The sequence below is a fragment of the Archocentrus centrarchus genome, chromosome 3 (genome assembly GCF_007364275.1).
Source record: "Archocentrus centrarchus isolate MPI-CPG fArcCen1 chromosome 3, fArcCen1, whole genome shotgun sequence".
NCBI lineage: Eukaryota > Metazoa > Chordata > Actinopteri > Cichliformes > Cichlidae > Archocentrus > Archocentrus centrarchus.
Window position 1 is genome coordinate 30,247,216 of NC_044348.1, and position 143,585 is coordinate 30,390,800.

The 143,585-nt window shown below is 39.9% G+C and overlaps 9 protein-coding genes across 9 annotated transcripts; 2 read left to right on the forward strand and 7 right to left on the reverse strand.

Annotated features, from left to right (window-relative positions):
• Positions 1-17,678: 17,678 nt before the first annotated feature.
• Positions 17,679-22,171, reverse strand: LOC115775689 (thrombospondin type-1 domain-containing protein 4-like). Its single transcript, XM_030723168.1, has 3 exons — positions 22,050-22,171; positions 20,781-20,883; positions 17,679-17,934 (listed from the first exon to the last, which is right to left on the reverse strand). Exons 1-3 carry the CDS (start codon positions 22,146-22,148, stop codon positions 17,765-17,767), a joined length of 372 nt encoding a protein of 123 aa, XP_030579028.1. The 5' UTR covers positions 22,149-22,171; the 3' UTR covers positions 17,679-17,764.
• Positions 22,172-22,185: 14 nt separating this feature from the next.
• On the reverse strand, positions 22,186-27,409 carry LOC115778242 (thrombospondin type-1 domain-containing protein 4-like). The gene is made up of 6 exons (XM_030726301.1): positions 27,105-27,409; positions 25,694-25,748; positions 25,460-25,529; positions 23,927-24,249; positions 22,312-22,482; positions 22,186-22,192 (listed from the first exon to the last, which is right to left on the reverse strand). Exons 2-6 carry the CDS (start codon positions 25,720-25,722, stop codon positions 22,186-22,188), a joined length of 600 nt encoding a protein of 199 aa, XP_030582161.1. The 5' UTR covers positions 25,723-25,748; positions 27,105-27,409.
• Positions 27,410-31,557: 4,148 nt separating this feature from the next.
• On the reverse strand, positions 31,558-64,890 carry lrrc49 (leucine rich repeat containing 49). The gene is made up of 18 exons (XM_030721909.1): positions 64,653-64,890; positions 64,454-64,519; positions 64,307-64,358; positions 63,710-63,892; positions 63,468-63,561; positions 62,713-62,916; positions 61,942-62,008; positions 58,937-59,080; positions 54,290-54,351; positions 51,381-51,528; positions 49,117-49,200; positions 47,838-48,013; positions 46,927-47,022; positions 40,399-40,633; positions 39,502-39,687; positions 38,578-38,687; positions 35,668-35,821; positions 31,558-32,014 (listed from the first exon to the last, which is right to left on the reverse strand). Exons 1-18 carry the CDS (start codon positions 64,734-64,736, stop codon positions 31,799-31,801), a joined length of 2,361 nt encoding a protein of 786 aa, XP_030577769.1. The 5' UTR covers positions 64,737-64,890; the 3' UTR covers positions 31,558-31,798.
• Positions 64,891-71,939: 7,049 nt separating this feature from the next.
• On the forward strand, positions 71,940-78,351 carry larp6a (La ribonucleoprotein 6, translational regulator a). Its single transcript, XM_030721917.1, has 3 exons — positions 71,940-72,805; positions 74,465-74,663; positions 76,339-78,351. Exons 1-3 carry the CDS (start codon positions 72,024-72,026, stop codon positions 77,431-77,433), a joined length of 2,076 nt encoding a protein of 691 aa, XP_030577777.1. The 5' UTR covers positions 71,940-72,023; the 3' UTR covers positions 77,434-78,351.
• A 2,811-nt stretch (positions 78,352-81,162) lies between these two features.
• On the reverse strand, positions 81,163-85,751 carry tm2d3 (TM2 domain containing 3). Its single transcript, XM_030722010.1, has 6 exons — positions 85,594-85,751; positions 84,908-84,994; positions 83,391-83,545; positions 83,060-83,234; positions 82,584-82,659; positions 81,163-82,451 (listed from the first exon to the last, which is right to left on the reverse strand). Exons 1-6 carry the CDS (start codon positions 85,697-85,699, stop codon positions 82,286-82,288), a joined length of 765 nt encoding a protein of 254 aa, XP_030577870.1. The 5' UTR covers positions 85,700-85,751; the 3' UTR covers positions 81,163-82,285.
• A 1,321-nt stretch (positions 85,752-87,072) lies between these two features.
• Positions 87,073-99,763, reverse strand: tars3 (threonyl-tRNA synthetase 3). The gene is made up of 19 exons (XM_030726158.1): positions 99,439-99,763; positions 99,129-99,215; positions 98,752-98,939; positions 98,415-98,538; positions 98,028-98,152; positions 97,653-97,770; positions 97,336-97,400; positions 96,977-97,055; positions 96,357-96,503; positions 95,078-95,176; positions 92,334-92,500; positions 92,060-92,222; positions 91,720-91,857; positions 91,203-91,280; positions 91,000-91,100; positions 90,019-90,123; positions 89,262-89,334; positions 89,029-89,143; positions 87,073-87,564 (listed from the first exon to the last, which is right to left on the reverse strand). The coding sequence occupies exons 1-19, from the start codon at positions 99,760-99,762 to the stop codon at positions 87,416-87,418; spliced, it is 2,445 nt and encodes an 814-aa protein (XP_030582018.1). The 5' UTR covers position 99,763; the 3' UTR covers positions 87,073-87,415.
• A 1,652-nt stretch (positions 99,764-101,415) lies between these two features.
• Positions 101,416-116,813, forward strand: ulk3 (unc-51 like kinase 3). The gene is made up of 17 exons (XM_030723010.1): positions 101,416-101,537; positions 102,088-102,228; positions 102,928-103,068; positions 103,294-103,414; positions 103,666-103,761; positions 104,071-104,214; positions 104,882-104,964; positions 106,419-106,574; positions 106,720-106,825; positions 106,954-106,994; positions 107,192-107,294; positions 107,914-107,978; positions 108,369-108,447; positions 109,916-109,956; positions 113,085-113,132; positions 113,252-113,315; positions 115,745-116,813. Exons 2-17 carry the CDS (start codon positions 102,124-102,126, stop codon positions 115,759-115,761), a joined length of 1,410 nt encoding a protein of 469 aa, XP_030578870.1. The 5' UTR covers positions 101,416-101,537; positions 102,088-102,123; the 3' UTR covers positions 115,762-116,813.
• Positions 116,814-120,448: 3,635 nt separating this feature from the next.
• On the reverse strand, positions 120,449-123,840 carry LOC115778386 (growth arrest-specific protein 1). Its single transcript, XM_030726491.1, has one exon. It carries the CDS (start codon positions 123,204-123,206, stop codon positions 122,457-122,459), a length of 750 nt encoding a protein of 249 aa, XP_030582351.1. The 5' UTR covers positions 123,207-123,840; the 3' UTR covers positions 120,449-122,456.
• A 3,355-nt stretch (positions 123,841-127,195) lies between these two features.
• cplx3b (complexin 3b) lies at positions 127,196-133,568 on the reverse strand. Its single transcript, XM_030719134.1, has 3 exons — positions 133,001-133,568; positions 130,250-130,337; positions 127,196-129,868 (listed from the first exon to the last, which is right to left on the reverse strand). The coding sequence occupies exons 1-3, from the start codon at positions 133,156-133,158 to the stop codon at positions 129,644-129,646; spliced, it is 471 nt and encodes a 156-aa protein (XP_030574994.1). The 5' UTR covers positions 133,159-133,568; the 3' UTR covers positions 127,196-129,643.
• Between the last annotated feature and the right edge of the window lie 10,017 nt (positions 133,569-143,585).

Below are 143,585 nucleotides of genomic sequence, written 5' to 3' on the forward strand. Positions count from 1 at the left end.
AAATATTCAATTTTAATAAGAAATATTTTCTTATGTAGCACCAAATCACAGTGAGTGTCATTTCAGGACACTTTATATTGAAGTAAATCCAAAATATTGTAATTTATGTTATACTGTGAGGAGACTGTAGGGTATAAATAGGCTGTAATTTCTGACATGTCCAGTGTCACAAATTACTTCTTTGTTTTCAAAGGCAGGTTAAATATTTTGACAATACTGTCTATTTGTGTTTCTTCTCACAATTAATATATGACAACTTTGAAGACATAATATGTCTGTATGAAGCAAAACCAGGCATTTATTGAAACAATCATATGCAGTGTAAATTTTTTCTTTCTAATTAGAAAAAATAGAATTTCTCTTCACAGTAAACTATCACACACATATTACACATTCATAAGTATATTATGACTACTCCACATGGCTTGTAGTTTGACCACTCATCAAATGTTTAAATGCAGAGTAATTAAAACTGCCGACACTGCAATTTATGCCACTTGTGATACTTTTGCTAAAGCTGAGGAGTGAGTCTGTCCTCACAGTCATTTTATATATAATTATACTTATTATAAGTTGCTTTTTTTTCTTAGTTATGTAAACAGTAAAATCCTGTCACATGAACATTTTCAGCCATTAGGTGCGCTCTTTCCGTCCTCTCAGCCAGTGTCTTGTCCGTATTTTGTGGTGTGTTCTTTTTCTTTTGGGCTGTTTTTCAGAACAAACCACTCCAACAGGGAGCTGTGGCCAAAAGCTCCTTCTGTTTCTGCTCCACTGTACAACAGTTTTTCTTCTTGTAAATTTCCACCAGGGGCAGGATGAGAAAGAACATCACAATGTGTTTAGTTGTACTCTAAACCGATCACACTGGCTTTAGATGTGAGTTGCACCTTTTGCGACTTTTATCTTTCACGCTATTTTTCAAAGCCTTTCAGTGTTTGATAGGAATGAACTGCATACTGGCTGTAAAAGGCAACGACTGGCAGATAGTAAAATATGTAATATGTATATATCTTGTGTATTTACCCATATATATATATATGTAACTTGTAAAAGATTAGTGCAATCTCAGGGAATAGGAAGATGTCAAAAAATACGTATGGATGCATAGGAGAATTGAAAACAGATGCATAAAAAGACTAGATCTATAATCCATTGATAAACTGAATAACTGGACACCAAGACTGCCTTTGTCTTGGTCTAACTGCAAATTTGCAATGCTTTAAACAGAAGCTCAGACCTCAGCTTCTCCCAGTAAAATTATTAGCTACTACGAAGCTTGGAACTTAAAATTTATGTGTGTAGTCACATGTTTTAAGTGAGCTGAACAGGTTGCCAAATATTTGCTTGGTAATGATATGTATTTTGGCACTATTCTTAATAAATCACACCCTTCCACCTTCTTCTAATATGCTGTTAAACTGTTTCACAGAGCAAGCAGAGGCACTGAGTGCAAGAAGGAGTCGCAAGAAACAAATATCTACACACCTGCATCTGGCTTGGCTTGTGCTGGAAGTGTGTCAGCGGAAACACACACAGGCATGCACACACACACACATACACACACACACACATTATTCAACTGAACTACTCTACACTTACGCATAACTACTACTTGCATAACCTTAAAACTTATCTTCACCTTAAAATTGAATGATTTCCAGACTGCTTTTTTTCACCATAAGGAAGACCACACACACACACACACACACACACACACACACACACCATGAAGCAGCGTGTACATTTTGCACAGTAAGCAGCTAAGTGACAACAATCCCTCCAGTCAACACAGCTGCAGACATGCAGGATGAGAACGTCCCTTTTCAGCAGCTCATCCGTCATGATGACCATACAGACATCATCTTCTGCTCCCCTGATGTTTCTCTAATCTGGACGGCTCTCATTATGGAAGTATAGCCCAGAGGTCGGACAGAGCCAGACTGACTCTCTGATATTTCCCAGGATCTTTCCCTCTACAAGTGGGTCAGCCCTGAAGCAACCTTGGCTTAAGGCGCCTGATTCCTCCAGTTTCTAGCCCACACGCCAAAGTCGTGCTCCAGCAGACACATGCTCATATAACCCTGAATTCAGATTCTGTTCTTATTCTCCGTCATGTTTCCTCCTTTCTTGCTGTTTGCTGCTCGGGTGTGTTTAAAATCCCAAGTTAAGGCGCCAAACCTTGACAGCAAACATTTTTAGCAAGTGTGGCCTAAGGGACCAAAAAAAAAAGACTTTACCTGACAGCTGTACTATCTCTGTTACTACTCTATTACCCTTACATCATGCTTTACTTATGCTACTTGAAAGCAGGAAAAAAAGAGAGAATACTCACAGCCATATAAAACAAGTTTCTAACAAGTTTCAAATCCAGCTTCTCAATGGTTTTTATAGACCTCTTCTAAAACGTTTACACCAATTTTAATTTGGTCAGTAAATGTTAGGAAAAGGCAGAAACTAGGAAGACACATGAGAAAAAAAACACATGAATTTGGTGCATCTGGGATGTATATTAGTCAGCAAGGCCAGACATGTAGGTCCCATGATTGCTCCCTTCAAGCAATGCATTTGACTGAAGAAGGCAGGTTTGGAGTGGAGGAGGGCAAGTTAATGAATAAAGCAGGTTGAGAGGGGATTTGGGATGGGAGGGGCAAGGTGTGGTTGAAGGAAGCCTGTCTTTGGCCTGTGATCGACAGACTCTGCAGCTGAAGATACAATCCTGCCACGAGCTGTGCAGAGCCAAATCTAAGAGTCATGAACGTGGGGTTTCATTTTCACTGAACACTACAGCAGCCATTGTCAAACATCAGTCCCTCACCTCTGCCTGTGCAGTTTGGAACCAGCATAATGGCCATCAATGGTATGTGATACCTCTCCATCACTGTAGTTTGATATCTAAATGCTGGCATTAATACCTGCATTCATGGTATAGGTTCATATAGATAAAGGTAAAACAGAAGCTGTAGAGGGATGATACATATTTGTAGTGCTTCATTAGAGTCTGCCTGTTTGCACCATTCCAACTCAACAACCCAAAGACTCTAACGTGGAATTTCAGTTACAAACTTCAACCTGATGTCATAATTCTTTTTTAAATCAGACCTTAAAATACTTACTACAGAGCCTGAGGAGATATTATGCAAATCTCTTCACAAGGTGTTCACATAAACTACACGTCTAAGAACTCCCACACTGTGCAATTTCATCAATCTTATGAGTTAACTGCAATCCACACTGTGCAATACCTAGATCTAATACCTGATTTAATGCATGCTGAGTAATAATACTTAATGAATCACATGTTACGACTCAAGGTGGCAGTTCCTCTGCTATTTGTCTTCATGCTTTGTCCTCATCAGCAGTCACGATAACAGCTGCTGTCATACAAACAAGGCTCTGCTGCCACAGCTCAACTAGACTTCCTCCTTTGTTGTAATTCCATACATATTATTTTGCACATTTTCCTTCCATCTATTTAAATTTGTTGTTGGGTTTTTTTTTTTTCCACAATTACATTCATCGATACGTTGTTTCATACAGTTGGTTGATTAGTCAATATCTTTCGACACTGTCTGAATTTTGTCCAGACAATCTTTGGTCTCAGTGTAATTACAACAACTTTGAACCTCTCGCACTAACTTTTTTGTGATTGTGATGTAGGACCACAGTTGTGTACCCACAACCAAAAATTACTCCAACTCTTTCAGTGTCTTATCTTTGGTCTGAGACAGCTCAAAACTGCACAGCGCGTACCCAGCTTAAGCGAGGAGAGAAGAAAGCATATAATTAATGTCAAAGTCTCCCTCATATTTAAGCCTTAACAGCATCATAACTATAAAGTGTGTTTTCAACCTAAAAGGCCTCAGTAGTGATAATTTATTTTTTGTTGATCAAAGTAACTGTAGCCTGTTAGCCGGGTCTTGCAAAACCCTGAAATACTGAAATAAACCTTATAAATTCTGTTTTAATCCATCTGTTTTTGTGTTTACCGGGTTTATACACCTGCTAGTGTTGTTTTAAAGCTGTTAGAATTAGACATCAGATAAGAGTCTAATTGACCCTGTGCAGCAATGAACTGGGAGCAGAGACACACTTCTTCTGATACTCACATTCCCAAACACACATACAAGCACATGCAGAAATAGCAGCACATATTTATAACAGGCATGTATAATTAATTAAGATATAGTCTCAGAAAATATTCCAAAACACCTAAAATTACAAACACCCATACACGCCCATTCACACCTGCGCTTCTTATCTTATTTTAGGCCCAGATGTCCTCCTGACCACACACCAGGAGCTGGAGATCGCTGACATTCCAAACAAACTGATGAGGCATTAAATGTCCTCAACTGTCTCTTCAATGGACAGCCACCCAGACAGCAGCTAATCACTGTCAACAGCCGTCTGTCTGAAGAAGACCTTTGTGACTGCTGAGTGCTAAAAATACAATTTTGTATCCATATCGTATGCCCTCATAAACCTGTATGGGAGACCAGGAGATATTACGAGCCATTGCTCTCTGCCCTTAAAACACACTCCGTTTGCAGCTCAAACTGTTGCATATCAGCCACCTAATGCACTATACATCAGCTAAAGCCCACTCAATGTCATTAATCCAGTGTATCAGGAAATTATCCGCCTACCTACTAATCCAACAGCCTCCTTGTCAATTCCTATACAGCAAATTCAAAACTATTCAAAGCTATTTAAAAAATGATGGTTTCTCTCTGGTGTCCTGCTTGACCAAACATGTTGAGTCCACAGTTTGGCTGCAGTTACAAGAATATGATGATCACAGCAAAGAGAGGAATAAAATAGAAGATAAAATATAAAATGCCAAACTGACAAAACACAAACGTCACAGACAGCAGAGACAGAGATGAGACCAAGATGCAAAATCTACAGATCAGCAGATATAATAGAAACAATGTAATTTGATAACACCAATTACGTAGCATATAAAGGATAATTTCCTCATGACAGTCAACTTTTTCCTTAGTTTTTGGCTGCTTTTGATGTAAACATCCGTCAGCTGCCTATACCATAGGGAAGGTATTTTAAGAGGAAAAGTGCTTGTACAAATACTTTATTTCTGCTGACACCCATATTTAAGGTGCCAGCCCAGATGTTGTTTAGCTGAGCTGTCAGAATATGATCAGGAAATGGAAGTTCAGACACTTTTGCTCTTCCTGTGGTCATATAGCCCCGTGTGGAGTCCAATAACTGAGACAATGCAGCAACAAAAGTGTACAGCAACTCAATCTAAGTAACAGTTGTCTGAACACAGTGGCGAAATAAAAATGAATCATGAACCAAAGTTATTATTCACTCTAGGTATCTGTCATGTAATTAATGCAACTCAATAGCAGCAATAAAAGATGAAAAATGCCAACCTCACAGGGGTACAAGGGAGCTGAAATCAGTAGGATTCTCTCTGAAAACGTCATGGCAACTCCTTGCTTAAAATACATCAAATGGAGATCGCATCAAATGCAGACATTTTTCTTTCTTACAGTTTGATTGAGGTACCCCCATCTCCTGAGGAAAGCTTTTATGAGGCGTGGTGGAGCAGAGCAGGTGTCTGACCCCCCCAAACCTGAAGCGCTGATGCTGCACAGGTCACACAGAGGCAGTAAGTTGGCCAATGTGGGCCAATTAGAGCAGGTGGGGGGCAGCAGGGGCCCCATCAAGATCCAGGAAGTTGAGGCCAGACTAAGACATTAATCTGTCATCTCCTTCACATCTTTACGTTCATTTGTCTTAACTGTCATTTGACTGGAATTTCTATATCCAAGCCCCCTGACAGCAACAAGTGGCCTAACAGGAATTGGTAGCACATTTCAAGAGCTACCTTCAGTAAGTTCACTAAGTTCTCTTGTATACATTTAGCACACAAATTGTAAAACATTTGGTTAAACAATTTAACAGCACAAAGCTGTGGTTTTATCTCTGTGAGGATACACTTAGTCTTAACAGTGCTCCAGGCTAGCAGGGTTAAAATACTGATTTTTAGCACTTATGTGCTGTGATCCTCTGATATTTTCTACAGACACTGTAACTATGATATATAGAAAAAGTTAATTACACCGAGTCCACTTCTGAACTCTCGAGTTATGCATTTTAGTCCTTACCATCTTGGTTTCTTGACAAGCCAGTGGTGGATTTGACTGGGAAACTGCACCTCATGCTGTAGCAACATGTCAATTACAAGGCAGCCACATCCTATAGCAATAACCTGTATAACCATTTTGATTCTAATGGAAGCCATAATGTATAAAATGAACATCATGTTGTATTCAATAAGAGTTGAAATTAGTGACAGAGACCATAAATTCATCAGGAAAGTGTCTACTGAGGTTATAAATCAAGAGTAAATACAAGGTTGTTTTCTCACAGACCTATGCACAATCTGATTTCAGAGGGAGTTGCCCCCTCCTGGTCATTAGAACAAATCCAGGTACATGGCACATCTTGGTCGGGTTTAATTTGATGTCAGCCCACCCTTTGAAGCTATAACAGTTTCATCTCATCTGGGAAGGCTTTCCACAAGGTTTAGGAGTGTTTCTGGTGAGTTTTTGACCGTTTTTGCAGAAGCGCATTTGTGAGGTCAGACACTGATGTTGGACAAGAAGGCCTGGCTCACAGTCTTTGCTCTAATTCAGCCCAAAGGTGTTCTCTTGGGTTTAGGTCAGAACTCTGTGCAGGCCAGTCAAGTTCTTCCACACCAAAGTGGCTCATCCATGTCTTTATGGTCCTGCTTTGTGCACTGGTGTGCAGTCATGTTGGAACAAGAAAAGGCCATCCCCAAACTGTTCCCACAGAGTTGTGAGCATGAAACTGTCCAAAATGTCTTGGTATGCTGAAGCATTAAGAGTTCCTTTCACTGGAAGAAAGGGGCCAAGCACAACTCCTAAAAAACAACCCCACACCATAATCCCCCCCTCCACCAAACTTTACACTTGGCATGATGGAGTCAGACAAGTACTGTTCTCCTGACAACCACCAAACCCAGACTCATCTATCACTTTGCCAAATGGAGAAGTGTGATTCGGCACTCCAGAGAAGGCATCTCCACTTCTCTCAAGTCCAGTGTCAGCATGCTTCACACCACTGCATCCAACGCTTTGCATTGCTTTTGGTGATGTAAGGCCTGGATGCTTGGCCATGGAAACTCATTCCAAGAAGCTCCCTACACACTGTTCTTGATCTAATCTGAACTCCACATTTGGAGGTCTGCAGTGATTGATTACACAGAAAGCTGGCGACCTCTGTGCACTACGCACTTCAGCATCTGCTGACCCCACTCTGCCATTGTTGCCACTCCCAATCATGTCCACTTTGTTATAATACCACTAACAGCTGACTGTGGAATATTTAGCAGTGAGGAAATTGCAAGACTGGACTATGGCACAGGTGGGATCCTATCATGGTACCACGCTGGAATTCACTGAGCTTTTGAGGGTGACACATTCTTTCAAAATTGCTTGAAGAAGCAGTCTGCATCCATGTTTATACACCTGCAGCCATGGAAGTGATTGGAACACCTGAATTCAATGATTTGGATGGGTGAGTGAATACGTTTTGGTAATATAGTGTATATAGCTGATTTATTAAATAAAAAAAAAAACCTTACTGTGTTTTTTTTTTTTCATATTGGATTGAAAAAAAAAGTAAAAAAAAAAAAAAAAGCAAAGAAACAAAACAAAACACATTTGTGCAAGAAAATTATATTCTTCTATAACACAATGATTTGAACACATTTCATTTGATCACTTAACCCCCATACACAGGCCATGCACCATTACATATTACAGTATAAGAAGACCTGAAAGTACCCTGAGAGTTTCTTCAGCATAAAAACAGTATCTTTAATGTACATACATTAGCTGAAGACAGGCCCTGTAACCATCTGCACTGAGTAATGCTGGGGAACACCCTGTGAGTGTGCAGCTGAGGCTTGTCCTGACAGAGATGGGATTGAGGTATCTCCGCCAGTCTGTGCCAGGTTGGCTGTATATCAGAGCTCTCATCCCCTTTTTAACAAGTCTGTCTGTCCACTACAGTTGGGAATGCATAAAACAGATGCAGCTGTCAGAGTAAAGAAGTGAGGAGTGGCCTTGGCTGTTGTTTGATGAGTTTTGGCCTGAACTATGCTCTGGGTGCTGGGAAACACGCCAGTCAGAGAGGAAGGCCTTTCCTGAGATCTCAACATTGCAATGGGCTGGACGTCCCACAATTCTATCTGTCATCTTCATTAGGGGAGAACAATACATCAAAACCCAATGCTGGAATCTGCCAGGTCAATGTTGCAATGCTTATCAGCAAACATTAATCCTAACAGAGACTGAATTTAAATATTTTACAGACTAATGCAAGACATGCCCCATTTATTGTCCACATAGATCAAAAAGATTTAAACTTCAGCTTTCAGAACCGGTTTTCCTGATATTTCATCAATGCCTCCTCCCTAACTGTGCTGAACAGTAGGGAGTAGTGCAAACTTGCTACTGGGGCTGTAATAGTACAGGAAAGATAGATTTTCTTCCCTCAGGTGGGCCTACCACCATCGGTAGAGAAGTGTGTGTGGTCAGTGATCGCCCTTTAAAAATACACACACCCTTCTCAAATGCACTTCCTCAGTATAAAAAGGAAAGAACTCACAGCTGCACTGAATTCCTAACATAAAGGGATCTTTCTTCCACTGTTCATCTGAAATGAGTAACCACATTCATGGGACCTGGCCTTTCCATATGCACATTGCACATGTGGATCATAGGAAATGTTAAATGTTTCTTCCTTTAAAAATATTAGAGTGATATTAAAGAAAATGATCAATTAGCATATCAAATGTGTTTGATTATAACTCTCAATATGATCATAAATGCACAGTCTAATAACTGTACTAAAATTGTGAACTGTTTTCCTTAACACTAATGATTTTATACTGAATTAAATCAAATAGTTTACATTGATAGAAGGCATTTCTCTTTATTTTTCCATAGTGCATAATAACCTCCCAGAGTACTGTCTGAGCTGGTAGATGAGCACTCCAGACAGTTTGCAGTCGTTTATTGAAAGAATGGTTTAACAGAGACAAAACGGTCAGTGCAGATGTATTGGTACTGAGGGAGAAGAGCTTGATTTAAGCTCTTGAGTAACTCAACCAAACATTATAATGCACAGGGCTGCTCAAAGAAAGACAGAGAAAAACAGAGTGAAAAAAATTACTTTTTATAAGCAACAATAGATATTAGAGAACCTTCCAAATATTTCAAAGATGGCTTTGAAGACACTGTAATGGTTCAGGGTTTCCTATAGAACCCTGGGAACCTTTTGATTATACATCCACAGCCATTTATTTTAAAGAGAGCTGAATGTCCTGAACATTACATGTTCTCCTTGTGCTTACATAGGTCTCTCTGGATACTTCAGCTTCCTCCCACAGTCCAAAGACATGTACGTCAGGTTACCTGGTGATTCTAAATTGGCTGTAGGAGTCAAAATGGGCATAAATGATGGCCAATCTTTCTCTTTTGTTTTCTCTTTCCTTTGTCCTTGTCCCTTTATGCACTCCTTTTTTTCTTAACCCTCACTCCCCAAGTGATCACAGTAGATGGCTTCCCAAGCTTGGTTCTTCCTGTTAAAAGGGGGTTCTTTATCCCCACTGTCACCAAGTGTTTTCTGATTGTTGGGGTTTCTCTCTCTAATATTGTAGGGTCTTTACTTCGCAACATAAAGTGCCTTGAGGAGTTGTTGTGAATTGATGCTATATAAATAAAACTGAATTGAACTGCATTAGTCCTGTGATGGAGTGTCAACCTGTCCAAATGAGAGATGGGATAGGCTAAGAGGAAGGAAGGAAGGAAGGAAGGAAGGAAGGAAGGAAGGATGGATAGAAAACAAATGGAAAGCAAAGACAAAAACAAAAGAGTAATCTTAAAATCTGCCAAGCATTTGGCAGATTAAATCAAGGGTGTTAAACAAATGATCCATGCCATTTGATTCAGTTTTCCTGCCAACCAAGGGGTCCAATCTCTGGGGTACTTTACACACATAATAGAGTCGGACCACTAAGCCCACTAGCACAATCTGTGTTCAACCTATAAGCAGCCACATCTCCAAACTGTTGTACCATTTGAAGTGCATGTGCAGCAGTGAGATGAAAATGAAATCCCACAAATTTGTCCAATCAGACAGAACCTGAAACAGTGAAGGAAAAAAATGACAGCGCATTGACCTCAAATATCTTCTGTATTAGGTCAATTAGAAGGCGTCACCCCACCATGTTAAAAAAATCAGAGAAAGGCCAAAGGTCATATGGACAGAAGAAGGCTGTTATTCACTTAATATTAAAGATGTCAGGAACCACGCTAACTGTGAACTGTGTGGTAAAAAAGCTGTGTTTTCTCTGTAATCGGTAACAGATCATCACCACAGCAAGCACACAACTTTAATGGTTTGAATATGGAGAGATAAAATAACAAAATCATTGAGACTAATTTCCTCCTAACACAAAAATATACTCCAAATGTTATGAATTAATTTGTCATTATTATGATTAAGTATCAAAAATCCACTTGTGGTCATGGTAGAAAACCACAATGCAACCAATATGAATGCCACAGCTAAAATTACCTCCAGACACTACCGCAAAGTTCAGAGGTGGCAAAAGTACTGACATTCTGTACTTAAGTAGAAGTACAAGTACTTATGTTAAAAAATACTTTAGTAAAAGTCAAAGTACTGGTTCAACTTCTCTACTTAAGTAAAAGTAAAAAAGTACAGGCTCTGAAATGTACTCAAAGTAAGAAAGTAAAAGTAGTTCTTTGGAGGATGTTTCTACCTGCTATTTTTGTGTAAAACTAACCGAACCTCATTATATATTATTGTAATAATATAAAATAATATTACATGAGAATACAAACGTTATTCCAATCTAAATTTTAATTCTAATGAATGCACTCAGCTTGAAACTGTTATGTAGGACACAAACTGTGAAAGGGAATTTAAACACAGCTCTATTCTCTGTGTCCTCCATAGTAGAGGGTGACTGTGCCTCCACCTAAACACCAACATGAGGATACTCAGGGGTTACAGTGGGATTCAGAAGGTGGAGGAACCCTAAGATCAGCTGTAGTGGCTCTGCATGGGGAGAAGAATCACAACTTTCTATTGTGAGCTGCAGTAAATGATGTTGGTGTGCAGGCTGTGATCAGCTGACCTGCTGCTGCTGCTCTGAGGTTTACTGCTCTGTGTGGATGAAGTGAACTCACAAAGATGTAACCCAGTATTTCACAGCCATCCCCTACACTGACAGCATACAGGCTGTAGAAATGTTGGACTCAGTGAATGAATCTCAGCATCAGCAGCTTTGATTCAAACTCATCTCTGCTGCACTGATGTAACCTGTAACTCTGACCATGAACACAAACACTGTGCTCCAGTCCAACACAGAGCTTTACTGTAAATACAGTACAACAAGCTAACCTAAACTGCAGTATTTTCATAGAATCTTTGAATTACACAACGTCAGCATACTTCAGTTTATTTTCCAGTCCTTACCTTTAAATCTAACCTCTCTTCTTCCTTTCTGTCCTCTTTCTCCATCTCTGAGTGAACTTCTCTCTCTTTGCTCTCCCTGAAATACAGCAGCTCTTCTTTTAGCTAGCTGTGTAACAAACTGCACACACTTTGTGTGTTTGCTGATATTTGTTGAGCATTTAGAAACGCTGCATTTACCTGCCACACGTTACTGCCTTCATGCTCGCTCCTCTTCAGTAGCGCTAGCTAAGCTGTTTATGTGCCGCAGCGCAACTTACGGACTCGGTCCGGCCCGCTGGAACCCCTGATTATAGCGCTATAAATGAGACATTAATTATATGGGTTTGCGTATTTAATCCCTTTGTACGAGATAAGCCCCGGTGATGGAGGATAGGCAGTACGATTGTCTCTTGTGTGTTATTATTCCTCCGTTTAGGCTCAGATCGTTTGATGTTTGACGGCGCACTGACCGGAAATGCAAACTTCTCTCTGACGTGTTAAAAAGTAACGAGTCTGTTTGAAAATGTAAGAAGTAGAAAGTACAGATACTTGTGTAAAAATGTAGGGAGTAAAAGTAAAAAGTAGTCAGAAAAATAAATACTCAAGTAAAGTACAGATACCTGAAAAATCTACTTAAGTACAGTAACGAAGTATTTGTACTTCGTTACTTCCCACTTCTGGCAAAGTTAAAAAAAACAAAAAAAAATCAAAGTGATGTGCACCAGGATCTATAACATAGGAGTATAACGATGATTTAAGCTCAGCACTTAGTTCCCTTGCTCTTCCTGACCATTCATCTCTGTTGTAACATGGCAGGGGTGGCCAACTTTTTGCTCCAGATGGCCATAAGAACTTAGATAAAGTAAGCAAAGGGCCACATACTGGATAACTGAATCAAAATGTAAATACAGGTTACAATAATTTCAGATGCTATTTCAACATTTAAAGAGCCCTACACCTTGCCAACTGTCTGATGTGCTACTGAATGTCACAAATGAAACACACTGCATTGGTATCAAACTAACAGCAGCACAGACCCACTGCAGTCACCTCATTGAAATTCCTTAGCATAATGTTGCCTTAATGCTGGGGGTTATTTTGATCTGTTTTCACTATGTGTGCGATGGTCGAGTTCCAGCGCTAGGATGCACACACACACACATATACACACACAGATGAAAAACAGAGCACTGGAGGTAAACTTTCAACAGAGGGAAAGTTCAGTGTGTCAGAAAATAGGCCTGGTTTTAAAAAAAAATTACCTGAGGCAACAATCTCAGCTCTCTAAAATGATGAGCTTGATATATAAACCATGTACCAATTTCAGTGACACATAACATTAATTAATCTTGTCAGATGTAAGAGAAGTTAATCAATAAAATTGCCTAAGTTATCAACTAACTCTCTAAGTACCACAAAATTTGTATGTGTGAAATATAAGTACTTTCAACCAACATAATACATAATTAATTAAATCTGGAGGATATGTATTCTTATTATCAAGCAAATTATTCTATTACAATTTAAAGAAAAATTGTGTATTTAGTAGTGCATTACAATTACCTAACACTTCATATTTTTAAACATAGTGAGGTCATAAAATAGACCTGGTTATAAATTAAACAACAAGTTATAAATTAAACAACGAGCTACACAAAATACAAGGTTCTAGGGTGCCTGGGTGGCTCAGTGGTGGAGCAGGCAACCACATGCATATGCTGCTTTGAGGTGCAGGTGGCGCAGGTTCGAATGTTAATTAGTGCTAATTAGTTTGATAATGCTAATTAGCATTAGCGTTGGGGGGTTCTGAGAAGTCGCTAAGTTGGCAACACTGAGCTCCTGGCAATTCATGTTGAATAGGAAGCTCAAAACTGTCATCTGTGCTCCCCTTTTCCACTCCTTCCCCCTCGCTTTCAGTTACCTTTCAGTTAACCGCTGCCTAGAACCCTGAAATTGTTATAGATTTGTGGCTTTTCCTATTAATAAAGCAAATTTATTATAATAACAATGGCAACAATTGATACATTATCCAACAGATCAATGAAAATAATCCTTTAGTCTTATATAAATTATTTGCTTCAACTCAACCACCTACAATAGAAATATTCTGCTTTATCATATGATTAACAGTAATCTACTGATATGTATGCACTAAGGACACTAGTGATGTTTACTCATACCTACATAATTTCAAATTTTTAATGCAGTAATTGTGAGTATTTCTAGTTTCTGGTATTAGCACTTCTGCTTCAGGAAAGACTCTGAACACTTCTGTCATCTGTGGTTTATTTGTTAAAATGATGAGTGCTTCAAATATTTATTTTGGAAACATGATATACAAATAAACACTCGCCAAACAGCAAACTTTACACATATTGATTTTTCCCTTCTAGAGGACAGCACACAGTTGGACAAACACTTCTTTCTTTGGTAATGTGCTCTGTACAGATGGGTTCTGACCTGCTGGGTTGACTCAGTTTGAATAACTGGTTAAAAATGATTGTGTGATTTGGCTCTAATCCAAATACAGATGCATCAGTCTCTGGTAGAACTCCAGGAGTATAGCCGTAGCACTTCTCAGTGCCTCGGGGACCGTTTAAGAGTTTGCACAGTAGCTTTGTGAGAGATAACTACTGACTAATTTGATGTCAGATTGTTTTACTTCACAGAAACTTAATGAGCATCAAGTTTATTGTTTATTAGTTTTACAGCCTGTTAGTGCTTACTTATGACGTCTGGAAAACAGCCAACACAAACAGTTTGAGGAAAGAGAAAATATGGAGATTTTGATGAGACAAAGCGACCACTGAAAACTGCGACTTAAAGAAAACAGATCTGTACGTGGTGCTATAACAACCACCCAAACACAGCCCAAACTTGATTTTTCCAAAGCAACATTTCCCATATGAGCTAAAATACAATATCCATCTTGGCCTGCAATTGTTGTTGTCTTTGTTGCTGTCCCATATGGAACAGAAATAAAAATGACTTATGACTTTTATGTCTAATAACATTTACATGTCTCTTACTATGATTTACAACCACCTTCAAAAATTTCTCATGCAATTATCAGAATTAAGTAATTTAGTATGTGAAAAAGCAAAAGTGTCTGCTTTCATCTATAAATCATAATATTGGTACACAAACATTTACTATTGGAGGCGAGGGGGAAAGTTTGTTTGTGTTGGATTACCATGAAGAAACAGCCGAACACAGCAATGAGCTAAAGCTGCCATGTTGTCATTTTCAGTCATGTACCTTGAATCTCCAAAAGACTTCAGCAAAGCTGCAATAATATTATATTATATATTTCAGAGGGAAATATCACTATCATGCCAGCATGCTCAAAATGTTCCCTCCAGTAAAATGCTAGAAATAGTAATACATTATGCTACATTATGACAGGAAAATATATATGGATATCCAAAACAATCATTAAAAAAAAACATATAGATAGTCATTACTTAATTGCAATTAAAATGTCATCATTATTATTATTATTATTATTATTATTATAATCACAGATTCTAGTTTGAGGCTACAATGTACGGCTTACTGCACTTCTGCAGGTAGTTTGTCCAAAGAGCCATTGCCATAATCCAGAAAATCCTATTGTTCAACTGCTGTGGGCGAGCATAATAAATGTCAAACACCATCCTGTCTATTTCATTCTATTACTTATAAATTTATTAAAAGAGTAGGCACTATAGAAACAAGTTCCATTTGCTAACTTTGCATAAGCTCTGCTCATGTAACCATTAGCTGCTGATGAGACAGTTATTATTCTTCCTCAGCCTGTCAGTCGTTGTTTTTTGCTGGAGCTGTATTTCTGTAAATAAATAATTTGAATCAAATCGTTGTCAGTATAAATGAAAATGAAAAATTAGACTGAATTAGAGATTCCCACATGACAGAAATATAACCTCCATAGCTTTTTTTTTAAAACTTATTTAGAGAGCAAGGTTTTTAATTTTTTTTTTAATCAGATTTGACTGGTGATTCTAGACATAATTTTTTTTTTTTTAATGTCCTGATGATCATTAAAATTAATTTTAATTTAGAAAATGCATCTAAATTGCTGCACAAATAAGTACCCAGAAGCATTTTAAGAAGCTTGCAGAGTGACAAGAGTTGCTCTTAGGAACAACTTCAGGGTGAAATTAGGCTGCTTTACAAGTGCTAATCAATCACTAATGTTAGCTACTACATCAAAGTTATCTGGACAGTTAATTAGCCGTATTCACCCAACAAAGTTGCTTACAGGTGTATACTTGGCCTGGTAATCGACTCTTTAGTCATAGTGCTTTCTGCTCATCCACAGAGTAGTTGGTTGGCTCCTGGGGCCAATAATGCCTTTAAAAGCAGAGCAGCAGCAAAGCAAAGTAAAGCACTCGGAAATTTGGTATTTTGATCTGCTGCTGGCACTACAATATGGAGGAGGAACGTTTTAAAATTTAATGTCGAGTGGGACTGAATATCTTGAGCGGGCCACTGAATATCAATAATTGTGAAGATACTTGACTCCAGAAGACAAAGATCGACCCCATAGTGGCACCAGAGGAAAAGTTAGAGGATCATGTTTAGGTCAGCAGGATTTATCCTCTGGGGATCAAAAGTATCTCCATCAGATCAAATGATGGGTTTAATGTCAGGGTTATTCATGGTGCTGTGGTCTTAGCATTGATTAAAAAATATATATATATGACACAACTAATACATATTTCTTCAGAAACACTGTGCTGCTTATTTGATTTTTTATTTATTAGCAGTATTTTGACAAGCTACAGGGTATCACATTGGGTCAAGCAGAGTGCACCAACCCAGCTGACCATCAGCTGATCTAAAGAGTCACCAGTGATGGCTGACACTTCAAACAATCTGTTGGAGCTGCCAACTCCTCGTTCCTCCCCGTGGTTTCTTCCTGCTCCATGCTGCTGCTGCTGCTGCTGCTGTTGCAGCTGATGAATGGCTATGCTGCTTACATGCTCTACCAGCCCAGCCTCTTTCTAATGTGGTCATTTTTTTTTTTAATCAATATATCTGCAATGATATTTCTTGTTTAGAGGTTTATGTATATTCCATATGTCATGGTACGTATCTTCAAGGTCCTCTAACCTCCAGGAGGGGAGGGAAAACCTTCAGCACCAACTGCAAACATTTATAAGTTCCCACAATAATATGAAATTCCAAACATGAGAATGATTCTGATTAAATTAAATTATCCAGATGTTTTTACATTATACCTTGGCTTGTAGCTGGGGGTGGATGTCCTGTTCAAATGGCTGGGCCAGCTGAGAAAATCTCAGTGGGGAAAGAGATGAGAAAAAAAATAAATTCTCCCTTTCCTTAAAAACTTCTTATGAGCTTCAGTTTTGAAATACTAAGCTAGAAAAACAGACACCAGAACATACATGATTAACATTTGCAGATTAATAATTTTTGACTCAGACACATAAAATCACCCTTTAGTTTCCGTCATCGCTAATTAACAGGACCTGTGTGAAGGATCATAATGCTAATGCTGTGTCTGTGTGAGATCAGAGAGCTTTTCTATCTTGATTAAATCTTAATGTTGCAAAGATTGTTCCTGGATTAAAGTGCATGAGAAACACACTGGGTTAAACGGTCAGCAAAACCAACTGGAAGTGAGCTGGTTTTTAAACATATTTCTTGGAGTTAAACTCTGATCAAACAAGAGTTAAACTGAATCCAGCACACTGAATACATATCCAACTATACAGCCACACAGCAACAGCATCCTGTTTTGGTCCAGTAAAGTAAATCCTCCCCCCCTGATCTTGACTTCTCCACATCATAGAGGCAGTCCTCTTATGCTATGCTGCCCTCTGGTGCTCATAGCCATCACTACATCAGTGCTACTGCAGAAGTGCTTTATACTCCATCTGTACATTTAAATCACCTGTGCTTTACACAAAAGGAGGTCATGAAGAAAATTCAAGTGAAAGCTGTGATCCACTCTGAGGTCATAAAGGATGCGAAAAGAAAAAAAAGAAGATGCAGCACCAAGAAAGAGAGCTTGATAAAGAGAGACCCTATGAATCATACAAATGAGAACAGATGCGGTGGTAAAGAAGCTGCCCATTTCAGCAAAGCACTGCAGTAGTCAAACAGCACAAGATTATAATCACACTAATGAAGCTCTGCTTGTGAACACATCCAATCACATGAACATAAATACAAAATCCTTTTCTTTCCTAAATTAAATCTGAAAAAAGGTCCATGTGTGGCCTACCGTACACTTTCCTGCCACACAGAGAGAAGTTTCATTCTGTCCACACGGCGTCCCGTCGATCACCCTTTCTGACTGCCGCACGTAGAACCTGAACCCTACGGCCCGGCAGTTGAGTTCACAGTGCTGCTCAACAGGAACTGAAAAAACAAAACTTGACACCATTATTGTGCGGTTAAAGCTTGAAGGGGAGATCAGCCATATTTAAATCAAGTGACATTTTGGCTTTTTATAGGTATCGTCACCAAGCTTTCAAATCATGAGAGCCGTTATGGCCATAATGAAATATTTAAACTTACAGAGGTCGTGAAGAAAATTCAAGTGAAAAAAAAATGCAGCACCAAGAAAACTAGAGCTTGATGCCTGGACCTCAAATCATTAGAGGTCTGTGAAAAAATGCATATTATGCAATTCTTAAGGTTTAAGGTTTCTATATTGCCATTGTATATACAACAAAATATAGAGATAACATATGATAACAGTAATTAGCTATTTTACTAATACAATTAATATTCTGTCTGTTGTTTAACCCTGTGGCTATTTTCTGATAAAGAACTAAAGCAGCACTGGATTGACCCTTGACTAAAACTGAATTGAAACAGTAATACACGAGTGTGGTATCACTGCAGCGTGCATTTTCTCTCTCTTTAAAAGAGAGAAAAAAAGCTCTTTAATACTGACAAAAGATTTTGTTTTGATGTAATAAAAGCTGCAAAGCCTGACCGCTGCTTTCCTTTTTTCACGTGCTTTATCAATTAGATATGATGCAAGCCCAAAAGCCGGGCATTTCTTAAACAGATGTACACGAGGATGTTTAAGCACTGCTCAAGATGGGTGTCAAATGACCCAGACTTAACCTCATACGTGTACCTGGGGTTATTTAATCTTTACATCTGCGTAATCCATCAGTTAAGGCCGCAGCAGACAGACAAGATCTCACAATACACATCTGTTTGACAGGATATTAACTCTGGAGGCTGGTATTTCCATTAGCTCAAACAAATGACAGACAGTCAGGTGTTTTGACGGTTGCCTGGATACTTCAGGTGAGTATGCTTAATGAGTTTGTATTTATGAACATTCATCTCTAAGCCTATGGACAGGTGGCATACTGATGTCCTTACATCAAACCACGCCTCCGTTTAAACAGGTCATGGGGTCGGGCAGCTGAAGATGTAACACAGTGTGAACATGCAGTCAGCTGTGAAATGTGTGACCTCAGGGTCAGGCGAGGCTGCAGACTTTGAGCATTTATTACTTCTTCAAATACATGTTGCAGGTATTCTGTTGTCGCTGTGTTTTAAACTAAGGTTTGAGTTCTGTTTTTTCTGCCATGCTAGTGACAGAACAAGGTAGCTCTGAAGCGCAAGACGAAACAAGGAAAAGGAAAACACAACATTTAGAAAATGTCATTAAAATTCAATTAAATTCAGACATGGACTTTACTGAGAGTAGCACTGAGACAGGAAATGATATTGACCTGTGGCAGGGACTTGGATTCTGTCCCTGACTTTGCTTAGAAGTGAAATTGGGGCTTTCTGTTTTTCAGCCTGATATTTTATACAGTTGGGTCCATAATTTGTTGGACAAAGCCACTGTTTTTTTGTAGTTTTGTCTCTGTACACCACCACATTAGATTTTAAAACAAATAATCAATATATGATTGAAGTGCAGACTTTCACCTTTAATTCAAGAGGTAATTCAAGGTACAAAAACCTTGCATGAACTGTTTAGGAATTTCAGCAATTTTTTATACTCAAAAATGAATTGGACAATTTACTAACAAGCAGGTCTGTGGCCAGGTGAGCCTGTTCCCTTGTTATTTGATGACAAATGAAGCAAAAATAATATCTGGAGATGATTCAAAGTTTTGAATTTGTAATTTATAGCTTTTATTGTAATTTTAAATATGAAGCCCAAACATATATCAATGCAAGTAAACCTATCAGAGACAAAAACATGCTTAAAAAGTATGAATGCACCAGCCAGCTGGGCAACATCAAAAAAGGACCTGAAAGACCACCGTTATTTCCATGGTTATGAAAAACAATTTCACAACATCAAGTCAAGCCAAGAACATTTTCAAGAAGGTAGATGTATCATTGTCAAAGTCTACAATCAAAGAGATGCCTTCATGCACGGAAATACATGCTGCAAACCACTGGTTACACTCAAGAACACAAAGACCAGATTAGACTTTGCCAGAAAATTTCTAAAAGTCTGCACAGTTCTGGAAAAAAATCATTTTAACAGATGAAACCAAGATTAACTTGTAGCAGAATGATGGGAAAAGAAAAGTATGGAGAAATAGAGAAACAGCTCACAATCTTAAGCATACCATATTATCTGTCTAATATGGTGGGGGCAGCATTATGGCATGGCCATGTATGGCTGCCAGTATAAGTAGGTCACTAGTGTTTACTGATGATGTGACTGTATCAGGATACATTCTGAAGTGGACAGGGCTGTGCTCAGACAGAGCTTCACAGTGCAAATGGATAATGAGCCAAAGTATACTGTAAAAGCAACCCAAGAGTTTCTCAACGTAAAGAAATGGGATATTCTTCAAAGGCCAAGTCAGTCACCTGATCTCAACCCAGCAGAGCCAACCTAATGCTTTTCAGGTATTAAATACAAAGCTGAAGGCACAGAGACCCACAAACAAGCAGCAACTGAAGGTGCCTCCAGTAAAGGCCTAGCAGAACATCTCAAGGGAGGAAAACACAGCATCTGATGATGACCATGGGTTCTAGACTTCAGGCAGTCACTTACACTTATTTACTGATTGCTACAGGATTTTTTCCAAGTATTAAAAAAATCCTTATATAAAATCCATATATGTTTGGATTGTTATTGTGTATTGCATAAAAAAAGCTTTTTGTAAAGCCTCTTGAATTAAAACTGAAAGTCTGCACTTCAATCATATTTTGATCGTTTGATTTGACACACACTTCATATTCTCATGCTGCACATATACGTAACCTACCCTCATTAAAAGGTTCCCATTCATACAGTCTGCCCATGAAAGGCTGGTTGTTGTAAGAGGAACACTGGACGGCTCTGATGTGTCTGCTGGATAGTGCACAAGCCTGAGGAAGGACCAGTGAAACACAAACATGCATTTATTTTCCATGAAAACTCAGAGTCGGACAGGTAAATCCCTTTGTAACTACAGCTGCGTCTCACTGTCACGCTCTGTAGCCACTGATTTACTGATTGCTACAGTGAGCCTTCTCTGTTTTAACTGTTTCCACTCCTCAGCTTGTAGTTCTCTCTTTCTTAACAAAAGCAATTAGATTCCAGTATATATATATGAAGGCAGCGCAGTGAAACCCAACCTCCCTTAAGTCTCCATACATTATATCCTTTGTTTAAACAAGACTCTGGTCTGCTTTACTTTGCTTGAATATCTGTCATCACATACCAGAGAGACAATATACAGAACCAGACACTGCTTCAGTTCATCTTAATGCACAGAATCAGTTCTGTAACCTAGGATGAGATGAACAAACCTTATCCGCACACTCGTACAATTAAGCTGGTGTAATTTTTGGATTGATTATGGATTATTTTTACCATTTTGACCACTCTGACATGAGCCACATGGTCAAGGTCTGCTGTAGAGATGGAGATTGTTGGAGGTTTTGTCATCCATTAACAGGAGTTTTTAAAGTGTGCAATTAACAGCATTTAATAAAATGGAATGTTGTGACAAAAAATACTGAGTTAAAAACAAACATATTGAGGCATCCTTAGCTTGTAATAGAAAAACGTGCCCAAACATTAAATACAGTAGTCCAGTTTAGACTGGAAAGGTATAAACCAGTCATGCCTAAAGTTAGACTGCAATAAATAACACAGGGTGTCCAATTTCTAATTAATATTAGGTGTTACTTATCAATTCTTCAACTCAGTCAGAGGCAATATGACTAATAAACTACATGTGAAATATGTCTGAATGTTATGGTTGTGGAGTATGCAACAACTATGTCTACATAATGGAACCACAGAAAGTGGTTTGTCTTTTCTCATGAGGGGACACATGCAGTCTTTGCCTTCTGTCAGACATAAATATTGGAATTCATGTAAATGTGTACTTTCCCTCACCAGAGCTTAAAAACTAAAACTAATACTTTAGAATTTGCATGCTGGTATTTCCTTTTCACACACAAACAAAAGCAGCATTAGAAAATAATTAAATTCCCATTACCAACAAACCATTCTGAGAATAAGAACAAAATGCAGAGTTGCCTACATTACTGTTGCAGATCCTGTATTGAGAATGCTCCCCTGTGCAGAAGGAAGATGGCAGAGGATTGTAGGGTCTCACTTGACGCTGCTTAGGGTTGGACATGTGGCTGCCTGTATTGTGCTCCTGCTGGACCGCAGCCTTATTGGCTGAACCAGGCTGGTAAAGGGGAGCCCAGATTTGGTTATTTCTAGGATGCTGTGTCCTGGCATGCATGTAGGGTCTGCTGTAGAGATGGAGATTGTTGGAGGCATTAGGGCTGTTTGACCTGTGGCCACCACTGCCTCTAGCTGTGGGGTGGTGAGAATTAGCTGCAGCAGAGCGACTGCGTCTCTGTGGGCGCGGGGTTTTGGAGTCCTGGGCTGTATCCGTCTGCAGTGAAGCAACATAGGGCACCCTCCCATAGCCATACCTCCCTGGGATATTGTGTGTTACCCCCCTGAAAACATAAACATAAGAAGATTAACACTGGCTCTGAAAATGTAGTTATCACTTCATCTCTAGGCTACACATGTCCCTGTTGACTGGTATAGAGCTGAATCCAGTCTCCTACCAACTCTCTACCTCCAGAAAACGTCATCTAAGTGCCCTCCTAAACCAACCACAGACTGTTCAACAGACATCATGTTTTAGAGTTTGATCAATATCTTCTTTTATTGGAAATGTTTCAGTTTAGCTAAATGCCATCTTTTATTGAAGAAAATGTCAAGACCCTTCATCTGAACTACAACTTTTGTGAAGCACCAGGATCCCAGTGGCAGAATTTTAGGAGCTTTTGTTGTTATTTGGCTCCTTCGATTCCAACTCAAACAACCCCCCCATTACTCGGCTGTCAGTGCTATTTGTTTAAAGGCAACCATAACAGGAAGGAGGTCACAAAGCTGCCAAGCACAAGCCGAGCTTTTGACTGCAACCATAAAAGACTAGTTTTCCACCGGAGGGCAGTCAGATGCGCCCACAGTGATGGCTCCAAAGAGTCACTTTTAGACTGGGCTGCTCAGTATGTAGCACAGCCTTACATGACTCACTCACTGAAAAAGCACAAGAGCTGATATACAAAAAAAATAATAATAATGGTCAGTGCTCTTCATTGCAAATCAATATAGTCACATAAAATGCATTCGATATAGAAATATATATTGCAATATTTCTCTATTGGTTAAAATAACCTAACCTGGAACCATTCGGGTGTGTGCGTGTTGCGTGTGTGTGTGGAGAGGGGGTATACAGAGGACAGAGGGGAAAAGATGATGTTACATCGACCAAAAACAATGCCAAACAGTTATAAAATCACTGAAATTGAATAAAACAAGGATCCTTATTCACCATATTTACAGTTGTGCAAGAGGAGCACAGTGTCACAGAACATGTCACAGTCGAACAAGATGAAATATGGAAAATCTTTTTTGACATTGTACTCTTTGTCAGCATAACTCAAGCCGTGCCAAATGCCACATTAGCCATCTTCCACTATGACACACTGGATGGAATAAAACCAGCAACTGCTGGGCTCAGCTCACTTTCATTTGCAATGCCCTCCGTCTGTTGGGTCAGGTTGTTATTGCGCTGACATCCTGTAGTCTGTAGTCAGTCCTGGCGTTTATTTATTTATTTATTTATATTATTACTAGTTTTATAGCCAGTGGACCATGATTCCTCCAAAACATATTATTATTTATTATTATTATTTTTCATTGTGGCCTAAATGAATTTTCTTGTATTCATTAATTCTCATTACTTTTTTTCTCTGTCACTCATCTGTATCCAAACCCTCTGCTATTTCAAAACAGGTTTACAGTTACAAATAGAGTGATTAGATTGTTTTGAGTCCTACAATTAATCCCATCACTCTATGCAGAATGATATCTGCTAAAATTGTGTACCTGCGGCCACCAGACCTGGTCTCCTTCTCTCTCCTCAGCTCTCCACGACCGCTGCTGTTGGAGGACCTGGCGGTGTTGCGGTGCAGAGGAACTGTAGGCCGCAGGGCTGAAATTACACGGCCTGGTTGGTGAGGTGGGAAACCAGCCCCTCTGGAGGGATGCTGAGATGGAGTGTACACAGGCAGGCAAGGCCTGTTCTGTTCTTGTACCCCTTTTCCACAGGTCTGGGAACAGGTTGACCAGGGACCCCAGGCGCCCCAAGAGCCCCGAATTTCTCCATGCTCTGACTTGACCTCCTCTTGGTGCTCTACCCTCTGAGGAACCTGCATGGAAATTAAACCTCAATTAAGGACATCACAAAGTGCAAAGAAGTGGAATAGTGCTGCAAGATCTGAATGCCAAGGATTAGTGGAAAGCTTCAGCAAGACTTTAATCTTTTCAATGATCAAGGCCCCGAATAAAAGCTTACATCAGGGACTTTATCTCACCACCACAACCATCCTGCTCCTCTGCCCCCCCCCCCCCCCCCCCACCACTGCTCATGAAATAGACCTCTGTTCATTGTAATAAAGGCCTGATTTGGCTGATTAGTGGGTGTCTGTTAGCGGACTATCCCCTATTGGCTACCTGTGTTTCTCACTGTTGATTCTATCCCTTTGTGTCATTGTGCCAGGGACATATTAGCAGCGATCACTGCACTCTCTGTTTGAAGAACTTGCCAGCAGGAGTCCTTTTCCAAGCCGGTTTTATCCATGAAGTTGCGTTGAAATCCTGTCTTTAAGGAGCACTTTGTCTCCATTCACAACAACCTCTCTGGGCAAACACATGGCTGTAGTAAAAGCTCAGCTGTCTTTGACTTTTAGTGGATGGAAAGAGAATACAAAAGCAGTAGGGAGACTTGGCAGGGAGCAGCTTCTGCTGTCAGTCAGCCTGTGCAGCTATTCAGAGAGATCCTGGACCACCCCTCCACCTCTTCTACTTCGGCTTTTGTAACTCAAAGCCACTGTCATCTCCGGGTCACCAAAAGGTCCCACAGCTGGACTCCCAGTGGAAACACATGGAGCCAATTCACACACACCCTACTTTCTGATAATTCCATTGATCAGTTCTGTTGGTCTGCCATCTTCAATGACTTGTGTTGCTGCAGGGTTCAAGAGGTGGTTTGCTGACAGCTGACATCAGCCCTCTTTGTTTTGCCGCAACCGACAGATGTTTTCACTTTCTGTCTCTACGAGCTTACAGATTATCACCCTGGTCAGGTTACCCCTGGGAATACTCTCATTTGCTGTTTTGGGTGGCATTTGGCCGTGCTGACGAGACACAATCATGCATGCCATCTTTGGATATGAACATTCCAGTCTCCTTGTCCAACCAAGCAATTAGACTAACAGATAAAATGGCAAAAAGAAAAATTCCAGGAAACATTTGATGGAGGTCTACCATCATGGAAGTTTTGACATCAAGCAAATCACACAAGTTAGAACACTGGCATATTTTTCTAGTAGCTCCTTCTGCTGTGCAGCTGCTGCTCACCTTTCTGTGGTCTGTTGTGTGCTGGCTGCCCAGGGGGTCTGACCAAAGCAATAGTAGCAGCATAGACACTCTATAGACAACAGAGAGAAGAAATTACTGCCCATATTTACAGTTTTATTCAAACAGATTTATTGGCTTACAGTGTAAATTAGGATTTACTGATATTATTGAAATATTGCTGTTCATTTGCTAGACCTAAGGATAATCAGGGAATGTGTCACACATTTAAATTACCTGACAATCCAGAAACAGGCTCCTTGCATATTTCCTGGTTTCTTAAAGCTGGACACTTAAATGTAAAAAGAGAAGTTGACATTAGCATGCAGCAGAGTGCTGGTGACATTTTCAGCACTGCTGTTAGTGGCTACAGTCCAGGAGCTTCAGAGAGTTAGATTCTTTCTAATCACTATCCATCTACTGACAGACTCAGCTCACATTTTTAGTTTGGCACTTATTCCAAGGTTAAACCCTGATTTTGTCATGGTCCCGGGTTGTTGACTCAGTGCTTTCTAGTTTTATTTAAATATAGTCTGTTGATTCTTAGTTTGCTGTGTTATTTGCTTCATGGTTTCCTTTAAGCGTAGTTACCCTCGAGTCCTTAGTTCCAGGTTCGGTTTTGTTTATATTTCATTTATTGTTTCCATTTACCCTGCCTCCCCTGTATTAGTCTCAGTCTCTGTGTTTGGTGTTTCCTGTCTTTTTGCTTCCTGTTTTATTTTCATAGTTATTCATCCCTTGTGCCTTGCTTTAAGTTTTGCTTCCCCTTGTCTCTTCACCTGATTCAGTTCCCCTTACTCCTTGTCAAAGTATCTGTTTCCTTGCCCACATGTTTTCTAGCTGCTTGTGCATTTGGATATAGTTTTAGTCTTTATGTTTCACTTTTCCCCTTTGGATTTCATAAAACATCAAATGGACATTCTGAACAGTCTAAACAAACAGCTCGCATTTTGTAAAATCCTGCCTGTTTACAGTGTCTTACAGTGCATCTTAGGTCCACTTCACATTCCACTCAGTATAATCTGCAGATTCATGACAGATCCTTTGTTTTGTTTTTTCTACTTGCCACCACATCACTCTACAATCCACTTGGACAAAAGAAATAGACTTTTCCTCACCTGACCCTGCAGTGACTTCATTACTTCTAGAACCTAAAAACTGCATCCCCTCAGACAGAGGTTTGAGTTTCAGTCAGAAAATGTTTCACCCCTTACCCTTTACCCTATTGCCCTGGCCTTCTTTGCACTTTTTCTAAATTAAGTTTATTGATAAACTTAAAAAAAAAAAAAAATATATATATATATATATATATATATATATATATATATATATATATATATATATATGTCCTGCAAACTACTACACAGCAGGCACGGGGCAAACACTGGGAGAGTTGTGTTAAAAATCACAGTTTAACTTCAGAGCACACGAGGATAATATAAGGCATTATAAAGGTCGCCGAGCAGACAGTAAAGCACTATTAATTAGTGTTATCCTTCCCTCAGAGCAGGACGCTACATCCCATAATAGATGTTCACTCTGTTCGCTATAAAGATTAATTTACAGTGAAAAATCACTATTATTACAGCAAAATAATCAGCAGTTATAATAGTACAACCGAAATGCCTATAACACCATCTCCACTCACCTGTAGGTTTGGTTACTGATGCGTGTATAGTGAAGTTATTTACTTCACTGTACGTTTTAACCAGTGTGTCCTCTCAACGCGCAATCCTCGTGGTCGGAACATTAATCCAGGTAGAAATGCAGGGTTTTCCTCTACAAACTTGGTGCTGAGCCATGTAAATCAGTTAAGCCGTACTCAGAGTTGTGAAACAAACACGAGCAGACTGTGAACTCAAGACCCTAATCATCACGGTGACTCCGGCGGTTCTACTTTTACGCACAAACCCGCTGAATGACGGAACGCTGGATACTGACGCGCAGCACGGAAAACTGCTGCGCCCCCTGCCGCGGTTACTGCTTTTAAATTTACTGTATGCGTTTATTGTGTAAACACTGAGGTGCGCGCGTCCTTTCCAACTCCGGTAGTGGCGAGCTTGGATATGTCTGTGTGTAAAGTGAGAGTGTGCAGTTTTTTTTTTTTCTTTTTTTTAATGTTCCTCCCCATCGTCTCTCCGACACTCCTCTCACCCTAAGCTGCTCATGTTGGAGCCACAGACAGGTAAACGATCTCCTTTTCAACTCAGTTATTCCCGGTATCTCTGACAGAGGGCACAAAACGGATCTATGCGCTGAAAAACAGAAATACTGAGATATTAATTGCATTTAACTTCTCCTCTAGCGTTGCATAGTAAGGATGCCAATATCATATTTCTGAAGGTTGCATACAGCTTTCAAGATATTGTTTGATTCTTTGTAAAGTGTCCCACTGTTTTGAACGGCAGCAATCACAGAAACAAACTCAATGTGTAAAATAAGAATATAGCAGCGTTAAAGGGTCATTTAATCCAAACAGTAATGTTTCCCCCTTCTTGCCACACAGAACACTGTCTTCAGAACAGTTCACACTTTTGTAACTAGATCACTTTTGCCTATGTTCAACAAAAGAGCAGAGTGCACTGAAGAAACTACTCTTGAAGCACTCTGGGAAAGGGAAATCCAACTTTTTTTTTTTTTTTAGCTCAGAAAGATTTACATAAACTAATCCAGTACTGGGAACACAAAGAAATTCAGAGAATCGTTTATTTAAACTACAATTCATTTGTCATTTTTTTAGATAATCCCAAGGGGACAAACTTCATTAAGTGGAATTATGTCACTTGGATGCAGTCAAAGCAACTTTAAAAAACATACAAACTGGATAATCTAAGACTTTTAAGTTATATGAAAACTGGAGGCAGTGAGGAAGGTCACACGTGGAGTGACATTTGACTTCAGGCTCAAATCGCAGACATTTGCTATTTTATTTTTGCAAAGTTAAAAAGCTCAGTTCTCATTGTTCTCTTCAGTCTGTTTGTTTAGTTTGACAGAAAAAACCAGAGCTATGCATAGCCAAGCGGTTTATACCACAGCAGCTTATTATGGCCATCATTTATAAACATGCAGCCTTTATTATAGAGTATAGCCAGCATAATATACAAATATTGTAAAACCAGTATGTCAATATATCTAAGCAGTCTAAGGCTGTGCATAGAAATCCATCAGCAGTGGTGCATAGGGATGCAGTACGGGGAGTAAGTGGAGCTTGCCCCCATGGAGCTTTCTCACTAGCACATAGATGCTCAGGAATTTAACCTTGAAGTTGTTTCATAGACAGAAAAGACTGTTTCAGATGACCCACTGACAGTCTGTCTGGACAAGATTTGAAGAGAGCAGACACTGCTGTCTGACACATGTCTCTGGACAACACTCGAAAAAATATCTGTCTAAAAGTAGCATTAGAATGGCAAGATATAGGAAAGTACTGTGTCACTTTATTTATTTGTAAAAACATATTAACAGGTCAATATAACTTAAACTTCAGGAAAAAAATGATTTAAAAATCTACATGTAATTCACTATAATTCCCAAATTTGATTGACTAACACATCAACACATTGTTTCAGATCGTTATTTTTTGCAGCACATGGCTCACAATAAACAATACACTTAGTTCGTTCCAGCAGAAACTAATAGTGGGTCCTGTGAGGTGGAACGAATTGGCAGCCGGGTCTCCAGACTACAGACTACCATCAGAGTTGAGCACATCAATGCTTTGGGGTTTTTTTGCTTGTCATTCACCCAAACACAGATTATGCAGATAATAATGCATGCATTAAGTCAGCAGTTTCATAATAAGCACAATAATTTACTCACTCATTTCACACACTCTCTTTGGTTTCACTTCAACTTTACACCATTGAACTTTACAGCTTTAAACAGACTAGTTTAAAGCTGTAAAGCACCACTAAATCAATAAAGCACGTAGCCTGGAGGTTTAAAGTTGTCTGAGAAAGAAGAGGAACACGGAGACTTAAAGAAGCTTATTGCATTATGTGCATTCTGAAAATGGTGTTTTCTTCACAGCCTTGCAGAAGTCCTTACACTAGTTTGCTTCTCATTATCCAAGCTCTTCTTGGCTCATCGCCACTGTGCGTTGGCAGCCGAGACGTACAGTGGTGCTGTTGTGACAGAAAAAAAAGTGTTTTGATTTACTGCAATCCAACTGCTCAGTTTTCAGACGCAGATAAAAGCTTTTTTTGATGATATGCTGTAGCCAGCGCTAACTGAAAGCGCTCACTCTTCACTCATCCGGGTTACAGTTATTGATTATCATGTAACCGGGTTAATCTTTGCCACAAACACACTAACCTTAACTGGAACAATCAAAAAATAAGAAATATGTTAGTTAGATATGGCAGAATAAAATTGCTTGTCTGTTTTTGTTTTTTAGGATAGCCTTGACACTTAATGCTAAAGATAAAAGAAATGGAGGAACTACACAGCTGATGGCAAACAGTGGGGCTACTTTTTGCATAATAGTTTTAAAAATAAAAGCTATAAAAACTACAGTTTGAACGTGTATATTTTTGTATGCTTAGCACACATTTTGTAACTTTTAAACTTTTTGTTTTTTAAAAACTGAAAATCTGACAGTTAATACAAATAGCAGTGCAGATGTCAGTGTAGTGTCCCGTGAAAAAAACAATTTGAGCAGCAGATTGATTGTCAGTTATTACTCACCAAGACATATGGAGTGCATATTCATGTGTGGAGCTTTCTGGACTGCGTGGAGCTCAGGAAATACTAAACTGTCTGAACTTCTTTCCAGCGATGAGACACTGCTCTCAGTTTGTGGCTCTGCATCTCCATGTTGTCACTAGTCCCAAAGTTCTGTCAGTCCTTTGGGACTAGACTTTTCTTGCAGTGTTGACAGCTGTACTCTCACAAACTGACAAAATATAACAACAGTACACTGCTGATAGGCAGCCATGTTGCATATCAGACGTGTTCAAAGTAAACTAGTTGTCACTTTCTGATAGCAGACGCACTGAGAGCTTTCCTGTCAAAGCACAACAATAAACCTTCATATGAAATCAGGGCACAGGTTCCCCAAATACAACACATTATCCTGTCTTAGTTGATACACAAACATTTAGATGTTCTGGCTCTCAGATTTAACGCTCCACTGGAAGAGATGCCAAATTGTACTCTGTAGCATGGAAGAAGATTTATTGTGGGAGAAAAGTAAATATGAATTTCAAGATCACTCCTTCTCATTACTTTTACAGAAAATAACCAGCGGACACTGATGTTCTTGTCTTCTTCAAGTCAAATGCCCCTGAGCACTAATCTCCAGTGGGGTGGATGACATAGGACAACAGTGCCTGTCAGATTGTGTGGGGCTGTTTGACACCATCCCCCTGCAGTTACTCCTCTGGCTTCGTGACATTTCCTGCTGACTGTCAGATTAAATAAGGGTTAAACATTTTCTTTAAGATTGAAGAACAGGTGGTGAGAAACAGGTGAAGCCTCTACACCTTCAGGGGCATTCCAGTCTGAGTTCACGCAACCTAGAAGACCCTTCGTAGTTTTTGGACCTCCTACGCGTTAACACAGAGCCTCTGCCTCATGGAATACCAGGTGTTGGTAATTTGGTGTTGGTGCTGCTGAATTTCAAGTTGAGAAAGACATGCTTTAAGAAATAATCTAACTGGATGCCTACAAGGTCTAACCCCTTCACTCCAGTACAGACATTTCTAAGAAAAATAATTAGGCATACTATGCACACAATCTCAGTGTTAATGCAGAATTTTTTAATACTAAGTACAATACAGAAAATCAGTGGTAAACAAAGAAAAGACCATGTCCTTGTTTGTGCCCTTGCATTTATGCCCGGCAGGATGAAGTGAGAGAGCAATGAATGAGACAGGCTTTAAGACAGAAAAATCATTCTAGTCTCAAGAAAAGAGACACTGATCATTTTCAGCTGATGATATTAACGGTGTAGAGGTGTAGAGGGGTCATTCAGAAGGCTTTTAAAGTGCAGACGATGCTCCGTCGGGACCACAGTGCACTACGAGTCACTAAGTCTCTTTACCTTTCTTCAAGTATTATTTAGCTTCAAGCTCTGAAGAATCAAACTGTGGTTTTTTTTTGTTTTTTTTAATGAAAATCTACATTCAGGCAATTTCTTCAGACATCTATAAAATATTCTACATACATCTCAAGCAAAAGCTTGAGCTCCAACAGACTAAGGAAAGCCACCCTTCTGTTTCCAAATACATTAAAACTGATAGAGTGATTATGTGTTATCCATCATGAAATGAAACAAAGAACATGCCCAAGAAAGCTGTGTCCACGTGTGCATGTGTGCTAACAGTGAACCTTTGGTCCTTTTCACTTGGTCTCCGAGAGCTTTGCCAGGCTGGCCTGGCGGAAGGTCGCTCGGTCCCTCATCTCCAAGACACAGTCTCTCACCATCTCTGCAAACATGGAAGGCCAGAGCTTGTGTAAAGCTTCGCCCTTCAGGTTGGTGTCTGATGCACTTTGGACCAACTCCTGTAGGTATTGCTCTAGCATAGCAGCACGCTCTGATGACTCCACACTGCCCTCCTGTGAAAGAAAGCAGGGCGTATTATTGTTGCAGATTCTGTTTTTCTACTGCGAGAAAAACTGTGTGAAACCTTTGGGATTGCCTGTATTTTCTGCATGAACTCCTCACAGTGCTCACAAAAATCTAACAAGTACACAGCCTTCAGCTAATAACACACAGACACTAATAATCCTAAATGTCTTTATTAAAAGACACCCATAGCACATTAACAGTACCTGTGGGGGATAAAAAGTGAAACCTTGGATTTTTAACAGGTTAGAAATGGACAGTGTTCACAAGGAAACATTGGACCAGTCCTCTCTACAAGTGGTTCAACTCTAATACACTCTCAGGATGTCTGGTGTGAACAGCTCTCCTGAACATCTCCACTGGGTCATGGCACCTGGGCTCTCACTGGGCAACTCCAGAAGGTATAATTTCTTTGTTTGAATTAGTTCTGTAGTAGTTTTAGTTGGGGGGTCACTGGCCTGCTGTAACACCCACCATCTATTCAGATTCATTACAACGTCTGTAAGAGACCTTGATAAAATTGGGAAGTCTATAAAACATTTTCTCTGGCACCCCAATAGCTCACCTACAGTGCTGTGAACAAGTATTTGCCCCCTTCCTGATTTCTTAGTTTTTTTCCATATTTGTCACCTTTAGTTTCAGATCAGCAAATAAATTTTAATATTAGACAAAGATAACCGGAGTAAACGCAAAATGCAGTTTTTAAATGAGGATTTAATTTATTAAGGGAAAATTAAATCGTGAATTAACTGTGATTAACCACATTTTTTGGAAAGCTGAGTTCAGTTTTACTAGTCAGACCCAGGGTTGATCACTGCCAGACGCGCTGAATCAAAAAAAACACTCAAATAGAACCTGTGTGATAAAAGTGTAAGTAGGCTTAAAGATCTCAAAAGGCAACACATCATGCCACGATGCAAAGAAACTCAAGAACAGAGGAGAAACAAAGTAACTGACATCTGTCAGTCTGATAACAGTCTGGTTACAAAGCCATTTCTAAGGTTTCCATAAGGATTCTGTGCACTAACCCTGCTCACTGACAGGGATCTCTAACAGTGTCTCTGAGTCTTTCCCTCCTGCTGCACCTGAACCAGCTGACTATTTTCTCATTTATATAGTCCAAGTTAAAGTCCATAGTAGAGCACATTATATTGAACAAGCTTGCAGCTTTGCAAACATGAAATCCCAGTTAGACATTAGTTAGACATTATATTCAAGCAGTCATTGATATCAGATGAGTGAAAATTGTGGATTTATTAAAAGCTCTAAATAAAGTCTGTTGCATCCTGGACCAGGGTTCTGATTAGTTTCTCCACCACTGAGAATGTTTTGATATTGTAGCAGCCATTTGATAGTGGACGTTTTTGAAAGTTGTTTTGTATTGGAGAAAATAAAATTAGACTTGTGAAAGTGTAAAAATAAATGAAAAGTACTTAGAAATATCCACTGTTTAACATCTCTTCTTTTAGTGGCACTGCACTAATTCTGTTAGAAGTACTACTACAAAAACACTGACTTATAGCCAATACTACTTTGAAAAATTAATTTCCCTGTCACAGTGTCTTTTAGCCACAACTTAATAATCACATACACCTAACCTGTATTACCAACTACTAGAAATCCCAACGAGGCATGTGCAGTACTGCTTAAGAGTGTTTCTGTTTCAGCTTCTGAGTGCACGCGAGGCTGTGGCTCAATGAGGAGAACTGCAGATATTTAAAAACATCGTGATGCCTGATGAGCGACCAGGAGACGGCAAACCCGGAGAGTCGGCCAGCCTGACTGGAGGTCCACCAGACTACATCAAATGTTACACATGTGCCAGAGAGACTAGCTCAACAACTCCTGCAGGATGGCAAACGGCAGGGTGGTCAGTGATGTTCCCCCCCCAGTTTTGCCAAAAACCTTAGACCATTTCTAAGGTTTTTGTGCAACAGCCGACAAGGCCGATGCTCATGCCAAGGCTATGACAATACCTTGACTTTTTTCTTCAAAACAGATGAGCTAACAATTCTGCAAAGGAGGCTGAGTCAAAATAAAGGGCAAGGCAGGTTTGGATAGCTAATTTTCCCTTAAAAAAGAAATCCTTTAAAAACTGCATTTTGTATTTACACACTATCTTTGTCTAATATTAAAATTTGTTTGCCAATCTGAAACATGTAAGTGTGACAAATGTGCAAAAAAAAAAAAAAGGAAAGAAAGAAAGAAAGAAATCAGGAAGGAGGCAAATACTTGAGTCTTCTGCTCAAGGCAATTGCTTCTCTCTGCAGTGGCCCAAGTTTGAGTCTACTGAAGACCATTTCCTGAAAGTCACTCGCAGTCCACATTTTCCTGTCTACCCTACACTGTCCAAATAAAGACCTTTTTTCATTGTGCATGTTGTGTTGTGCTGTTGGAGAGATATTAGATAGCCCTTACTCCCAGTTGTCTAGTCCAATTAGCTTTTTCTTGATGCCAGCATTCAAGTGGTTTCCATACTTACTCCAAAATATGCATATAATATGATTAGGATGTTTAATTTACAAATATAATACAGTGCATTTGTTGATTTTTCTAGCTTATAAATATATTTATTTTTCAAACAGCAATGATAGCAGTATGCTAGATTAGTGGGAAAAGAGGTTTTATATAAAGTATAAGCTATTTCAAGCTTCTGTTAAACAGACTACTAGGTTATGAATTCATTGCTGGTGTTGGCTGTATTACGGGATTGGGTAAAAAAAAAAATATAAAATATGCTTTATCTCATTTAAAAATAAGCACCAGAGTGAAACACGTGCACCTTTTCCTTAATAGAAACAACTCATCAAAATGAAAGAGGTGACCTGAACATGGGGCAGAAAGGCAGGAGCACCATCATGCCAAAACAGGTACTGGTGCCTGATCTGCACAAACATGTCAGATGCTCCACTCTGTCCTGAGTGAATGGAGGTGCCAGTTGCTAAGAGGCTACAGTAGCTATAGGATTAGGCTTCTACAGTGTGCTGTTATCCCAAATTCACTGTATTTATTGTTGTTGAATTTAAGAGCGAATAAAGAATTCAGTAATATTTGGCATTTGGAGTAAGACCAAGTGTAATCATGTTACTGTATTTGGTTGAGGAAAGTGGTTTTAAGATCTCAGAAATTGCTGTTCTTCTATTCTTCTGCATGTTATGTGGGTTTTATAAGCTGTCATCCAATGCAAAGTTTCTGCTAACAGCAGTGGTATTAGTTACATTTATCAGTAAAACTTAAGTAGCTCCAATGAAAGCTTTCTGGTCTCCTTGAGTCATGATGATGATAAGCAAATGACTTGTACTGTATAAATAAAACAACATACACAATATATTTCCTTGGTGTAATATTTCTATGGATAATACTGCAGCGAAGAACAACTTTCAGTCCATTTCACCCCAGCTCCTCCTTTCCTGCTGTATCTGACTTATTCAATATCATATCTGTTGTAGTTGAGGGCTGCTCTGTTCCCTAAATATAAATTACCGCTGATCAAAATAATAACCTTCTTTGAGTACAGTGGTCCTGCATGAATTAGATTTCTGGTAAAGGATTGATGTCAAGTACTGATTCCTTTTTGATTCTGCATTAATGACCTTTGTGTCTTGAGGATGAAGAATAGCATGCACTCTAACTAAGAACTAACCTCAGGGCTCTCTGCACTGCAGTCTCTGCTTGGGTAGTTAAACAATGCTCTGCTCAGGCCTTCTCCCAGGAGTTTCCCATTATCACGCAGCTCCTCTGGACTCAGTCCTGCCCGTCGGCCACGCCCTTCCAACAGGAACTGCAGCTGCCTCTTCCTTCAGGATGAAGAAAGACCGGAAAGAAGAATAAGTCAGACACAGACTGAAGAAACACACAGACACCCGGGGAGAAACAGTGGCTGCAATGAGTGACACCAAGATAATAAAGGCGTGTCCATCAAATGACTATCTCACCTCAATACTGTGAAAACAGTGCTCCTGAGAAATAAAGGAATTGGCTCACTTTCTGAGAAATTATCAAAAATGACGAAGCACATTCAGCTCAGAAATCTCTTCTTTTTTTCCTTTTTTTTTTTATTTCATTGTTAAAGCAGCACAGGACACAAACATAAACTACATCAAATGCTGCTGTATAACAGAAGGAAATGTCATGTGATACATTACTGCACCAACATGTGCCACAGGTCAGTGCCAGGATGCTGAAACAGTCTTTTCAAAGAAGGCTGGAGGCGAACATTCCTTGTAAGATAAGATAGTTTGGAGAGTGTGTGAGTGTGTGTGTGTCACATCAGTGTGCATCAGACACGCATTATTATAACTAACACGTTAGTACGGGCCTAAGGAAGTTAGACCTGATTGTTGTAACACTCCAATAGAGTATTATAACAATTCTAAATGTGAACAAACACACAAATACAACTGTCCCACAGTACAACTGAGTGAAAATGAACAGCTGTTGAAAGCAGAGGATTCACAGTATTGCATCTTGCACATGCAACTTCATACTGTGATGAACTCTGAGATATGCTTAATGTGGGTCTCACACACCCTTGCTAGAGGAGAAGGAGGGGAAGCAAGGGACAGAGGGAGGACATTATGATTGGAAAACAGTTTATCATTGATTGGTGACAGCATTCTCTCATCTGGTCCATCACTGGACTATTCACATTCATTACAGGAAAGACAAGAAGCACAGATTTTGCATGGAATTAACACAATTAAAAGATTAGCTAAGTGACGTTATTAAGGAAGCGATGACTATGACTTGGCCCAATGCCAAATTTTAGAGGAGCCTGTGTGCACAGAAAAATCCAATAGCTAAAAAATATATGCAAGATAACGGCAATGACAAGTGTTTCTACTGCCAGTTAGAGCTCCTTATGCTCCAAAACACAGTGAGATAAATTGAAAGCATTTAATGTAATGAGATCATGAATTCCATAGTGTAGGATGAAGTGATTTTTTTTGACTAGAACGCCTGTGGCGCACATTCAGATAAGAATAGTCCGAGAATGCATACCTATGCCGAGGCTATAAATTCTGCATGAATTGAGACCCTGGATCCAGAGAAATATCTGAGTACATCAAAATGATGTGTACCAGTTTTTCCTTATTTCTATTTGATATGTATGTATGTGAAAATGTGATGCATAATGTCAAATTTTGTCCTATCTTGCAGTGCAAATGTCCATAACTTTTAAAGTATTCTTGTTAACAAACACACAACCCAAACCCAAAGGGAAGATTGTTTGTGTTTGCATCCAGGGCACCCTGCAGCATCAGGATCCCAGTGGGGGCAAATCTTGGAAACCATACTAAACAAAACAAAGACATAACAAGAACTAAACATGATTTTACCATCTTTCAACACTGTTTCCTCATTTATAATTGTCTTTTCCGGTATTTTTTAAATTACTATTCAAGCAGGTAAACTAAAACCACATGTGAGACAATCTACAGCAGTTTTCAGATTTTTTTTTTTTTTTTTTTTGCTTGTTTGTTTGTTTTTTTAGAAATAAGTCAGTAAATCAAGATTCTGCATGCAAATAACAGTGACTTAAATTTATGCACTGATACAAAACAATCTTTGACGTTGGGCTTTTATAGACATGATGCATGAAGCAGAGGTGCGATGCAGCACAGAGCAGTCCAAAAGCATTTCATTACACTTCTAACATGATATTGAAAGGGCAATGCAAAGGCAGCTAAAGTTCATTGCTAGGCTCACATACTGCTGCACTGACCACCCAAAAGTTGTCAGTGGATGTTATAAATTTGCTTAAATTTTTTTCAACATGAATTGGATAAGTTGTAAAAAATGGATGGATGTAAGGATGCATTCATTTATTTATTATCTGCAATCACTGCCTACATCTGTATATGTGCATCGGCCATACAGACCCATCTGTATGGTCTCAATACTACATTGTACAGCAACTGACAATAAAGTTGAGTAGTTTCCTTTTATTCTGCATCACCAAAATTTACATTTACATCTGCATTTTTCTCTCATTGTCATCAATGTATTGCACGTTAATGGAATAAAGATACAATTCTCATGACAAGTTTCTGGAACTGACAATTTTTTCATAAGGAGCATCATGTGTGCAGCTTTTGACCTTTTACAGTTTAGTCTCAGTCCTTAACTAACACGTTCTGGCCAAAGTAGTCTTGTGCGTGACAAGTTCAGATTTTTTTTTCTTTGTGAGGATGTTTTTTAATTGACCCTGAGTGACAGACCTCAAGAGTTTTTTTGGCTGGTGAGAGAAAGGAATGTTTGTGTCCAAATGCCAAGTACCCACCCTTACCTTGAGACACACAGTCTAATTCCCCTGGCTCCTCTGTGCCAGGCTCTGTCTCACTGTTACTCACACACATGTACCCACAAAACGCTATGCACAGGCATGTACACACATGCACAGAAGCCTACACATCTGACACACATTTAAGGATCCACACATTTTTGACAGATTTAAACAAACAACCTACACGGTCCAAGACACAGCACACACCTGTCATTAAACTATAGTTAATGCTCTGTTACGGTAAAACATCTTGGATAAAGTTCTCACCTGGACTCCTCGAGCAGCAGGAGGAGCCGGCAACGTGGAGTTTCGGTCGCTGCTATATGACCCAGTGTCCCAAACACACGTTCTGCAGCGATCACATCATTCATGGTCACCTAAGGTCAATACAAAAACATACACATACATACACACAAGATATTTCACTGATGAGCTTTTTCATGTGTTTCCCAAATAAAAATCAAGATTTACAGCTTTGTCATGGGTGCAGCCTAGTAAAAATGTCTGACCCCATTTAACAGATGCAAGATAGGATAAGACATGATAGTGATAGCCAACATAGGAAAAACAAGCGGCAGGTGAAAACTAATTTAAAGATCATTTATCAGATCAAAATGGGTTCCAATAGAGAGGCAATATCCTCAGGTAGGACATTCCAGGAGACACAGACCTATAATTTAAGGCAGGCAACAGTAAATTAATAGTTTGACATGTTTTGTATTATGCTTATTCACTTTCTGGTGGAGAAACTGATAAGAAAATCAATACCACTCTCATATCGCCCTGTTAACTTGGCAGCTGAACACAGATGCAAAAGCCAGTTTTTTTTTTGTCTGAGACTGACAAAAAACACCTACCAGCACAGCTAAAGGACACATCTGTCCTCATTTCAAACAAAAACAGAAGCATGACTGGTTAGTGTTTGAATGGTTTGCCATATTAACCAGGTTTATGCTAGTTTATTACAACCCCATTTCCCGAAAAATTGGGACGCTGTATAAAAAATTGAGATGAAAAAGGATGCAATGATTTGCGAATTAAATTATATATTTGTAATATTGTTTATAATAAATTCTGATACTAAATTTCACTGTGAAATTTATTATCAATCATTACTGTGCCTTACAAAACCTACATATCTCACTGCCTATTAACAGCAGGACTGTGTTAAAGGGTCAAGCTGATCCTCACCTCCTGGCCATTGATCCTCTGCAGGTTGAAGTGGTAGAGGCGGTAGATGACAAAGGAGCGCCAAAGAGTCAAACTGACCACTGGGTTGCCTTCTGGGTGGATGGTCAGCTGATCTAGGCGCCTCACTTGAGCCAGGGCCGCCAACTGTGGCAGACGGCTAATGTTGGTTTCCAGGAAGATCAGATGCTATCAAAAATAAATAAATAAATAAGTCGGTCCTAGTTAAAACAATAACTAGCTACAGTATATCTGCTATGCCAGCAACTCACTAAGTTAATGGCAAAGACTTAAAAGGTTTGCCTTGGGACAAAAATGTTTAAAAGATATATAGTTTCAAAAACTTCAGTGTGCTTTGGATAAAAATATTCAGCTAATTAACGGACATATGATTTTTTTTTAATTTATTTAACTGATTTTCTTCATCTGATGTCACTCTTAGCATTGTTAACATTGTTAACATTTGTTAACATTTCGTCTGATTTGCCGTGCCTCAACAATATGCCCAAGAGTAGAAATACCTGTGAGGCAGCTATAAGTTCAACTGAAACAGAAGAAATACTGTATAGTAACTATACACTGTACACTGCACCACTATGGGCCCTGGCCACTGACTATTAAATCTACTCATCCAGTGTATATTGGATTAATGTGATGCTATACAAGATCCAAAAGAAATAGATCAGCTGATAAAGGCACAAAGGGACAACACCGAAGGACTATCTGAACATGACTTGGCAAATGGCCACCAGCCAAGACCTCCAAAGTGGTTCCCCTTTGTGTCATGCCATGTCATGCCACTTTGGTGAGTAATCTAAATGAAAACTGGTATGAGCTTATTCATTCATGATTCACTTAAATCAACACAGTTGCACAGCTTATTATATAACATGGCCTCACCGATAGATTTGGGAACTTGACTCTTATTCGTGGCAGTGTTGGTACAATGGCGTCAAAGTTGATGTAGCGGAAGGTTATTACAGTGACAGCACCAGCAGTCTGAACACCCCAGCCCCTCTCTAGGGCCTCCAGGGCTCCGAGTCCAAATAAACGCAGGGTGTCTCCATCCAGCTCCGCCAGGTGGCTGTCAGACAAGGACAAGCTTTGAACACTGCCGCTCCCTGCCTCCACAAGCCTGCAAATTATATACAAACACACACAAAAACAATCCTTAAGTCAATTTTCTCATACTAAATGCACAGATTGTGCTGTTTTGTGAAACTTGAAGAATGTCTTCAAGCCCAAAGTGTATGCTATATTTGCTTGAAAATTCAGGCATTGTGCTAAGAGGAGGGTAATGCAAGAGAACACTCTGTGGTCTAGTCAATGTCCTATTTGTGCTGCCCAATTGCTTTCTATTCTCCTATGCAACAGTTGAAGTGCCCTTCTCTGATAAGAGAGTCGTGAGAGTGGAGAATCTTGGCAAGTCTCAAGGAGACGTAATCTCCGTCTGGGTCTGCTGACACTCAAGGGACTTTTCAGTATAGCAGGGCATCAGATGGCTACTGGCTCCACACTACTCAACAGTGATCACTCTGAACTGAGCCCGCCAACAGATGAATCACCCTTATTCATGTTTCATATACTCCTGATGAAATGCAACATAAAGCCGAAGTGGCTTTAAGATTAATCCCTTGATTACTGAAGTCTAATCCAAGATTACTGCTGAGACCAAACTTCAGAAAGTGTGTAGAACTGTGACCTTAACTAGATAGGTTAAATAGATAGTTGGGGGCCCAAAACAATGTAAACAAAAAGTACATATAATATTCTATAATGAGGCTGCAGCATATCTGAGGCTTCTTTAAAAAGTCACCATTTTTACAGAGTGGCCCTCAAACAATGACATTTTTCTGTAGTGCAGAGTAGGTGCAGTTTCCTCTCCTAGGTGGAAAAATGTAATCAATAAGTTAAAATAGTGAACAAATACTGTAAACTGAGCACTTAAACTGAATTAGTAACATTCCTTTTTAAAATGAGAGGTATGCTACAGCTAGTTTTGGTGTCTCAATTAGATTAACAAGCTTGACCAAGTAAAGAAAGAATAACAAGAAGAAGGAAGAAGGAACGATGAGATCAGTCTATTTTTCAGTGTAAACAAAAATAGGCTTTGCATATACCGGTGTTCCCCGTTTAGTGTGCTGTTTCACTTCTCAGCAGGTGATACTTTGGCCATGGTAACAGATTTATGTTCAGTGAGTTAGATATATATACTGTTCAAAAAAATGTAAACACTTTAATTAGAGTGTAGCATCAATTCATTTAAACTTCTGGGATATCGATCTGGTCAGTTGAGTAGCACAGGGGGTTGTTAATCAGTTTCAGCTGCTTTGGTGTTAATGAAATTAACAAGTGGACTAGAGGGGCAACGATGAGACAACCCCGAAAACAGAAGTGGTTTTACAGGTGGAGGCCACTGACATTTTCCCCTCCTCTGCTGCATCTAGTTCACTGTCACTGTCACTACTGGTAGGATGAGGTGATACCTGGACCTTACAGAGATTGCACAGGTAGTCCAGCTCCTCTAGGATGGCACATCAAAATGTGCCATTGCTAGAAAATATGCTGTGTCTCCCAGCACAGTCTCAAGAGCATGGAGCAGATTCCAGGAGACAGTAAGTTACTTTAGGAGAGCTACACAGGGCTGTAGAAGGTCCTTAACCAATGACAATGCCCGGCCTCATATGGCGAGAGTATGCAGGCAGTTCCTGCAGGATGAAGGAATTGATACCATTGACAGTCCCCCACACTCACCTGACCTAAATCGAATGGAACACCTCTGGGACAGTATGTTTTAGTCTATCCGATGCTGCCAGGTTGCACCTCAGACTGTCTGGGTACTCAGCAATGCCCTGCACATTTTCCGACTATAGCGGTTGGTGAACTAATTTAATCATGTAAGACAACATGAACTTCTCACAATACACCATTGACTGTTGAGGAATGTCCCAATCAATCATATTTTTATCTAGACATATTACATCTATATAGATAATGTGATCCACCATGCACCATGTGGATTCTTATTCAAATGTCAAGGCATGGTCATGGTGTGGGGAATCCCACAGATGTATTAAAAGAAATTGATATGGTGTACCAGAGTCAACCTTGCTGTTAGTTTGTTTTCTGCCAATGGCCAAAAACTGAACTCCAACTAAGAAAATCCCCTGAAAGTTTAGAGAGCATTTCCTCAAGTAGAATGATTACAACACGTACAGTCATGTAAAAAAACTAAGTACACCCCATTATGTAATGCAGTGATTCCCAAAGTGTGGACCGGGGCCCCCTGGTGGGCTGTGAAGGTACTGCAGGTGGGCCGCAGTAATAACAGAAATTCAGTTTGAAATTACTCACAAATATGTACAGTTACATATTTATATAAATGTATTTATTTATTTATTTACACAAAATGTGAATTAAAACTGGTAATAGGAGGCGGTTAGTTTGTGATGTTAGTCATTACTTTGACCTAAATTTACTCCTCCTGTGTTGAAGTTTGTGCCCCAGCGGCAGTGGGTCACATATTGGCATTGGCACTTTTCATATGACTTAGCAATTTAGCCAACAGCCTGTGTTATTTATGTTTTTTGAATAAAACATTTTATGAAATACATCACTTTCTCTTGTATTTTGATTAGAGTGAAGATTAAAGATTGGGTGGGCCCCGAGGGATTCTCTGATTTTTTTTAAGTGGGCTGCAGCACTCCTGACTTTGGGAATGGCTGATGTGATATACTGCAGAACAACATTGAGGTCAGACTGTGAATGGGCCATTGCAATACCGTGATTCTTTTTCAGCCTTTCTGTTATAGATTTGCTGCGGTACCTGGCAACATTGTCCTGTTACATGGACCAATTTTAGCTGTCGGAGAGATGGCCTCACATTTGACTGTAGAATACTTTGGTATACAGAGGAGTTCATGGTCAACTCAATGACTATAAAATGTTCAGGTCTTGCAGCTGCAAAATAGGCCCAAATCATCACCATTGTCCTTGACAGCTGGTATGTGAGTATTTCTGCTGACATGCTGTGTTCGGTTTTTGCCAAATGTGGGGCTGTACATTATGGCCAAAGATCTCCACTTTGGTCTTGTTTGTCAATAGGACATTCTTCCAGAGTTCTTACGGTTTCTTGAGATGCAACTTTGCAAACCTAAAACATGCTGCCATGTTCTTTTTAGAGACAAGAGGCTTTCTCCTTGTACTGTCATGAACTTTAACATTTAACAAAATTACTGAGGCCTGGAGAGTCGGAGATCTAGCACTTGGGTTTTTTGCAAATTCTCTGAGCACTGCACAGACCTCAGAGTAAATTTGCTGGGATGACACTGCTGGGAAGATTGTGGTGTTTAGGTAACACACACTTGAATGCTCCAGAGCAGAAAACTCAAAATCTCCGTTTTTATAAAGTTGGTCAAACTTTCTTCTGACCAACTAATCAAATGCATTTGATTAACCATATCTGGTTGCAACCTGCCTTCTCATTTCCCATGAAAGCACTACAGGTGTACTTAGATTTTCACAGGACTGCACAGCGTCCTGTCAAAAGTTTCTTTTCACAACTTGTACCTTAAACAGTACAAAGGGTCATAATTATGCCCAATCCTTAATATATATAGACCAACCTCAGGAATTGACGTGAACACCAAAATGTACAAAGGTTCAAACAACAAGTGCAGTATAGGCAGTATATAAATATTTTTATTTCAAATAAGAGTGTAGAGAGTGATAGACACACTCCTTCAGATGACAAGAGCTCTAAATGCATCCCAACAGCAATGACTGCGAGCATATGTGTTATTTAAAGGTTTAAGAAATAGTAGCAAAGAAGTTTTAAAGTCACAAAGTCCAAGTGGGTCCTGTTTCAACTAAACACATGGACAAAAACATGGAACTAGACGGGGAGACGCCAGACTCTGAAAGGCAGTTTAATATATTTAAGGAATATGCCACGCCTCCAAAATGCAAGAATGCCAAAGGCTGTAAATCAGAAGGAGCTGGAGAGCAGTGCAGGAGATGGAGCATAACATGTAGATAAGTCACGTCAAGAATGAGAGTAACTTCTAAACTTCTGGCAGGGTGCCATCAACACAATTTGCATGGTGTCACATATTGTTCAGTACAGCTGAAAAGCTCCATGTTGCATTGAATCTCCTTATGACATGTACAAATGCTGAGAGAAGAGTAGAACAAGGCGGGGAAGACGGAGTAAAGAATCTATCACAATTACAGGGCCCCTTCTCTCTTTATGAATTACACAGAACCAACCAATTAGGGCTATTTAACGTAATCCAAAAAAGGTTTTAAGAGGGACATCTGTCATCTCTTAACAACTGAATCCCACCACAGAAACAGCTTGTACACATGCCTAAGTATTATGAGGTAGTGATGCAAATGAATCTGAACTGAGCTGTTATTTTACCATAGCATTTCATCATTTTACCCTGGTAAAAAGTGAATACAAGTTGTTAAGATGTGTACTTACTGGGTACTGATGGCTGCACAGAACAGTCCTGTTAATGTAAAGTATCCCTACAGCTTGAACTGGTTTTGAATTTCTTGAGTTCTTCCTTTATTCATACACACTTCTAAACTTCTTTCTCACTACTGTTCAGATATCTAACTGATTTATGGGCCTCAGAAAATCCCACCTGTTCAGGATCTATGCACAAACCTTCATCTCAACAGTTTATACTCTCAGCTCCACTACTGAATTCCTCCTCTATTGCCATGCAACCCTTATCCAACTGTCAGGGGTAATGAGGTTAAATAAATCTAAAATTTCACAAAAATAAATAAAAATTAACCCTGCATTACAGTCATACTTTGGTATGATGCAAACTATTGACCCATAAATTTTACACAGCACAATGATGCTATCAAGCCAAAAGCGCTGTCAACATTTGTTTCACATATTATTGGAAAGGGACAATTTGTTTTTGTATATAAAGAAACAGATAATGTCAACCAGAGATGACATTATGTTTCCTTACATACAGAGATAAATGGTTCCTTTCCAGCCAGTATATCTCCTGTTCCATTTAAAGAAAGCTGAATAACTAAACCTTTACTAGGACATAAATACACACACAGTATATGAACTTTGGAAATTAGCATTTTAGTCTGGATTTAGGTTTATGTGTAGCTGTGAAAAGAAACACAACTGAACTTCCAGGCTCTCTGAAAAAAATGATTGCAGTAATTTTAGTCCATTCTTTAACATATTTAACAACATTCTGAACTCGAAGAAGGGGATGGATGGATGGATGGATGGATGGACGGACGGACGGACGGATGAAAGTGCAAGCCTTCTGTTGCCATTAGTATTTCCTGTAAATTTGCACCCAGAAAGACCTGATAGGTGATGTCATGAAGTTAGAGTGTCGATTTAAGGCCTTGAAAAACAGAGACACGTTCATCCATCATTTGCCCCTCCGTGCACTCTATGAGGGAGGATGGTGTAATTTTCTTCAGGGTGTAGTACTTCAACAGCTCTCCAAGGTAATCAGGACCACACTGTGTAGGCATTATAACATTCTGTACACCCACCCACTGTTGAGTGAAACAAGTTTTAAATTTCCAACCTAATGCTCATATTTCCAAGCATTTCGAGGATTCTACACTTTGACCTTTTTAGTCACACATGTGGCTTCTCTTTCATGTTAGTGGTGGTGCCATGGTTTGTAAATTACCTTTGTATTTTGTCTCACAGTAAAAGCCAAAGTAATTCAACTCCCAGGTGATAAGAGTATGGCAGAGTCTTCGTCACTATGACCTGTTAAGCCATGATAGTGAAGTTACAATAGGAACACTGGCACTGAACATTCTGCTTTGGGGCCCTTTTCTTATCCTGGTGCAGGAAGGAAAGGCACTCTTTGAAACATGTAATAATAGCCCTTGACACAGCCCATACTTTCATCTCAGCCCTCCCCCTCATAACTCATCCAGACCTGGATCACAGTCTTCATAGGAAAGAATAGCTTTACTTTCACATTATACAGAGTCCAGACTTCTGATTTAAAGTCCTTGTAATATCATGTTATAAGCAATACGAAGGACAGAACTGTTTTCAGACATCTTACGTGTCCATCTGCTCATCTTACCAGAGCTCAGAGAGCTCAAGAGGTCACTGTGTTGTATACGGATATTTCAAGATAGGCTACACACACCAGCAGGATCTGAATATGTCACAATGATGATCTCTACATGCTCTATCTATGCCATTCTGCCATCTGTTGATAGGGGAAAAAAATGGGACTGCAGCTGCTAAAACAATGCATGTAAATGTGAATGACAGGAACAACCAAACAGCAGTTTGTTAAAAGGTCTTTCACCCAGGTACGATTGACATTTTATGAGAGTCTATCAGAGGCTGTGAGAACTTTCAGTATATTAACAACACACATCATTAGGCCATTGGTGTCTTACTTGGGGTCTCGTGGGCTGTTTGGACGGCTGTTGGTGTGGAGTCTGATCTCTGTTCCCCCCATTGGTCGCTCTGGTCCTGAACCTGGGCTTACCCGCCTGATGTAAAAATAAACAAAAATCCTCAACAGCAGAGCCAACAATTCATTTTAAAATCCAATAAGACAAAGAAAAACATTATAAGTGCTAGATAACTATGATACCTAACCAGAATCACAAAAACAATAATTTTCATAGGAGTTCTGCTTTCCACACACACACAGGATTGTCACCATCACACACGACACAAAATTTTACACACACACACTTGTTAATACTAATTTAGGTATTAACTGCGCTACTTGACTTTGTTGAATTGTTTCTCATTGGTTGTTGTGCGTAGGAAGAACTCGGGAAGAACTGCCATAATTAAAGAGCCTTTCTCAAATAACTCATGAATGACGGAAATGTTATTAGTTGTGCATGTATGTACTCAATCATCAAGCATAGCAGTGGACAAATTTAAATACAATTTTTGCTTCAGTCATGGTGGTAGATGAAGTATCAGGAGATTAATTACAATTAATCCTGAGGGAGACATAAATCCCTGTACCAAAATTCTCAAAAGGAAAAGTCAGCAGTTGATCAAATGCAGTAGAATTCACTACCAATGTGTGTACAAAATGTCATGATAATTCACCCAAATCATCATTAGATTTTTCAGTCAGAACCAAGCTGGTAGACAGACCGAGTGAAAAACATTCTCATCCATAGAGGAAAGCTAAAAAGGTAGTAAAGTCAGTCATAAACCATGACTGAAGCCACAAGTCTAACTAGACCAGGAACATAAGGTTGCACATAACACTGGTGTCTTAACTATTCACTAACCATTTACCTTCTAGGAGACATCTTATTATTCTATCTGTCCTGTTTACCTCGGTTCATCAGGAGAAGGCTCCTGTGTAAGGCCATTGGTCTGGGCGGGGCTGTGAGCGGGGCTGTCCTCTGGACTGACCTCTTCTTTAGCGCCATTTGTGGGTGGGAGCTCCAGGCAGGCCCTGACACCCTCCCACTGCTGTGCTGCATTACGAATTGCTAGACGCCGCTTCTCCTTGATAAACAGAACACACATACACACACACACACACACACACACACACACACACACACACACACACACACACACACACACACACACACACACACACACACAAACAAAAAAAAAAGAAGTTTTCCAGTATCAATTCTCCTGAGCAGGACAAGCTAATAGAACCTCTCTGTACATTTTCATCTAGTCACAGGAAATCATATCCTTCTTGCCTTGCTTGTATCAACTATACAATGTTAAATAGTTACAGTAGCATTACAGCATTGTGGTTTAACAGCATTTCCCTCTTGCAGCAGAAAAATGTGACATCCCACCCTGCAAGAGAGAAGATTTCTGCCTCTCTGCTATATTTCAATCATTCTGTTGTGGCCTAGCTGCAGTTTCAATATGCTCAGCTAAGGAATGTGCCACTCCTCGTAGCAGGGTTGAGTACCAATTCATGGTAAGTCCTTGGCCTTTATGAACCTTTAGCTGTGGCATTCAATATAACATTTTCTCAATCCCAGGGATTAGCAAGAGTTAGGTTACTGAGAGACAATGAATTGTGCACAGAGTCCATCTCAGTTAAAGCAGCAGGAGCTCTGGCACACACACAAACATATTTACTGCAAAACAGATGTATGCGCAAGGCAGAACATCTTAGATCATTTAAAACAATGAAGTGTAATTTACAGACAAATTTACAAATATAATACCCTTGTGGACTCTGTACCCTACTCCACCCCCCACCTCCCCCCCACCCCAAAAAAAGGGTTATTAGTGATACAGAAGAAATCCAAATGCATGAAAAAAAAAAATTCTTTGGATTTAAACTATATGATATTCAGCAGATGAGTAAACTACAAATCAGATATCATCACTTATATGTGGCATTTTAGGAATGCTAAAAGCCATGATGCTGTTAAAGATCAACCAAGTGCTTATTGTCTCCCTATTACATAACTAACTATACATGATTCAGTTAAAGAAGTAGGTACTTTAGAGTTCATTCAATTCTTCTTAACAGCTTGTTGTGTTGATGTCATCTGTAATATGCATTTGCTTGTCCGAAAACAGTAAATCCTGGCAGACAAAGACAGTAAGAGTGAATCTCATCGAACTGGTACCTTATGAACGGATTGCTTGTGACTCTCCTTCTTTTTTTCCTCCTCTTTTCGAGCCTGTACACCTGCCATGCGCCGATCCTCGTCCTGAAAAAGATATCCGGTGTAATCAGAGTGTCGCTCCATTCATGAGTTCTGAATTATTCAAGAGAGAGGGGAACCACAAAAGACCCTGCCAGGACGAATGCTCTCTACACTAGAAATGGACCATTATGGAGGCTGGTAGATAGCCTCACACAAACCGGCTGCATCATGGGATTATCTGTCTGATTTTCAGTCTCAGATAAACTGAGCCCAGCTGTTGGGGAAAGCCAAATCTCCCAGAATGCAATGCTGCCAACACAATCTCAGTGTGCCAGCTAAGAGCAGGGGGATATTCAGCTGTCTGTGATGAGCTAGAGCTAGATGATGCTGAAGTCTGATAAAGAGAGGCAAAATGCCGTCAGCTGGTGGAGAGAGATTAAGATGCCAAGCCTCTATAACAATCCTAACAACTATTTTTGTAGGAAAAACATTTTATAACATCAAAGTGAAAAGGCTGTTTCAACAACCTGATCAAATAACCTGTAACTGTGTAACTGTGTAAGGATGCTATTTTTCAGTAATAATATATTCTTTGTTTGGGCAGCTGCCACACAGTATGTTGGTTATGTATTTGAAGATTTTTCTATAATATTTCCAGTTCAACGTTGAACTCGAAGCATATTTAAGTATTTTTTTGAAACATAATAGTTGCATTTAATAATAAATGAACTATGTGAATTATTGAATGTATGTGCGCACACACACCCACACACACACACACACACACACACACAGATAGATAGATAGATAGATAGATAGATAGATAGATAGATAGATAGATAGATAGATAGATAGATAGATAGATAGATAGATAGATAGATAGATAGATAGATAGATAGATAGATAGATAGATAGATAGATAGATAGATAGATAGATAGATAGATAGATAGATAGATAGATAGATAGATAGATAGATAGATAGATAGATAGATCTGTTATTCTCAACCACCCTTGGGGGCGTATACCATTTAGATCTTGGAACTTCCAGGTCACACTCGAATGCCTGCTAGCATCTTGCACCCTGCTATTACGTGTATGTGTATGCGTGTATCTACAGTCAGTCAGGCATGGGCTTTGACAGCGTAGTGATAACATAGTGCTCTGGAGGCATAGTCTTCCAAATCAGTTATAATATGCTTAAAAAAATGTAAACTTCAATGCTAGGCAAATAGTTCTGTCATCAAGTCAATGCTGTGCATCTCCCTAAAGTTAACTGAAAATGAAACTGCCATGTAGATTCACAGCTGACGTTTGCTGGAGGTGCTTTAATTGCACTTTCATAATCATGAAACTTGCTAAACCTGAAACCTGTTAAAAATCAAGTAAAAATGTGAAAATTGCTGAAATTGGAGTTACAGTGATTTTTTTTTTTCATATTAGCACTATGTTTGGAGGGCAAGGTGTGTGGTACTTACAGATTCCTTTAAAGTACAAGCTCAGACCTGGATGCTCCTTGCTTGACAGCTTCTAAAAGCATGCTGACATTTCACCATAGCACATTTCTAGCGAACTGTATGAATAAAATGACTTCATGTTTTCTGAGAAAAGTCAACGTTTTGCTACACACACTGTCTTTAGAGTAAGTGTAAATGTTTAACTTAGAGTCATAATTTAGTTACTGATTCATGTTTGCCATTAGCACACAACAAAACCTGATGAATGCTGTGCCAGTGTCATGGAGCAAAGACTCCAGGGCATAGGACTGTAAAGGTCTGCATACAGGTGGAGACGCACAGTGACAGTGAATGGGAGACTCTGCAGGTTCACGATAAATTTGAACTGTGAAATCATATTAAAGTTTATGTCAAGACTGAGTCACTCTCAAGAATCAACATTTACAGTGACTTCAGGAACATCAGAGAGTGACAAAAGTTTTCGACCATCAGCTCAATATAAATGCCTCATAAGAATATGGCATGGCTTTTATAAATACAAAGCACAGCAGAGTCGTAAGCTGTGAATGTTTAATCGCTTGAGGCAGCCCTTTGCTTTAAAAATATTTGTGAATATTTCTTCCTTATTTTTGGTCAGTAAAATGTAGCAATTAATTACTGACAGGGGAAAAAAGCTAAATTATCTGAAAGGATAACAAAAACTCTTAGCAGGTATTGTATATTTTATCTGGTGGCTGGTGCCCAGTTTACTTCTTGTAAACACACACAGACAAACACATCAGTCTTACTGTGATGCGCTTCATGTCCAGCTGTCTGAGATGAAGCACACAGCGCAGGACGGCCTGCTTGTACCATGTCTCCAGGGCTACAGGATTCCCATCCAGGGTGAGTTCAGAAAGGGAGCACAACTCTCCAAGGCAGGCTAGCTGGTCAAAACTAGAAACAAAGGAAGAATATTTTAAACAAACTTGTGAGTTTCAGCTTTTTTCAGCTTTTTTCAGTACAAAGACTGGCCTGCACTAAATGTTTTACATAGAGTGGCTAGTACTGAGACGTAGAACAAACACTTGAATTCCTGCAGTCTGCATTTCCATCTCCATTTAACTCAAGTCAGGCAAATCCAAGTATAGTCAATGGTAAAGAACTAAAATCTAATTTTTCTAAGATCAAAACTGCTCAAGGGGCTGAAACGGCTAAGAATTTAACCATTGTTATCGATCAGAATTTGTTGGATTAATCATTGGATTCTGTTCTTTATAAATGCACCTGATCAGCAGCTAAGAAGCTGGATCCTTCTTACCACTTTGCTCAGTGTTTTATTATTATTTGTGGAAATCACATAGGCCCGGTTATCTGTGTAAAGACACGTTTAAAAAAAACAAAACAATTTTTATGGCTTTCACTCTCACATTTTACTAATGTTTGTCCCCAGAGTCAGAGCTAAATCACGCAAAAAAAGCTTTCAAATATAACCTGAAATTGTCGAGCTGGGAATTTAGGTACTCTTGATCAATGGACTGCTCTCAAAGCTGTACTGTAATTCATGTCAAATTGCACCTGTTTTGACCTTAATACCTTATTGCATTTGATTTAGATATGAGGTTCACTCATTTGTCTGACAGTTGCATATGTGTTTTTGCTTGTCTTTATCACTGTTAACTCTGTGTCCACTGCCCTCTTGGTCAGGTCACTTTTGAAAAAAAAATAGACTTTTAAATGAGACTCTGACATAAAATAAAATAAAGAATATAGAAATAAATATTGCAGAGTCTGAATTGTACACCAGGAAAGTTATACAAGACAAGTAACTGTCTGTGTTTTAATTCTGACACTTTTTGCCTCAGCTCGTATTGACAGAATGGAGCCAAGCGTACACATGCCATGATAAACTGGTAATTCAGCAGGCACTCTGGCAGCCTGACATTACTCAGGGGGCAATGAAGAGAGACAAATCTGCTACACTGTTGATATCACCCCGTGGCAAAAGGAGACATGAAAAAGCAGAGTCACGCTATGTAAGGCAGGGGAGATTCTATCATTGCTAATTTATGATAATAACCTTGATGAATCATTTGCCTGGAACTACTTAAAGTCCTAGTACACCGTGCCTGCTCCTAGCCAGAGGTTCCACTGAATGTTAAAGACCATACTGGAGATACCAGGGGCCTTCTAATTTAACACAGTTGAACACATGCAGTAGCTCAGGCCCTTTCTGTTATGGGATATTAAGAAAACGAGAGACATGAGATCGTAGCTATAATAAACAGGCGCTTGAGTGCATCTTACACATTCTGCCTAATTGCTGTATTCATAATAGTGAATAATAATAATAATAATGAAGACCAGCACCTTTACAAAAACAGAACTTGTCATTGTTGCACCACACGCCAGTCTCTGGTTGCTACTAAAGGTCCAATATCAAAAATATCAAAATATCAAAAATATTTTTTGAGCTGTGTGTACAGAGCGGGGGTGTGAATAAAAACTATGTAGCTTCAGGCTGCATCTATATTAGCACTACCCTACAATCCCTGAACCTATTCTTCATTGACTTATTAATCATTTGATCCTATATGATAGGGCGTCTTCCCTAATTCAGGCAGGGATATTTTGTTTGTTTGTTTTTCCTTAAGGCAAGTTTTGTTATTAAAAAAAAAAAAGAGCAATATTATAATAAGTTAACATTTATATTTTAATATTAACTTATTTCATGAAGGATTTTTGATCCAAGATCCTGAACTGGGTAAACCGACTGCACCAAGGTGATGAGTGTGCTCTGTCTCTACCTAGCAACAGAGCACAACTGTTCTCCTATCAGCATTAAAGAGTTCCAAAAGATGCACACACCAACCAACCTTCTACACTGCCATTATAGGATTATACACTGACCATACATTAAAATACCCTGGCATGAAGAATGATGAATGATGCATATATTTTTTACATAATGAAAATTAGTTCAATAAAGATTACTGAACTAATTCTCTGTAAAGTCGGAAGTTTAAGAATACAAATGGATTTTATTGTCTGTGACTATGTCATGATTCTTAGCATGTGTGAGCAACTGAAGTATGGCGACACAAGAACAGCAATGCTGGTTTGACATGTCTGGTCAGATCTATCAGAGCCAAAGGTGGCTATGGCCAAGGGGGCTAATGAGCAATGTCCCACCCTGGATCCCAGGGTTATTCAGTGCTAAGACGATGCTGAGTTAAGTTTACTCTGTGACATTTTGATTGCTGGGCTCAGAGATGGAGAATAAAAGAAAAACAGCAAGGAGGATATTGGAAAAAAGTGTGTAAAGCAGTTTGACAGTTGCACTAAGACAAAAAATCATACCTCTCACTCATACTACACACCCTTACCCTAGGTATGCTGCCTATGAATTCATCCAACCTCCAGATCTGTCATCAACAATTACCTTCTCACAACCTGCGTCTTTGTTGCCTGAATAACTTTAAACATTCTCACACCCATTTCTTTGGTAACAGATTGTTAAATACTAAAAATAAAGAACATATCCAGGATGTTGTGCTCTAGGTTGCAAAAATTGCCCACTACAGCAAATCTGTGAGTGTGTCTGGCTGTGGGTGTGTGTGCTCTGCCAAGAGCCATGGGAGGGGACGTGGCACTGTCCGGCTACCATCCCTGTCTCTGCCCTGCGGGAAGGAGGGAGTTAAGCGGCACAAGCTCTTACCTGGTGATGTTGTTGCAGCTGAGAAAGAGACGCTGCAAGCAGGGCAGGCGGTCCACCCCAGTCTATAAAGAGAAAGAGGGAGAGGGAAGACAGAGAGATGGAGGGATGTGAAGAGGAGAAGGTGCTCAGGAAGAGGGCACTGCATCGTCACTGTCGTCAGGGCTCTGTATCCCTCTCCATTCCCTGTCACCTTGCAGCTCTCAGCTCCAGCATACAGCATCCCCATCCACCCTGCGCATGCACACACATATACACACATACACACACACACACACATACAGCATGCTGCCTTGTCTGCACATGGAGAGGAGGGGCAATGGAGAGAGAGAGAGAGAGAGAGAGAGAGTATGAGGAGGAAAGGGGGAGGGGAGAGTGGAGAATGTGCTGCGCTAATGCAGAGATCCCCTGCTGCAGAAAGCTAACTTGAAATGCTCATAGTCCTACATAGCAAGCAGCTAGCTAAGGCACTGCACCTCATCATCCAAGGACAATAGCTAGAGAAAATTCAATGGAAACTAACAGGGATGTGGGGAGTTTTACCATCAGGCAGGCTCACCATCAAAAATCAATGCAGAATTTATTGAGGGGGCGGGGGGAAAGCAGCAGCTGGGCAGCTGGCACGCTGAATTGGACACAGGGACAAGCGCAATGTCATAATCACAGAAACTACTTAGATGACAGCATGGGGGTAAATCATGTTCAGCAGTAACAACGTCTGGGCTTTTATATGTGTGTGGATGGCCAATTTTGAATTTGCTTGAGGCAAAGAGGACACTCCCAGCAGCAGTCTGACTGGGCTGCGTCATTGTCCACCCACACTGCAGCCAACGCCTCACAAACCTCCTTCAGTTTGCTGCCATTCTCTGTTCAAATAAGAGATCAGACTGGCATTTAGGTTATGCTACCCACCCTCAGAAAATACTGGAAGCAGGTTTCATCCCACCCACACAACCATATAGATACAACACACAGTTATGCAACTCTGTTATCAATTGCATACAAGGCCAACAAGCTGACTACAGTATACGCACCTATAGAGAGTGCAGTACAGTGTGCAACATCAGCAGCAATGCAAGCGAGAACATTTGCCTCAATATATATAATAATCGTAACAGTTTTCTACAGAAAAACTGGGGAGCTAAAGTCTTTCCTAGCTGACGCTGGGCAAGGTACACCCTAGACAGGTCACCAGTCCATCACAGGGCCAGTGCATAGAGAGTAACAATCCACACCTACTGCCAATTTAAAAATCGCCTGGTGGAAGCTGGAGTACCCACAGAAAACCCACGCAGGCACAGTGCTAACTATGCTAACCACTGCACCACTGTGCCATCCATGTGAATAAACACATCAAAACTCAAAGGAAACATCACACCTCAGCTTTTTTAAGCTAGTAACAAGCTTAACTTAATTTTAAATTTAGTGGTGCAGCTCAGTTTTAGTAAGATGTGTATTAGCTTGTTTAACACACTGCTTTACAATGTGCACTCCTTATTTACATCTCTGAATTATAGGAGACCAAAAAGATTGAATTCAAAATATTTTAAATTGTTAACTCAGCAATATGTCTTTACATTAACAAGAAACGTTCTCTTCTCTAATCATGCTATTTTTTAATGTGGATTAGGCTACCTGTCCAGCATGAAATAGTGATGAGACAAAGCCAAAACAAATATAAAAACACCTGGATATTTTTTCTCAGGAGTCGGTAAATTTGAGTGCTCTGATGTTTTTGTATGATCTTTTTACTCAAATGTGGTAAAACAATAGAACTTGGTTGCCATTAAAAATGTAGTGGATATAAATAAAGGTGTGCATCCAAGTCAAATGTGATTGTGTGCTAATTGTTACTTATACTGGCTGCAGTAATCTGCAGATATGGTATATACATAAACAGGTTTCTTTCTTTCTATGAAAAATGCAAGTCATGCTATCTAGTGCTAGCCAGTATTGACCATCAACTACATTCACAGAGTCTCCGTCTATGCCAGCTCCTGTATGGATGCTAGTGAAGCAGCAGCCACTCCTGGCTGTCTGAAACTAAATATAGCAGCCTTGTCTCAGACAGAATGATGTCATCACTGAGCTGATGAGCTGCATAACAATCGCCCACCAATGTGGTCCTTTTTTAGAAAACCTGACTGATCGGAACCAATCAGCTGACAGGATGTCTTATGAGGCTGGGTACAGCTGCGTTTGTGTGATTGTGAGTGTGTGTGCGCGCGCATCTGTGTGTGTTTTTATATGCCTGCGGGTGTGTATTTATGTGTCTGCGCGCCCGTGCCTTCACCTTTTTATCCCAGCTCCGCTCTCTCCTTGCTGACAGCTTGCGTGTCTTCATTTTTCACACTCACACACAGCTCTGGCAGAGGCATTATTCAACAAACACAGAAAAACCTCTCATCACCACTGTCTCGTCTGCATGCAACACCAGCACGCCACAAAAGAGCATGAAAGCTGCTCAAGTAAACACAGGTACATGTGGCTGCTGAGGGGGTTTCTAAGACTGTAAGCTGTCGGGTTTTGTGGATGTGCTTTCAATAGCACAGGCCTGAGATGTGATCTCTTCTGGCTTATGCGACTGTGCATTTGAATTGCAGATGCTGTCTCGTGGAGGCACACTGCTGTGTTGTTCTTGTGTGACCTTTGAAAGACATCCAATGTCAGCCAAAACATTGTGCCCGAAGTGTGATAGTCTCTTGGATTTTAGGTTGGAGAGGCAAGAGTTTCTCACTGTAACAAAGAATGGAACATAAGGCAAAGTTTCCACATTCCCAGGTCATACTGGAACAACTTAGACATTACTAAGTTGCTGTTACTGTTTACTGACCTGCTTTCTTTCTTTTTTTTTTTTTTTTTTTTTTTTTTGAAGTGGGAAACTGTTTGCTCAGGAGCATCCAAAAATCCTCTTTCCCATAAAGTGTGTCAGTATATGAAAGGCAAAACTCACGTAACACACACACATACTGTAACGAGTTAATTAATCTACAGTAAAACTACCAAAGACCATTACAGAGTTTCTACATTTTTCTACATTTTGACGCTGCTATACTCACTTGGCCCGCAAAGACAAATACTTCTCATGCTAATTCATAAAACCAGCCTGCCTGCTTCATGCCTTTTTATTCTTAGACATGTTCAAGCTGACTGTGCCTTTTTTTTCCCAAGCAAATCATCATTCCCACAGCCAAAAATATATAATGCATCACTTAGTGACTGCCACAGAGTTTCACAATACAAAGGCCCACCTAAGAGTAAGTGTAAATAGGAAAACCTTTTAAAAATAGCTATGGGATGAATCATTACTGTGTTATCTCTTATTGTGTTGTAAGCAATACACTGCAACAAAATAAAAATATATATATTTAAGTAGGAACTGTGTACAACAATGAAAAACATGTGGACCAGAGGACAACACGACAATAGAATACACTAGACAAAAAACACTGTCAAACAATTTAAACAATTGTTAAACAATTACAAGAAGTTTTAACATGCATTCCCTCCTCTTCTTAAAGCATTCACACAAACATGCTATGAGCAAATATAAACTATAATACTCACATGTATTGGATGACTGACTGCAATGTAATCAAGTTTAAGAGTTGTTTTCAAAGACAGTGACAGTATTTTTTCAGGTCAAGAATTTCACTTTTTATCTGCTTTCCCTTTCATGAAAGGAAGAAAACCTGAGCACCTGGAACGGGGTTATTTACTTTGTGCCTGGTACAGGCACTTGGCAGCAAGCACCACTAATGACAGAGACCGAGAAACTGCTGAGGGGTAGCATTTTTCCTCTCCCGTGTATCAAATAAAATGCAGCATCCGATAATTAGAACTGGAAGTGTTTTGTGATCAGAAATTGCAGGCAGAGGACAGGATGAGTGATGGGAAGGGCTTTCAGCTGATACACAATGTTGGATTCCGTTTTTATTTTCTAGCCCAAAAAGCAGAAAAGGGCTTAGGGGATTTGCATACAAATGAAGGGGCCTGTTTTGGCATGCTCTGTTATGTTTATCAGATTAAAACTATAGAAACCAAGAGGAGTAAGTTTCCGTGTTTAGAATATCCAGTTTCTCTTTCAGTGTGCCAGAAAGTCGGTGGGAGGTTGTGGATAATGAGCTACGTTTCCCTAGGTAACACCAACAGTGATATATTTCAGCACCACTTTCTCACAAAGATTCCATTAATGTAACTTTTGTGTTTGTTGTTTTGTGACAGTAACAACTGATATGTAGTTTCACAGTAACCATCCAAGGGACCTGATCCACAAGTGGTGACTTGTACATGAAAGGTGAAATACACTGCCATTACTTTCATCTTCAGAGGAACATTTTCTGAACAGTATGAAAATTATTATTATTATTATTGGTAGCTGCAGGAACTTCAAAGAACCACAAGATTGCTGCAGTGTTGGGATACAACTGCATCTACAAGTCGTCTGTAGCAAGGCTGCACATTGTAAGGTCTCAGTGTGCAAAAATTGCACTTTCAATCTGATGGAAACAAGAGAAATTAAATGTACCACAGAGAAAAAGACCAAAAAGCAGGAAGTGTTTTTTTTTTCTTTATATGAAGGAAAAGGATAGCAGACACACAATAATAATAATAACACTTAAATCATTAATTAGAAAAGAGTACCCTCACCATAACAGAGATGCAGTTGTGCCGCAGGTTCAGTTCAGTCAAAGAGTCCAGACCCTGAAGGTTTTCCACTCTGGAGATGCTGTTTCCTGCCAGGTTCAACACTCCTAACTCGCTCAGATGAGACACATTTTCTATCCTGCAGATCTTAAGAAAAGCAGAGTGAGACAAAGTTAGTGCAAAGCAAAACAAAAACACATGTAAGACAGCAATATGAATCTGAATTTGAGAAATCCTTTCTCCAAAATGACACTTCATGATTCTTTATTTCAATCACTGACTTTCAGTGAGTTTTATCCTTCCAAATAATAAAAACAAAAGAAACCACTAAGGGTCAGTCAGTGGTGGAATCTTACCCCACCTTTTCCATCTCCCGTTTTGGGAGAGAAAATGTAGGAGCTTCTATCAGAGTGACATTTTAAATACTTCAAAAGAATCCTCAGTGGCTGTTACTCTGATGGTGGTGTATTTGCCTATTTCTACCCTGCACACTGTACACATTAGGAAAAGGTTAAAAATGCTTCATGAGTTAAAAATGTTTATTGTCTTTCCTCTGGTAAGCCCATCATTTCAGACGGTCTGAAATATCAGTGTTTATAAACTAAGGAGAAACCTTTTTTTAAGCAACACAAAACAGAAATACTGCAGTAAGATATTACTCAGCACTACATCAGCATACACTGCAGCTGATTTATGTCTTGTTTCGGGAGTTCAGACAGGCACTCATTAAAATAGAATAGATTTTGAATGTTGGCCAGAAATACTACACCCTGTATTCTGGAAGTGATCATAAAATTAGAAAATCTAATCACAAACTTGAGACAAATGTTTCTGAGAATCAATAACAGGCAACACTGCGTTAAGTGTTAACTGTTTACCAGTATCCCATTGTGGAATTGAACTTAACTAATAGTTATTTAACATGCATTTTAAAAATCAAAGGACACAACCTTTACAACAGACAGACATATATATGAATCCATAAACTCTGTGTCTCCGTACACACTGAAACAGATTTTTGGTCGCCGTATTCTAAAATATTTGAGAATCTTGAGTTACACAGCATGAATTTGGTGATTTCCAGTAGTCAGCCAGAAGCCAGAGTTTGGCAACATGCTTCTTTCTCACTTTCTCACGGGGCAAAACCTAAGCTTCTACTAAGATTTTATTCATCAGTAAGGTAGGACATGAATGTGAGACTGTAGAAAATTTCTACTGGCTTTAGTGGCATGACACAGAAAACAGAGAGATGCAAATATCTACTCTTAGCAAGTTAATTTCAAATGACAAGAAAGAGAAAAAAAAAAGCACGTGTCACATGTATCATTGGTTACAGGTATCACTGGTTCATTCTTGTGGGGAAATCCTGTCTCAACTTCACTTCATCCCAGAGTGATGTGCCAACCAAACATGGCAGATGGAGTCAAACCTGATCAACATCATCATTTATAGGAGTGAGATTTCTACATGACTTTAGCCAACTTCTCTATGAGAGTGATACTTTTTTTTTCAGTCCAACCACCCCACAGGGCATTCTCGGCTATTTCTTGAGATCATTTAAGTCAAACAGCTCAAGTGGAAAACATTGCAGCCTAACTGGTTATACGACAATCTCAGGTCACATTTGTAACCCCAAGACTTGGTCACTGAGACTGAGAGTGGGTTGAAGGCTAACTCCCAGGGAGAATATCTCATTCTGAACAGTTCCAGCAAGCTGGAAAAGAAACATCATCCTGGTAAAGAAAGAAACGGGTAAAATGACTGAATTTTAGAGGTTTGTGAGCTTCCCAGCTTAAGGATGGGAGGAAGAAAGAACAACGGTGAGGTAAAGCTTGTGGTCAAAAGGGACAGACAAGCAGCTGGCGTTCTATGGCCAAAAGTGACTAAACAACCAGAATTCACCCACTTCATAATCTTGAATTATCATTATGCAGCAATTCAAAATGCATTTGGGTGGTCAGATCTCTCGTGAGTTTGGAAAATGTGTTAAAAATATGACTGAACAGTTACTGAGGTGCACAAAACAGAAGGTTTTAAGTTCAGTGTTTGAAAGACAAACTGGCCTTGTGAGAATAATAGATTTATCATCTGCACCACAATAGGTGTCTGCCAGCACAAAAGTCTGAATGTAATGTACCAATAAAAGCAAGACAAAAGAGTCTCATTATTAATTCAACTGCAACATTATAAAAAACACTAAAATGAACTATAGAGATGTAGTTAGGAAGCACAAGTTGACAGTGCTTGAGGCAACAAAGCATCCTCTGTCAGGAAAAATAACTTAACACAAACAGTCACTGAATTGTAATTGTAATGTTTGCTCATGTAAAGAGCAGCCAATCCCAGAAAGCGAGCGAGACTTACCCGAGCTCTGGAGTTGCTCTCTGAGGAGGGGTGTAGGCGGCATTCTGGCAAAACATTAATTTGACCAAGGGAAGCTTTTCTATGTTATCTTCCTTTTCCATTAGCGCTTAAAATTCTCATTTGGCATCATTTGATTTCTCGGACTTTTAATATCATTAAGCCAGGCTCTATTTTCAAGGAACAAAACAGCATCCAATAATAGATTGAGACACAAATTAATTTAGGAATGCTATAATCTCCAACAGCTCAAAACATTTCCCAGTGCTGAAAACATTAAAAAAAAAAAAGTTGCATCTGTTGGATAAATTATGCTATGGCCACTGAGGAAATTAATGTGGGAGTAGATATTAAACAATAGCATGTGGGTTCTGATGGTTTTCAATTTTTTGTTCCCTTAGAGTGCTGAGAACTATGTGAAATAATGAAATTAAGTGCTCAAAAACAACGAGCCAGATGTCTGGCTTCAAAAACAAACTGGAATATCAAAATGACATAACTGCTCCTAATACAGCTTTTAGGACAGGGAAGTGTCAGTCAGCTCCTACTGCACTAGAACCATGATCAACCTTTACGGCACTGGCAAGTAAATTACCATGGTTTAATACAGAGATCCTGTGGGCAGAGTGACCGTAAAGGAACTGTACCTGATTGTCATGTAAATCCAAGATGTTCAGTTTGGACAAGCTTTCCAGGCAGCAAATTTTATGGATTCTGAGAAGCATCAGGAAAACATGACATAAAATGGCAACAATTAATAACATATTCTGTTCATTCTGGTTCAGTGAAAAACTTAGAGGAAACTTATTGGAAAAAAAAGGTTTCAGTTCTAGAGGAAACAGTAGTATACAGATAATATACAGTAATATACTGTTCAGGGTTCTCCATATGAATGCAGATCATATAATACTGAGCTATAATATGATGTGGTCTTTTGAAAATGCCAACAAATAAAGCAGAGTAATATCTCACTGTTCAATTAATATGACCTCAGACATTGATTTACAAAGACAAATGTCACGTGAAAGAAAGTGGACAAAATGTCAGAGTTCAGCTGTAAGATCTTTGTCATTCAAAAAGATGTGACTTTCATCCTGAACCTGCCAACCTTTCAAAATAAAATGTCACTAAGATGATTGCTTTTCAAATGAAACTGGCTTTAATCATTTCTGGTGCTGACCGTGTAGCAGAACAACATGAACGTAAACAACATTTTCATTTCATGATGACATTGCTGAAGACCTTGTAAATATTAATAAATGGTGCCATTTACATTGCAAATCAAGTCACCATTAAATAATTTGACTGGTTATGCTGCACAAATATAACTTGCACAGCACCAAAGTCATTTTAGAAGTGCTCTATCACACTGAAAGGAGCGTCTTTGTTTGCTTACGCCTCCTGCCATTACAACTAACCTGTTCTTCCCCAGCATGAGGATCCTGAGAGACCTCAAAACTTCAATGCCAGTCATGTCAGTGATGTGGTTATCATGCAAATTCAGCAAAACCAGCTGCTGCAGATGTGGCAAATGCTGGATCCTTGTAATTAGATTGTGCTGAAGGTTTAGAAGCTGCAGCTCTTTTATAGAGTCCAACTGGGGGAATTCCTCCAGAGAGTGCCTGGATAAATGGAAAAACATAGACTTCAAATAAAATCTATACATTTCTGTGCTGATTTTGATTAAACAAATATTGTCACTTCAGTTTAATGATTTAAATAACTAAATCAGTTTTTCACCATACATATTAACTAGCTGATTTATGCTCAGTGTGTCACCAGAAAATTAAGCATGTCAGAATTGCTGCCATCTTATCTGGAGATAGTGGTTAGTTATTTAAAGAGACTCTGCTGCTCCCTGGTGGCAATCTTAAGCATTCGCCATTTTAGTTAACATCCTCATGGGTCCTAGAGTAAATAAATACTGCGAAGGGCAGACTGACTTAATAAAATTCTGTGGCATAAGCATGTCACAGGAATATCAAAGTCATTACAAGTAAAACATACACAGAACTGCTGAGACATATAACATCTTTTTCATTGCATGGAAATGTGCAATGACAATAAAGAATTTCTTCCAGTTTACAGCCACTTTCGGTTGGACCACAATGCTCTGTACTACAACACATCCACTTTACAGACATTAAAGAATAAATGTGCGGACAAAGGGTACCTTTCCAAATCAATTCGTTGAAAACTGGACGTGAAAGGCAACTGAGTAAAGGGGAAACTGGGCACAGCATTGTGATTAGATCCAGGAAAACCACCTGACATGGACAGCACAAACGGAAATCAGGATGCACATAATATCAAAGTGCACTATATAAAAAAATGCTATATGGCCACAGTTTATGAACTGCACATTCAAAAATGATCTAATTTCTATAATATTTGTATTTTTTTATTGAATAGTACCTGTGGGCTTGGCATTTTTTAAGGCACTGTGGCAGTAAGTTTCACCCGCACACTGAGTTAGTCTCCTTGGTTTGTCTCTGGCTTCGTGTGCAGCTCCACTGAGAGGAACTTTGTGATTATGTGCAGAAGACTGTGGACATCTGTCACTTGCAAATAGCGCCTGGACAACTCTTTTCTGGTTTTCTACAAATGATACAGCATAGTGACATAACACAACTGGAAACATATTTACACACCAGTTGCATATCAGTGGTTCTAAAACTGCAGGGCTGGCCCCACTGACGAGACATAAAACCACTGTTGCCGATCTGTCGACAACCAGAGAAAAATGACAAGTCAAGTTGAGTTAATATGACTCTGAATGGAAAATGCACAAAATAGATTTTGCTAACTATCATGCTGACCTTTATTTCTCTATAATCTCGGATCCTTGTTACTGTCAAGGACTTATTTAAAAGCTGTAGGATGTGAGACGTGACCTTTATCAGCATGTCAGGAAAAAGTTTGAGAACCATCTCCAAAGCCAGTAATTAATATATACTTGCACACTGCTGAATCACACAAAATCCTCCTGGCTGGTGAATGGGTCAAACCTACCGAGGTCAGAATGGTTAAATGTTTCTTTTACACGATGATCTTGAGAGTCAGTCTGTAAAATGATAAACAAAACAATCTCTAAACGCCCTGAAAACTACAAGCACCGCATAGCCATTCCCACTCCAGCGTGCTCTTTTAATGACTCACCATCGCTTGTGCCCTCGCTGGCACGAGAGATTTCACAGTCGTGAGGTGCAACTTGCAGCTGTTGATCTACAGAAATATTGAACAGTGTTTATTTCATAAGACATAGGCAAATATGCTCACACATAACCGTGTAGCTACACTTTAAGTAGTTTTGGAAAGCAAGTGTAAAACTATTTTTTTTTTTAAAAACGGTATTTACCACAGGTGTGAGACGCATCCATCTATCGCTTGTGCCGTGCTTATGAGAGCGCATGGTTTTACCCTCAGCCAAATCCGGCTCCATTTAGCTAACGTCTGATGAAGACAGCAGGTAATGGCCACCCGGATGGTGAAAAAATACTATTTATGAATCGTTAAAATAAATACGTGAACTCAACTGCTACAGTCGAGTTGGCGCTTGGATTTGTTGCTCCTGCAGAACAGTAAGCTCTGAAGCCACAAACTTCCCCGAGGGAAACACTGTTACCACGGCAACGACGCGCGTTGCTTAGTTACACTCACTTCCGGTGTCATTATTACGCGCTACGCGGGGAAGTTTCTCGCTTCCCCTGGTGTTTAATTAAGTCAAGGTGGGCTTCCTTAAGCAGGTTTGGGTCAGGGAGGGACCTAATAAGCCGAAATTTGCGTGGGTCTCCCTCAATATGGAAATTTTGAGCATTAAACACTTCATGTCCTGCATTCTGGTAATTTATTAAAAGGCACCCTTCTCTGCACCAGTATAAAATGGGAACGTCTTTGTGTAAAGAAAAACACAAAAATGAGGCAGTTTGGTTGGCAGTTCAATGGCATTCAGTCCCCCTTTCAAAGAATTATTCTCAACATTTCTCATTTAATATTATTCAAGATACTGCTAATTATACTATAGTCATGATTTACTCTGTGCTGTCCTGTCAGAGTGTATCCAGTCTGAATTCAGGATGCTTTTGTGTTTTGTGGGGAAATTATCTGGTAAAATATGTATGTCACCTGTTCATGACAATGAAAAATCAACTAATTTTAATTTATCAACCTGCTCAGTTGTGTTTCAGCAAGATTTCTGCCCACTTTCAAATCTTTCTGCACATGCAAAACATGTCACTCCCATGTTTAGGATGAATTTTAGGACTATATATGATGTAAACTATATTATAAAATATGTGATGAGATAGTAAAGGCAGGCAAAATTACCTTAAGATTATTTAGGAAATTAGCAACATCATCTAATAACTTGCTTGTTATTTAGACTTTGGGGAAAATACCCTAATGTCAGACTTCCTTCTTGTTTTCCCTTCTAGCTCCTGCCTGGTTGTTAACCTGCCTGCATGCACATGGCACCACAGGAGAAGCTGTGCTGCTTCTGACTGTGATCACAACACATTCTTTATGAAAGTGTGTCTCAGAAATACCACAAAAGGTTCAGTGGTGCTAGGCTATAAACTCGTCATTCATTTTCATATTTTTAGCAGTAAAAAAGGCCGGTTGCTGAAGAAAAAAGACCTGACTATCCTTTTTTTTTTTTTGTCATTCTCCTGAAATCTAGACCTACATTTAAAAGCTAGCTAAAAGTGTAACTATAACCAGGTCACACATCTTGGAAATGTAATTTGAGCCAATTATGTTTACTTATTTCTGTAAGTGAATTATATAATGGTGATTGCGTGTAATCCATTACTACCCAACTCTGTTTATCTGTTAATATTTTGCTGCCTTGTAGGCTGTTATTTTATACCATGTTTACATCAAGGATATGTCACAAATTAATTAGTTTTTGGTCAAATTATCATGAAACACTGGAACTGGTTTGCTGAAAGTAGTAATCCAAAGCAGCATGACTGCCTCTCTAAGCTATCGCAATTAGTCTTTCACTATATACGCTGCATCTGGCAGAGTACCTACATAACAGAGAGTGGGCAGAACGAGGGTCACCTGGGGCTGTCCATGTTTACAGAGCACTGAGTCTTGTTAGCATTTTACATCACACTGAAAATCATCCGCAGTTTAATGGGTCAGGGATAAATTTCAGCCAATCATATATGCCCTCTCAGAATACACCTACTTCAAAGTAAATCCAGAAGTAAAAAATACTGCTCTGACCTGGCCACAGACCAAGTAAATGCTCCTGGCTTATGCCCTGGTCAGTCACATAAACGTTTCAGACTGGAGTGCAGTCAATGTTTTCAAGCAACCCAACCAATAGAAGAAAATTAGATAGGTCTAAAGAAATCTATAAAAATATATATATTAAAAATAGATTAGTCACAGTATAATGTTTAGTTATAACACCACAAAACAGCAACAAAGTACTTTATTTGCAAATCAAACACATTAGCAGTACTGCATGCACCTTTCCCATAAAAATTCTGAATATAGTTAAACCAAAATATTCAAAACCCTGTAATTACGTCCACCTGCACCTGTGAAAATATTATGAGTTTTTTCGCTACTTTGTTGCACTCCATATAATTGATACAGTGCTGAACAAAAGGATAACTACCACAAAACACTGATAGTAGACCTTCTGCAGTTTTTTTTTTAAAGAAAGAAAAGGCACAGGTGCAATAATGATGTTCCATTTAGTTGTGACAGTAAGCCACAGCAGTGAGTCAACAGCAATTTTGGAATTTCTCAGAATGTTGATTCACCCACAGCATTAACTTCCTGTGTCCTCTTAATTTCATCTGAACAACTTCCTGAATTTCAACGTCAGTTAGTTTAAAAGTCTATGAATGTTCAACACAAACCTGAAGCATCTACACCGCAGGAGTCTATAGGCAGTATGGCCACCACAGAATGTAAACTATCTGTATGAGTACTCAAACACAAAAACAAAGAAAATTTTATTTAATTAAAAATAGGAACTGAAGCACTGAGTCGAGTGCAGCTGAGGGACAAGCGCACCTATTTCCATTATTTTCAGAAGAGGCCAAACATCTCTACAGCTCATCCCCTCCAAATTTTGCAACTTTCATTAGAACAATCTCGATAAATAGTGCAACAAACCGGAGAGAAAACAAGTTTAGTAGATTCTTTGGAGGATGAACTGCACCTTTAAAATCAGACTTGTTAGGATTTCTTTGGGACTTTCAACCAATACAAATGACATCCATTAATAATAAGTAGGAAAGTCATTATTTTATATTAATTTTTATATTAATTTATATTAATTTTATATTAATCTTTATATTAATCTTTTTACACAAGATTAATTGGTTACAGCTGTTTTAGTAACTCAAATGCCTATCGCTAACTTCCTGTAGCTTCCTGTAGGAAGCTAATATAAAGCTATACATTTTTGCAGTCTCATAAATGGAGGGTATTTTGCACCTCGTCTTTATCGACAGATTTACCACTCTTTTCACTCTAACAACAATTTAATCCAGGGGGCAGTCAGTCAGCAGCCCTGCTGAAACACCAATTGTGATAAAATAGATTATGAAGTATTTTCAGCCCGTTTACTCTGGCAGTAATAAGCCGTTGCTAAGCGAAGACAAGTCCAGATTCATCAAAGGGACATCCCACACACTGCCTGTCATTGTCTATTCATGAAGCACAGGCTGACACATATGATGGGAGGTGATGATCAACAGTTTGAGTGGCAGGCCATATTGACAAAGCACAATGTAAATATAGACAGATATTTGTAGCTCCAATTCAGATTGCTTAGATGCTTTCCTGGACAGAAAACAGACAGATAAAAGATATTATCTGAGCACTTTTCACTTTTTGTTTGGAAGTTTACTGTGTATTTCTTCATTATTTTATATTTTATCATAGTATTTCTAGCAATCTCTGCCATTAGATATTTTGTTGCTACATCAAAAGTTTGCTACTGGGCAAAAAAAATGTATTACATAAAGTTATACTCAGCAGTAAGAGATAGATACGCATAAAAATGAAATGAATATGGCTTGCCCTTAAACGCTGGGAACATGAACGTGAAAACATCACATTCACTCTAAGTCTAACATACATTACAGTGAAAGGGACATATATTGTTGGTTGCCAGAGAAACATATACCCTAGGGGGTTGTTTTGTTTTGTTTTTTCATCATAAAATAACAAATAAATATAGTGTAATTGTACCAGCAGTGCTGATTTGCTGGCAAAAGCACAGCATGGCCTTTGCCTTGACTGACAGAGGAAATCTAGATGTAAAAACACAATTTCTAAACATTCAAAAGAAAAAAAGAAAGCAGTGTGCGCGCGCTTGTATTACTCATGCTGTGGGGAGATAAAGCAGATCCGCTCTGTCATACTGAAGGGATCTGCCTCCCTGCTAGGACAAAAAGCAAATCCCATGTACATGTACATGGTTACAGCATAGGGTGAACTTGGTTTAGAGAGAGAGAGAGAGAGTGCAAGGGTTTTTGTCATTCAAATCAGTTAGCAAACATTTTTGCTTTGTTTACCCACAGCAGCTGAAAAGATTTATGCCACATTACAGTTTTTTGTGAAATTACATGAACTTGACAACAAGGGGTTAATTATTTTAAGCTTCAGTTATTTCTTCATTCCCAGAGGAGTGACTTTTACCAGGAGGAACCAGAATGGTTGCAACACTGGTTTAACTATAACAATAAGCCTATATTTTTTTGCCTACAGACAGATTGTATGAGCCACATTAACATTATATGTTACATAATAACAAGGTCAGCGTCTGCAAAAGTGTGCACTAAGCTTAGAGAAAACACACAGTGGAACAAAATCGAATAGATTACTTTCACGTATGCATGCCCAAACATGCACTCAGTTTGTAATGTGGGTTTAAGTAAGTGGGGACTAGCAGGGTTACAACTGTGACTCATGTCTTCAAACAGGGAAGTAAGAAAGAAACATGAGGGGGGAAACGTGTTGCTCAGCACCCCTCAATCTGCCACGTGAAGCCATACAATAGCGTCAAACTCTGTTTTCTGAAACCGTATTTATGGAAGTATGTATGTATGCATTGTAAAGATTTCACAGCCGACCTCATCTCAGTTCAAACTTTGTATTCTGGACTTACTGAGAGGTTTCTCTGAATTAACTGAGTCATTGCAGGTGGCTCCTTTGCATCTGCTAGTGACTGTGAGGCTGCACAGCTGTGCTAATGTTTACCTCAGTGTAGCATGCTCACAGTGAAGACAAAGTACAGCCGACATGCATCGAAATGTCATTGCTTTTGAAGGTTATCTGTTCATAGAGGAAAGGTCATGGGGGGTCACACAAGTTATCGGGGTAATCCTAAATGTCTGTGCAAAATTTCATGACAACCCATCTCACACTTGAGAGGTGGGTTTTCATCTGTTGAGCTATTTTAGTCCAAAGTGAAAAAACAAACAAGTGACAAAACAACACTGACCAAACAAGAACTGATAAAGGAATGAGCATCAGTGGCCTCTGCATTAAGATCAGAATACATGTACTTTTTTTGTAAAGCCAAAAGACTTATATATTTTGATAACATGACAACTGTATTTGTCTTCTGAAAGTAAATCTTTAGACATCTGCTGCACAGTTACAAATCATGAAAGTTAATGGCCTTTGACTTACAGCTCGTAAGTTAGATTTACTCAGAGGTCCTAATGACTGGTTATGAGAATTCATACAGCATCAGGAATCTGAGATTTATTTTATAAAATCAATGTCATACCGAGTGTGATTTGAATCAGACGCTTCGGCCAATTAAAGATTGGTGATAGGACTTTTACATACTTATCAGATCCTAAAGTTTTCCTTTTTCAAACTACAGTTGTAGTTTGAAAAAAAAGCAAGCCATGACTACCAGAAAACTATTGTCTGTTTCACACATGTGCCTGCGGGCACGCAGCGATCAAGCTTTTGAGGTTGTAGCTCCTGACCTGTGGAATGCTCTTCCTGCTCACTCGAGATTTGCTGATTGCGAGGACTTTAGAAAGTTAGCTAAAGGCATTTCTCTTTACTCAGGCATTTCAGTAATGTTTTAATAATTGTGCACTTTTGTAATGCATAAATCTTTCAAATTCTGTATTGTCTTAAATTTCCTGTAAAGCACTTTGTGACTCCCGTCTTCGATGAGTGAATTCAAAGAGTTCCCAGGTGCAAATAGGTAGAAAATAGTCATTATGTGGAAAAATAAAAATGCCTGCAAAAAGAAGTCCAATCAAAGAACTTTCATTTTTGAAACTCCTCATATTCTTTTATTAGTAGGTGAAGCAGCTGAATCATACTGAAAGAAACCGCTCCAATCACACAAACCTCACTGTACCTCATTGCAATCTATACAAAAAAAAAAATCACAAAGAGATGAACAGATGGCCAACAAAGAACTGAAAGAGTCTATATATGCCAAGAAGCAATCGTGGTTCCGCAAAATTATTTGGAGGTTCTTACCATTAACCCTGTCACTATAACTGTTTTTCTGACCTGAGTTTCACAGAGACCACAAAAGACAGAAAAACTAATGCAATCCTAGACATTTCTTCAAACTGACAGACTGTCAACTGGCCTGACTAGATAAGCATGCACAAAGACACTAAATGCATTCAGATTATTTGTTGGCAAGCTTTTCTTTACTTTTCTCTCTCTCACTCATTGTCTCTCTCTATCCCCCACTCTCTCCCCATGTTGCATTGTACACAAACTGGAGCACTGTATGGCATGTGGTGCAGAGAATGAGTCAGACTGCCCACCAGCTGTGAGCCTGGCTTGCCAGCAGAGAGGAGTAAAGATATTTCACGCAGGGTTGCATGACATCAGTGTGGGTGATTTGCAGGGTTATTAGGATAAAAGCCAATGGCTAGCTGCAAAAATGGACCTCAGGTAAAACCTATATGAAAGTGGCCATATGATTATAATCATAATGCTGTAGCTCAACACCGACATATTTGTTCTACAGTTTAAAATAAATGAAATCAGTGACTGAACTTTACTTTATACCCCCTACCCTTACCTGTGGAGCTATCACCTCACTAAGAGGAAAAATAAAGTTTCACTTTTTTTGTTACTGAGATTTTACTGGTTCCATTAAACAGAAAGCAAAATAACTCTGCAGCCATGTTCTAAGTATTGCTTAGTGGAAAATGCTGATATTTTAAATAATTAAAAATATTCGTATTTACATAAACATTAGTGGTTCACCCCTGCTTTTTAATGGCAGGCAAAGAGTTATAGATTTAAAAACCCTTAGAACTATTTTTGCCAGCTTAGGGTTGGGTTCACTGGGCCTAAGTTCACCCGGCCAGTTGCACACAACTCTTGAACGTTCATCGGTTTGTATAAACTATAACAGAAAAAAAAAAGGGGTATAATTTTTAGTTAAACTGTTTTTGTTTTTTGTTTGTTTGCTTGTTTTTTACCCCTTGCGATCTCTTACTTCCCCGAGCGGCTACTGTTTTTTAAGTTTCCTCCTTGCTTTGTGTACTTACACCTGTAAAACTTGCCTGCTGCGTGGAACTGGACGCTGAAAGCCTATTATCCAATTAGCAGCGTTAGCGAAGGGGTCGTCCTTGGCAGGGCAATTTCCCAATTAGAAACACGTGAATTTTCTCCCCTACTTAGAGACATGTGAACGGGACACTCGTGTCTTAACAGAATTAGACAAGACTCTGTTTGTGGAAAAACGAAAAAGCGAAATATGTACGCTTTGGTGAACGCCTTCATGCGATGCCTCTCCTTCCTCTTGCCTCCTTCTTGGCTTTGTGTCAGCTTTTGCTTGTGGGTTGGGAATGAGTGCGAAGAGACGCTGCTACGGCCCAATCCCAGAGCTCGTTTCAAAAGTAGAGAGCCTCTTACATATGAGGAAGTAAATGCAGCAGCAGCAGAAGCACAAGGAGGCTCCAGACCGTCGGTCTCACCAGGTCCAGGCTGCGTCTCGCTGGCTGCTACAAGCCCCGCTGCTCCTAAGGGCCCTTCGTCGGGTCTGATTTGGATCGGGGGTCTCTGGCGAGCCGTGGAGCGCGTCTTCGGAGCCCCCTGGGTCCTTCTCCGCCATCACCTGTGCCCGAAAAAGCGTCGTGCAGCTTTGGGCGCCCCGTATCCTGTCTGTGCCTTCGAGTCGGGTAACATTAAGACCTTCCAGGGAGGCGCTGCTGCTGCTGCTTCTACCGCTGCTGCTCCTAAAACCGTGGACGGGAAGGGACCGGGTGTAACCACCTTGACTTATTCAAAGAACACGAGTGGGTCCGTGGGGATACCCAGTATGAACTCAGCGGAATGCGCCTCGGATGCGTCGGCGGAGCAGGGCATCGATGAGGTAATTACCGTGGACCAGCACTCGCAGGAGATGGGGACGGTGACAATAACAGTGGCTATTCAAGCGGCTGAGGACGAGGAACCCGAGGAAGTGACATCCAATAATGCTGACTTCCTCGGAGGCAGCTGTAGCGAGGACGAAATCGGAAGACATGACAAATCAAGGTTTGAGTTATTTGCTACTTTGTTAATTACCGTAATAGTGACGCGAAAGCCACAAATGTAACCAAGTTATATCCTACACGTATATGTAAAACCTGTTTAGTGACTTCCCCCGAAGACTGAAGTTGAGCAGCGTTGGAGGTAACCGTGTTAAGTTCTTACTGGAAACCCGCGAGTGTCTGTGCTCTGGATTTTTAGACTTGAGCTGATGACAGCACAAGAGCAGCTTTGGCACAGTTGGATTGTTTTGTTTCACTGAAAGAACGCCAGTTATAAAAATGGCTATTGTAGAAATGGCACCAATTCCAACAGGTGCATCACAGTCACAACAAAAGGCGGCAAACAATGCAGTATGAGAGATAAAAATAGATGCTCACAATTGGGAGTGTAAATCCTCACAGACGTAGGTGAGGGATATTATTATCTTTTTAGGTTAGAAGTGTTTAACCACCTGTAGGCAGCATCGTAGTTATACAGCTGGACACCTGAGACAGAGAGATAAAGGATGGCACCTTCACTTTAATCTAATTCCCCTGCGTCATGGCTTGCTATTTTTATCCTCTGGCCTATAAGGTCCCTACTTGAACTACATGCGCAACGAGTGAGTCAGTGATAGAAAGGCCAAAGGGGAAAATAAATCGCTCTTTCATATCAAGCATTTGTTTACTTGTAGGTCACACCTCAGCAGCTCTGTGACAGCGGGTTTCTGTAACGCCTGTGAAAGCTATTAATTTACAGCACGTTTTTCACACAGCTAGTATTTTAATCAGTAAAGGTCTAGGAAACACTTTTAGGGCTTGTTAAATGTAGGCTGTCGGTTTATGTTGTCTTTTATTCTAATATTCCTGCTGCATTCCTCCAGTGAACTTATGGGGAGTGACTTTGATAACCATATTACTATCTAATAATCCCTTGGTTTCCTTGATCGTACCCTTCCCTTTTATTCGAGGAATGTAGGAAGGTATTCTCTTCTAAATGCTCACCCTGTGCTATCTGACATCCTGGGGAAGATGTGAGCTCGTGCCAGCTGTATGGTCAGTGGGTTGGAAAGCTGTTGAGCGAGGGTGTGTGAGGGAGGAGGCTGGAGGAGGTGATGAGTCATCCACAAAATTTAATTCAGACCCTCACTCTAATCTGCAAGACTACCTGACTGTGCAGCTTCACAGCCACTGTCAGGTTCCTGTCAAATTGTGCCTTAAAGCTTCAGTTATGCAGTGTGGATACCAGCTTTTGTAAACTGTGGGAAGTTGATGTGGTGAGCCACCATATTCTGTGTGGGAGGGAGAGCCTGCGATTCTGGCCTTCAGATGGAGAGGTCTTGGCAGTTTGGGGACTGGCGGGACATTGGTGTAAAGGTCTGGCACTGAGGCATGGTGACTGTGGCTGGAGATGCAGCTTGTCAACTGCTGCAAGGAAAATCAGAAACGAGGGAAGCAAATGGTCAATCTCTTTTCATGCCAGCATGTTGCTTGGAGAAATGGCAGGATAAGATTGCATTCCTGCCAAAAACTTGTAAGCCTCTGGCTTATTGCATTAATGAAAGTAAAATGTGCAACAGTTGTAAATGTTGGCGGTTAAGGATATGAAACATTCTGCTGTTTCAGTTATGCACTAAAAAAGATTCTCTGCTCACCATGCTGCATGTTATCTTCCCACACACAGTGGTGCCGGGACCAGTGGAGGAGAGCTCGAGGAGGAGAGCTGGCAGCCCCCAGATCCAGAGCTTATCCAGAAGTTGGTTGCACAGATTGAGTACTACCTGTCTGATGAAAACCTGGAGCATGATGCCTTCCTGCTTAAACATGTCAGACGCAACAAGCTCGGGTTCGTCAGCGTCAAGTTGCTTACCTCATTCAAAAAGGTAATGGCTGCAAATTTTCTCGGGTAGTCTAGAAACACAGCAGCATGTCATTTCAGTACCTATCAAGTTAAGGTGGGAAAGTGCAGAGTCGCTCCTGCTACTGGCTGAAATCTACAGAACACACTAAATTCTACACTGGAGGCTCATAATATTTATTAGCTAGAGTGTGGTATCCAGTCACAATTTTTGCATATGATTATAGTTGATGACCATAATGAACAAATTAATGCTGAGGGAAAAGGTAGTTTCAAATGGGAACATGGATAAAGCTCAGTCATTCTTCATTTTAACTCCTGGTGACAGAGGTTTGTGAGAACTGAATAGCAATGACTGGCTGCTTCTAGTGTCAGCATGACTAGCTGTTGCTGTACGGTGATATTCTCACATTGATTCACAACAGCTTGTGCTAATTTCAGCTCAATTCAAAACCCCTACTCAATATTTCTGTATAGTGACTAAAGTGTGGAAGATCAATTTTGGCTAGAAGGAAAATCCCGACATGCATTTTATACTGAGTGTATTTTCCGAAGTTGATGAATAAAAATACTTTGACAGTTCAAGGGGACCTATTATCTTTACAGATTAAAATAATCCTTATTTACCTTACACTGGGCCTTGGTGCAGGCTCTGTTTTATCTAAAATGAGTCATTTTTAGCTTCTCCCCCCTTTTTTTTTTTTTTTTTTTTTTTTTTTTTTTTTAAGCCAGCTATCTTGTGATTGGCTGCTTCTTGCAAACAGAAGGTTTGAATATCAGTTGGGTGGGGCTGCCTTGCAGTTGACTATATTAGGAATTAAGAGTATCTGAGTTTTTGGCTCAAAGGGATTACTGTTTTTATGTAGATCTCATTATTTTAAACTTTTATTTTTAATGTTATGAGTGTCCACTGCTGCAACAGTACATGTAACAGAAGAAAAAGAAAATCATACTCTTTAGTCAGTGTTTTATATTTCCTTCAGCACAATATAGAACAGTATACAGTACTTGGGTAGTGACAGTCAGCTGTATGTATCATGGTATACTTTTAATACAGTACTATTCACTACACAGTTGGAATGCACTATATGGTGAGCTTACTATGTAGTAAGCTCACAACTATAAAAGTGATTTTTGGGCACTTGGCTCCCTTCACAAATGCTGATTCAACCATTAAAGTCTGGCATATGCTTTGAAAACTTGTACTGATTTTCATACTTTGTTTATAGGTGATTAATATTCTGATACTTGGTTTTTCTCTTAAGTGGGTATGTGCATTTGTGTTTTGCTGATTGATTTAATCCTACCTGCCTAGGGACTGCAGATGGAAATTAGCTGATAGCTAAATCTGATACAATGCATCTTTTTCTTTTGTGATGAATGTATTTTGTACATGGTCCTTGAAAGAACTAAAACAACCATGAGCTCAGCATCACTGAGGTCAGACATAACCTTGAGGAATACAGTGCAGCCAGAATGTTTGGCTGTACTTACTCAGGTATATTTAGTGATTAGGAAGTATGACTAATAAGAAGGTGCAAAACACTCTTGATCTATCCTGCTAACAGACTGAAGTTATTGTGTGGTCATTTTTACTCAAACTTAATAACTCGTAATCAAATTGGGACATGATGGTTATGGGATAGCTGCTCAGCAATCACAGTAACACAAACACATTTTTTTTTTTTTTTCCTCCTCAGGTGAAACACTTGACTCGTGACTGGAGAACCACTGCTTATGCTCTGAGACACTCAAAGATCCTTGAGCTGAATGATGAGGGGCGAAAGGTGCGACGTAAATCAGCAGTGCCGGTCTTTGCCAGCGAGTCGCTACCCAGCCGCATGCTGCTATTAAGTGATTTGCAGAGGTGGCCAGAGCTGGCTGCTCTCACGAAGGATAATGGAAGTGGTGAAGGAGGAGCCACTCAGCAGGAGCAGCTGATGAAACTGTTACTGAAAGCATTCGGAACATATGGTGCCATTGCCTCTGTTAGAGTCTTGAAGCCTGGGAAGGACCTGCCAGCAGACCTGAAGAGGATGAGTGGCCGCTACACTCAGCTAGGCACTGAAGAATGTGCCATTGTGGAGTTTGAGGAGGTGGAGGCTGCTGTTAAAGCCAATGAAGCTGTGGGGAGTGAGAATGGAGGGCCCAGTTTACTGGGGTTGAAAGTGGTTCTAATTGGCACCAAGCCGCCTAAAAAGAAGGTACCTAAAGAACGACCTCGTGAGGAAGGAGGGATGCGGAAAAGCCGCTCTCTAAACAGCAGAGTACGAGAGCTTCAGTACCATGGGGACGACTCTGCTTGTAGCTCTTCAGAGACGGAGAGCACCCCAACATCTCCCAGATTGGCAAGAAAATCCCAGTCATGCAACAAGCTCAGCCCCACCACTGCAGGCATTAGCTTCCAGAATAATCACCTGAGTCCAAGTATGTCCCCGCGTAACAGTCCCTGGTCCAGCCCTCGTGCCAGCCCATGTTCTCAGCGCAAAGCTCCTCATTCCCACAAGTCTCCCTTAGCCATTGAGGGGAGACTGAGCCCCGAGGCTGGGCGCCGTTGGGCAGATTACTCCTCAGACAGTAGCCTCACACCTTCAGGGAGCCCATGGGTTCAGCGACGCAAGCAGGTGGCGTCTCAGGAGAGCAGTCCAGTCGGCAGCCCGATGCTTGGTAGAAAGATCCAGAATGCCGACGGCCTGCCGCCAGGAGTAATGAGGCTGCCGAGGGGTCCTGATGGAACTCGTGGCTTTCACTGTGTAGCGGCTGAGAGGGGAAAGACTGCTGCTACTCAGACTTGATATGCGGAGCCTCCTTATGCATTCCTTGACCCCCAGAAACAAAATGAGATGTTGGAAATTTGAACTGTTTTTGGTCTTGTTGTTCAAGCCCCACCCCGCATTTGAGACTGTAGATATATTTTGTTGAGTGCATCAGTTTTGAGTCTGTTATATTTTTATACTACATTTTGAGTTACCATGGTGACATTAGTGATTTACTAATGGAAATTTGAGTGAATGTAAATTAATATTGTTTTGAGAGAGAACTTGACATACACCACTGACATGGACCATGCCACCTCATTATATGAGCTTGGGGTGAGCTGGAGAATGAGTTCCACTTTTTTTCTTTTTTTAATTATTATAATTATTGGGGAGAAAAAAAGAGAAGTGTCCTGTCCTCATATGTAAAAAAAAACAAAACAAACAAAAAAAAAACCTCAACATTGTTGTGGATGGTGTATAAATGTAAGTCTTGTAGGCACATGGACTTGATAGAGATATCACCATATGCCTTTTGTGTGTTGGTCTAACGTGAGTTCCATTTTTACATACTACTTAAACCGAGGCCATAATCGCTCCACTGCCACAAGGTTGGATTGCTCAAATTGGACCTTATTTGTGGTGGATTGTTTTTTTTGTTTTTGTTTTTTTTAAAGTAATTTTTGGTATACTTATTTGGAAAGGGTCTCTTATCCCTCTAAATGTTCTGCAGGTAGCTGCCTGGTTGTCGCTTTTTTTTTTTTTTTTTTTTTTTCTCCTTAGGTTTTTATTTATTTAATTTTTCTTGCCATATCTTCATCAGTCTAAGCTCACAATAAGGTTTGAGGGATGTTCAGGTGAGGCAGAATAGATGCTCTTATGTTCTTGCCTTTATATCTGAGCTGGGGTATTTGTACACTGCAAATCACATTGTACAAATAAATCACTAAAAATGCACTTGGCCTGGCTTTTTTGACTTTTTTTTTTTTTTCTTTTCAATATGTAGGCAGGATTAAGTTGAGACGTTACTGTGCCCAGACTGTAGAAGCTATTCCAGGCTTGGAGAGCAGAATTTGGCTCATTAGTGGTTGTTTTTTTTTTTTTTGTTTTTTTTTTAAATGTACAGATGGGAGGATGATATCGGATTATTTGATTCAACAACTTTATCATTGGGTGGGTGTGTGGGTGGGTGGGTATATGCAAATTGTCCACACTGAATTTACAACAGCATAACCTTTCATACACATACCATTCATGTGCCTAGCTCTGTCAGGTTGCACAGTGACTGCAAGTGAACAGCAATTCTCAAGTCTTGCCACAGCATCTTAATTAGAGTGAGGTTTGGATTCTGAAGTGACTATTGGACAGGATCATTGTTGTTTTAGTACATTCCTGTCTAAATTTGGCTCGGTGATTGGTGTCTTGCTGGGAAATAAATCATGTCTCATTGCTCTTTGTACACTGCAGCAGCCCCCCCCAGTTTTGTGTGTAGTTTGCTGTATTTATGTTAACCTGTTCTTTCACACACCTTCCAGGTTTGCTACAGAGAAGCGTGCCCATAGCATGATTGCTCCTCGTGTACATTTGCTACTTTTTTATTTTTTTCCTGCTGATGTTACTTTTCTATAAATGGCACATTTTACATACAGGTCTTATGTATTTGAAAACTGCTTGTCATCTGATGACTATAAAAAAAGGCTTACTATCATAATAGTGAAATATGAGAACAAAGGGAGCTAAAACCAATTGTTTTTGTCCTCAATTCAGATAATTTAGAGCTTTGTTTTCCTTTTGGCACAGATTAATCCTCTCATTTGTATAAAACTAATTACTCAATTGTGATTCCATGTTGTTACAAATCCAAATGAAAAAGTAGAACAGTGGTTATTGCTTTTTATGGGCAATGTAATTTGTGCCTTGTCCTCAAGTGGTTTCCAATGCTCCTGAACAACCATTCAGATGTGAAAGAGGGGAGCGTGCTGTTGGATGCTCGTAGAGCTGTTAAGACTTTTAAATTCATGCGGCTGCATCATTCTGTTGTTCCACTTTTTTTGTTAGAAATCTTACCTCCCGTTGGATGAGCACAATGCTGTTAGGCAGTGTTGGATGCAGAGGGTCAGAGCCCATGCTCCAAAATTCAGAAATGCAATGGGACTAAGTGGGGTTGCATAAGAGAGGGATGAATAAACTTTTGTTCTCTTTGCATGATTAGCAATTCAAAATTAGGAATTCGTGATACTGTCTGCCTTAAACAGACAATATTTTGGCTCAACTCCATGCAACTGTTCATGTTAACAGTGGTAATAATGACTTTGAGGAAAAAGTGCCACAAAATTATTCTTTATAATAACCATTAAGGACAGTTTCATACTTAAGCAAATTGGATATAAAGAGAGATAATAGCAAAACCGAATACCACACTGGCCATTATATGTAATTTGGCAGTGCGCATTGATATATGAATAAAATGTTACTTAGTATGGTCATTAAGCTATTTACTCAGGACTTGAGATAATTGCGAGGATGTGGAGATGAGATTACGTCTGTTAATAAAACTTCACAGTATTGTATGACTTTATGTAATGTCATTGTGAATTACTCCATCACTCCATCACTTATTTTATATTTTTAGAAGCCTGTGCCATACAGTCATGTACTTATATGCATTTACACATTGTTATATTAATATTAAACCCACTGATTGATAATACCCATCAAGTTCATAGTCCAGATAAATCCATTAATGTGAGTATATAACATTACAGCATGATTCAGACAAACTGAGGTCAGGCTGGTAGTCAGCAGGCAAAATATCATTAGGTGTATCTCATGATGCAGTTTGAAAGCCTCTGGTTGGGGTTTAAATTATAGCTCTCCAATAAAGAAGAAATCACTCGAAGTCTCCTCCTTAACTCAGAGAAGATGACAAACACTTGCATCAGTTTGTGGGAGGGAGCTGTAGCCACTGCGAGTGGGTGGAGTAAAAATTGAGGAACTAGAATTAGGGTGGAGTAAATTTACAACACTGAGCAAAGCAACCAATTGGAAAAGTCGACACAAAGCTCAAGAACCTACTAGAAAGGAAATTTTTTTTTTTCCTCCCCCTTTCTCTGATTTGTTTTTTCAAACCTTGTTATATAACACGGGTGCACATATATTTATTTAAATTTTAGAATAAGGACAAAAAAAAAAAATGCATTTACTGGAATAACCACCACCCTCCGATACTTTTTTTTTGCTGCAGCCTGCTGCTATTCAGTCCCTTGTTTATGGGTTCTTGAATGATACTTGATTAAAAGCGGCACATTGCCTGGCCACTGCATTACCCTCCTGGTGTCAGACACCTGCGGGTAATGAAGGTTTCTGGCACCTCTCACTGTGTTTAGTGTGAGGGGGGAAAAAAAACACATCTGTGAAAATGACCTCAGCTAATAACAGAGCTCCTAATTCCTATTACAGCATTCAGGCAGCGTGCTCAAACTTAGCGCCCTTTGAAATGAAGTATCTGTCCTGTTCAAGAGCTGTATGTGAACATCCTGGTGACCTCAACGATGCGAAGGACACAGTAATAATTGTGTTTCAGCTGTAATCAACTGAGCATGTGAGTATATTTGTATTACCGTTCAGCTGACAATCTTCACCTCTTATTTTTGCTTCATAATCCTCTGGTGTTACTGTAACACCCATGTCAACATTATATGTTACCAGACACCATAAATAAATAGAAGCTATTGAGAATTGGTTAGCAGTGTTGTGTACATTTAGATAAACATTTCACCATTTTATTTACTTCACAAAAAAAACATTTACAGCATCCTTGCAGAGGAAAAAAAAATTAACACATGAAACATTTACATAAGGTGGGTGGTCTCAAGTAAAGACTTTACAGTGTTAGTACACAGACTTTTATGTAAAGGACACATTTTACAGAACACTGCCACTTAAATGCAGAGGATATCTCCAAAATCCCCAACACGGGAAATCACAAGTAGCTGAGTTTGCTAGTGCAACACATTTCAAGTGTTTCAATATTTGTCATGAACACAATCGTACATCGTTAGATTGTTATCTGCATCCGTCACTAAAAATCCAACTACACGCAGCAGGAAGAGACAATTACACTTCTTCCTTTTGGTTTTACTACCCACTGCTGCTTTGAGACTACAGTAGTTTTATTTAGTCAACCTATGAACTTTTAACAATAAAATGTACCCCCATGTGACAAATGTCCTTACAGTTGTGACCTGCACTGCTGAATAAATTGTAGGGGAAGAAATAAAGTACATGCAAAAAAAAACTGTTCAGGTTAGCCATTGAAATGACAATCTGTAATCAATAAAAACACCTTAGCAATTCCCTTCTGCACATCCATACTTTCAGGATATAAATATCACCTTTAAATTTGTCCTTTGTGTGTGGTGATGCCATAAAATACTCCGTAGCCATGGCTACCATTTGACCCCCTACCTGAAGCATTTAACTTGCAACAAGGGAGAAGCAATACACAACTCCAACATGAAAGCACTGCTCCACAGGAAACCAAAGGTACCTATCAGCAAGACAGAGTCTAACCACAAGTTAAGTCAAACCAACTGGACAGAGGTAATTACAGGCTCCTCATACCCCTGCGCAGCACCATCTGCACGATCTCAACAGGAGACGGACGCAGAATGATTAGGATTGATCTGATGGTTGTGTGGGTAGAATCATCGTTGGTGTGATGAGGAAAACACTTCCTGCCTGTTAGCAGATGGGATGAAGACGTGTTGCACAGCAAGCTTAGCCAGGCAAACGTGCTAAGAACACAGTATCTCAGATCTTCAGTCTTTTGAGAGTGAAGCAGTGTGAAGAGCAAGAGGGCACAAACCAGCCATGTCTCCAGGGCTTTGCTTCAGATATAGAGAGAACCATCAGCGGGTCCTACATAACCAACCCCTATTAGAAGGACATCTATCAAAGTCCAAATGCCCAAACCTCCGAAGCTGAACAGTTTTCCCAGACCTTCTCTCCACTGCCCAAGGTAAAACCGATCTGCCCCAAAACCACCAAGTGTGATGCTACAGAAGAAACAGAATAAAAAACAGATAAAATCAGAAATGTTACATCACACATTCTGAGTCAAAAACATTTCTTTTTGTTTCCATCATTTAAGCTGGTTATAACTGTTCTTACACTGCTGTCAGTTTTACCTGAGTGCTAATGCTGTTGACCACTTGTATCCACCAGTCCAGTTACAAAATAAACGTTTTGGAAAACGTCTTTTACCTAAAAAGGAAGTAAAATTAAAACAGGTTGACTGAAACCACAGTTACATTAAAAAAATGACATGTGGAAAACTAAAAGAAACAAAAGGCCAAAACTCACAACATCATGTTGTGTGTAATATTGTGCTTTTTGGTTTTCATTTTAAATCCCCACACTGGGTCATAACATCCCCGAGATGAAGAGGGACATGAAGTAAAACCTTAAAACTTTTCAACACAGCATGTTTCACAAATGCTGCTTAACAAAAGAGTTCTTTCACGCCGCTAAGATGAACATCCTGGCCGAATAGCTGATCTCAATGCCAGCTCGCATCAGCTGATACCCTTGTTTGCGTCCTGTTGGTGAATCTCAGAAACCTGCTAGAAACAAATCAGGCTATACAGTGGATCCTTTATCATACCTAAGCAATGCACGTGGTCTAACACATCACAGGTGGCGTTGTAGCGCTTGCGTGGGCAAGAGACTGTCATACAGTTGGTGGAGTTTGTGCAGCGGTACTGGGATGGGTCCAGCTGCCAACAGAACTGACAGGTGATGTTGAGAGAAAAATTGGTTTGCTGCTGTCCAGACTCTCCCTGCAAATACAAAGAAGAAAAACAAACTTCACTACAAAGTAATTCCCAAATTAAAGCTTCACTAACCCTCTTAACAATTAGCTAAAGATGGTACAGAATTAGTATACCTCAAAGTACCTTTAAGCAACACAGATCTTTGATAAGCATATTACTCACTATACAATGAACGCCGTTTTTGGGCCTACAGGTGAATAAAGCTGGTTTGCCGTAGGTGCAGTTGTGATGGTAATCACACTGAATGCAGTCTGCTGGCAGCCGGTGACACAAACCCCGACTCGGACACTTGGCTATATCTTCATCTGCAGGAAACACTGCAAAAGGCCCAACACAGAGTTACAGGATCTATAAGACATTTTTAAGCAAGAATAATAAGCATTTTATGCAAGGTAAGTCTAGAAATTTAAGCCAGCGTTCATTAATAGTTGTGGCAGCAAGCTGTGACTTGTGATAACAGACTGTGGGAGGAAAATGACAAATACTCAGCTCTCAAAGAGGGCAGGCCATTAAAGAGCCCTTGAGCAAAGCCATTTAGTCCTGATTGCTACATTAGAGTTGCTTGCTGGCCAGTAAAAGAAAACTGTTGCTGCTGTTGTTGAAAAGCAGTTAACTCAACAAATCCTGGACGAGATCTTACTTAATGACATACAGGTTAATGAAGAAAAAAAAAAAAAAACACAATACATGGAGAATGGAAGTTGGTTAATTATCCCTGAAATAGGCTGATTTTGCTTGTGAGGTTAAGAGAAATATGTACTGTATTTTATTTCCTGGATAACATACGCAGTCCCCATACATACACAACCCAATTAGGGGACAGATAAATAATCTGACCTATGAGCGAAATCAATAATGTCACAGCTATCAATAAAATCTTATCAATATCCTTAGAAAAATGCTGTGAGGGTCACATATTTTTAAAAAATTCAGGCTGTGAAAAATCCAGCATAGCCCACATTGCACATTCCAGATGGACTGGCAACCTATCCAATGTGCTCTGTGCTTTTCACCCTATGACAACTATGATGGACTCCAGTCCCCCCAAGACCTCAACTGGATAAACAGTTAAGAAAATGGATAATTGAACAGATAGACAATTCAGAAACCAAGACTGCAAACTGTGCTACAAATATCTGCTATGTCGTACCGCTGTTCCATTTTCTCTTACATGGAGCCTGGTTAATGTCTAGTTAAAGCACGATAGTGAAAGCTGTAATGCTAAAGTTCTTTTCTTTTTTTTATTCATCATCCAATAACAGACATACGACATGGACCCAAACCCCTGTTCAATATGTCAGGAGACTGAGGTTACATACTACATACTTAATAGAGCTGCATTTCTTTGTTAAGTGTTATAAAAATTATTGAACAGAACATCCTCTTGATGTATCATTCTTTGTGATAACTATAAATCTTGATATTTTACAATTACAGCTTCAACCAAGGGAGGAGTCTTGTTTTTCTAACTTCATTTTGGATTGTGATTCAAAGAAGCAACTCTGGCGTTTAGGAGACTGTAACTGCCAACAGTTGTGAAGCTGCCTTTATATAAACCAAACTTTTAACTTACAAAAAAAAAAAAAGCTAATTCAATTGACAATGAAATAAACGTCACAGTAAAATAAGTAAGATTACAGTCAACACGTTTAATGTTGATTACTGACTGCAGTGGTTACCTGAGGCTGCAGCAGGTACCACCGGGCTGGTGATGATGGGTCCATCTCTTGGGTAGTGGGTCTCAACATTAGTAGTGCTCAGGGAGCCTGACAAGAAAGCGAAATTACTACTATAAAGGATATCCACTCTAAAGCAGCCATTTATTATGACCATATACAGAAATCTAGGTCAACACTGCTTTTTTTTTAAACGTGCTGTACATCTTTAAAAGTGACTTGATCATATTTGTGATACTATTAACGTTATAATTGATAAGTCATATATGAAAAAGCATAAATTAGAAGTCTAAACACACGTAATTAAAAATACAGGGCTTCCTTTTAATAAAACACACTAATTATTGCTTTTCAGTAACTTTAGTTAGCTACTACACCGAAGCTAGCCACTGACATTTGTTGTCAATGCTCCAAATTAGCATGAACAGTTAACTGTAAATTGCCATATCGTTTCACTTAAATGCGACACAATTAGCAAACGATGATTTTAGGCATTCTGGAAATAACTGATGAATCCGTGCTGCTACACTACAGCCAGTGTTTTCATTGCTGCCTGGCTAAACATACCAGCGTTAGGCTAGTTTGCTAGCTAACCATTTCATGCTAATGCAGTTGGGGAAAGGTAACGTTAACAACCAAAGCGAGACCTACATACGAGCTAATCTGTGAGTTTATCATTGTAAGCATACCGTTAACACATTGTAAGATCAGGTCCATAAACAATACGACAATAATTCCGTAGCTTTTAAGGCACCGTCCTCGGTCAGGTCTCCAGATCTGATAGACAGGAGCCATCGTTACCGCAGAGCTGCATTCAGGTCATGTAGGAAACGGGAGTGCTAATAGTCCTCTGGTCGTTTGAAGCGCACCAATACAGTAATCCCTCACTTATCGTGGGTGTTACGTTCCAGGACCACCCGCGATAAGTGAAAATCCGCGAAGTAGGGACGCTATATTTATTTTAATACTTACATTACTACTAAAATACATTATTTTAGTAGTTATAAACTATTTAAAGTTTTTATAAACCCTCCCCACACACTTATACACCAAATATATACATTACTGTACAACACGTACTACGCATGTGAAGAATGAGTACCGCAAAAACCCGCGAAACAGCGAAAATACCGCAATAAATATTTTCCTAATATTCACTAATATTGATTGAAAACCCAAGGGGGCATATTTTAACATATTGCAACATCCGTGCAGCCCTGTTACCCAAAGCTATTTAGCCTGGAAAAGCAAGAGACAATACAGACATGATCCAGTCCTGTACGAACACCATGGGTATACCAAAGGTTGGTCCTCTTTAACATATATTGTATTTTTTCAATCTGACTACACTGATTGTGTATTACACACATTACAAAAAGAAGACAAATTAAAGTCAAGTTTCTTTCCTTTATTTATCTACATTTATCCTTCACTTCCACAGCCCACTGCATTCCACTGCATCTATTTTAACTTGTGCAACCCTGTTACCATATACCATTAAAATAAAAACGAGCTTTAAACTCTTTACAATGTTCTTGAAATTCCTGACTTCTCGTGCAAAGATGGTATAAAGATGGTATAACTCTAAAGCTCAAGAAAAAATGTGTGATGAAAAAGGTTAATGCAGCAAAAAGAAGCAACAAAAACATCCTGGTCTTCACCTTGCTTCACCTGCTGCATTTTTTCACCCACCAACATTTTGATCCACAGTGTTTTATAAATTACATTTTTATGTAAGTCTCATTTCTGGATAGCATACCACATTGTTTTACATGCTGCGAGTTGTTCAGGCTGTGAAAAATCTTTTGAGCAACAGAGCACTCACATTGAAAGAAGGAAAAAAAAAAACTGTAGTATGTTCCTGATTTGTTGCTACATGTTGTATGAGGCTGTGTCTTGCGTAATACACAATAACAGCTGGAGTTCCTGTTATTGCTAACTATTAATCTACAGACTTCATTCCAAAGTAAAGATGATTAATAGTTACGTCTTTGGAATGAATAAACCGATGAAGCATAACAAGTAGGAATCAAAAAATGATCAAAATTAGTGAAGGCTGTGCGTCATTACAAAATGAACCTATTGTGGTTTGTCATGATATCAAATTCTAGTTAAAGATTAACTTCTGTTGTAAAAATAAAGAAACAAAGCACTCAAAATTTGGCAGTTTTTTTTTTATTCCTGGATTTTCCCACAAACTCAGACCTTTTTGAAAATAATTCACATAACTTTCATACGACAGTCTTCACTTCCTTCAGATACACTTAGATAACCTTGACAATTTTATACCCACACCACCTACAAACACTTTTCCACCCCTCACAGATGATCCCGAAGGCACTGCAGGGTAGTTGTGCAGGCCCAATCATTACATCTACTTACAGTGTATCAGTTCACTTTGTGTATGCACTGCACTTTCCTAAAGCCATCTTTTGTCCCTTTACTGCTTGTTGCTGTAGTCTCATGTGTGAGGTATTAAAATCCGAGAGTGTGCTTTGCTCTCGGTCCTGATCAGAACTCTTCCTCTGCATTTGGACAGCGAGACTGTTTGAGCAGGCTTAGTCGAGCCATCACCTCGGACACCGGCAGTTCTCCGTGGATTTTGTTGTCCCTCGTGCGCACATTGACACTGTTAGTCATCTTCTCCTTCTCTCCAACCACTGCCAAGACACAAGACAACAACTTGACACGGGGAAAGTAACACCACACACACATCTACCGTGACACAGTCCCCACTTTGCGCTGCTGAATTTGTCAGCTGTGGGTACTTAGCCAGCTTGGAGTTCCATTTGCCTTATATACAATCAATTAAGAATCTTTATTTTAACTTTAGTCTGACTCTCCAAAGTTGTGGTGACTGATAAAAATATAGATTTTCCATGTTTTAGCCCATTTAATACAAATTGCTTATTCTTTCTTCCACTGCAGATCATCTGCCTCCGTTTCACCCTATCTTAGCATCCTCTTCTGTCATACCAGCCCTCTGCGTGTCCTCCTTCACTACATCCATGAATCTTGTGTGGTTTTCCTCTTTTCCTCCTGCCTGGCAGCTCCATACACCCTTTGCCCAATATCTTCAAACTCAGCCTTGCCTCTCCAATTTTGTCTCCAAACTGCTCAACCTGTGCTGCCCCACTGATATACTCATTTCTAATCCTGTCCATCCTGGTCACTCCAGATGAAACGCTTGATATCTCCACTTTGTCACCTCCAGCTTAGCTTCCTGTCTTTTTTGTTTCAAACCATACATCATAGCAGGCCTCACTACTATCTTGTAAACCTTCCCTTTCACTCTTGCTGCTATCCTGTCACAACTCCCCCCCTGAAACTCATCCCCACTCACTCCACCTTGCCTGCACTCTCTTCTTCACCTCTTTTGTGCATTGCCCATTGGTTTGGCTTGTTGACTCTAGGTATTTAAATTCATCCACCTTCACTACCTCTACTCTCCTGCATCTTTACCATTACTGAGGTCAGACTCCTGCCCAACCTCATCTGTTAACATGTCCATCACCAATAAAAATAAGAAGGGCCTCAGAGCTGATCCCTGATGAAATCCCCTCAACTGCACAACTCACCACTTCTCACTATGCTCACACATGTCCTGCACCATCCTCATATATGTCTCTGCCACTTCTGACTTCTTCATTCAATACCACAGTTATCTTGGCACCTGATCATGTGCTTTTCTAGAGGCAAACATACCAAATGTACACTTAGGTACTTTAGATATTTTGGACTGTTATCCATTAAGCAGGATCACATAATCACAAATTCATTCTGAAGCAAGACTATGATCTCAAAAACATACTGACAAAGAACCATCTTCCCCGACCAGAAGAACAATGAGTCCTGCAACAGATGGCCTGGCCCCCACAGAGCTCCGAACCAACATCACTGATTCACTTTGGGAATCACATGAAGAGACAGAAGACAACGACACAGCCGAAATCCACAGAACTGTGGTGAATTTAATTTACTTTGTACTGAGTTAAATGATGCATGCGTCATGCATCATTTAACTCAATACATATGTACAAGCATCCTCATTTCCCTTTAATAGACCAGACCTTTACACAGTTTGTTACTTAGCAATCTTATTTGGGACATTCAATTTTCCTCACCGAGAATGAAATTATATTGGGCCAGCTGAGCGTTACGGATTTTCTTGTTTAGAAGGCAGCTAGAGTCCAGGTCAGCATCTGCCATGAAACCAGCCTCTGTAAACTGCTTGCACACCTGACATGTAGAAATAGAATCTGTTAATGTATAGTATATTTCAAGAGCATTCTACACTTATAAATGCCAGAAAGAAATTATCAGAGACTAAGACACAATGGAGATGTTGAAGACATACCTTCTTTGCATAATCCTCACAGGATGGGTTGACAGGCACCAACATCACCTGACGTGGAGAGAGCCACAGAGGCCTAGTGGAGGATGAAAAAGGTAATTTTCATACAGTGAATAGCTCAATATGTGTTTCTCAAAAATAAAAAAAAGGAGCTAAAATCATTATGATTGGCGCGAGGTAAAAATAATGCCTAATTGGAAGAATTATTACTCGAAAAACAGCTAAAATTTCATAGGAACACAAGGCACCTACAACAATTACAAAGTCCATCTGATTTCTAAAGAAAAGATCAAAGCAGTGAGCCATATCAGCACCGTGTGCAATTTAAGGAGACACATTATGCTCATTTCCAGCTGTGCATTTTTATTTTTGGACTCTACTAGAGTAGCTTTGCATAACTCACATGTCCTTATTTATCTTAAATTGGGCTCTGGTACAGTTCATTCTATGCCTGAAACAGGCAGTTTTAACTCCTTGCCCTCCTTTTTAGCCAGCTTTCCTCTGATTGGCCCAACCTCACAAATAGTAGGTTTGAACATCAGATGGGTGGGGCTTCTGGTCTCTAAGCCAGAGATGTGTGCCTGGGATCACCACAGAAGAACTGAGTTCTTGGAGCAGTCTGAAGACTGAACCTTTGGCTCATGGAAAATTACTGTTTAAAATTGTAACTTTGTTTAACATGAGCATCCACTATGGTGACAATATATACGTGAAAGAAAATTAAAAACACGAGAGCAACCAGAAAAACATAGTATAGTACCATTTTCCTCCATAGTTCTCTGTCAAAATGGCAATCATCCTTTCCACTGAGCCCAAGATGGCACGATGGATGATGACTGGTCGGGATTTGTCATCCCCATCTTTTCTGTAATTGTAGCAAAAGAAACAACAGATTGAAATGACACTTATGTTAAGTGTGGTTGAATGCAAACACTTAATATAAATACCAGAATTAATCTTATTTGTCTTTAATTCAATAAGCACAAAGCAGCTCAAAGTGCTTTGAATGTTAAGTACTCTGGTTCACCATTAACACTCAGTCATTCTCATATCTGCCCTTTATCTTTCCACAGAAAATTCTGCTCTGATTGGATTATTACACTTGGACTTACAGTACATACAAATGACATTTAGACTGCTGCATCCTAAATGCACAAAGGAGCGTTACCGCAGATCCTTCCTCCCAGCAGCTGTAAGACTGTATAACCATCACTGCTCCCAACAAAAACCACAATAGCCTACACAATGTAGGATAATATATAATATACTGTAAATAGTCCGGCCTGTTAAGGTTCAACACACAGGCACATCATGTACATTGTATATAGTGTTATTATTAGTAGTATAAAGGTTAATATTGTTTGTTGATTTTATATATATTCTTTTCTTAATAGTGTGAATTATTATATCTTTATTTATATTTATAATAACTGCGGCTGCTGTTACACCCAAATTTCCCCTCTGTGGGACAATAAAGGCTGTTTCTTCTTCTTCTTCTTCATTTATCCATGCACTGCCTGTTGTCTATTGCTGTATATTATGTGCATTGTTTTCCCCATGCTGCATTTATTAATTGAAGTTCCCAGTGAGACTGTAGCCTGCCAACTGCGCAGCGAGTTCAGATTTACATACAGCAGCACAGGCTGAGACATCTTATCCAGGAGGGGCTTAATGCGTAATCCTTGGCACACGAAAGCGCACAGACTCAGCAGTGTGTCAATGTTTTTATTAGGTGACTCACCCCACAAAGGTCAGGTTGAAGCGGATGGGCAGCTGGAAGTCCAGCTGAATGGTTGCACACTGGTGGTAACGTCCAATAGCATCTTTGATCTTAATGTCAATCTGCAACGGCACAGAAAGAATTATATTTCTTTGCAGACCACAGAAAGAGATTCAAACTGAGTTTGTGTTTAGCAGGAGATCTCAAAAAAAATTATTCTGAACCTTGGGTCCATAAAAAGCACCATCACCAGGGTTCAGTCTCCATGGCTCTCCAAACTCATTCAGGCTGTTTTCCAGTTGCTGTCAAGCATGAGGCAGAGGTTAGCATGTATTTTAAACAATGAAAGGCAATTAGTGTAAAGCAGGTAGGTAGGTATAAGGTATGCAGTTCAATTTTAATTGGTGCTGTTGTGCAATTTACAGCTGGACACTCAAAAGGAAAATCAAGTCAAACAAATGAGTAATGTCTTTTATTGACAACACACCACCCACAGAAATGTATGAAACTTCACAATGATTCACAGATCTGAGTCTGCTACTGTATAATCACATGGCAGGGAACCAATACTACCATCCAGAGTAGGTCTGTGGCAACATGAGCATTTATTTGTTTAAATGTATGCTGTCCCTGCTCTTTCTTAAACTTAAACCGCTCTCATCCTATTTATAATTTAGAAGATAGCTGCATTTCCTTTTTACACCTTAAACTACAACAACAGTGACTCATGCCACCATTCACCTTCTCAGCCTGATCCCAAACAGCAATGTCACCCAAATACTTGTCCGGGCGAGTGGAGAGGTGAAGCTGGAACGAGAATCCAAATACATCGTAAACACAGCGGAGGAAGTCCAGACAGCCCTTCATCTCTGACTCAATCTGTAAAAACAAAACCAAAAAAAGAGTAAAAACAAAACAAAAACAAAAAAAAGCAACACACAAACAAACAAAATAAAAGACTCAGCATTTAGGAAATGACTCATAATAAGCAGGTGCCTGTTTTTCAAAGATGTTTTTCACATCTTGTTAGAAGTAAAAACAAAAACATCCCACAAAAATGTTTAAAAACTACTGATGTGACCTGATCCATTGTGCAAAAAATGTGAGCGTCATCCTGCTGGAAACGGCGCACTCTGGTCAGCCCGGTTAGTGTTCCCGACAGCTCGTTTCTGTGCAGGACCCCAAAATCTGCAAGCCTCAGAGGAAGCTCCCGCCATGAGCGAGGCCTGTGGCTGAACATCAGACTGCAGGAAAACCAGAGGGTAGCAAATCAAATGGTTAATATACATGTATGTGTGGCCTGATATTCAAATCTGAGAAAAACAACAGTTCCGTCGTGAGCGCTCTAAATTTACCAGTGCCCGGGGCAGTTCATTGGCTTCAGAGCAAATATGTCATCCTCCACAGAGAAGGAGAACATATTTTCACTGTAGTGCTGCCAGTGGCCAGATGTCTCCCACAGTTTGCTGTTATAAATGTTGGGGGAGGCTACTTCCTGAAAGCCTCTTCTCCAGTACTCACCCTAGAAAAACCACAGACCACATGGGTTAAAACAAACTATTTGGGCTGCGCAGGTACTAAACAAAATCGTGACTTCTGGCATGCAACCTTGAGCTGCACCAATGGAAATCACATTGTGTGGGATGTATTTATCCATTTGTTGCCATTAAACAAAACATTTAACAGCCTGTGGAGCCGTTTAGCAGCCAACAGCACAAAGACACTCTAAGTGGAAGAATTTCTGTGAATATGTGAAACTGTGAACACCAAAAAGGAAGGTGCTGAAAAAAGATAATGCTTGCTCAGTCAGCTTTTCCTCAGTATTATTTAGCTGAACAAGAGAGCTTCAAAATCTGAAAATAAATTAGTGGATTTATTGCAAAAAAAAGAAAAAAAAATAAATCATGCCACTCCAGTCATAAAAGCCAACTCTTCACAACTGTGTGAGTTGGATTCCCTGCAAATTGACTTCTCACTGTTAAATGTTTTGGCAATATGTTTTAGAGGGACGTGCATAGTATGCTGGTCTAATTTTTTTCCCCCCACACAGTTTTAACAGATATAAGTGACGTGATAATGATCTTACACCCTGTATGTGCAATGTATGAGTTTGGTCTTGGCTTGGTTTGGTTTGGGGGTGTGTGCTGTGAAAGTCTTCAAGATGTTATCATGGCTTTCCAAAAACACCACAGAGACAAGTTCCTGTAGAGTCACTGCACTTGCCTGAGGAGCTGAAGTTACACTGAAATCTGAAGACTGAACTTTAAAGAAGAACTTCTGAAAACTTCCAAATGTGCAAAAGCTGCAATTTCACAAGTGCCCTTTTATTTTTCAACTTAAAACATGCTAAGAGAAGAACAATGAAACAGAAAAAATTAAATGTTTTAACTGAGAAAATGTACCATTTTGAGAAAAATACTGGCTCATTTTGTAAAGTTGGGGCAGGGCCGTGTTTACCACTGTATAGCATCCCTTCTTTTAACAACAGCCTGTAAACATTTTGGGAGAGGAATGTTGTGCCATTCTTGACTGATAGATGATTCCAGCTGCTAAACAGTCCTGGGTCTTCTTTTTCATATTTTTGCTTCATGATGCATCAGATGTTTCAGTTAGTGAAAGATCTGGACTGCAGACAGGCCAGTTCAGCACCCAGACTACTCTACTCTGAAGTCATGCTGTTATAATAGCTGCAGCACTGTCTTGCTGAAACATGCAAGGCCTTCCCTGAAAAACACATCATCTGGATGGGAGTACATGTTGCTCTAAAACCTGCACATACCTTTCAGCATTAATGGTGTCTTTCCAGGTCTGCAAGGTGCCGTTACCACAGGTACACGCCTGTTTTTAAATGCAGTGCTGCTTGAGGGCCCAAAGATCACGGAAATCCAAGATTGATTCTCGGCATTGAATCTTTTGATGATATTATGTACTGTAGATGATGACATATTCAAAGCCTTTGCAATTTTTTGTTGAGGAACATCATTCTGAAATTGTTCCATAATTTGTAGACAGTTTTTTTTGCAGATTGGTGAAACTCTGCCTTTACTCTTCCTCTCTAAGATGCTCTATTTATACCCAATCATGCTACTGAACTGTTACCTATTAACCTGGTGTTCGCCCAGCTGTTTCTTTTTACTAGCACTTCGTTTTCCAGCCTTTTGTTGAACCTGTTCCAACTTTTGACACGTCACTGCTATCAAATTCAAAACAGCTAATATTTTTCATGATATAGTTAAGGTGTCTCAGTTTAAACATTTAATATGTTTTATATGTTATATTGTAAATAAGATATGGGTTTGTGAGAGCTGAAAATCATTGCATTCTGTTTTGATTTGCAATTTCCACACAGCTTCCCAAATTTTTCAGAATTCGGTTTATATAAGATTCAATTTGTTCTACATTAGGGGGGGGGGGTTATACTTCATTAATGCCAATGCCAGAAATTAGATTAATCACAGGAGTCGGATGTGGCCAAATGTCTCTGCAGCTCTGAGACTGATGAAGCTGAACAAAACTTTTCACCTCGCTTATTTTTGAGCTTCTGTGATTACAAGAGTCACAGCTAGTGGTCTGCGTGCCACTGAGCAGGCAATCACAATCGGTACACTGAGAACGCAAAGCACAGTTCTCATGGACTCAGAGCGACAAATGATCGTGTTTTTGTGGTTCAAAAGAGCGCTTCCTTTTCTTTAAAAAAACTATAAACGTTTCACGGATTTTGTCCAAAAATAAACTGGAATTCAGTGACGTCGACAGAATGACCTGGAAATCTAAAGGATCTTTTTTTGTTTTGTTTTTTTGGAACCAAACTTTACTGAGATAAACGATCCTAAAACTGTATTCTTTGCAATCTGAAAACAGTATAATGAACACTTTGGGTCAGAGACATACGATTACACACAAACAGTAGTGATCCAAGTATTGACCTTAAAATATCCCTTCATATCTACTGATGCTGATCTATAGTGATGTGTTAATTTTAGGTTAGGAGGATTTACTTTTAAAAAGAAAAGTATAATAAGAGACATTATCTGAATGTGGCAACAACATTTTCTTAAACCGATACATATATTATAAATAAAATAGTCATCTCTCCTACCCTGATGAACTCGGTGAGTGTGTTGTAGATGTAGGCTCCACGTGGCATGAAGAAACAACTGCCTGGGCTGAGATCATGGAAGAAGAAAAGCTCCTGATCCTGTGAAGCAGACAGACAGCTTTTTAAAAAAAATGATTTCACATCATCGTTATCTGCAGGTACAGCCGGCAAGAAACTCTGTGAGTGATCCAATCATCACACACTAGACCATCTGTCAGTGAATGACTGCCCAAAACCTAATGAGACAGCAGGATGAACCCCAAAAAAGACTTAAAACAGATGTTAATCTCTATGGTGTTAAATCCAACTGAATAAATATTGTAATATGACAAACTTTCATTTGAACATTTCAGCTTTGAGGTTTCAGTTTCTTGGCACTTACTTTTATAGACCAATTTAAAATTCAAATCATGCAAGGGATTAGAGGTCTGGCATCTTTTTTTCATAAATAGACACACACGCGCGCGCACACCTCATCTCTATGCGTGCCAAAACATGTTTGAAGAAATTCATTATAAAACTGTCTTTTCAGAAATACTGTGTCCTAACAGCAGACGGTGTCGAGAGGTTTAAAATGGGCCACTTCTGTGTTGAACTGAGCAAATGAAAAAGGGTCAACTTGGAAAAATGCCACCGAGCACAGTTTTTAAACACAACATGTCACTTTTTGCCACCTCCCTCCAACTGGCTCTGACAGCCTCATAGCTTGTGTTTAATATGGAAACTGCGTTGTAATAAGTGCTGATTGAGGTGCTGCCGTCTGTGTCTCCCATGCTGGGTAACCAGCTGGGATGCTCTGATGCCTCACTCACCCTTGCTCTGAATGTGGCAATGGGAGGAAACACAGCGCCCTCCGCTGGTGCATAGCAGCAACAGGCGATCTGGTTTTCTAGTGAAAAATCTCAAATTTGATCAGTATGGCACTGAAAATATTCAGAAGCGGATAAATTTGTTTGGCAATGAGTTCTCCCTACTGGATTAAATAACTAGACAGCTCTTATTCAGCTTCTCAAATAAACGCATTTTGTTTCCATGTTGTTGTGTGCGTGTTTACAGTTAATGGTTGTTGCCTTGGTAAAGGTTTGTTTTGGTGTTCTGCCACATCTATAAAACCACCAAAATAGGGAAGAGGAAAAAATTCTCCAAAAACCTCAAAGCGGATGTGTTTGACATCACATGATACAATTACAAATTACATTTCTTTGTACTGGGTTCAGGCTTTGGTTTTAGGCCTGAGCCAACTAGGCATGCTACAACACGACCGCCTACAGTGACTCACTTTTCCAATCTTGCGATGGTCTCTGTTCTTGGCCTCCTCCTGAAAACGTTCCCATTCCTTCAGCATCTTTGAGTCTGGGAAGGAAATCCCATAGATCCTCTGGAGAGTCTCCATGTCAGAGCGGCCCTCCCAGTAGGTGGAAGAGTTCTGATGACAGATTGGAAGATGATTTTAGATTTAACTTTTTAAATGCTTCAGTTTATGGTGACATTTTAAAAAAATTAAATCCCTAAAAAGACTGATTATGCTTTTCCTTATTGTTAGACATATAAACACACTGTTAAAATGGTGGATGTTCATATTAAACATGCCTAAAGTTTGGTTTTAGATTTTCTTTTCTACTCTTGGCTTGCCATGATGCTGAAGCGAAAGCATATTCTTGGTATGGTCATCATGAGCACAAAGATCTGGCTGAGAGCATACAAAACCCACCCTGCTGTTAAAACCTTCTGTTTGCGAGGAGCTGCGAATTAGAAGAAAGCTGGCTTAAAGTAAAAAGCTTGTTTGTTGACCGTGGTTGATCTCAGACAATCCAAGATAAATAGGGATTACTTTGAACTGCGAATCATGTAAAGGTAATCTAGTAGAGTCCAGGAATAAAAATATGGAGTATGAAATACCTTGTAGATCTTCATGGCCTTGATCTTGCCTGTGTGTCTGACATGGGGACCTCTGCACAGGTCAATCAAGGGCCCACATCTATCAAAAGGATCATGAATTACAACAGAGTTTTTAAAAAAAGAAAGAAAGAGCTTCTTTAAAAGAAAAAGCTGCAAACATTTCAATGCCACAGCATTAGAATAACTACAAACACCCCAGTCCATTTGCTGAAATTTCATTGCAGCAACTCAAAATGGTACTGAGTAGTTTGTATTGTTTGAATGCCTGACAGCATCGGGGCATAGTCCTAATGAGATGACGACATAGATAGAGAGAGAGAGACACAGATACACACTTAAAGTCGAAATAAACATCTTACCTATAGACTGTAGTAGTTGGGGTGGTGACTTTCTCATTCAGAATGCGGCACTTGAATTCGTTGTACTGGAAGACAGAAACACTTTGGGTTGGTAAGATATACAAGTCAAATCATATTTCAGTATAACAGATGATGTCAGATGACTGGAGAACATTTTTTAACATCAAAGAAAACAGCTGGAAAAATAGCAGGATCGCAGAAATTTAAGGGGTTTTTTTTTTTTAACAAAAGCTGGACAACTACAACGCTATACTGTATTTTTCCAACCAGGCAGAGGATCCCAGTCTTAGACAATGTGTGCGCCCTCTCTCACTCACCTTAAACATTTTTAGCAGTGTCTCCTTGCTGACCTCAAGCCTCTCAAAGGGTTGTTTTTCTTTCACCACAGCTTTACATAAAACCTCCAGGTCCCCAAACTCCGTGCTGGACACGCCCCTGGAAACAGCAACCAAAAGACTCAAGTTTGGTTCTGCTGAATTACCCAATGGAAGTTTGACATGATGATGATGATGATGATGCTGTAGGCCACCAGTCTATCATTAAAACATTTGAACTCAAATGCAAATGCTGTCATTAAATCTTGAGAGAAGAATCTGCTATTTTTTTTTTTTTTTGGACTCAAATCCATGCCAGAATATTCAATATGAAAAATTAAATGGAAATCTGAGCTGTTAATGGAAATACTCGCTCACTTCTGTCCATCCAGGAACATGTCGTAGTAGAAACCATTCTCTATGGGGGGCCCATAACATAAACAACCTCCATAAAAGCGCTCCATTGCTTCCCCCAGGATGTGAGCACTGGAATGCCAGTACACCTAGGAATGAAATAAGATTAACATTATTCTTGTGGGAAAAAAGTATTTAAGTCAGTCTATGTTTTTTGGATGCCCTGGTAACTTGGGACACTGAGGTTATTTGGGACAATACTGAAAATATGAAAGAATAAAATGCATTGAATGATTCGCAGATGAAATATGCCGCTGCAATGTATTTCTGACATGTCCTGCCAAAATCTAAATTTAAAAGTAATGTGATAAAATTTTTAATTAACAACTTTGAAGGTTTAAGAGCACTCACAGCCTGAGCGTCCTCATTGTCAAAACGCAAGATTTCAAGCGAGCAGTCCTGCTCGAGAGGCCTGTCCAGGTCCCACAGCTCCCCATTCACTCGAGAAATCACAGCATTGTCAGCAAGGCCCTGGCTGAGAGACGAATGCATATCTGTGTCTGTGACTTCAGTCATTATAACGAAGCATGCAAATTAAGAATATTGTTTGCAGAAAAAAAAAAGCATAAAGAAACACAGAAGCAAGAGTCCCTGTTGGGTGTAGCACACAAAGCATTTTATTAGTAAATGATCATATTTAATAATGCAATTACAATTAGTGAATGAAGTCAGCGGTTTACATACAAACCTGATATTGCAGGCCAGCTGATATGGTGTGGTGATCCAAGCTTTGCCCTCCACCTTTTTCCCATCTGGCAGCTCCACTGTAATGGGCTTACTGTCTGCAGCTTTCTTTGCCAGCAGGGCATCACTCTCCCTTTTTAGTTCTCCATAAAGACTGAGACGTTCTACAATGTATGCAGGCCAGGGATTCAGCTGAAGTAGATAAAAATAAAATCAACAATCAAAGTAAAAAGAATAAATAAATGCCTACACTTTGTACCTGCATTTAATGAAATCTGAGCATTAGTAGAAGTTTTGCATGATGTTTTGTCACGCTATTACATTATTTTCCATTTCTAAAACTGAATGAACAGGATAACTTGAAGATCCTGTAATCGTCACCTCTTTCACACCTCCATCTCCTTGCACCTTGTCCTGCTTCTTCTCTTTCTTGTTCCCATCACCTGATTTCATACTCACAGCTGCCACCTGTTAATCAGACAGGAGTGTGCTTCTTCAGACCTGCAGTGTACACAGCCTGTTCACCGTTTAAAGAGTGCAGACACATGGGCTTGAGTGGGGTAGCTATTTCTGGAAATGGGGTGATATAGCTTGTCACTTCACGGGACAGAGGCCCGATACTCATAATGATACAGCACTACTACGTCTCGCTGCCTACTCACATCACAAATAAAACAGTCTGTATTATTACCCTGTTATTATCAGCTCGGCTGTTTGTCTGCTGCGCTTTGCAGGTGTTTTTCGCCGGAGCTTTGTCACACTTAGCTCCTTGTTGCCTCTTGCCCTGCGCCTCCTCCAGCTCCAGCTCCGCCTGCAGACCCCGCCGGAGGTGCAGCAGCCGATACCTGAGCTTTTCATTCTCCGCCCGCAGGTTCTCAAGCTCCGGGGAGACGACCGCGATACCCGCGGCGTCTAGACCTTGGCTCAATCCATCCCGGAGAGTGGAAATTTCCCTGGTGAGAAGCAAAATTTGCTCCTCCTGGGCGGTCAAACGTGCAGCCAAGCACTCCGCCATCTTTAAATGACCACCAATGACAGCTGACTTCCGTTGAGGGTTTGTACAAAATAAAAGCCTGCATTCCAAATTGTAGCAAAAAGGCAAAAAAAAGAATACGAATTTGATCTAAATAAGTCATTAGCATTTATGAAAGCATTAAATATGTTCTGATAATTTTCAATATCAGATGAGTGTAAATGATAATGAAATTTTTTTACAAAGGTTTGTAAAGGTTTTACATACTCGTAAACAAGGGACAAACCTTAATTTAATGAGTAAATAAATCTATTCAATTCAATCCAATTGCATTGTATTTTTATAGCACCAAATCACAATAAACAGTTGCCTCAAGGTGCTTAGGTAAGGTAAAGACCCTACAATAATTGTAGAGAAACCCCCCTATGAGCAAGCACTTGGTGCATTTGGAAAAACTTCCCTTTAACAGGAAGAAACAGGAAGAACCAGGCTCCGGGAGGGCCAGGCATCTGTTAGTGTGTTTAGTACATGATAATATCAAATGAATGAATTTTGCTTCAAATTGGCAGTCCTTCCATGCCATGGAGACACTCATTCAACACTATATGCTCCACACCAGAAAGACTACATCCTACTGCACACGTTTCTCACGCCTGTCATGTGTTCACGCATGCAGCTATCAATAAATTGAATACTAATAATGGCTGTATTCTATGCTGTATGAGAATAATAAACAAGTGCAGGCTAAACTAAAGAAGCACAGTTTATAACGCATACCCACAGAGGCAGAGTATTTCCAAAAACCAAGACGAAAATCTGCAGCTTTTTTGTTTGTGTCAAGAATTGATAAATCTAACAAAACACTATTATAGCCTAATAAAATCACACACACACACACACACACACACACACACACACACACACACACACACACACAAATCCATGCTCTTACAGCACTTGGCAGTAAAAGCATAATGAAAATAATAGGCAAAGTCATTCTCCATTTCTAGAAGGTTTTTTCAGTTTACTTCTTATTAGACCCCAGTGATGACTTTTGTTATTTTAACCAGGGGGTATAATGTTTTAGAGCATAAACACAACATTTTGTGAAAGTAACTGGCACTCAGTCATGTAGACATCCCTGTAATGTACTTATATTGTGTACAAGATAGACAGGAACGAGGCGGGAGCTAGCTCTCAACTGGTGCTTTCTTTATTATGCCTGTAGCATCATAGACATATGTGTAGCCGAACTGCATCCCAGCCTCACACACATATGCACAAACGCTAACTTGAACTTGTTGTGTTGACAAATTAGACCAAACTGACATTAACTCAACAAATGACATTTCCTGTCCATTTTTAATGTAGGTACACAATATAATTTTAATCTATTTTTGAACCTAGTTTTGTTAGCTATAATGACCGTGTTTTGACACATTACTTTCTGAAAAATGACTCAAAATGTTTTGCTTTAATATCAAGGTAAAAACATGATTTATTCAGTTTTAAGTAAATCCTTCAACTGCATTTCCTGAGAAGTGCTTGATGTTTTTCTGGGTGCTACAAATCCTAATTCACTACTAATGCTACTAAACCTAATTTACTACAATCCTAATTTACTACTACACTAAACCGCTACTACAAAGGACTGATTCCTAGAGAGCCACACCGATTGCAGTAACGAAGTAATAACACGAGGAGGCAGTAATATTTTTAATACGTGTTGACGTCAGCTGCAGTACAGCGTGCGACCGTGTGACAGCAGGAATGTAAACACTACTTTCCTCATTCATATACTGCGGATTGGTTTGCAGGTACGTGTCAGATATTTCCGTATTCATCTTGCATTTTGTCTATGAACGCGGAAACCTGCAATACTCTGCTTTTAATGCGGACATTGGTTTACTTTAAATACATCTGGTGGTTCTGTATATACTAGCATGTACAAGTGCTAAGTTAGCGTGCTAGAACTTGTGAAGCTAGCAGAGTAAACCGGAGTTTATCCGGTTTCTCTTGCGTACTGAGATAACAAATACATGCCAAACGAGCATTCGCCAGCTTGGCTGAAATTCTGCATATAATCGTGATACATCAACCGACAGTAAACTGAAGCTAAAGTCTTAAGTAAACTTTTGATTTTCCCGGATAGGGAAGAAGAAGTGACGCTAATAATAAACTCAGTATTGGTTTATATTAAGAACAAATATTTAATAGACAGTTTGAAATATTCTTTATTGTAACAGTTTTGAAACGGAATGGCTGCAGACAGACTGGCGACTTTCCCTTTCTTTCCTCCGTGCTGATGAAAATCAGGCATGCATTTATTTGGTATCAATAGCATATCGATCTTAAATTCCTGCTTAGATCTGTCTGGGAGAATCTCATGTTGCTGCAGCCAACATGGCATCAACTTCCAGCTTTGCTCCTCCAAAACTGGCAGACTTTATCCTCACAGAGCGGCTGGGCAGTGGGACATATGCCACAGTTTACAAAGCCTACAGAAAGGTGAGTTAAATTGTGATATTTAAGTAAATGTGAATGTTATTAGTCATTATTTTATGTGCTACGCTTTCTACATTTATAGTTTTGGCAGATTGCTGATCTTGGGGATTCAGGTATACATTAACACAATGCTACAATCTTTGCAGGAGTGTGAATCCCAGCAAATTCACCCTTAGCTCAGACCTTACAATGCTCTGAGAAATTGCAAAAATCCCAAGAGCTACATCTCAAACTTTTTAGGCCTCAGTTAGCATGTTAAATGTTAAAGTTCATGATGGTAAAGTTAGAAAAAGACTGAGCACATATGGCTTGTTGAGAAGGGCTGCCAGGACAAAGCCTCTTGTCTCTAAAAACAACAGCTTATGTTTGCAAGGTTGCATCTAAGCAAAGACTTCTAATTAGAGTGCTGGAATTGAAATGCTTTGGCGGGACCTTAAGAGAGCTATGCATAAACTGCAAACTTGACTGAACTGAAGCAACATTGTAAAGAAGAATTGGCAAAAACTCCTCTACAATGATGTGAGAGACTGATAAAGTCATGCAGAAAATAATAACTTCAAGTCATTGCTGTTGAAGATGGTTCTACAAGCTACTGAATCCTGTGAAACTTTCTTTTTCACAAGTGCAGTCACTGCTAATAGCCATATTCCAGCATTAAAGTCTAGTTTTGTTAAAAGTGAAAGTGATGTTGTGATGCTGCAGGGGAACAGTCGGGAGGTGGTTGCAGTAAAAGTAGTTGGGAAGAAGACTCTTAACAAGGCTTCTACAGAAAATCTGCTCACAGAGATTGAAATCCTTAAGACTGTACGTCATCCTCATATAGTACAGCTGAAAGACTTCCAGGTAAGCTAATGCATGTCTTTCAGTATAGCTGGTTCTTATGTCCTAATATTCATCCATCCATCCGTCTGTCTGTCCTTTCATTATACACCCTGGACGCCCCCCCCCCCCCCCCCCCCCCCCATACTATAAATATTATATTAAGGAAACAAAATCTGAAATAAAACTAGCAGCCCTGATCTTGCTTTCACTCTTTTGCTGGGTGTCTGAATGCCTCTTTTTCATCAGTGGGATGCTGAGAATATTTACCTGATCCTTGAATGGTGTTCTGGTGGAGACCTCTCCCGCTTCATTCGCAGTCGCAGGATTTTACCTGAGAGTGTGGCTCGGCGCTTCCTGCAGCAGATAGGTGGGTGATTGCCATTTAAAACAATATTGTTGTTCTTTCACATGAACTTTTTTAAATGAGAGATTTGTTTGTAAGAAATCAGCGTGAGAACAGGTTTTTTTTTTTTTCATGCCTGTTTTAGGAAGTCTGGGGTTTAAACCTAGTTTGAAAGCTTTTTTTTAGCCGTGCATACTTGTTTGTGGAAGAAAATTGCATTAACATTCTGTGCTGAGCTTAGTGTTGTGTAATTGTACATCTGTCCACACAAACAGCTTGTGCCCTCCAGTTTCTTCATGAGCGGAATATTTCACACCTGGACTTGAAACCCCAGAATATTCTGCTCAGCGGCTCTATCCTCAAACTAGCAGGTGAGCGCATGCACTCAGGGAAACAGCAAGTAAACAGCTAACACCAGGGGAGCTGAGTAGTTAACGCTATTGCATTATCTTTCCAGTGTCATAAATTTAACTTTTTTTGGTGTACCGCCCATATTTCTGTGCTCATCTTATATTAATGTTTTTTTTTTTTCCAAAGAGAGTTTAAACTGTATCTATCTTGTGCATTTTTGAACTATAAACTTGACCATTGGAAGATAATTCATAGACAATTTAGGGGGATTTTATCCACAATGCCTCCCACACTGTAAACATATCATTTACCTCCTTATTTGCCCTCAGATTTTGGTTTTGCACAATACATGTCACCATGGGACGAGCAGAGTGTCCTGAGAGGTTCTCCTCTCTACATGGCTCCTGAGATGGTGTGTCGACGGCAGTATGACCCCAGGGTGGATCTCTGGTCTGTAGGAGTCATTCTCTATGGCAAGTACTGTGTATTCACATTTTTATTTCTTGTGAATGTGGAATACCGTCAACGTGAAAGAAGCTCAGCATCATTTGTCAGTTGTGATGCATCTTTGTTAGACATCCAAGCAACTAATCTGCTTTTGAATATACAGAATCTGGTGTAATCTGTCCTTTGTCATGTAGTGTGTCAAATAATAATTCATAACATCTTGACACCGCTGCTTTTCCAACAATAAAAGGCTAATCAGCTGACTGAACCTGCAGGCTTGAAGGAGCTCGCTCAGTAGGTTAAAGGCAGAATTGAACTATTAATCATGAAGTGGCAGGGTGGTGAAGGGTCCTTTATGGATTTTTTTGTAGTGTTGTAATTGTGCAATTTTTTTGTAATAACACATAATAGTACCATATACTGTGGGTGTGAAAATGTACAACACAAAATGGAAGGACATTTTTTCATGCTGCACTTTTTAAATAGAAGCAATTTGAAGTTTGTTTGTTCAGAATTTCTCTAACATTCAAGATGTCTTTGTTCTGTATGGTATGAAGCTATATAGCTACACAAGAGTTAATTAAGCTTGATCAGTTAGATCAATGTAACTATTTGTTTTTAATTAATAAGTACTCAATAATTACTGTGTAATACTGCTGAATGGTCTACTGAACATTGTTTTTGTGCACACAGAGGCATTGTTTGGCAGAGCACCATTTGCATCAAAGTCCTATGCTGAATTAGAGGAGAAGATCCGGAGTAGCCAACCAATTGAAGTAAGTTATGAGCAATCAATTAGTTTTTTTTTTTTTAGTAAATGAAAATTTCGAATCCCACTGGGACCCGTGCTGTAGTTTGGTATGAGCATTTGTACAAATTACCTTTTTTTTGTGCCTATTATAGATACAGAAAACCTGCACAATACTTTAGTTTCTTATGTTTAGGGAAAATTGCTAGAGATCCACATGCAAAAGCATAACTTTAACTATTCCATTTTGTTATATTTGCACAGTATCACCAGAGCATGTTGGGGTTGAATACGTTTTCCAGATACATCATCACATCTTCTTGGGATTAAAAAACTTAATAGGTGTCTTTTGTAGAAAGCAGTGCAGCTGCCATCAAGCTTTTTCTGACTTTGTGTATTTTTCTCCCGTTTTCAGTAGTAGACCACTAGATGGCAAACTGTCCCACTCAAGAGGAACTAAGAATGGAAGCACTTTGCTGAAACATGACTGGTCCTCTTAAATTACCCATACAACATTCAAGACAGTGGTTCTTAAACTTATTCTGGCTTTCCTCCCGTAAGAAGCTGAAAACGGTTCATGGCATTTTAAATTATGAGCAGTAACAAAGGATTCAAGCTGAATTTGAGTGAAATACTGTAAGCATCAGCACAGTAGCATAAGTAAACTTATGCTTGTTTATTTTCCCTTCATAAATGTTATTCATTCTTAGTTTCACTCCATACTGTTCTCCCACTCATCAGTCCTGCTGTGCAGTGGCTCTGTGGTCTACCCCACAGTTTGACAAACACTGATTTAAGGCCGGAGTCCGTGACACAAATGGAAAAATGTTTATGTTTCTAGGTATAAAACAGAATATATTCAGGTAATATAACACAACTGACTAACAGGCATCTGTTATTCTGCTGTGTAGGAGAGATGCTTGTAACTTACATGAGATTAAAATTCTATTTAAATACAGCATACAAGAGCTTGTGATCTCTTAGAATGAAAAAAATAATTATTTGATTAAATGGTTATGTAACTAAGAGCTGTAATTGTTGCTGCATCCACAAACCACATTAGACTAACCATTAGCACAATTACCGAGGCTGCATGTGCTTTTTTTTCCCTACCCCCCTTTATTTAATGGAGACAAGGATGGGGGGGAAGAAGGGCAGGGTGATATGTAGCAAATGTCCCAGGACAGAAATGAAACCAGTCTTCTGTACAGCCTTTGTACATGATGGGCTACTGGGGTGTCCCAGATACATGCACTTTAATGTTGGAGGACTTTCAAAACACTTGGATTCTTGCTTAGACTTAATGGGTTGAATTAGCACATGGTCCATTATCCAGGGATTCACAAGGAGAGTTTAAAGGCCATCTTTTGACAGAAAGTAGTGATGTGAGACCAGAGGGTCTGTGGCAACAATGTGCTGTCCTTTTTCCTTGTATCGCTCTGTGGATTGGGTGCAACATAATAAGGTTGTGTTTTGTATCAGCTCCCTCCCGGGGCCAGGGTGTCCAAGGGCTGCAGAGACCTTCTGTTGCGGCTGCTGGAGAGAAATCCAGATGCCCGGATCACCTTTGCAGAGTTCTTCACCCACCCTTTTGTGGATTTGGAGCACATGCCAAGCGCAGAAAGTATAGTGAAAGCGGTAAGAGAGCAAACATTTTCTATGTGGCTGACTTTTATACATGTTTTAGTAGGTTTACGAACATGATTTCCCAATTTGTCGATAATCAATGAACAATTGTGGACATTTCTAATCATTGTTGCCGCTTTATATTTCCTCTTTTCAGAAAGAGCTGGTCCTACAGGCTGTTCAGAAGGACCAGGAGGGGGAGAGGTCCGCGGCACTCTCTCTTTACTGCAGTGCTCTTGAGCACTTTGTCCCTGCTATTTACTGTAAGAGCAACAACCACCCTCATATCCTGTCTGTGGCTTAAGTCCCTCTACGATGCACCACCTTTGTTCAAGCACTATAAACTCAATAAATGAAAAACCAATACATCTCTCAATTTTGCCCTCCCTAGATGAAACAGACCAACAACGTAAAGATGCCCTCAGGCAAAAGGTAGGCCTGAAAACAGTCCTCGCATTCACATTTGGATTACCCTCCATTTTCAGTTTGTCTATTTTCTATAATCCAGTGGCTCTCACTTGTAATGAATTCTTCTTTACGAATACCATATGGTGTGTATAGAGAGCATGGGAACCATATGTTGTGGTTGATATAATTAAGTTAAGTCAATGTAAGAGGCCTTCCCGCAGGTCAGGCAGTACGTGTCCAGAGCCGAGGAGCTCAAAGCCCTGGTAGCTTCGGACAACAGACTGAGCTTCGAGCAGGCCCGGACCTCCAGGGACGTCCTCCGAGGTAAAAAGAACACAGCTCAGGGCAGAGGCAGGGGCACCATATGGCTCCTAAGTTAGATGGAGTTACACCCTGTTAGATTTTGTTTTATATAGGCACTATTCATGTTAATATCTTGTCATTACACCGCACATTATTACTGAGTGCACTCACCGGTTTTTGCAGACTTCACTGAAGCAACATGTAGTTGAATTTTTGTGAGGTGCATGTCGGGCTACAGCGTTCACTTAATGCTGTACTATGAATCAAACTTTAGCCTCGTCGGCTGCACGCTGTGTATCATTTTTCTTTTAGCTTTGATCAGATAATGGGGTGTTTAAAAAAAAAAAGTGTTATTTTGGGATTGTAAAAGTGTTTGAAACTCTTGTCTGTAAAAAAAAAAAGCAAACCTGCAAAGAAGATGAACTTTAATGAGTATTAGAAGGAAAAATGTATTTCCTTTTTTTCTCTGTCCTGTATATAATAAACCATTATGTCCACAATACTGTTGCCGCAAGATACTGCAAGATTATATGCCAGTTTCAGAGTGCTACATATGTTTCAGTAGAATGAGTCTTGCTGTGTGTCCGTCTAAACCCAGCAGCAATGCAAAGTAGAGTTTTCTGTTTTCCTTCTTCTGCAGAAATGTCTCAAGACCAGCCACGACTGCTAGCTGCTTTGGAGATGGCCTCTGCTGCTGCTGCTAAGGTTAGATGGGTTTACTCCTGGGTGATGCCACGATGCTGTAGAGTTATACACAAAGACAAAGTGAAGCAGAGGTAATATGACGGAGAATAAGACCTAACTGAAAGAGTACTAACCAAACCCTCCTCATAAGCTGCTTTCCAAACCACATCTTTTAAGCTCATTGGTGAACCAAAAACACATTTTTTTTTTCCAGCTTTGCTTGTGGTTAGATGCACACATTTTTTTTACTGTATATTTTGTGTAGCTGCAAGAAAGAAATAAATTGTGCTGTACTAACAGACTAGTAGTGTTAGTTTTGAGTTAGTTCAATAATGAAGCAGTAGGATAACCTAGGCATCTTCTGTGATCTGATTTAAAGAATTTATGCCTCACTTTAACTTTCCTGTATAGGAGGAGAGTGGATCAGATGACCTTGAGGCTCTGGATATGTACCAGCAGTGCTTAGGAGAACTACTGCTGGCACTAGCAGGTAGATAAATGCATTTCTTTCATTAATCAGCTTTTTATAGATGTTGGCTGCTGAGTGACTCCACTGCTTTTTAAAGTATCTTTAAGCCAAAGTATCTTTAAGCAAAGGGAATGTTAAAATGTCACCAAAGACAATGAAACCATCTTAGTCCCTTACTTTATACTTTCTTTGCATACCAAAACTGTAGCAGCTTTGTGTGTGATTTTGCAAATATTTGTTATTAGAGAGAGAGAAAAATAAGAGACTTTGAAGAAAAATAATTTTAAAAGGCAGCCAGGCCCTTAGTTATGTAAAGGGAGGGAATAATGAGTAAGCTAGGACTCAGCAGAGCTCAGGAAATTCAGTTAGAGTTGAGGGTACAGCCAGGTCAAGAAATAGCTGAAGAAAGAAAACAGTCCTCAAGGGAAAGACTTGGGAGAGTGAGTAAAGATACAGAGCAATTTAACTGGAATCAGAAAAGGCTCTGCACATGACAAAGGGACTTCAAGAGAGATGGAGACAAAGAAAGAGTGACTTATGAAGAGTGAAATATAATAGAAAAGAATAAAGACAAGAGACCGTGAAGCCACAGACTTGGAGAGAGATGGGGACACTTAATATGACTGACAAACAGACTAACAGAAGAGACTCCAGTGACTCTCTCTGTGGCCTGGCGTCCATTAGGCTGGGTTCATGAGCTCATCTGGAAGATCAGCCCAATGGAAGAGGTGGAACAGAGTGATCCAGATGTGGCTTTGAACTGGGATGAGACCCGTGCCAGCACCCTGTGTGTGGTATGAGAGCCTTGTCATCTGCTTCCCATTCAGACAGAATACTTCACTTATTTGTGTTTACACACTGGAAACAAACAAAAACCATTATCTCTCTAATAGACGAGAGCTCATTCAGATACTGCTTTTGAAAGTTAATCTGGTCAATGCAAAAACAATGTTACTTTTTCACATGCACATGCAATGGATGTTTGTTTCTAAAGCTGGCTAAAGAATCTTTTTTTTTTACAAAAACACAAGTCTAGAATTACACTGATAGCTTTTTGTTAGATTTGTTATATGTAATACTGGTTTAACTGGTTGGTGAATGCCATCCCAACCAGCTTTTCTCTCCAGTGTCAGGGAGCCTTGTTGTGGCAGAGCTGATGCCACAAGGAGTAAACTCGGGAGAAAACATTGGTTCTTTGAGTGGCTAAGAGCTCTTTGCCGCACAGCTTCCCAACATGCCTCACCACCACAGACCCCTCTTCTTACTCCTCATCTCTCTCCATTTTCTGTGAGTCTTCCTTTTAGGATTGCAGACTGAAAACACCGGCCTACATTAGAACCATTTCCATCTTGAACCCCGCTAGTGAAATCCAGTCTTGTAGTTGACCTCTCCCTGAACAAACAAAGTGATTAGGTATTGGACTCCTTTCCTGCCTTCCTCTCCCCATAATTCTTAAATGTTTTTTCTTTTTCCCCTTTTGGCGAGCCAGCCGAGCCCCAGGGCCGCAGGAGAGAGCTGCTCCACAGCGAGGTGAGTGGATGAGAAAGAGATTCTGGTTGAGTGCTCACACTAGGAATGACTATTTCCTGCCTCCAACAAGCCCTCAGCTAATCACCTTCCACAGTGTACACTCCATCACATGACCTGTGCACATTTTTTTTCCAGTCATTAAATGTGCTTTTTTTGGGGTAAAGACCAAATAATATAATTCATCATCTGTAGTTCCTGTCACCTACACATAGATCACTGTCCACTTAGATAATTGGATATCTTATCTTACCAGTGGATCACATGATCACTTGTACAAAGAGTCACACATAGTGACAAACAGAGAATTATCAGCTCTATAAAGCTTTATAATGTCATTTAACTCATTATTTTGGTTTTAAAAATGAAAAACTAGTCAGTGCTGCTTTGGTTGAAATAAACTGCTAGTTTCAAAAATAACTCTACAACCCACCGTCCAAAGGAGTTTTATCCAGAACCAAAGAAAAATCAGCATTTGCATAATTAATTATGGTAACTTCTTGTTACACTGAAGATCCTCTGATTATTTAGACTTACCTGAACAATCACGTAAGTGAAAACCCTGAAATGTAAATGTTGCTTGTTATGAACTAGATGTGTCATTCATAAAAGATGGCAAAAAGCACATCAACCATTGGTTTCTATGCTCTATGCTGCATTTTGAAGGCTCAACTTTAGCATTTTGGCTGCCACATCTGACTATATTTGAATGACAGGGAAGAGTGCATTGTTAGCAACTAACGGTAGCAAGAGTTTTTAGCAAACTGCAAAAGTGCAACACACAGACACAGATACCAGCTAATTAGTGCTAATTAACACACAATTAACACACAGTATGTGCTTCAAAGCAAGTCATATCATTTGTTGAACTATTTGTGTGATGACAAATCTGTCTATAAAATGGTCATATCCTAACTTTAAGCCTTAAAAACATCCGAATAGTTTTAAAAAAAAAGTCAGCTCTGGAGACCACAACTGTTATTTTTCTCATACCAGGCTGTAAACATCTTTCTGCTGTGCAGTTGGGAATTTTAACACGGGAGTCTGTGGAATATTGACTCACTTCTCAAGCTGCCCTTAAGTGGCTGCTTCAGGTACTGCAGTTCTTGGCATATTTGCTTCATTTTTGAGCCCTGGGGGTTGGTGTCAAAGCTACATCTCGCTAACAAGTTTTCCATGTGGATTTACAGCTTCTGTTGCAAATTAGTAATGTCAAGTTTAAACTCACTCAGCTAAAGATTTTAATTTTCTGTCATTAACATTTATAGCGCTTAAAGATAAAGATGCAATAAAATGAACAGATAATGATGATTTGAATTAAAAAAAAAAAAAAAGATTTGGGGATGTGATGAATCCAAAAAAGTCAAGGTGTTCAACATCCATTTATTTCTAGTCTTGCACTTTCAAGAACCTGGGGGGACTATATACATGCTTTTCAACAGCATCCTCAACATGGCTGAACAAACCCTAGATTCTGATTGTGTAAGATTGCTTGCTGTAACTTTTAGCAGTCAGGAACCTGGATGCTTGTATTGACAGAGAGTTGTGTATCTCTGTTATTAACGCTCCAGGGTATTTTGTTTTTCTGAGGATTGTTAATCCAGAAACTGATCCAACACAAGACAGTCATATTTCACCAGCAAAGCCCAAAAAGGGGGGCTGGGGGGATTGAATGGGCCTTGTAGACCTCCCTATTTGAAGTTTTATGGGTGCTTGTCTTAAGTAAATTCAGCTGTGGCTGTAATAATCTAATGCAGCATTAGGGAGGCGGGTTTGGGGTATTAGATTAAAAACATGTGTGTATGTGAGAACCCGAAAGAGCCAACACATGCTGCCGTGGCTTGCCTCCATGTGCGTTCATATCTACTGTTGAGCACACTTTGGTTTCTCAAAGCTGTAATTCAATATTATGGCTTCTCAGTTGTGAGTCATAGCTTGGATCTAGCCAGTGTACGTTGACATAGTGTCATTATGGCTGTGCATACATGGGATCGCTTTGTCTTGTATACTTTGTCAGTAATAAAAATTCTGCAAGTTATCAGCATGCCCCATATACTTTGCTCAGCCGTGTAGATTTGTTCCACATTTATTGTATTTGGTGATTAAAGGGATTGTGATTAAAGTTCTGTGGCTACATACGGTTGGGGTCAAAGCCGGATACTAAAAACCTGTGGTCAGAATGATTATTTGGCTCCAGAGATTGGTGTTTTAAAGGGACGTTATGGACGTCATCAATTTAGGTCTCTCGTCATTATGACCCTCAGATGTTACTTCAGTAAGATCCAAGAGCGCTGGCTTTAAATTGTGACAAAGTGGGGGTACAACTAGGTATTAGGTGCAGCCAAGAACCCTCATGATCACCACAGGACTGATTACCACAGTAAAGAGCACCCTCAAGCCTTGTGATGACAGCAATTACTGCTTGCACATGCGTGCCATATGAAATGTTTTCAAAAAATAGAAATAGTAAGATGCAGGCATGATCAGTTTGATCTGATTTAATTCAGGTTTTGTCCAGAATTTATTGGATTGTTTGCTGCACAAATATGCTACAGTGTACAGTAAATAAGAAATAAAATACATAATATCTAACAAAAAATAATGAACCCTCTGTATACTTAAAGGCACTGAAGTCATAATAAAATCAAGTAATAAGAGTAAAAGGTCATACTAGGAGCTGTCTGAGAATTACTCATGTTAGTTACAGTTGCATAACATTTGTTAGTTATTAGGTAGTACTAAGCACAGTTAACCACAAACTACAGCTGAGGCTGACTTCTGTTTTACAGCCATCTGATGCTAAAATGGCCTTTAGGGTGGTGGCTAGATACTGTAAAAACTAACCAGGGTCCACCAGGCTTCATTGCAAAGCATCCACCCTCCAGAAGACTTTTCATTTAAGATCACTAGAGGAACCATGAATGTCTATACATTTTTTTAATAATCCATCCAACAGTGGATGAGTTATTTTAACTAACCAACTTCTTGCTTCTATATTAGGTTAGGTAACCCTAACCCACAGGCTTCGCTAAAGTCAAGAGTAGAAAACATATTTAAAATGAAACACAAGAGGTTGTGTTATAACTGTGTAGCTGCTACCACATTTACTGAAATTGTATCTTTTTCATCAGATTCAAAGCCTGATGAGCAGAGCTGAATACCTCAAAAAGCATATTAAGGTAAGCATGCATTCCAAGTGAAGGAGAAGACCTGAGACTGTGTGAGAAGAGATTAAGGCCAAGGACCTGCAGATACATAATCCACAATCCATGTGTGTGTCTGTGTGTTCATTTTTCAGATGCAGGAGACTCAGAGGGATGTTTCTCTGGAGCGAGAATCTCTCGCAGATTCCATCAGAACTTGTGAGTCTCCTGTTGTGAGCTTGTTCCCAATTTCTAACCTTGTAGCCATTCTGATAAGTAGCTACAGTGTATGTAGTGTTAGTAAGGGAATGTGGTGGGAGTTACTTTAGGTGAGGAACAGACACCTTAAGTTGCAGTGAAATATTCTTTTACTGAAGGATTTTCCACTAGTAAAATATGAGCCATTTTCTTGCTGTTCTGGCCACCCTGCCGGGCTACCTGACTCTTTCATTTTCTTTCTGAGCAGCCCTGGCTTCCTGTAAATCCTGTGAAAGTGGGACATGGACAAAGAAAAAAAATGACAGTGTAACACACAAACACCAGAAATAACAACAGACAAAAACACTTTCTATTGCAACCCATGTGACCCGAGGAAGAGGCTGTCATGTCAAACATGACCACGATACCGAGCAGTCTATCACTAATGCAAAGTTAATTTTTAATATCTTCAAATTTCTTTAGCGGTAACGTTTGCACACAAAACCAAATTCCCAGTATTTTCAGAAATTTCAGCTCCTACATGGATGGTAAATACTCAAAGTGGAGACAATATCCTGTTCTCAGCTCGAAATTCCTGAGAAGTTATGAATTAAAAAAAAAAAAAAAAAACAGGAATGGGGGAAGGGAACTGACGACTCCAGAGGCCGTTCAAGTTTCATGAAGAATGTGGCTTCTTATGCTGCTGGTGTTATTTTAATAAAAACACACCACAGTCAGCCTGGCTGGCACTAATCCAACAGCAGCTGTAGTAGAGAGAGTCACAGCAACACCCAAGTCTGTCTGCTCACCTTAGACTACACCAACATAAGCAGCAAACTTTTGCTGAGAACTCTATTTCGCTGAAAATGTACATGTCAGACTGTTAGCAGTGTCTTGGTAGTCTGTGTACAATCCTTCCTCTTATAAGCCTGAAGCACTGAAGACTTTAAATTGACATCGTATGGATGATCAGTGGAAGGGCCTGCAGGGGGTAGACACAAAGTTCTAGGCAGGTATATATCTGATAAGTCTGTTCACATAAAGGTTCATTTATGGAAAAATATCAAGCTGTTCTGTTTAGTTTATGTAGCAGCAAACAGTTAAAGAGGACTCGCTTCTGCTAGACGCAGAATTTAACTATGATGACTGATGACTGTATGATGACTTAGTGGCTGATTTTTATCTGTCGTGTTACATCAGCACTGTACTGGCTATGTTCAAAGAAGGGTTGCTTTAGACCTGTAACACTACCAAAAAAAAAAAAGACTTATTAGTTTTTATGATAAAGTTTTTTGTACAGACTGCGTCTTTGTACAGAGATGCTCAGTTTATCCTATAATGCATCTCAGGTTGAAGGTCATATAATGATCCCATCTGTCATAAGGCAAGAGGCAGGGTACGCCCTGTACAGGTCGCCAGCCTGTCGCAGAGAGACAGACAACCATTCACACCTGTGGGCAAGTTAGAATCACCAATTAACCCCATGTCTTTGGACTGTGGGAGGAAACCAGAGTAAACCCACACAGACACGGGGAGAACATGCAAACTCCACACAGAAAGGAATCGAACCCAGACCTTCTTGCTGTGAGGCAACAGTGCTAACCACCACGCCACCATGCTGCTGATTTTAAATCATCATATTTTCAATGTTTGGTTCAGTTTTTTGTGTTTCCTGAAAAAAATGACTTTGTTTTTATGAGGGTGATGATATAGAGCTTGGTTCATTGCCAGTCTGTATCTCCAGTCTGCTGGAGAGTGGAAAGGAGGCACCAGACTAAAGCAGTTTTCACACATGCACTGCACTCTGTGAACTCTCCTAGATGTTACCCGACAGAGGTGCACGTGAGGACTCGAATGTCTGATGCAGTCGAATTGGACATTAGAGGGTCTTTAACCCACCAGTACTTTTGTTGAAGTTTCACAATTAAATCTAGCATTGATTCGGGTCGCTGCTTGATGTAGTGCCATCTCTCTGGTCTAACAGTGATTGCTAATTATGCAGTGGCTTAGACAGAACACCTGGGCTGCTTATGTGCACCTCTGTACAAAGAAAGAGAGACCTGTTTAACCTCGCAGGGAGTGACAGAAACCCTGCATTAAGCTAGTACTCATATTTGATTTTTCTAAATAATTTGTGAAGTAGAAGTAGACAGATTAAATAGTTTTTTCTTTTTTCATATAATAAATATGCAATGAAGCTTGAAATGTTCATTAAAAGTTGTTTCTTTAACAACGTTGAAGATGTTTAGTCTAACGCTGTGTTTTCCTTTAATCATCCACTTGAAATGGATAACACATAAAAGTTTCCAAATTATGTCTGGAAAATATTATTCATCTTTTTGGATGCCAGATGTGTTTACGGAATCCGTAGAGAATAATTACTTCAAATGTTGTAGGAAATGTGTTGTAATCTTGAAAAAGTGGAGCTTGACACATTTCTCTCTTCTCAGCCTGCTGTTTGCAGTAAACAGGACAGCCACCGTGGGAGGACTGCAGCTCCTCGGCTGTCTGTCGGTGTACAGGTTGGACACAGAGCCTTCACCTGACCAGGCTTCTGCTGCAGCTAAATCACACAAACTGAGTACACTGTCTGGGTGGGATATTGCATTTGCCAGCCAAATGTGGCCAGTGTTTTGGCTGATGCTGTAAAGTTTTTGTACCAAATTATTGGACAGGTAGTGAACTTATGTTTATTATTTTTCAGGGAAACAACAAAAAAAAAAGTTTGGCTGGTAAAAACTCTTGAATTTTGGATTTGCACACTGCCGAATGTGAAAGTTCCCTGTTCTTTGCACTGTTTTTGCCCTGCTTAGGCTGAATCCCCTCCTCCTGACACACCATTGATATGTAAATGCTGGACAGCTTGTATGACAATACAGCACTGTCATGGCAAAATGCAACTGACACTGTTGCATTTTGGCTGGGTGCAGAACATTTTAATGTATTTCAAGTACAACTAAACCTGTGAAAATAAAATGAAATCAGAGCTGTGACATGAAGTATGAAAAGCATTTTGAACTGTAGTATTAAATATTATATAGAGGCCTGTACAAACATGTACGTACTCCTCTAGACCCCCCCCCACTTTTCCCCACTGCCTTTACTGTGGGTGAACCACAGGCTTACCATGCTCTCTCCACTGACGGAGCCCTCTCCACCGCTATGAGGGGAAAACTGGAGAGGTGCGGCCTCTGCCTTATTTACACTAGACTTGCATTTTCTTAGGTTTGGCACTGGTTTTGTATTTGAGGGATACACTGGAGTTCAAGCAAACCCTTCATAACTGGGCCTCTGTGAAACAGTAAAAAACGTAATAGTTGGTGGCAACCTGATAATCCTCGCTGTTGTAGGTCTTTACCAACCATTTATATGTAATTTATTTGAATATTCCAAAAAGGAGCTTTAATACAGTTATAAATATTAAAATTTATTATACTGTATAAATCATTTCCTCGCTGCTGTATCATTTAATTTTTAGTCCTTTATACAAGTGTGATTTTGTCATGTATTTATTAAAGGACAAATTTATCAGAGAATAAAATCACAATCTCAAAAAATTGTGCAGTCTGTATCTTCTGCTGAAAATTTGTCAACGGCACAACATGAACGTTCATTTATCAAAATCTTTGGAAAGAGTTATTTGTCTTCATGTGAACGGAGCTGCTGGGTCCTTGCCACTGTCATCATCTGGAAGTGCACTTTGTAGAAACAGCTGGCTCGTGTCCATGAGGAGAGGAGAGAGGGAGGCAGGCAGAGGAAAACAGGATATCTGTTAATAATATGATTCATATAGAAGTCTGGATATTAGGGAGAATGAAACTGAAAATGTCCAGACCTAACATAAAATCCAGAAAAGAGTGAGGAGTTAATTTCATCTGTGTAATCTGTTTTGCCAAGCGTGATAGATCCAGCTCTTCTCACAGTGTTATGGCAGTTCCGTAGTTTTTATTCTTGGACTGTACTAGATTAGCTTTGCATGGCTTCCTGTTCAAAACAATCCTTATTTATTGTATACTTTTTGGTGCAGCCTGTCTGTTCATCCACTCTCTGAAACAAGCCCCTTCCTTTTCCCTTTATATACACTGTATTGCCAAAAGTATTGTCTCATCTGCCTTCGCACGCATGCACGAACTTGAGTGATATCCAATTCTAAATCCATAGGGTTTAATATGACGTTGGCTCACCCTTTACAGCCATAATAACTTCAACTCTTGTGGGAAGGTTTTCCACGGGGTTTAGGAGTGTTTATGGGAATTTTTGACCATTCTTATAGAAGCACATTTGTAAGGTCAGACACTGATGTTGGATGAGAAGGCCTGTCTCATGATCTCTGCTCTAATTCATCCCAAAGGTGTTCTATCGGGTTGAGGTCAGGACTCCGTGGAACCCAGTTAACTTCTTCCACTCCAAACTCGTTCATCGATGTCTTTATGGACATTTTTTCTTTTTGCAGGGGTGTGCAGTCATGTTGGAGCAGGAAGGGGCCATCCCCAAACTGATGCCACAAAGTTGGGAGCATGAAATTGTCCGAAATGTCTTGGTATGCTGAAGCATTAAGAGTTCCTTTCACTGAAAATGAGCCCAACTCCTGAAAAACCACACCATAATCCCCCCCTCCACCAAACTTTACACTTGACACAATGCAGTAAGACAAGTATTGTTCTCCTGGCAATCGCCAAACCCAGACTTGTTCATCAGATTGCCAGATGGTGTGATCCATCGCTCCAGAGAAGATGTCTCCACTGCTCTACAGTCCAGTGGTGGTGTGCTTTACACCACTGCATCTGACGCTTTGCATTGTGCTTGGTGATGTAAGGCTTGGATGCAGCGGCTTGACCATGGAAACCCATTCCATGAAGCTCTCTTCACCATGTTCTTGAGCTAATCCCAAGGCCACATGAAGTTTGGAGGTCTGTAGGTCTTTCAGTTAGCCAAGGTTAGACACTAAAACTCAAGATATTTTGGCTTCTGCAGTTTTGACTTTGATGATTATTTTTTTCTCTCTGTCGTGCTCACATTCTCCAACTTATTTCCAGTATTAAATCACCCATTTAAATACTGGCTCAAAACACAACCAGTCCTGCAAAAAGCAGAAAGATGTGTTTTGGTATCTTCTAAAAATGCAGCTGCAGTTGTTATAGGTTTACAAGTGGTCTTCAAAACCAGGACTCACAGTAATGTTTTTCTGCTGTCCCATTTAGTTAATAACAATCACCTGGCCATGCCAGGTGTAAATCGGTACCAGACTGTATGGTTAGAGCAGAAAGCAGCATGGCCCTGAAGCAACAGGATGAAGAACCATTGGGTGATGAGTTTGTGGCTGTGCTATGAAGGGGGCTCTAATTGGCTGCCGGTGCCCATGGTGTTGGCTCAGTTTCTTTGCTTTAATCATAGCATGAGCACGTTGCTGCCAGGAAAACTTTGAATGCAATTTTGACCCTTGTGCTTGCTTTGTTGTTTCTGGGAGTACTGCCAATTTATATTGACCTCTTAAAAAGTCTGCTGAATATCTTTACTGTAACGCAGCCCAGAATGGGAGATTCTTAGATGGGAAGCTTACCCCACCACCCTGTCCTCCAAAACATCACCGATCCTCTTCTCCTAAACCACAATCTACAGCATCGTGGCTTCGATCAGCCTCCATTTTGCTCCAGATTCTCTCTTCCTTTCTCTCTGATACTGTTAGTGGTACAGGCCAGTAGTGTTGGTAACACTGTTGCCTATAAAGAGGGGTCTGTACGTTCTGGTCCCAAAAGAGCTGGGTGCCCTTGACTCCATCATCCCCCTACATTGAGAGCAGGTCAGCTAGTCGCCATGGCTCCATGGCTGTCATGAATGGAACATTGTACGTATGTGACACAAGAACCCCCCAAATCCATGGGTCAGCCCCCCACTTTGGAGCTGGGAGGGGGGGGTTAAAGAAATTTTGAATAAAGATAATTTAGAAAATGGGCTCCAGCACACTGCTCCCTCTGTAACCCCACCCCCCATTCTCCTCCACACACTCACCTCCCCAAGGCTCCTCTGTGCATGTTTGTTTTGACTTTGCTCCCAGAATCGGGGGGACAGGGTGGTTGTTTTGGAGGACTTTAAGATGCATGGCAGTAGTTACGACAGACTGAACCAAAGACAGTCTAACTAAACACGAGGGAGGTGTGCTATATTGTAGCTGTAGGCTGCACTGTTTCTCTATCTCCCTGTTTTTATGATAGCAGACAGTTGGACCTACTTGAGAATTCTTGTGGTTAACAAAAAAAAAGAAGAAGAAAAATCAGGAAAGGCTGTGTAGAAGCTTTCTACAGGCTTGGAGACATGGCTGAAATTTGCCACCTGTTAACTGAAGTAACAAACCTCTGCAACATAATTACTCATCACACATAGGTCTGTTTTGTCACGCAAGTAGTGGAAAAACTTTCTCCCCAGTTTGTTCATTTTCTATTCTTCCCACTGCACATTTGTACCATTTGGACATGACTAAAGTAACATTTACCGAACAGGTGTGCAGCTCACACCTAACAGCAGTGCTAATGATCTTTTTATAGTTTGTTAAAGACTTGTAAATACCTCAGTAAATGTGGAGCAAGCACCAAATGGTTGCTTGCTCTGAAGCAGTTCATTATATTTTTATCATTAGCAAAGTCTCTGAGCACACTGGCACCAGGCAGGTGTGGGGGTATATGGTCCTTTATGATTCAGTGACTGTATGCAGCAGCCCATCTAGTAATGTCATATAAATATTTTATGGTGTAAAGAAATATGATTGAAAACTAATAAGTAGCTCATAAAGTGCTAGTATGTGATGGTACACATATTGTAGCCACTTTAATGTAGATTTAGCTTATGTCACAAACATCACTGAAATATCTTGGCACTTTCAGATGCTCCCTTATTTCCCAAAGGGTTGCCACAACGGATGGATCCACATGTTTGATTTGGCACAAATTTTATGCCTGACGCAATCCTCCCATTTATCCGGCCTTAGGACTAGCACGAGTACAGCTTGTTTCCTCCTAGTCTCAGAGCGCAGATCTTGTGTGTATCTAACGTTTTCTAATTATCAATAAACATCACAAATGCTCCACTGATTTTGAGGTAATGTGCAGTCACAAAAAAATATTGCGGGGAGATGATTTAAAAATCAAGCACACATTAGATCAAATTTCAGCATTGTTTATTCCTTTTTTTTTTCTTGGGCTGCATTAGGTCATAAACAATTTATTATAAAACTCATCCTCCGGTTTGGAGGGAGGAAGACACTGTGCTGAAGGGTTTACTGCTATGATCCCACAACATGAGATGAAACATTAAAAAAAGCATAAAAAAACAGACATTGTGAACAAACTTTGAGCTACATTTGTTTATATTAAATGCATTTAAGCAACACTTATTTTACTGCATATGACGGTAAAATATATACACATTCTTCATATTCTAGCTTCATAATTTAACACTTAACATTTATTGTTTAAGACTTCGTTTCAAGTGGCAAAGACACAAACTGGCAGCTTCAGAAAAAGTGATCAAAACTAACAAAGACTGTTTTTAACTTTCCCTTTTTGCTAAATAGCATAACACTGAAGTAAGACGTGAGACTGAAAGACTGCTGGTTTCAGCTCCTGGACCTTCAAACTGGTAATATTAACCTCTCAGCAGCTGTATGAAGCATCTCCGCATGTAAATGTGTGCAAGTGCAAATGTGGATGTGATGCTCTGCTCTGAAATTATCAGCCTCAAAACCACAAAAAAAGAGACTTCACTGTGAAAATTTTAAAGTTATAAAAAATCTCATGTCATTAACTTGAGCTTTATCTGTGTGCATGTCATTTAGAAAACACTTGTGTGCAATCATTTTTGCTTAAAAATATCCTGACAAACGTTTTAAATGAAGTAAGCAACACTTTCAACTTTAACCCCAGATGTGTGACATAAAATAAGGAACATGAATTTAAACTATGCCCGTGATTGCCCACAAAGAACAAGAAGACTACTTCTTGTTTACATGCTGTCACGACACTGCTGCACTGTACTGTACTGTTACTTGGTGTTAATTTAGATGTTTTGTTGGGAAAATTTTGTCCAACAGGCTCATAAAACCTTATTTTAACAACTGATGCTCAACTTCTACAGTTTGTTTCAAATATGTGGCTTAAATCCAACATTGTGTTTACCCATGCTGAAAGCAAAGCAGCGTCAGACCACCTGTAGACGTGAGCAGTGTTGTGGACAAACTGCAGGTATCATACGCTGACCTGTTCACACCAGCGGCTGGCAGTTCTTTCTGGAGTGTAGCAGCAGTGTGAAAGCTTTAATAAAGATACGGCTCTCCTTAGAGGCCTTAAATGGGGCAGGCAGTAGAGTGGAGGAAGAAGGGGGTGAGGGTGGTCTCAGGAAAAGTTCAATAAAACAATCTCAAATGGGGGAAGGGAACAAGACAGAGTGCTGGAGAGGTGCTTTAGTTAATTTAAGTACTTGATCCCACGCTCGTGCCTGTCCTCTCACTGTTCCTACAAATATTTGAAGTGTGGCTGCTGCAACAATGCAAAGGCCCCTGAAATGGAGAGCAGAGCAAATAGAGACTGGATGGGTCCAATGTTTGTCCAAGTTCTTAATAAGGCCACACTTCAAGTACCATTGAAACCAAACCAAATAAACAGGAACTGTTTGAAGGCAAACAAAATAGTCGTGCTCTTCAACAAATTCTGGTTTGGTTCATTTCCTCTCACTTCCACCTAAAAATGTTTCAGACATTTTTTTAAAACTTTCTTTTAACTTAAAAGAGGGACAATTTTAACTTAGAAAACTATAAAGACCGTGTATGTGAATCAAAAAGAAAGTTGTCCTGAGTGAGATGTGCATGGAGAATTACTGTGCCACCTCTAAGGTTGTGGAAAATTTACACAAATTTAACCATTACATTGCTCTGTGTCGCCATGAAAATAACATGAGAAGTCAGAGGAGCAGAGGGATGAAAAAATAACATTTCTCATCCTGCAGACCTGAATTCAAGTCCTCTGCCAGCAAAACATTGCTGCTCAAGTGTTTTTGAGCACGTTACTAAATCCTTATTAAATACAGGGGTGGCAGTTTACTTTTGTACAGTAATTTTCCTCAAGTGTCACCATTTTATTAATAAATTCATCAAATATTTCAGTATCCATCCTCTCAGTATAATATCCACGCTGTAAGAAGAAACAGGAGCAACATGCATCTGGATAACCTCTGAGAAGCTGAGGAATTTTCAATATGAACCTCATCTTTGTCATTTTTAAGGTCATATTCTTCATCCGGATAGTCATCATCTTCAGGCTGGTCTGAAATAACGCTGTGGTCTCCTATGGAGCAAAGTTTGCTCATGTTTTCCTTGACCACTTCACAGAAAGGCCTCTCCACTCCATCGCAGATACAGCGATTCAGCAGCATGCCGTTTGGGATGAACAGCATCTGCTGAATGGTGGCTTTGCACTTGGAGGTGCACTTCCGGCCATTGAACAGCTGCCCGCAGTATGACAAGTAGGCCGTGAGGGAGGTGTGGCAGTTGGTGTCCTCCTCGCAGCGCTGCCGGGCCTCCATACACCCTATACCTCCGGCTTCCTTCGGGTGTCTGCGGGGTAGGCACGGCTCTGTGGCCCGCTTGGCGCTGAGGCAGTCCAGATCCTGGGCGCAGTCGCAGGTCTCCAGATCTGGCCCGCTGCGGGTGAGATTTAGCCTTATCAGCGCACTGATGCAGTGGCTCGGACATTGCCTCCTAGTCCCTTTGATGTTCCCTTCACACGCTGCTAAGTATTGATTGTATGCAAGTTCGCACTCTGGTTCGTCGTGGCACCGAAGAAGCGCCTGCCAGCAGATTAGCTGTGCATCTAAGGCCACCAGCACCCACAGGAGAAGTGCCAGGGCGCTGCACCAACATTTCATGCTTGGATGGAGTTGTAGTTCGGTGACGTGCACGTTCTCCACCAGCGCATTAGGATCAGAGCAACTCAGGCACAGGAGCTTTCAGACTAAAGTTCGCACAAGTTTTCTTTTCACACGAGAGTCTTCGCAACAAACAACCTGTTACCAGCGCAGCTTGTTTACAACTTCTCCTCTAACTTTTGCACCTTGGATGAGCTTGGCTCCTCTCGGTGAGATTTGGAACAGCAGAAGTCAGGATCTGACTCTCACCACGCGTAGTTGCAAAAAACTGAACAGTCATTCCGGGAAGCATGTCCGTTCAAAAACGAGAAATCCAAACTCCAAACTGCAGTCTGTATCCGCATCACCGGTGCCAATGAGGTGGGCACTGAAACGCGCCATTGGGCTATCCAAAGTTAACACGCGCTCTAATTACAATTAATCTACTCAACTCAGATCCTACACTTGAATTCATCTGTCCTGCCATTGCTAGTTTCGACTCTTTCCAACGCTACTACTACAAACATCCATCCACGCATTCCGAAGTTTTTTTTTTTATGAAGTTGAGAGAGGTTTCCCTCAGTCACATTTTGTCCCTCTATGTGCGTCTTTGTCCTTCTTCTGGCTGTTACGCTTCACGGTCCGCCGAGCATTTCCCCACCACACCCCTCCTCCTGTCGAAAAAAAGAAAGGAAAAGTCGCCCCTTTCCCTCCCCTTCTCTCATTTACAATCCGCTCCACCGATTGGTCGTCATTGAGGAGTCAGCCGTGGGACCCATTTCCAGGCCTCCAGCAGCACAGCTCTGCGCACAAATCCTCAGTCTATGACGAGATAGGCTGGATGAAACTGTTTATAATTTTCCTTGTAAGAAACCCAGGATCTGTGTGGTCCTCCTGTAGCAAAAACATAAGTGAGAGGAAGAGGCAGGAAGGGGGAGCTTGCAAAATGCATTCCTTTGCAGGAAGCTCACATCTGCAGCTTCACTGCTTCAATTTTCAGCGAAGAAAAACAAATCTGTTCCAGCAGAGCAGAGACAAACCTCGGTGACGGCTTCCTCACCGATGAGGGTTTTCATTTAAAGGTTCTCGCTAATTGTCGCTGTTCCCCCTCTCCCTCCCTCCTTCCCTCATTCTGCAGAAATTTTAAGCCACCCGATTGATAGAAGAGAATGGGAGAGAATAGTATTTTCTGGCCCGTTTCACCCCAATTGTGTCAGATTGGCCATGCAGCGGCCCAGTGTCTTTCCAGGCTGACGATTGTTCACGCACTGCAGCCTATCAATAGAGAGAAGTTCAGCATCAATATATTTTACAGCTATTCCTTTTCACACCATACTTGAAAACTACCAATAGCCCGGCTTTCCTGCCATTGAAATGGTAAATAAGCTTTTTTTTTTTTTTTTTTTGCAAACTAGCTTCAGGTCTGCCCTCACTGACAGGCTGTGCCAGTTTTGCACAAGCCCCACAAAGCAGATGGATGCCCAACCTGAAATCTGTAAGAATATAAACGGACTGATAACATGGACAGAGTCAGAATTAGAACTGCAGGTAACATGATTTGAGAAGTGATAAATTAATGACTAATTAAACTTTATGTATATTATAGTATAGTATACTTTAGTGTAAACAAACAGTTAAATGATAATAATGTTCAATAATTGTTTTGTAAGTCATCTATTAACAGTATTTGGAAGTTTACTGTAAAGTTGCAGCTGATGCTTATAAAACCTTTTAAATATTTAATAAATACTTTGGAGTGAATCCATAAACATAATTTGGAGGGCAATTATAAAGCAGTAACTGACAATTACTGTTTTAAAAGAGTTTGACTGGGCAGGTGGGGTTAAAGGTCACAAAACCATGACCTGGAGACTTCAGTTTATGCTTCACTCAATGTTATTTTTTCACATATTATAATTTGCTTCATTATGTTTATGGACTAAAACCACTCAGTCAATCCAGTGCACAGTAACCAGCCAGCTCTAATCAGTGAAAAATGCTGCAAAGCTAGAGAACAGCTAAAATTAAAACATTAAAGTAAAAATAAACTCAGACACACTGAGTTAAGTCAAAAGCAAAGTAATGTCTTTAGAACATAATCGAAAGCCGGACTGAAGACATACGTTTAAAGTTTCTGTTTAAAGATTTCAGCACATCCAGCTGGAGCGGCAGTATTTTGCATCCTGGGAATAATGATGAGCTCACTGATGAGGAATGAAACCTTATCTACAACACAACGACATCTGGTAATCATTAACAAATGTACTGCTTTAATACAGTGTAGGTGTCAATACAGTGAAAAGGTAATTGTCTCTTAACAGCTATGATAAAATATGTAATACAATATAATTCCATTATGTTACATAATCTAAGGATATAAAGGATAATAACTTCTAACAATATTAATGATTAGTAAACATTATTAATTACATTTTCATTATTTTTAACAGTGAAATAACTATCCATTAAAGATTAATTAGCTATCACTTTACTGTTATTTAGGATGGTAATTCTAAAGTGTTACTAAATTACAATATAATATACTCACATTGAGGCCTTTTTCTACAATACAGGAAGTGAACCAAAATAATAGAAACACTTTAGTAATCTGTCCAATACTGCAAACCACAAAATCATCACAAAGTTCATTTAAATCATGTTTTACAGTTCCCCCATCCATCCATCCATCCTCTTAAATCTTTTTTGATTTTTGTGATAGAGAGATCTGACTAACACTTCAGCCCAATTTCTTCCATAGGTGTTCAGTGGGTTGAGCTCTGGTGACTATAAAGTCTATAGCGTATGATTCACATAATACTGATTAAATCGTTCAGTGACCATTCATGCCCTATGGATAGGGGGCGTTTTCATTCTAGACGACAGTACTCCCATCAGGATGGAAGCGTTTCATCATGGATAAGAGCACACAACACAACACAAACCCAAACCATGCCATTAAAATGCCCCTACAGCACATCAGAGCCACCATATCCCATGATTGTAGGGGTTGTCAGGTGTACACCACGCACTCATCCACTTTTTGGACTATGAAGAATGCCCCCATTTGACTGTATATTTTTTCCACATCTTTGTTGGCCTCTACCTTTGTAGTTTTTGCACCTCTGAAATCTCCGATGAGTTAATGCCCTCAACCTCACGATACAGTTACCTGCACGTGCCTGTCGATAGACTGTTCCTGCTGACACAGACTGATTACAGTGACATTCTCAGTCACCTGAGGAGGGGCTCCATAGTGTGGTGGTTTACACATTTGATTAACAAGCAAATGATACCTGCTTCGATCCTGGGAGGAGACACAGATCCCTTTGAGCTTGTAGCAGGAAGGTCATCTAAATCAAAGATACAGAGCTGCTTGCTGCGATAACCCCCTTGTGAATAAGGGAGCAGCTGAAAGTAGAGTTTGTTTTTCCCTACTAATTCTTACTATTCACAATGAGTCACTGGATACTCGCTGTCTTTCCCACAGATGTGAATGGATACGTCACTTTTCAGTCGTTCGAGTAGTCTTTATGATTGAAGCTCCTGCTTTTTAGTGCTCTGACAATATAGTATTCATATAGAGCATCATTCCTGAGCTAAAATATATTCCTGTGTATGCATGCTGTGCACCCATGTGGAAGTGAATGGATTCATTGTATTTCTCTACTTATTTATTCAGGTTTTTCCTTGTCCTCTTTCATGTGTGGATTACTTGACTTTTTCAGTCAGCACATTGTCGCCAGAGAAAATAAGGATTTTTTTATCTATTCATTTGAAATACTATGTTCAATTCTTAACATCTTCTATTACAAGATTTAACACTAATACTAGTTAATATAGCCCAGCTTTATAGCAGCCTCACCCTGAAGCCTCACTCGTGGATCATTCTGTAGTGGTGGGCGTGTTTTTACCGCCCCCTGGTGTTCATGCTGCTGCACTTTTAAGAACACGCACAAATAAAAAAAATAAAATATTAAGTTGCTTAAATTCACACAGAATAGAAAAATAAATTAAATTATAATAAAAAAAAATTTATTGCAGTTAAAACTCACTGAAATACCTTCAGACAGAATGACAGAGATACAGTGAGAACCAAAAAAAAAAAAAAAACTGCCAAAGAAGAAACTGCGTGTCATGGCAGCCATTTCCTGAAAAAATCTGTTCCACAGGATGACACCACAGAAATCATATATATAATCATATATATTTTTGTATACTGTTATTATTATTGAGTCATTAAATTGTTAATTCAAGTCACAAACACGCATACAAAGCAAAACGTTTTGCTTTATGGCTTCGTTTCCATCCACGAATATTGTCTCATGATCAAACATGACATATTCTAGTAGCTCTATTTCTAAAAGGACTTATTGCAACTTTTCCTCTGCTTCATATTATTGAAATATTCTGAATATATTTTTCATCTAACACATGACAGTAACCACTATACTGAAAAAGTGTTGTCTCAGTTTTCATTCGGTAGTAGGCGTGGCACCTACAGTGTGGCAATTACAACTCATGGAATAAATTAACGAAATATTTTTGGCCACTGTTTAAACTTAAAAACTTAAGTAACCCCAAGGGGGGGGGGGGGGAATAATGATTTTGGCAGTAGAATCATAACAGGAATCAGATTGGAGATGAATGTGAGATCAAAGCCAACATCACTCTCATCACCACTGCTACATAAACTGAACACTGGCAAAATGTAGCAAATATGAATGTAACATTACAACATCAGCATCCTCCCTTAAGTCACCCATACCTTCACTTAAACTTGGCTAGTAATCAACAGTACTGCAGTAAGCCCACACTAACTGAGTGCTCTGTAATACTATGATGAGCACTCCTGGCTGCAGCAGTTTTTTTTTTTTTTGTTTTTTACAAAGACACCACTTGACGCATCACATCGGCCGAACAACACGAAATCCACCAACACAAAACAGCACTACCGAGACGCAGGGGTCAATGAGATGGAGGACAGGTTAAAGGTCACCTGACGGTCAAGAACACTATAAGACCCGATGAGCTGATGAAAACAGAATGACTCGCTGTTGACAGTATAGGCAAACAGATACCTGTACATCTTACAGAACATAAATACTTGTATGCGAACTCTGTAGTTGGATTTATACACACACACACACACACACACCCTGCGGTTACACATTTTGACATATTTGTGCCTTTTCCTTTATGTTGGTCAGAGTGTTATCAACACAGGCTTTGGCGTACAACTTGTAAAGCATTTACATTTCTCCTAACTGAGCAGCTTTTATTCTTTTAACCTATGAATGCAGCATATGTGCAGATATACTTCCAATATAGTTGATATGGATGCTGGATTAAATTTGGGAACAGACTGACTGAACGTACAAGCTACAAAAAAAATGCAGCAAATCTATCCCGACCTTCACCGAGACATCATCTGTGCTTCCTTGATAATTATTAGTAGTTTTTAAACATAAAATATAAGAAACTCCCTCCAGAAATAAACAATCAAGAAGGCTCATCTTTGTAAAAAGTAGCTTTTAGATTTTGGAGCTCAAAAGAAGACAACCTTGTACGGACGTCCGAGGCACGCTGAAGTACAGAAAAATCGAAATGATATGTCTAGGAAAAGATTAAAACTTAAATTGATGCAGCAACATTAGCAAGCTACTTTTTGACCAAGATCAGCCCATTTTGACCACGTTGTGCTTTTGTACATTAAATATTAACAAAGAGATCCTTTATTTTATTTTACCTAAATTAACTTCCCCAAATTTAACATAACACGTGAACCGGCGTCAGCATCGTTTACGTGTGTACTTTCAGTCCAACGAGGCAGCTGATCTCAGTGATGCTCTTATTGAAAGTGCATGTGTTCATCACTGAAATCAGTTGCCGTGTGTTTGGAAGCAATGAAATCCTGCACACACACACACACACACACACACACACCTGCGACCTCTGCTGCGGAATCATATTGTGTTATCACAGGTCACATGAGGTACAGAGAGCTGGGGAGGTTAGAGGGAATGGAGGGAGTACAGGATTTAATACACTGGAAAAACCTTTCTCAGAGGAGGAACTGCTCTAAAGGCAGAGATATTTTAATTGGATAAATCTCAGTGAGAAGACTCACATTTTTTGGCTAATTGGCAATTTGTGTAAAAATATGGATGACATTCATGACCTTTAAGATACTGGGTGGTCAGGAGGCAAGCAAATTAAGCTCTCACCTGGATGTCATTGTGGCTAGAATTATATAGTAGGCTAGTAAGATGTGGCCAAGATACCGTACTATAAGGCTTCTGTTTAACTTTGCACAACCATAAAAAACTGTTAATGCGTGGCTCTGCCAACTGACATTCCACTACAGCAATGAGAAAACGTCTACCCCCAGAGCAGCTCTGCCTCTGAAAAATATTTGTACAAGAAAAACTCTAATCTCCTGGGGCTCAGAGTTGGCCAGATCACATCACGCTGCAATTTTCCGTCTGCTTTTTGAGGTCTTCCAGTGTGGCCTGGGCTTTGTCTTTCAGCTGGTCGATGTCCACATTCTGGATGTTGGACAGCTGGCCCAGCACTGACTGCTTGTGTGTTTCCTCCTCGTTGTCCTCAGCGATCATCTTGGCAAGTTCTGTGGGCAGCACCACGTCGTCCCCGGCTTGCTGGATTTGGGTCTCGTCTACCTCATTCTGAGGTGGACACACATGGACAAACAGATATGTATTTGACATATACCCACATCCAATAGGACAGGCAAAAGAAAGAATAAGCTCTTCCACGGCTTGGAAAATAGATGAAAATGTGATTTTCAGTCAAGTAATAACAAATATTAATGATAATAATACATTTTAAATAATGATGCTCAAGGTCACCTTAAATCACACAGTTAATAAAACAGTAACTTAAACAGTAACTGAAATGTGCCATAATGAAAGAGCATTGCTCAGCAATAGATTAAAAGTAGCATTAACATAGCAGTATTATTCTTATTGCCTATTTGAGAGATGGATTATAAAGGGAAGGATTATCTTTACTTTTTGTAGATTATTTGGAGATTTCAGTGAATTTACCTTTGGTAGTCTGTACTTTTCCCGGAAATGAGTTCTAATGGTGGCTCTCTCAGCTTTCTTCTGGGCATAATGAGCTTCTCGTTCTTTTCTGCAAGAGGGGAGGAAAAATATATTTTGGCCTATTTGCACAAGTGAAGCTTAGTTTCCAACCAGAAGTGGATATAATTTTTTTAATATGCACTTTTACTTAAAGGTAACATAAAATGCAAATGTTAACTCTAAGATACACATATTTAAAGTGGGTATACCTCTAAATATTACAGACAAACCAAATCTGTGGAAGAAAAATCATATTTCTTTATTGTCACATACAGTTGTATCTAAGCTATAAAAGCAACATAAGGCTTTTGCTGGATCTGGACCATGAAGGCCTTGGAGTCTAGCATTACCCTGTTTCCTCCTAACTCTAACTACAGGGCATACAGCGAACAGAAGGTGGAGCAGCAGCAGTGCTGCCACAGGGAGAAAAGCAAGACATGTTTTGCTTATACCCCCTATACCCCAGATGCATCATTCTGACAGTCCGGCATTCCTCTGAGGGATTTCAGTTTTCTCGGGTTGTGCACTACTAGATGCATGCTCATTACCACTCACACACTGTCAATCTGTCCTGTATTTAATAACTTAAGCTGTACAGTGTGGTCTGCCTGATTAGCTGCCTTGATGTTGAACACCCAAAGTCTGAAAAGGAAACCCTGAATAGAGTGAGTAACTCTGCAAAACATGCTACACCCAGTACATAAGAAGTATGGAGACATTTAAAAATATTTATCCCAGTGAGACTGAGTGTTGGTACTTGTCAAATATCTCTCTGTGAGCCTGCTTTCATTTGTGTCTTAAAACTCTTCCAAACAGCTCAGCAAACAGTATGTGAGGCCTCCAGCAGAGGGCAGGCAGTAGGCTTCTGGCAGTGCCTTTTCCACTCAGTGTCACTGGAATATTTATGGTTTCAGTGTAGTTCATAATTGTCCTCCATCAATTACTAAATTAGCTGAAATGCCTCTGACATTATGAGTTAACAGATATAATTCTTAACAATTTTGCATGTGCAGCCTGAGGCCAAAACGGAGCATGATTACAAGAACAAAAAGCAATACAAACATAAGCACCGTTGATGATTTTAATCAAAGCAAAGCTACAGTGAAAGAGGCTGCATTGCATGCCTAAAAGGATCAGATCAGCAGCAGCATCTAAAAGCAGAGGGACACTCCAGGACCAGCGGCATGGTTCACAAAGTGTTTGTACCCAATGTGTCAGGGGAAGGTTGTTTTATGTGGCGCTGCAGCATTCATGGAGGCGTCCATGTGAGTGTGAGTTCACTTCGTATCAACGTGAGGAGGCCAAACACCAAGGGGCCATGTGGCGCTCACTTGCAGCCAATGAGCAGAGCTTTGTGCCTTTCTATCTCAAGGGCATCAGATGTCCAGGGTTGTCTCTGTGACCCGAACACTGAGGGTAATAAAATGTGTGTATGTGACATGTCAGTATCACCAACCCACCCTCACAACCATATTCTGCCTCAGTCCGAGCAAAAATGAGCTTCCCAGTGAATGTTTAGCACCTCTGACTAATGACTCGCTTCCAATGAAGGTCACATTATGATGGGAGAGCATTAAGCATCTCATCATGCCTCCTATAGAGCTCAGCGGGCTGAGCTGAGTGTTAGTACTGCGAGAATTAGGACTTCACCTCCCACTCATTTAAAAAATGTCTACACATGGTGCTGTGAAACACTTTGGAAGTGTTTATGAAATGTGTTGGTTGATGATGGGGATGACACATTGGATAATTTCTTTTTTATAACAGGACAGAGCATGCATTGCTGTTTGGGTGCTAAATAAACTTGCAGACAAATACCATTAAAATCTATATTTTTTTTGCAAAAATCTGATCTGAATCCTTCTCCAGGATTATTTATAGCAGCTTATTATATGACCAATAGAGTGATGCAGAGTTCTGCTCTGAGGATCACATTAATCAATAGTGAGTTGCCATCTTCTGGGTGAACTCTGTTCGCCAAATGACCTTGTTGTTGCCTTATATTTTCCCTTAGTGCGCTCTGAAATTAAACTCCATGATAAATATAATAATTATACAACTTGTAAAGAATAAACTTTGGAAAGTGAGGTGCAAGGGGAAGATTTAACTTATATAAAGAATGAAAAAAGAATAAACTGAATCACAACTTTAAATAAAACAATTCAACCAAGAGGCAACATTTGATATATTTTCAGGCATCATCCCGTTTTAAACCACAAATATTTTGAGTAATAACTTCTGTATGATTTAATGAGAATGATGAAAGTCGGTTAAAAGCCGAAACTAATTGGTATTAGTGTTGGTTGTTTGCCCTCTAATAATCACCACTTTATTTACCACACAGTCTGCTTCATTATTCAGGCGCACGCACAGCATTAGGAACATTTTTCGCCACAGGCACGAATCCCTGTAGACATTTCCGTGGAAGAACGATTCCAGGAATCCCAAATTAAGACGGTGCTACACATTTTGTCGAAGCTAAGAGACAGAGAGCTCCCTGGGCGAGAGGAGCAGCTGTGCGAGGAGTGCTCATATTATTGCACTGGTGCGTAAAAAAGCGCGCGGCGCACTGGGGGCTTTCTGCTATTTACACACGAAAAAACACACTATTTAAGCATGCCACGTTTCCAACTCCTTCTTTCCTGACAAATTTTGCCGTTTTTTTTTTTTCCATTACAACTTTACAATCACAAACTTTAATCATTGGCTTACTTTTCCTCCTCTAACTGTTGCTGATATTGTTCAAATTCCTCTTGAGTCATCCCCTGCGCGGCAGCGTCTGATTTCTCCCCTTCGGCTTTCTCCTCCGTCAGTCCGCCTGTCAGGTTCTTCAGCTGTCCTCCCACCATGTGTTTTACCATGAAAGCCATGGCTGCGCTTTGGAGAGTCCTCTGTTTGATCGTTTAAGAAGTTGAAGTTGCGATGCGCTCTTGGACAGAGCGATTATGATGGACGGATATCAACCAAGTGACGTTCAAACGAGACGTCTTCAAGTGTCAGAATAGAGCTCGTAACTTTCAAAGGATCGCTGAGAGCAATCAAAGCGTAAAAAGTATGAAATTATTCCGACGACGCGTCGGAGACTGGGACTTTCAGCACCACTGGCCCTGGACAGCTCCGCGCCGAGAAGGATGGAGAGGGGCTGCTCAGCTATGAGTCAACAACTTTGGTGCTGAACTCTACCAATCCTGTGACTCCGTCCGCAGCCACCACTCCCTCCACCCAATCCCAGGCACCGCCGGACTCGGTGTGCGCTTGCACGGCGCGCGTCGGCATCGTGGGCTGCACGGGATCCCGTGATTCGCCGTCTGATTATAACTCGCTATGGATTCAGACAGATTTCCGGAGGGGCTGTAGGGGGGACAAACAACACGTGACAAGCCTCAGTATCTCCTGGCTGTTTTGGTGCCTCGGTCTCTTTCAGGGTCATCTGTGCGCTGGAGCCTAGTACACAGTTTGTCAACACACAAAGAGGGTATTAATTGCAAATTAGAGGAATGGCTGTCTGTTAACCGACGGCATTAGCTCGGTTTATTGGTCTAATCGCTTAGAAATGATGAGTCGTCTCTGGTAGAGTTTGTCTGATGCACATTAACAAGCTCCATTTCCAACAATATGAGAGGAAACTGAAATGATGGAGCCTGTGTGCAGTGCATGGGTAGATTCAGTGCCCTTATAAATACCCCTTCTACCTAAGATGTATCCACTGGAGTTGGGATCCTACACAAAATTTTGTCTCCATTGCATCACCATAATACTCCTGCACTGAGCCAAAGTCTGGCTAGTGAGTTTATAATATCAATGTCTTGTGCTTATTTGGCTTTCTATGGGATTTTCTGTGTTAGTGTGTCTTTGATGGGGTAGACAGGGTGAATAGTTTAACTTCCATCACCAGATAATGTGTTTTACTGAACGGCTGGTTGCTTCTTGAGGATACTGGAGATGACGTAGTGTTCATCTGGAAAGCCTACTTTCTAAAAATATGACCTACATGTGTGTGAGGAATACTTTAAATCTCTCTTCCTGTGAGATTTTTGACATCCAAAGTGTTCAAAGCAACTTTGATCACAAGTCAACAACTCCAGTGTCCTGATCCTCGCAGCAGTCTGACACCGAGCCTGGCCTACTTTTCCCATCCCTGTGGATCAGGAGAGACAGAGCCCGTCTCAGTGTCTTTTTGTCACAGGCTTAGCAAGGCCCTGTTAGCCTATACCTGCCTTGCTTAAAACCTCCTTCCAACTTCAAAGCTGCCATCGTTGAATAGATTGAAATGTAACACAGTGAATAAGATCAAAACTGTAATCTCTGTGAAATTGAATAAAAAGAAAGAATTTGCCTAACAAGCATGTTTCAACATCAATTTATATCCTTCGGCTTTTGATATCCAAACCCAGGGGATCTGTCCCAAGCACAGGTCCCAATCACTTTTTTTTTCTGGATTATCACTGAGCCCTGACTACAGGTGCTCTAGCAGGATCCAAGATAATATATGTTACATACACATAGCTCAGTGGTGAAATTCTTACATTTCAGTATGAATTTCAAGATGTCTACAGCCCTCTCTTGAGAACATGTGGTAGCTGTGCTTCACAGAACAATCACACAAGCCTGAAAAAAAAAAAGAGCCGAGGCGTCATGTTTACTGGCAAGTACAACACATTTAGGAGAAATACACCAGCTGTTTTCACACCATACTTGTGATGCTCTGTCATCACTGTTATCACAAGTTATGAAGACACGGAAAGACATTTTTCCTGTATTTTCTATTTTGTCCTGTTTGATGTTTGTAGTGTTTCTGTTTCTTTCCCCTTACATTTGCAGTTCAGTCAGCTTTGTCTATTTGCCACGATGCAAAAACATGTTTTTGGTGATTCTGAATTGTAGTGTGTGGTTGCTTGACTTTCTGTGTCAGCTCTCTGATAGACTGGTGATGCATATTCTTCCTTCTCCATGACCCTGATTTGGATAAGTGGTTAAGAAAACAGATAGATGGACTCAAGATGATTTGAATTTAATCCATAATAATCCATAATTACAAGTCAAGTTAGTTGGTTGTCTGTGGCAAATTGCACTCATCTTCTGTGACTGTAGCATTCGGAGAAGAGGAGACCCAAACCATGTCACCTAAATGCTCACTAATGCATAACAGAGCACTAGGATCCCCTCAGCGTAGGGGACAGCACTTCAATTTATGCCAGTATTAAAATTCAATTCAATTCAATTTATATTGCCAAATCACAACAACAGGGTACTTTATACAGTAAGTTAGAGACTACAGTAATAGACAGAGAAGCCCAACAATCAGATCAGACCCCCTGTGAGCAGCACTGGGCAACAGTGGAAAGGAAAAACTCCCTTTTAACAGGAAGAAACCGCCAGCAGAACCAGGCTCAGGGAGGGGCAGTCATCTGCTGCGACCATTTGGGGGTGGGGAGAGGGAAACATGACAAAAGCTAAACTGTGGAAGAGAGACAGAGATTAATAATAACTACTGATTAAAATCAAAGTGGTGTATAAACAGAGACAATAAGAAGTGAGTGAAAAAGAAAGACTCAGTGCATCATGGGAAGCCCCCAACTGCCTATGCCCATTGCAGCATAACTAAGGGAGAGTTCAGGGTCACCTGATCCAGTCCTAACTATAAGCTTTACCAAAAAGAAAAGTTTTAAGCCTACTCTTAAAAGTAGAGAGGGTGTCTGTCTCCTGAATCCAAACTGGGAGCTGGTTCCACAGAAGAGGGGCCTGAAATCTGAAGAAAGCTGAAGCCTGCAGTCTGAGAGCGAAGCACTCTGTTGGGGTGATATGATCTTTAAGACAAGATGGGGACCGATTACTCAAGACCTTGTATGTGAGGACAAGGATGTAAAATTCTATTCTGGATTTATCATCATTATCGGTATTTGATCCTGTCAAAATCTCCTTGACAAAACAGGAAGCAAAAATATGGTTGCTGTTTCAGTGAACGTGTCCCGAATCACAGGCTATTATCAAGCCCTTCACTTGCAAAAGAGTAACATTAAGAAGGAGCTAATCAGCTGTATTTGTTAAATAAGAGCATATGGAATTGAAATGAAACACTCCTAGTCAAATGGAGGAAAACAACATTACTCACAGTTCCTGATTTAAAAATAGACTCATGTTAATGCTTCCTGGCTCCTGCCGGTGCTCAGTTCATATTACTGCCTACTCAGATTTGACTGATGTTTCACTGTACAATGAATATCAACTGTTAAGGTCTTTGTAAAACCTGTATGACGCATACAGGTTTTACATATATAAAACATATGTACATTCACAGATTCTACACAGATGTTTATCGTAAAATTCATACATGGTTGCACACATTGTTCAAGCATCTGTGTACAAAGTCCAGCATCTATAGCGCAGAAAATAAAGAATGCTTTGGTAAAATGAATGTGGAGTAGGGATAGTAATCGGTCTTTCATTACAAATAAGAAGAAAATTTCAGGCAGCAGTAAGAAAAGGTTAGACAAGCGTGGCATAATGTGATTGTTGTGATCACGGTGTGAGCGAACATAACAGAACGCATCACGCCAGCTTTCGCCCAGTCACACTTCCAGTCTGGTTACACTTGATCTTTTAGGATTAGGAGGCTGTGTGGGATTGGGAGAGATGGGCTTATGTACACCATCACTCACGCTTGCTGATTCTCAGCAGCCGAGTGTTACACCTTTGTTTCTCCAGACAAGGGATTAGACTCATCAAACGAATGTGCCCTGCAGCAGACAATGTGCACATTCAGGGAATTTTTTAAATTCACACAGGCAGAGATGACGCCATTAGTAAGTCACTCGGAGGCCTGTCTTAAAGAAAGCTGTGGGCGTGTATGTGTGTATGTGGTGCTCCCCTTGTGAGATGACAAATATCAGACTAATCCCATTAGAAGTGCAAAGTGCTCTGTGTGCTCAGTGACAAAAGTATAATTTTTTTTTTTTTTTTTTTGTATCAAGAAAGAATCTGACGCCATTTGCAAGAATTTGTTTTTTTCTACCTGCATCAGAGATCCAAACAGACAAGTGGGGTCGCAGCAGCATGGAATCATATGGTGGGAAGGTGAGTCACCCCAGGGGAGGTGGTTTGATGCACCGCAGGCTGTCTAGGAGGTGTTGAACTACACCACATGTCAGCATGGCAGCTGTCCCGCCAGCTAACATCAACCACTTCCAAATGACATGAATATTATAGCCTTTCAAGAAACCATTTAAACGTGATTTTTAAATCTGCACTGAGCCCGATGTGTATCACTTTTAGCCATGCAGAAAATTTGGATTTCATTTGCTCAGGTTGTCAGAGATAGATATCTCCCTTTGGGATTTCTGCCTCTTCCCAAGTACAGTGGAAGCAGATGGAATTTTGTTTGTGGGGCTTACAAGAAAAAACAAAAAAACAACAACTAATAAACAAAACCAAAAAACAAAAATTCATTCATTAAAAACTGAAATGAAATATCTCTTTCCAGAAAATGTACTTCAGCTAGACTGGATAATCCATAGAACAGACTGCCAACCATTTTCAGAGGGACTGTTTCTTCAGTAGAAAGTAGTTCAGATGGAAACGGTTGACAGGGAAGTCTGTTGATTATCTGGGGTAATTGGGACACAGTTTTTGGAAAGAGGTGGGGATTTTTTTTTTTAAGTTTCAGACACCTCAAAAGAGATGGACTAGTCCATTTCCCCCTTTTATAAGATGGCAGAAATATTAGAGACCAAAACTTGAGCTGACACAGACTCAATCCCATATCTGCTTGTAACAATGCCACAAACCACAAAGGGTAAGTGAGAAGATATGGCCTACTTACACTCTTTCCAAGCATGTTTTGTCGTTAGTGAGCAAGATATTATTATAAAAATCGTTATGTGAGTCAGCTTCAAGTATTTTTTTCTATACGCTGAAAGGTTTTTTTCTTACAGTTTTACTCACATTACGAGGATGTGCCGTGTTGTGTGGATGTGAATGAAATGATTAAAATCAGCAGATGTATGCTCTCCTCTTTCATTTCAACCTGATGACAAAGTAGCCTTTGTGGGTTTACTCGAGTTCATAGTGTCCTTCAGATTTAACATGAATACTTTTGCACAGGCACAATGGGCAGGAAATGAGTCATTCACCGAGAAGCAAAATGCTGTATATTGATTACAAAAAGCTGAAAGCAGGAACCAAGACTGGAATTCTCATTACATATTGGCGTGGTTGAAAGTGTGAAAAAAAGCCGCTAAGAGACACACTCGGTGACAGAATTCACAGCAGAAAGAGGCGAAGATCAAATGTGAGAAAGATGAAACACAAATGTTCAGAGGATTCAAACTGAAATAGGTTGTGAAATTGAGTGTGAACAGAAAAAAGAAGACTCAAACTGTCTGCAGCTGCCTCTGAGACTGCAGATTAGAAAATTAGAAAGATAATTTATCACAGAGAGTGTGTAAAGTGTTGTGATTACTGCTATGAACAAGAATGTCATTTGCAGGCTCATAAAACTGTATTACATATTAAAAGCTGAAACGGTCTTTATACAAAGACAAGAGAGACCAAAGCACCAGCGACTTAAATAGCCTCACTAAATGATGATAGAGAATTAAAAGCAGGAGAACAAAACACGATTTCAACCCTGACAGTGGAAATTTAAAGTAACTCAGAACAAACAGGACCTCCTCCCCACCCCCACCCCGAGTCCAAGAGAGCATCCAGATCAAAACCCCACATGAAGCCATGTTGCCAAGGAAATAGCTGTCAGACGGGGTGGTTCTGAATGTCTAGCCAGTCCACAGCAACTCTGGCTCTTCCTTTCTGTATACTTTAGTGGTACAGCATACTGTGATATTTAAGACTATATAGAATTCACCACAAAATCTCAACTATGCGGTGTTCAGGCCTCTTATGTTGTATGTCACTCCATCAACCATTTAGCATCCTAAATGGTAGTTCAGATACCTGAACCACCTCCACTAGTTTCTGTTGATGTGGAGAAGTAGCAGCTCTACTCTGAGCACCTCACCCTTTGTTCTTAGGAAGTGTATTTACTCTGCTTGTATCCATGATCTCATCCTTTCAGTTACTATCCAGAGCTTGTGACCACAGGTGAGGGTAGGAATACACACTGACCAGTAAATTCATAGTTTCTCTTTCATGCTCACCTCTCTTCATTTATTAAGGGAAAGCCTAATAACTGGTTGCGCCATTCTTGGCCACAAGAACCGCAATCAAGCATTTGTGATAACTGGCGATGCGTTTTTCATATCACTGTGGAGGAATTTTGGACCACTCTTCTTTGCAGAATTGTTTTAAGTCAGCCACATTAAAGGGTTTTGTGTATGAATGGCCTGCTTAAGGTCATACCAAAGCACCTCGATCTGATTTAAGTCACACCATGGATGCATCTACTAAAAGTCTTGGATGAGTTTGAATCCCGGCGACCTTGACCTCAGGGTAAAGGAGAGAGGTCAATTTTCGGAACATTTTACGAACAATAGCTCAAGAACGACCTCATGAATCTCACACTGTTCAAGCTACACCTATCAAACTTCACACACTTGTTCACTGACTTTACTATAACCGCACCCCCCCACTCCACCTGATCTAAAACAGCTGAGCGTTGGCACCTACTCAGTAGTGCTCTTATTTTAATTCAGTCATACTGGATGGTTTTCAAGCATGAATGGCCTGTTTAAAAATCGTGTCAGTAGGACTTGAGTTTGGATTTTGACCAGGCCACTCCAAAATTTTCCTTTTTTTTTTTTTTTTTTTTTGAGAAATTCAGAGATGGACTTGCAGATCATTGTCCTGCAGTATAACCCACGTGACCTTGAGATTCTGGGCACAAACTGATGACCAGATATTCTCCTTCAGGATATTCTGGTAGAGAGCAGAATTCATAGTTCTATCAGTTACAGCAAGCCATCGAGGTCCTGAAGCAGCAAACACTACCATCACCATGTTTGACTGTTTGTACGATGTTCTTTTATGAAATGCTGTGTTAGTTTTCAAACCCTCCAAAAAAGTTCAACTTTTGTCTTGTCAATCCACAGAATATTTTCCCAAAAGGGAACATCAAGATGTTTTTGGCAAATGTGACACGAGCCTTTGTGTTCTTTTTGGTCTGGACTGTTTTTTTTGCCTTGAAACTCTTACTGTTGACTCATGAACTCTGACCTTAACTGAGACACGTGGGGCCTGCGGTTCATTAGATGTTGTTCTGGGTTCTTTTGTGACCTCCTGGATGAGTCATTGATGCACTCTTAGAGTAATTTTGGTAGGCCGGCCACTCCTGGGAAGGTTTAACAGGGGAGTCTTTTTCACACAGGGCCAGATAGGTTTGGATAACCTTTTTCCTATAATAAATGAAATCATCATATAAAAACTGCATTTTGTACATACTCAGGTTATTTTTGTCTAGTATTAAAATTTGTTTGATGGCCTGAGACATTTAAATGTGACAAATATGCAAAAAAAAAAAAAAAACCCTAAGAAATCAGTAAAAGGGCAAATACTTTTTTATGGCACTGCGTGTGTGTACGCACTCTGCACAAGTTTGAGGTCTGCAGTATGATCACAAATGCACATGTGGTTCTCTAAAATAACACCTAAAATGAGAGAGCAGTCAATTTTTAATTGAGTTCAGTTTTTGCTTTTTATTGGTGGAGCTTTGAAACTTTTTATTTCCACCTTGTACATGCCCTGCAGTACACACACACTCACATACACACCCGGGTGTGATTCTGAGAGTCGGTAATATTTCTGTTTTTAAATCATGCTTGAACAAGTGTTGCTACATCCCTGTATTGTGTATTTAACTTTGTTTTATTTTCTGTAAACCTGCTGCCAACCTGTTAAAGCCCACATCAAATGCCACCCCTATCTTTATATATACACAGATTAGCATTAACATTAGCATGCTCCACTTCTTTGCATTCAAATGCATGAACTTGCATTAGTATAAGTAGCTCTGCTGGGTTTAAACCTTATAAGCGTAGTGGCTTTATTGCCATGCTTGGCTACCGAGTAGAGTCATTGCAGAGTGAGGCAGTCTATGATTTCATCTGTGTGCAGCGAATGATTAAAAAAAACGACAGATTTAATTGTAGTTAAAATGACCTTTAGTCGCAGTTCTTATCCAAACCTAAAGTGAAGATGAATGCCAAACTGAGATATTAGCATGTTACGTAAGGAAAATAGTCATTTCATAAGTGGCGTGTTGGAGAGAGAGAGGATGGCAAGCAGCAAAGATCACAGGTCAGCTCTGAATTCACATTCTGAGCATATGGCTGGCTGCTAAGCCTGCTCAGGCACTGTAATATCTCTGCTTATTTCAGTTTTCTTTCCTCTCATGCTTCTTTACACCTCTCCTTCGCTGCTCTCACAAACTTGGTTTACTCACTGCCATTCCCCTCTTCTAACCCTTCCTTCTTATCCACCCCTCCTCCTTCCCCTTTCCTCAACCCCAGCGCTCCTTCAAATCCCTACCATCCTCCCTCCATCCCTCCCCCTTCCCTCGTCTTCCCTGCCTGATTTAGACCTCTTGCCTGAGAGGAACATCAGAGCACAATGGGTTAGTGCTGGCTGAGCTTAAATGGAATGAGAAAACCGGAAAATTCTCTTTCATGAATAGATGCAAACAATCAGCAGTGTGAGGGTGAACGGGGCAGAGGAGCATGAGCTAAACCAGGCTGGGTAAGTAAGAAGAGTGAGACGAGGATGGAGGAAAAATGGCTGCTGAGGTGGCTGAAGATGGGTGGAGGTCAGAGAAGAGGGAATAGGGAGGAGTGACTGATGAAGGTTTTTAATCCCAGTAGTCATTCTGACAACAAATTGTTTCCTGACATTTGCGACTTAATAATATATTAATAATATTCTGCACATAATCCCGTGCTTGTGTATGTGGCGTTTTTAGGGAAAAGGTCGTCAATGTTCACACAGGCCATCAAATGACATTTCATAGTGAGTTTCATATAAAGCTTTGAAAGGATTTTCTTCTTAATTTCTCTGCTCTTTGTTGTCAGTAGGCTATAAATAATATATTTACTTCCTGAGAAGGACTTTTACTTGAAATGGACTTAATGACTTTGCAGAAATATCGGTGAGATTTAGCATAGGTGCCGTTGAGCAGCGTTAAGGTGGTAAAACTCAGTCAAATCCTCTCACGTACGATAAATGTTCTTCTGTGTTACTGCAGCTTGTCTGTGTTTAATATATGCTTTCACCAGATTTAACTATGGCACCCTTTATTTGTAAAAAACTCAACACAACCATACAATAGCAACATGTCTCACAATTGTTTCCTTTTTACTCTAATGGGAACCATAATTCCCAAAAATGAGCATCATGTTTTGTTCAGTAAGATTTAAAACTACTGGGATCATGGGTCAAGGGAGGGCCATTTTTCATAGACTACTGGACAGTCAGACTTCTATTTGCAACCAGAGGAGTTCACTGTTAGAACTAATAGATGTGTTAAAATCACAGGTTTTAAACCCTTTGACTTCATCGCACCCAGCATACATGCTATGCTATCACCTGTCAGTGTGTCGGACTCACCCAGGAGTCTATATAAGGCCTGGTAGGCCTTTTACCTCCTTACCATCAGACAGAGAACAGATCCCTGTATTTTCACCTTTAAAGACAATGGAAATATCAAAATGGTGGATGCATTTGTGATGTTATCCTAATTGGTTTAATCCCTTCAGCAACTTGATAGTAGCATGATTTGATTTGATAATTATTTGTCCTTATTTTGATGTATAGAAAAAAAAATCATCCACCCATTAAATCTACCTAATCATCATTAATTACCAGAAATGAATCCTTTTGAATGACTTTTTCAATCCTTTTTAAAAATGTGCACACCACATCAGATGTTCTGTGAGCCAGCACAAACATCTTCACTGCAGGTTTTTTCATTCGCTTTAAGGCACTTCTGAATTTGGATTTCAGGCCTGAGAGTCACATGCACCTTTATATTCAGTTTATATGTAGAACACACATTTGAAACAGTTGCTAACTGGTATTATCACTTGGCATTTGCAAACTTTAGATGACTGAACAGTTAGCTTTTGAAGTCATGTACATTATTGTGCAAAAGTATTGAGGCACTGCTCATTTCATTATCCACTGCTCAAAAAAATTAGAGGAACACTTTGAAAACACATCAGATCTCAGTGGGGGAAAAAAGTTTTTTTTTGCTTAAATTTAATTGCAGCAACTCAAAATGGTGCTCAGTAGTTTGTATGGCCCCCACACGTTTGTATGCATGTCTGACAATGTCGCGGCATGCTCCTAATGGGAT

What these genes read in the sequence shown, in the direction of transcription:
- tars3 (XM_030726158.1), bottom strand. Translation starts at nt 99,762, where the DNA reads ATGGCGGAGTGCTTGGCTGCACGTTTGACCGCCCAGGAGGAGCAAATT. An exon ending in GCCGAGCTGATAATAACAGG is followed by an intron (nt 99,216 to 99,438) that starts GTAATAATACAG and finishes TCTGATTAACAG; the next exon opens with GTGGCAGCTGTGAGTATGAA. An exon ending in GAGAACTATGGAGGAAAATG is followed by an intron (nt 89,335 to 90,018) that starts GTACTATACTAT and finishes ATCCTCCACTAG; the next exon opens with GCCTCTGTGGCTCTCTCCAC.
- ulk3 (XM_030723010.1), top strand. Translation starts at nt 102,124, where the DNA reads ATGGCATCAACTTCCAGCTTTGCTCCTCCAAAACTGGCAGACTTTATC. An exon ending in GGAGTAGCCAACCAATTGAA is followed by an intron (nt 104,965 to 106,418) that starts GTAAGTTATGAG and finishes GTTTTGTATCAG; the next exon opens with CTCCCTCCCGGGGCCAGGGT. An exon ending in AAGATGCCCTCAGGCAAAAG is followed by an intron (nt 106,995 to 107,191) that starts GTAGGCCTGAAA and finishes GCCTTCCCGCAG; the next exon opens with GTCAGGCAGTACGTGTCCAG.
- larp6a (XM_030721917.1), top strand. Translation starts at nt 72,024, where the DNA reads ATGTACGCTTTGGTGAACGCCTTCATGCGATGCCTCTCCTTCCTCTTG. An exon ending in GGAAGACATGACAAATCAAG is followed by an intron (nt 72,806 to 74,464) that starts GTTTGAGTTATT and finishes TCCCACACACAG; the next exon opens with TGGTGCCGGGACCAGTGGAG. An exon ending in TGCTTACCTCATTCAAAAAG is followed by an intron (nt 74,664 to 76,338) that starts GTAATGGCTGCA and finishes TTTCCTCCTCAG; the next exon opens with GTGAAACACTTGACTCGTGA.
- tm2d3 (XM_030722010.1), bottom strand. Translation starts at nt 85,699, where the DNA reads ATGGCTCCTGTCTATCAGATCTGGAGACCTGACCGAGGACGGTGCCTT. An exon ending in GATCTTACAATGTGTTAACG is followed by an intron (nt 84,995 to 85,593) that starts GTATGCTTACAA and finishes CTTTCTTGTCAG; the next exon opens with GCTCCCTGAGCACTACTAAT. An exon ending in TCAACAGCATTAGCACTCAG is followed by an intron (nt 82,452 to 82,583) that starts GTAAAACTGACA and finishes TTTCTTCTGTAG; the next exon opens with CATCACACTTGGTGGTTTTG.
- cplx3b (XM_030719134.1), bottom strand. Translation starts at nt 133,158, where the DNA reads ATGGCTTTCATGGTAAAACACATGGTGGGAGGACAGCTGAAGAACCTG. An exon ending in CAACAGTTAGAGGAGGAAAA is followed by an intron (nt 130,338 to 133,000) that starts GTAAGCCAATGA and finishes CCCCTCTTGCAG; the next exon opens with AAAAGAACGAGAAGCTCATT. An exon ending in AAAAGTACAGACTACCAAAG is followed by an intron (nt 129,869 to 130,249) that starts GTAAATTCACTG and finishes TGTCCACCTCAG; the next exon opens with AATGAGGTAGACGAGACCCA.
- lrrc49 (XM_030721909.1), bottom strand. Translation starts at nt 64,736, where the DNA reads ATGGAGCCGGATTTGGCTGAGGGTAAAACCATGCGCTCTCATAAGCAC. An exon ending in CTCATGCTGGGGAAGAACAG is followed by an intron (nt 62,009 to 62,712) that starts GTTAGTTGTAAT and finishes GATGCTTCTCAG; the next exon opens with AATCCATAAAATTTGCTGCC. An exon ending in AGAGGATCAATGGCCAGGAG is followed by an intron (nt 38,688 to 39,501) that starts GTGAGGATCAGC and finishes TATTGACCTTAG; the next exon opens with GTGACCATGAATGATGTGAT.
- LOC115775689 (XM_030723168.1), bottom strand. Translation starts at nt 22,148, where the DNA reads ATGTCCAACCCTAAGCAGCGTCAAGTGAGACCCTACAATCCTCTGCCA. An exon ending in ACAGGATCTGCAACAGTAAT is followed by an intron (nt 20,884 to 22,049) that starts GTAGGCAACTCT and finishes GTCCTTCCTCAG; the next exon opens with GCTTGTGCACTATCCAGCAG. An exon ending in ATGGGAACCTTTTAATGAGG is followed by an intron (nt 17,935 to 20,780) that starts GTAGGTTACGTA and finishes TTGTTTTTTCAG; the next exon opens with TTCCTGTTGAGCAGCACTGT.
- LOC115778242 (XM_030726301.1), bottom strand. Translation starts at nt 25,722, where the DNA reads ATGCAAGGAGCCTGTTTCTGGATTGTCAG. An exon ending in GCCTGTTTCTGGATTGTCAG is followed by an intron (nt 25,530 to 25,693) that starts GTAATTTAAATG and finishes TGTTGTCTATAG; the next exon opens with AGTGTCTATGCTGCTACTAT. An exon ending in ACCAGGTCTGGTGGCCGCAG is followed by an intron (nt 22,483 to 23,926) that starts GTACACAATTTT and finishes TTATGTTTTCAG; the next exon opens with GGGGGTAACACACAATATCC.
- LOC115778386 (XM_030726491.1), bottom strand. Translation starts at nt 123,206, where the DNA reads ATGAAATGTTGGTGCAGCGCCCTGGCACTTCTCCTGTGGGTGCTGGTG.